Source organism: Coturnix japonica, chromosome 2 (assembly GCF_001577835.2).
Source record: "Coturnix japonica isolate 7356 chromosome 2, Coturnix japonica 2.1, whole genome shotgun sequence".
Classification (NCBI taxonomy): Eukaryota; Metazoa; Chordata; class Aves; order Galliformes; family Phasianidae; genus Coturnix; species Coturnix japonica.
The window spans coordinates 2,126,440-2,257,449 of NC_029517.1; the positions used below are offsets into that span (position 1 = coordinate 2,126,440).

The following is a 131,010-nucleotide window of genomic DNA, read 5'->3' on the forward strand; positions in this document are numbered from 1 at the left end:
TCTTTACGAGTGAGCTCTCTTTACCAATAGTTTCTCCTTCTGATATTGAGCCCCATACAAAGCAGAACCGAAGCTTCTGTGTCCCACCTGGGATGATTTTGAAGACATGAAAGCATATTGGTTTATTGTGCCATTTGGTTGATTATAATAGCCCTGTCTGAGAAGAATAGGACTGACTGAAGACCACAATCCAGGATCTCCATGCTGCAAAACGGATCACTGGAGCTGAAGAAGAAACTCACTTGTTGGTCCTAGAAAGTGCTTATCTTGTGAGTGGGCCACACATTACAGAGGGATGGGACAGTTGCTTCCTCCCATTAAACTTGGCTCTAGCATTTCATTTGCTTTTTGCTTCACTGTTGGCCTCAATGTGCCCAACCAAAGCTCTTATTTCCCTTGGGTTTCACTAAACCACCTTCTTGAAAGAAATATACGGCAGATAGCAGGGATATTATTTCCAGCTCAGTGCTCCATTTCCTCATCCAATGCTCACCTCTCTAAACCTCTGGAAACCCAAGGATGAGAAATGAATTGCTGATACTGTGCTTCAAGTGAACAAGAATCACAGAATCACAGAATCACAGAATTACCCGGGTTGGAAGGGACCTCAAGGATCATGTAGCTCCAACCCCCCTGCCCAGCAGGGCCACCAAACATACACCTTTACTAGATCAGGTTGCCCAGGGCCCCGTCCAACCTGGCCTTGAACACCTCCAAGGACGGGGCATCCACAACCTCACTGGGCAGCCTGTTCCAGGACCTAACCACTCTTCTAGTAAAGAACTTTCCCCTAACATCCAACCTAAATCTTCCCTCCTTCAACTTAAAACCATTTCCCCGTGTCCTGCTATTATCAGCCCTTTCGAAGAGTTTACTCCCTTCCTGGGAGTAAGTTCCCTTCAGGTACTGAAAGGCTGCAATGAGGTCACCCCGCAACCTTCTCTTCTCCAGGCTGAACAAAAAGAAAAAAAGAAAAAAGAAAGTGGTGGATGTCCAAGAACCAGAGGAGGGAATGTATTTATACTGTCCTTTTAACCTTCATTTTAGGTAGCATCTCAATTCTTAATAAAACAAAGTCTCCATTGTGCTAAGCTTAGTCCAGGAGAATGAATTCTGCATTTGTGTATGGGCCAAGGTCTGTTCTTTGGTCATGGGGCCAAACAGCATGGCCCTCTTCTTAGGAAGGAGCTGCATATTCTCATCTGATTCCACTTCCCTTGGGATCTCTGAGTGTCTGAGATCACATTTAAATCTCTTTCTTTTCAACCACAATAGGCAGCAGCTTGGCTGTTTTTAATGAAGCTGTTAAAGTCGTACAATTCTGGTAGCTGAGGTTTGCTCAAAGAAAACACTGAAAAGTCACGGAGTCCAAATTTATCTCCTGATTGAACAACTCTGCTATAGTGCAATAGATCCTGAGCTTTCTCACCCTGTCCCCTTAGTTTTGCAATCCCTGCTTCCCCATTTCCAGATTTCTACTGCAATACTTTGGCACACATTTTTTCTGCCCAAGCCTATTAATCTAAAATAAATCCAATAAACTGCTTTTGAATGGTGCTTATTTCTCTCTTTTGACACCAAGAGGATTTGCATGGGTAGCTCACACCTGAAGTGAGCTGAGACAAACCTCATCCCTTCTGCTCACCCTCGGCTGGTTTGAGTGAGCTTCGATATCAGACTTGTTCAGCTCAGCACTATTTCACTGTTCCCAAGTACCTGGAATTCACATACCATGCTAGCCCTGGAAAGTGAAATATATCTTTTAACTCATGAAATCAAGGTTTAGGTTATAGGAGCAGAGCATTCTCCCTTGGGTTATGCCATGTGCAGAGCTGGTAACACTGGTGTCCCCTTATGCGTGTGCAGCAAATCGGTGGGTACAGCCAAGAAATCACCTTATTATTTTTAATTTTTATTTTTTGCTAAGAAGGCAAATTTTGCTTCAGGATTACTTATGCAAACGGCTTTCTCTCTATATGGATATAAGCATTAATTGGAAGATCCACACCAAGCCAAACAGTTGTTTATGAGATGTTTATGAGGCAGAGGCCAAGTAGGTATTTATGAGGCAGTAGTAGTGCCAAAGTCAAATAGTGCCTTTAAGCAATGACTGGCACAGAACCATCTCTTCGGGCTCTGCTGCAGAGAAGAGCTTATTGAATTCTCTTTACAATTAACCTAGTGGTGAGATGGATGGGGAAGAAACTGTTCTGTCAGTAGGAGAGACTGTGCAAAGAAGGCAGGAAAACCTGTGTGAGAAAAATAGCCTCGATGTCCCTTCATCTGCAAGCCTGAAAGTACAGCTTCTTACAGCTTGCCCTTATGTGGGGCCTATAGTGCTGCTTCAAACCTTTACCTTTAGAGACCTGAACCCTTATTGCCTTGGAATTTGAGGTCTTGTACGCTTCTAGCTTTTAATTTTTAATAGGACGTAATTATGAACTGTTGACTTGCACTGGTATCATATTCTTCGTTGTCCTGTGGAGATCTTATGAAGCTCTTGGACACAGAAACCATATGTCTGAGATCCATAGGGGAGGTTTAGGTTGGATCTTAGGAGGAAGTTTTTTACCCAGAGGGTGGTGACGCACTGAACAGGTTGCCCAAGGAGGCTGTGGATGCCCCATCCCTGCAGGCATTCAAGGCCAGGCTGGAAGGGACTCTGATGTTACATTGAGAATACGGGTTAAAGATAAGAATTTGCTAAGAATCCTCAATTTAGAAGTGAGTATAGAAGAGACACTGGTAACTGCCCTGTAATAATACTGCAGCTCATGCACTTGCAATAAGTAACTTCCTTTATATAACTGAATATGCAGACATCAGCAACACCCCCAGCTCTGTAGATGCCAGATGTTTATTTACACAGCAAAAAGCCACTTGGGAAGGGGTTTTGTCTGCCTTCAGTGGAACTTTGTGGCCTTATTTAGAAGAAGGACGTTGCCAAGATAAACACAGCTGGTGCTGTGGCATGAGAATATGGGACTGGCAAAATAAAACAACAAAAAAAGGCGAAGGAGACAAGGCAGCATATTCCCAAACCTTGGTTAGAAGCTGTTGGTTAGAGCCATAATTCACCTCAAAGACACAGGACAAAACCCTCACCATTCCCTTCTGTTTTGCTGAGATCGGAAAGCCCAGATTTTGTGATGGGCAATGCAAGAAATCCTCTGTTGGATGGTGAGATGGAGCTCCTGTAGGGTGGTGTGTTGTGTGTGCAGGGCCTCCCTCATTGCCCTCTGAGCTGTAGCTCAGCCACAGTTACAGCCCTGATGTGCCCTTAATAAAGCAGAGGTTGGCTCATTATTCACATAATCACCTGGAAAATGTATTTCTTGGGCTTGTTCTTTGCTGTCACAAAGCCTTACTTCTGTATCTCCCCCTGTGCGACCCCCCTCTCCCCTCTATGCCCCTGTGAAGTGACCAGGGATGGTTCACACTGCAGCCCTTGCCTGTGATTAACGTGCTGACCTAGCAATTATTCACATCTGGATGGGTCTTTGTTCTACTTTGAAGTCTCTCAATGACTTTTCTTTCCCCCCACCTGTCTTCATTTTCCCCTCCGCTCCCTACATCCCACCTCCTCCTTCTCTATTACTCCTCAGAAGTGCCAGTGGGCCCAAAATGAAATACTGAAGGGCACAAAAATTCCTCCCTAATGGGCCCAGGTGAGCGTGGAGTGGGAAAGGGAAGGACCAGACCTTGAAGATGACCTTTCCAAAGTGTTTAAGTCAATAACAGTGTGCAACCTGCCTCTCCCCCTTCCTAGCTCTTTGCTAATAATTGACGATGTGGAGATGGACTGGGGGCTCCTTCTTCTCTCTAAACGTGTGAGATCTTTTAATCTTAAGCAAACAAACAAACAAAACAGTGAGAGAGAGAAAAAAATCGAAGCAAAGGTCTGGGTGATGGGAAAGAGAGGTTAATTCGTTAACCACAAAGTGAGGCTGGGGAACTGCGATTCTGATCAACTGGGAGAAGTGTCTCTTGAATGGCATCTCCTCTGACAAGACTTCTTTTGTACGGCGGTAGAGGAGGAGGGGATGCCTCCTCTTACACATTCTTACATCCAGCTACAGAGGCACATTCACCAGCAACTGGTTAAGAAGAAAGATTAAGGGTTGTGGGGCTGGAGGGAGTGGGAAGTCCCTTTGCTTTGAGGAGATTAACTTTCGAGTGAAATAAAACACAAGGCGATAGTCTTTCAAAATTGCCTTCCAGCCGTGACAGGCAATGGTTAGATTAATTAGATTACGAATGCTCTTTTATATTTGGCAGATGGGTTGGGACAAGGTGGGGCAGGGGGCTGGGAGAAAAACACGTTATTTTTTTCTTCTGCTACTGCTATTCCTTAATGCAACATGGGAGCTCCCAATGTACTGCAAAAGTCCTGGTCAGCAAAGGTCCTTCCAAAGGTTTTGGTGGGCACTGGAAATCCATGGCTGGAGTATCACTGCTGAGGAGCTCATGGAGAAAAACCATTCATGGTCTCAGATGAAGCAGGGCTGAATTTTAGGCATGGACATCTGTCAGAAGAAGCAATAGGTGCAGAAATATAAGATGTCAGAGGTAACATGATTAACACAGATCTTTTCCACTGTGTAGAAGTTGTAGATGAAGTAGGAAATGACAAAGGGTTGTTACCCACGAAATCACATCCATACAAAGTGGTGTCCATTTGACATCCAGTATGAAAAGAGTTTCACTGAAAGGTCATGCTTAGATTTACATGTTGCTTTTATGTCCACGCACCCTTTTTCTCCAGGACTTTCTGCAACTACAGATGAACCATCACCAATTTTTTTAAGGCATTTTCAACTTTTGCCAGATTTGAAGGTGTTTCCCTCCGAAACATTTATTGCTTGGACATGAGTTCTGAGTTACAAGGAGTTCTGTAGATATTCACCTTCCAAATGTGAGATGTCCACTGATGCTGCTATGGAGCTTTAAAGTCATGATGTGATCTCCAGTTCTGTTCCATGAACCCCAGGATCTAAGCTTGCCTTCAGGCTCAAGGCTGTTTGAAATCCAGGTTGGCCCTTTCAGTAAGGCAATTGGTTCTGGGGGATACAGAGTAGTGCATCCAGCTACAAGGCATGCAATTAGAGAAGTCTCATAGATCATAAATACAAATATTGCAAATTGTGATGCGGCCAGACACTATAGGGAAACTATAAGGTTGAAATGCTAGTGAAATGGGAGTCACTCTGAGTGCAAGTGTCCATTTGTGTGGGCATGGTTTGAATCACAGAATCATAGAATGGTTTGGGTTAGAAGGGACCTTTAAGATCACCCAGTTCCAACCCCCTGCTATAGGCAGGGACACCTCCTGCTAGACCAGGCTGCTCACAGCCCCATCCGGACTGACCTTGAGTGTTTCCAGGGAGGAGCATCCACAGCCTCACTGGGCAACCTGTTCCAGTGTCTCACCACCCTCGCTTCCTAATATCTAATCTAAATCTACCCTCTTCCAGTTTAAAACCATTTTCTCTTGTCCTGTTGCTACCTGCTCTTATAAGAAGTCCCTTTCCAGCTTTCCTGTAGGCCTCTTCAGGTACTGGAAGGATCCTACAAGGTCTATGTGGAGCCTTCAGTTCTCTAGGCTGAAGAGCCCCAGCTCTTTCAGCCTGTCCTTGTAGGGGTGATGCTCCAACCTTCTGATCATCTCGATAGCCCTCCTCTGGACCTGCTCCAACAGCTCCATGTCCTTCCTGTGTTGGGGGCTCCAGAATTGGACACAGTATTCTAGGGGGATCTTATCAGAGTAGAGTAGAGAGGCAGCATAGCCACCCCCATCCTGCTGGTCATACTTCTCTTGATGCAACCCAGGATATAGTTGGCCTAATGGGCTGCAAGTGCACACTGCCAGCTTGTGTTGAATCTGTCATCAACCAACACTCCCAAATCTTTCTCTTCAGGGCAGCTCTCAAGCCATTCTCTACCCAATCTGTATCTGTGCTTGGGATTGCCCTAACCCAGGACCTTGCACTTGACCTTGTTGAACTCCATGAGGCTGACACCTCTCAAACCTGTCCAGGTCAGGTATAGTGGGCAGGGTGATGATGGGTGCATAGTTAGTAGCTGAGCAGATGGGGATTAGCCCTGCAGAGAAGGATCTGGGTGTCCTAGTGGAGCCAGTAGTGTGCTCTTATGGCTAAGAGGGTCAATGGATCCCTGGAGTGCATTAAAAAGAGAGTGGCCAACAGGTTGAGGAAGGTGATCATCCCCCTCTACATTGCCCCACTGAGGCCACATCTGGAGTACTGCGTCCCTTGCAGGATCATTCCCTTAATACACTGATTGTTTTGTTTCTTTCCTCTGAAGTGAGTGGAGTGAGGGGAAAGACAGCAACAGGGTGGAAATATGAATACCACAGGATTAAGAGAACTGAACCTAATGGGTGGTTCATCCTCCTGCTGTGGGCTCTGGTCAGAGTAACTGATCAAATAGTGCACGTGAGTTTGTTTGGAACCCAGCTATCATCTCCCCTTCCCAAGTTGTCATTCAGTGCCAGACCAGTTCACCTATGACCCCTGAGCACATCTGGAAGCATGAATTGGATGGTATGACTCAATTGTGAATGATAGATTACTCTGCATTGTGGGTTTTTTTTTTTCTTCCTAAACTCTTTGCTTTTAATTTTAAACCACTGTGCTGGTATCCTGTGGCGATACAGCTCTTTCTGTTGGCTTTATCTCTTAATTATACAGGGATTACTGTAGAATTAAAGGTGTATTTATAGGGCTTTTAGAAGGAGCCTACACTGTCACTGGCCCTGGTCATGAACCAATTTAGTGACATTTACCTCCTTTCTGGCCAATGCAACAAGTCTCTTTTTCTCTCAAGCTTCTAAACCTGTCCATAAAATAACCCCTGACCCCACTCCTCCCTCCCTGCACTCCTTCCACCCAGTTTTCTTCCTGTAATAGGTCTGAAAAGGTTGAAAGGTGCTGAACTCCTGTGTGGGGAATTCAACTTTAAAGACCCTGAACTTTTGTATTCCCTGAGGGGCGCAGGGGGCAGGAGGAGGAAGGGGTGGTGATTGTGCTTTAGCACAGTGACCTAACTGATACATCTCATGTACATGTCATGTTAAATGTCATCTCTAGGGCTGGGATGACTCCGGATAACCTGTCTGGTCAGTAGAGGTGAAGGAAAATACTTAGCTGCAAGCCATTGCTTTGAGAAAGCTTTGTCTTTTATACTTCCTTCACTATTTATTTATGGGTTGGGGATTTTTTTTTCCCTCTCTCCCTGCAAAAGATCCATCAACTTTCTTTCACTCTGGCAGACTGCAAAACTTTGATGAGCAGCAACAGCAGCTGCAAAATAGGAAAGAAATGGTGAACTTCATGACCAGCCACTTTTTTTTTATGAGGGGGCAGAAAAGAGAAATGGCTCCTGAGAGTGACAGCTGAGGGCAGCTCAGTTAGTTTTGTTTGGCTGGGGTTCATCAAGAAGGAAAGTGCTTGGATGGGACCTTGCACAGAGCTTCAACTCTGCTCCATGCAAAGCCATTCAGTGGTGCCATCACTGTGGCCATCTTCACTTCTCACCCCTCCTCTTCCCCCCCTTCCCTCCACCACTGAGCCTCTCACTCTCTCACTATAGATGATTTAGTGATGCCCAGGGACATATCTGACCCAGGGACACCTATCATTGCTTTCTAAGCTCTGTACTCACAACTGGAAAATAAATCAGTGCAAAGCAATAGTTATTTACTGAGAACCTTCTGACTGCCTTAGTTTCCTCATCCAGTTTTCTTTGCCTCTTCATGTGTTGTTTTCTAGTCTTCTTTATATTTTTATTTCCCAAATGATAATACCTTTAGGCCAAGTATCTTCATCTTGATCTATGCTCAGATGTATTTTTCCTGTTTTAGGCACCTAATTCTTGGAATAGAATCAGAGAAACATTGGAGTTGAAAGGGACCCTTAGAGGCCACTTGGTCCAAAGCTCCTGCAATGATCAGGGACACCTACAGCTCCATCAGATGCTCTGAGCCCCATCCAGCTTTCTCAATTTCTCTGGGTGTTCCTGGGGACTTTTCTATGCCAGGGTTGGTTCAGGGTTTCTGAAACAGAAATAAGTAAGGGGGTAGATATTTCAGTCTTAGCATTGACTTCCACACCTTTCCAGAGGGAGACACTGGCCTCCAACTCAACAAAACTCTGCTCAGCCCTGACAGGCTGGTGGTGTCCTGTGGTGCAATTACTGCTGCCAAAAGGTTGGATGAAATGCTTCTTTTTTCCTTTCTGGGTGGTGGGGACTTCAAACTTGGAAAAATCAGGTTTGTGAACTTAAACTGATGAGCTTAAATCCCACAAGTGTGAAGAGATGGCCAGCACGTGGGATGTCCTTGCCAACAAACAGACCCAGTGATGTGTCTGAGAGGGTTTTATCCTGCACCAGCTTTCCCAAGAGCAAACAAATACACCAAGCAACCATCTCACAAACCACTATTTATTTTTACACAGCTGGGATTTCCAAGGCATTTTCTATCTCAGTGCTGCCTTCTCCCTTTGCCAGCAGGATACAATTTAGATTTGAGGTTGCAAGCAGGAACAAGAGACTATGTTAAGCCTTAAGAGTGACTCGGATGAGAAAAAAAAAGGTTGTGCTGTTTTGTTTTAAAGCACACATTTATATTGCAAGGGAATTCCCTCAGCTTTTGATAAATGCTTTGAACTCCCAGCTGTTCACAGGGAGAAAAGGAACATCAAAGAAATGATGTACCGAGTGGAGCTCTGTTCTTCTCCTGGGGTGCACCTCTGAGGCTGTGAGCCAGGAGCACCCAAAGCATCTTCATACACTGCAACATGAATTTGCACATTAAGTAGGCAGTGTTGGCTTTGGGATTGCACAGAGTAGATTCTAGATGGGCTTCTCACCCCCAGTCCCTACTAGGCATCTGCATACACACCCACTGAATAGCTTTCCTGAGTGTGCTCTGCTCATTGAGAGGTTTAGGTGTGCAAATTGGGTGGGTTTTAGTGAGCGACCTCCAGGGGCTGAAACCACTGTGTTTTATTTTCAGTCTGTCCCTGACCTTCCCAGGTTGAATTTCCATGGGACAGCTGAGATCTCCAGAGCTGGTGTAAGGCTAAAGTTTGGCTGATTACCCTGTTCATGGGAAGGTTTCATGGAAAGGAGGAACCTTCTTCTAAATCTGGATCCAGGAATTGGACTTAATGACTCTCATGATTCCCTTCCAACTTGGGATATTCTGTGTTTCTGTCTCCATTGCACTGTGGGCTGGACTAGATGATCTCTAGAGATTCCTTCCAACCCCTAAGATTGTGTGGGTCTGTGGATGTAGAACTGTCAGAGGCTGCCTTTTGTGCCACCCAAGAGCTCCCTGCAGACATGATTTTGAAGTCCTGGTCAAGGGTGCAAAGTGTCCAACTATAGTATATGGCTCAGAGCTGGTATGGCTTATCTTGAGAGTTCAGGAGAATTTCTTGTTTACTGTGATGGACTGATCTTCCTATAGGACTTTATGTAAGATATGAAATCCTTTTCTATTTCCCACTGCTCTTGAAGGCTCTGCAATAGCTCTGTATCAGTTGCCTCCAAGCTACATGCAGAGACCTTGCAGTTCTCATGGCCCTCTGTAGTGTCATTCTGCAAGTGCTTGATCCCTCTTATAACTATAGATAAACTATATATAAAAAACACTAGAAAAGAATGGCTCTCTATTTGGAACATTATATATTATTATTATCATATTTATTTTGTTATTATATTTATTATGTTATATATATCATTATATATTATTATTATAAATAAGGATACACTCTCCTTTCTGCCATAGATCTCATAGAGTCATAGAATGTCCTGAGTTGGAAAGCATCCATAAGGACCATTGAGTCCAACTACTGGATCCATGCAGGACCCCCTACAAAACCTGAGAGCATTGTCCAGATGCATCTTCAGTTCCAGCAGGCAATGTGTTCTGACCACTTACTTCCCTGGGGAAGATCTCTTGGATGACCTTGGGTGAATCATTTAAACTCAGCCATCTTCTTGGTCTTAGAACTAGAAAGTGGTTTGCCTTCCTTATCTCAGAGAGTCATAGAACAATAGAATGAATCATAGAATCACAGAATGCCTTGGGTTGGAAGGGACCTCGAGGATCATGGAGCTCCAACCCCCCAGCAGCAAGCAGGGCCAGCAGCCTCCACATTTAATACCAGCCCAAGCTGCCCAGGGCCCCATCCAACCTGGCCTTGAACACCTCCAGGGACAGATGAGGCAACCACAACCTCTCTGGGCAGCTGTTCCAGCACCTCACCACTCTCACAGTAAAGAACTTCCCCCTGACATCCAACCTAAAATCTTCCCTCCTGTGTCAGAGTGAGGAGGACCAGGTGAGGCCATATGAGTTGGACATAAAGAATGGATGGGATGAAGGCAGTGTTCCCCCTGCAGGGAGCTTGCTGCAGCTCCAGAGCCTCTAAATTCAGTATTTTTGGGGGGAAGGAAAAATTCAGGCAGCCAAGAAAGCAGAAGTGTGTGATTTATCACAGGGAAAATCCATGGTTTCTCCTACTGTTGCTTAAATAATTGTTACATCTGTCATGGCATAAGGTAAGGATGACTTAGAAAGCAGCACCTATTTCTTTTGAAATCAGAGCTTCAGCAAATGCTTCCTGCATGTTGTGACTGGAGACACAAGCTGCCCTTTTAGGTTTTGATTGCTTTCGTTTTCTCCTTCTTATTTTAATTTGTTTCTTGAGAAGAACGTATCGCTTGCAGACAATCAAACTAAATAAAATGTGGGGATTTAAATTTAAGGGATCTGGTTGTGTAGATGAATTCCTTACAAACTGCAGGGCTAATGACTGGGAAGAGGAGAAGGGAGGAAGCCATACGGGGCTTACTGAGAGAGAGAAGGCAAAAAAAAAAGGCAGATTTCATACCCTGTCCCGGGGAGGGGTTGGGGACAGGGACAAAGAGAAAGAGAAAACTGGATGTACCTATGTGTACTAAGGACCCACAAGCAGGTCTGGTGCAGAACGTTCAATTATGAGCCAAAAGTTCAAAATTTAGCCAAAATTTGGGGTGACATAGCAAATGGATGGTAAAAGGATGTCTGAATTGCTTTAGATGACCAAGCCTTCAAACTGAGCATAAGAAGAGCTTAGATAGATCCAGGAGGTTGAATCCTAAATGGTGACTGTTGGCCTTTATGGAAGAGGTATATTTAAAATCTTATGTCTTATAGTGATATACGGGGGGGGGGGGGGTTCCCTTATTCAACAGAAGTCATCCCCCTCTCCCACCCTTCCTCCCTCCCTCCCAAAAAGGCAAATAACAACAAAAAGGGCTGTGGCTTGAAGAAAACCAAAAGAAGCATTTGTAGTCAATTAAATGAGTGGAAAGAAAATGGCTCTGGACTGATGGATATAAAGTTGTTTGTTTCTTTCAACCAACTTTTAAACATTCATTGTTTTAGATATGTTTGTTTAGGACAGTCAAAATGGCATCGAGTCTTGTTAAGATCAGAATCCATGACTTGTTCTTTGGGAATGCTCATATCATTCATCTGATCATCCATAGACAGAGATCTTTTGAAAAGAAGTGGGAAGGGAAGGGAAGTGGGAAGGGAAGTGGGAAGGGAAGTGGGAAGGGAAGGGAAAGAAGGGAAGGGAAGGGAAGGGGAAGGGAAGGGAAGGGAAGGAAGGGAAGGGAAGGGAAGGGAAGGGAAAGAAAGGGAAGGGAAAGGGAAAGGAAAGGGAAGGGGAATGGAAGGGAAATGGAAGGGAAGAGGGAGGGAAGGGAAGGGAAGGAAGGGAAGGGAAGAAAAAAAGGAAAAAAGGAAAAAAAGAAAAAGGAAAAGGAAAGGAAAAGGAAAAGAAAAAAAAAAAAGAAAAAAGAAAAAGAAAAAAAGAAAGAAAAAGAAAAAGAAAAAGAAAAAGAAAAAGAAAAAGAAAAAGAAAAAGAAAAAGAAAAAGAAAAAGAAAAAGAAAAAGAAAAAGAAAGAAAAAAAAGAGAAAGAGAAAAGGTAAACCACGAACCTCAGCAATAGCTGATGCACTCCTGCAGTGCTTTTGAGAGCCAGAGATACAGGACAAAAAAAAAAGGATGATGTTTGAAAAAAAGAGAAACTTTTCTGGGTGCTGCTTTCACTGTCAGAATTACTGCGTGTCTGGGGGGAAGAAAGAGGAATTTTGCAACAAATCTTTTGGGTCTGGATTTGATTTATCTGGGGACAGACATCTGGAATGCTGCAGCCAGTTTGGACCTCCCCAGCCCTTCTGCCATCCAGCGATGCTCCCAACATCAAAGGCCGAATTATTCGACCTGGAGTGTGACTTTTGGGAGGAACGGCCTCAGCTTGGGAAAACAGCTCCAATAACCCCACCGCAGCAGTGGGGACGTATAGATATGCAGGAACGCGGTCCCCCTGGGCCACCCGTTATGGCCGTGGGGTTTTGTGTATGGGATGGGAGGGATGAGGGAGCTGATTGCCGTGAAAGCCACCCTGGCCTTTTATATGGTCATTAGGAAACCTGAATGGAGGAGGCTGATGGGGCTTCTCACGCCTCCAGCCCAATCCAGCCAGCAGCCCCTCTCTCAAGTACCTGCTAACAGGTCGCCTTGCCTTTGGTCTCAGTCAGGTCTCAGCGGAGACCGGGCACCATTTCCTAGGCTAAAAGGTGTGAGGGGAGCCAAGAATTTCACTCTTTTTTTTTCTTTCTTTCTTTCTTTTTTGGGAGTCTTTTCAAGGAAAGCTATAAACCTCTTGTTTTTCTCCTCCTTCTCTGGGTTTGTTTTTCTGCTTCCTTGTTCTTTCCCCCCAGGTGGTGTTAAAAGTCAACAGGCTTCTTTATCTGAGGGACAGCCTTTCTTGTTTCTGGTGATACCGGGGCAAATCCACATTGCTCTCAGTCCAGTATCCACCGAGTCTTTTCAGGGACATCCCCACCTTTTGCCATAGCAAATGATGCCCAGGCTTGGGTTGCCTTTTGGCATATTGTGGCTGGATGGGGCTGAAAATCCTCCTTGTGCTTCTACTGAACCATTGGAGGTAGAACTGGGTGCAACTCAGCTGCCCTCAAAGCTTTTGATTTACCAGCCAAGAGTCAGAGCAGCAAAACCATTGCAATGGAAGTCTGATCATGAGCCTGGCACTGGAATGGTTTTCTCTTCATCTGTTTAATCCCAAAGTGTTTGTGAGCTTTTTTCCCAGTGCATTGGGAGCAATGGGGGATCAGGCCCAGATCTGACTCAGATTCATTGTTTCTAGCTCAGATCATTAGTGTGGCCCACACACCCTTTCCAAAATCAGAGTGGGAACACAGTGTGAATGGATGCTCCTTCTGCCAGGATTTATCAGACCCCAGAAGGTCCACTCATGAGACATGAAACCATAGAAAACCAAGCTCTTCTGCTATCTAAGTGTCCTGTGGTGTCCCAGATGGGCTATGGGAAAGGGACAACTCCTTGCATTCACCCTGTGGTGGTATCCCCTGCTCATCACATAAGTACAGGAGCTGAGGATTTAGAAACAGATGAAAGACTTTTGATTGTGAACATTGAAATACGTATCCCTTAATGTTACATTTCCCTGTGGAAATTGCTGTAGATTGCACTGAAAACAGGTTAGCACTCACCCAGCAGTTTTGCAAAGACCTTCACCATTGGAGGAGGTCACTCTGCTCTCTGAATACCTGACTGTGGCTGCAGGAAGGCAGCAGGTCTGCTTTACCTCTTTGTTTTGGTGCAGGTGATGGAGAGAAGTAGCAATGCCGTCTCAGCCCAGCCATGTCCTTTAGAAAGGTGATACCTTGTAGAGAAGAGCAACACTGCTGAAGAGCTTAAGAAAGGTTCTAATATCAAGGAACCATAAAGAAGTGCCTTTCTGGATACCGAGGGACTGTTTGGGTTCTGTCATTCCTTATCTATCTGTAGGGTCTTCCTCAAGAGAAATAGGCACTTTCTACTCCAAACTGCTTAGTTGTTGACTCTTGAGGGGTAATATCTTTGTGGACATGAAGCCAGGGACACTGCCCCTTAAAAATCTCAGGAAAAGAGGATGGGATATTAACAGGATCTTTAAATATCTATGTCCAGCAGAGATGAATGGCCTTCCACAAATACCACCCCCAAAGAAGAAAAGGTAATTGTGGCACTGAGGGACATGGTCAGTGGGCATGGTAGGGATGGGTTGGCAGTTGATGATCTTAGCGATCTTTTCCAACCTTAGTGATTCTATGATTCTAATTACTGTCTGGAAAACAGTGGGTCCCTCTCTCACACATTTTTTTGTCTATGGACTGGTTTTGGTCACCACCATGGAGTCCTAGGGATGGATGGAGGCTGGAGGCTCTCTGGGAAGCACAGCTTGAAGTATGGCATGTAGGGGGTTAAATGTATTAGAGCAAATACCTGAAGAATTAATAATGATTTGCTGCTCATCAGACAGCCCGCCTTGAGAAATGTATCACAAGAAAAAACACGTTAGGAAATGCCAGAAAAAAATGCAGTGGAAAAAAAAAATGGTGTGTTTGAGGGGTGGTGATGAAGAAGCAGCATGGGACATTGGTTAAGCTTGGCCAAGAAGGCTCAGCGCCTGTTGGATGGGGCCGCCCAGCACCCCAGGGCCTGGCTCTGCCCTTCTCTCCGGGCTGGGAAGGAGAGGCTGTGGTATGAAAAGCATCTGTATTGAAGATGGATCAACTGGGTTTCCATCAGGGTGAAAGTGAGAGATGTGAGTACAGAGCAAGAGGTGCATAGCCATCATGTCACCTTCCTGCTTGGGGAACTCCTTGCTGCAGAATGCTGCTGTGATATCATTAAAAGAAGAAAATGATAATAAAAATACTTCAGGAGAGTAACAAAAAATAATATTAAAAGTCTTCTTGGAAAGAACCCAAGAGCTTGAAAATGCTCACATTTCAGGTTGTAGTGAAGTAGGAGTGTGTAACATCTAACCCTCATCTAACCCAGTTTGTGCATCCATGTAGTCACCTTAGAGTGGGAGCATCTCTGAAGTTTTGGTTTCCTTACTGCCATATAATATCTTTGGAGGGGTGGCCATGCTGTGAACTCCTCTGCATGGAGAGGTGTGGGAAGGCTTCTGAGTGACCTGGCAAAATGCATGCAGATAGACAGCCAACATCTGCCCTAGATACTTGTCCAGCTTGCCAGATTGATGCCAAGGGATGTCAGATGATGGTAAAAACTCAGCAACACACAAGGCTTCTGCTCAGCATCCTGTGCCCCATGGGGCTGCCTGTAGTCCCCTGTTGCTTTTCTTTGCAGAACAAAACCCTCTGGTTTACATTAGTCCCATATTGTCCTCCTTGTGCCCATTGGATCACACTGCTGGTGGTGTTAGCCAATTGACTCATGGTCAACACGTTGTCTATTGGGTCACACTGAGCTCCTTCTCCACAGAGCTCCATTCCAGTAGGTCAGCTCCATGAATGTGCTGATGTGTGCAGTCATTCCACTCCAGCTGCAGGGCCCTACACCTGTCCTTGTGACATCTCCACATCCCTGCCTTGTACTACATGTGGTTTTTGTTTCGTTACAGGAGGGCTGACAGAGCATGGGAGCTGTATGATTTTTTGAAATAATGGTAATTTGTGATTACATTATGTCCTAAAACCACTCAATTTTCAAGGAAACGCCTGCTTCCTTCCCAGGAATATATTTCAGTAATTCATAGAATCATAGAATTACCCAGTTTGGAGAAGACCTTGAAGATCATCAAGTCCAACCGCAGCATATTTTGGTGAATATCAGAATTAACTGAATTAAAATCCAAGAATCTGCACTGGCCTTAACCCAGAGAGCCTGGACCTTGATCCTTGAGTTTGTAGGGCTGATCTTATCCTTCCATTACAAGTTTTCACTCAACCAGTGAGAAAAGCAGAACGAAAAAAGCTTGTGTCCATTTGCAGACCTGTGGTTCAACACCGCAGCTCATTCTCCAGTTTCTAATTGCTTTTTTCTTCTCTCTGTTGCCTCCTTTGTTTCCCTCCACAAGCAGCTGGATAATGACTTCTTCAGCCCTAATTGGGTTTCAGGTATCATGCGCCACACTGGTTTGTCACATTCCCGTGATGAAACCTCTCCATGGGTGCACATAGGATGAAACAAAGCCAAGGTCTGGTTGGCAGAGAGCATACCCCACTCTCTGCAATGCTGCTGTTGCTTCGTAATCATGCTGTCTCAATTAGAGGGTTTTCCAAGCTTGAACTCTGGTGTGGCCATGTACCAAATTTGTATCACTCACGCTGGAGGTAGCACTTATAAACTACAGAGATAGATAACATTGATAACCGGTGCCAAGATTGCTTTTCGTGATATTTATTGCGTCCAAAATATGTGAAGTGGGAAGTACTTGAAAGGACTTTCCAGTTAATGAATGATTCGTAAAAAACTCTTGTTTCCAGAAATGGCCGAAATTCGGTGCTGATGTCATTTAACAGCCCCCATTCAGCAAAGCCATTGAAAAGCGTCCAAATTCCTCGGAACTGTTAAGCCTCTTTTAATTTCTCCTCTTTGTGTGTATATATAAGCTGTGGGGGTTTTGTTTGTTTGTTTATTTCCCTCTTGCGGAGAGCAGAGTTTTAATTTCATTTGCATGTTGGGTTGCTGCTCTTTTTGTGCTGCATTTAATGTATTCATAGTGTTTGGGAAGCCTGAGGTTTGGAGAGTGAGATTGTTTCTACTGGTGAATGTGGCTTTCAGTAAAGAAAAGAGGGAAAAAAAAATAGGGAAAATAAATTCTACAGGTGCCAGCACTGACAAGGAAAGTGATGACAAATAAATAAACAGTAATAATAAAAGAAGGCAGGGATGGATGTAGACAGAATCCCCTTCCAACCATTTTATGGCTCTATGTTTCTATGAAAGATAATGAATGAAGGCATGTAAATATTGCCCACAAATGGGCTGGAGAAGGGGCACAGAGAGACAAAGGCGAAGCTCTCCAGGCACATCATTGAGTCCTGCATGTCTGGGTGGGTTTGCCAAGTGGGGGCTGTCCATGATGAGGAGGGCACACTGGGTTGGGACGCATCCAAGCGCCACGTTTTTGGGTATGTGGGACACATCTGTGATTTCTAGTATTTAAAACACTTCCTTCCTGACCCCTCCTTCCTTCTCCCTTCACCAAACTCGATTCTTTTCCACGTGGCGTTTCTAATTTTGCCTTTCATGGCCTGAAATGAGCATTATTTCCCTGCAGGCTGAGGAAGGAGTTGAGGCTGTTGGGGACGCCTCTCTCCTAAATACGGATTTAATGTTATTGGAGGAAAAAACGGCAGACATCATCTGCAGGAAGGCAGGATGGGACACTGTGACCCAACCACATCCATCCACCCGGAGCCATGCAGCACTTTTGGGGATCCTCCATAACGCCATTTGGGAGCGCACAGCAAAACCCATTTGTGGACAGCTTCAAAATGAAAAACAGATCCCTGCCGGGCACCTTGAGAAGAGTTATTCTTTTATTTCTCCTTCCCTCCAGCAAAGACACAGGGGAAGGGCACATCCATGGCATGCCCGCAGAGCCCCGAGGACCAGCATGGGATGAGGGCCAAGTGCCCGCATTCCCCCGGCCCCACTCCGAGGTGAATTCCTGGGGACAATACGAGTCCCCCCCACCCCCCGGAGAGGATTGCATCCCCTCCCCTCAACTTGTGTGTGTGGCACAATTAAGAATTGATATGCTCAATATGAATGGGGATGCTTCGAAACGCCTGAATAGAGCCCCGAGCCCCCAAAAACATTGTTTTCAAAGTCCCCCACTCGGCCTGGGAGGGAAAGTTTGTGTATCAATCTAGTTTTATAATAGTGTAATTTAGTGTCTAGGCCCGGGCTCTGGTGGTGATATTGTGCTGGGATGAATGAGGCGGAGGGCTCCAGGCTGAGCAAGAGCTCGAGGACCCGGCTGCCTCTATTCAGGCCAAACTAATCGGCTTCAGCTCAGCTCTCCGCCAAAGCTCCCCTCTCAGTAGTGGGTTTTTCTCTGGGTTTTTGTTACTGTTTCTTAAAGAGCTCAGCTGGCTGCTGAGGCTGAAAAGAATCAAATTATTAAAGATTTTGTGGAAAATCCAGTGAGAATGGGCCCATGCAAGAATAATAGCATTGTGCCACCGTGGGCCATTCCCAGCTTCCAGTCGGGAGAAATTGTCAACTCTGTCTTTGTTTTCTTAACCCTTTCAATGGAAACAAAATAATATTTAGCTCAGCACAAAATACCTTCTTTTTCATTTCTAATCCTTTCAGGTTCTTTTTTTTTTTTTTTTTTTTTTTTTTTCCCTTTTTTTTTTCCCCCCCTTAACCTCTTCTTCCTCCTCCCTCCCTCTTTCTCACTCTCTCTCTGTCTTCTCCTCTCCCTCGGCTTGTTCTCTCTCCTCTCAAACAGATTTATATACCCCGTATCTTTGCCTTTTCCCTGCCAGTTGGCCAGAGGGGCATCTGTTATCAGGAAAGCCCCTTCTCTTTTAAACAGGATGTAAAATGGGTGATTAAATCCCTTATTAACAGTTGCCACCAGAAAGGGGGGGAGAGGAATGGGAAATGCCTCCTTCCAACCTTCTGTTTTTACCATTTATTAACGATTAACAAACCACTGGTGCGCTGTCCAGCAGGATGGCTTTGCAGTACATCGTGTTTTCAGATTTCTCAGTATTTTTGAATTTGGAAAACCTTTTTGGTGCGGCATTGTAATGTGATTAAAGAACAGAAAGGAAACATCTGTCTGTCTGTCTGTCTGTTGGTTTGTCCATCCTGCAGCTACTGGAGGGATGCAGACAAGCAATTTAATCCTTGTTCTTATATTTAGGGACTTTGCAGCCAGTTATATGTATTTGCTCTACTCTTTCTCTGCTGCATGTGCTGATGCACACCAGGTGACACAAAGCACGACGTAGGATCTGCCCCAGTGTTGCTTTGAGATGCCAATGGAGTGAGGAGGCGGTGAAGCAGACAAGTCCATAACTCACTGAGTTATGTGCTGATAGCAAGCCTGGCATTAGGGCATAGGGGTGTTGGGAGACATTAAGGGACAAAAGGGTACTCACTGTCCCATTGTGGGAGATCCCTCTAATCAGGATATTCTCCCTCAACTTTGCTCCACTCTAACCTATTGACAACAGAACTAGGTCATCTTGGTGAATAGGGTAGATTTTCTGCCGCCTCGGTGTCTTTGAGACTGGAAGGGATTGTGTGTTCAGTGTTACAAACAGACCTTCTGTCTTTATTTCCCGACCAGCAGTGCGCTGCTGAACAAGAACTGGACTGCCCGTTTTCCCCATAACAAATGGAGAGGTCCATCCAAGCCAGCCTTGCCAGTTGGCTTTTGGACAGGGGAAGCTTATTCATGTTTATAGACCTCAGCCAAGTTCAGCCAGGAGGCCTGAGATGTTTTAAACTGGGGGGAAGGTGGAGGGATGCAGGGCTCGCTTGCCAGCTAGAAGAAGGGAGGAGTGGCATTATGGTGGTATTTTCCTAAGTTGGGTATTTTTGGCATACTCCCAGGGATAGAGTTGTCTCTCTGTATCCCTGGCACAAGGCTGGCTTGGGAAGGAGATGTGCAAAGGCTTTGTTTTATTGGACAGGCCTGTGGCCAAACTGGTCTAGAGGGTGGCAACTCTTCCCAGGGCAGGGGGGTTGGAACTGAATGGTCTGTAAGATCCCTTCCAACTCAAGCTATTCTGTGATGCTATGATTCTGTGATTCTATGTTTCCACTCTTCTGGCACTCCTCAAAAAAACAAGTCCCCCCCTGCTTGCCTGAATTCCCTGCAATGGTGGGAGAAGAATGAAAGGCATGCTTTGAGGTTGGCAGTGGTGAGGCATCTCACAGAGGAGTCACCAGCAGTGTGGGCAGATATTATGCTACGGTCCAAGACACTAAGATGTCTTGTGATGAGCAATGCACAGAGATGTTTATTCCCCATCCCATCTTTACTTCAGGGAAGGACAGGGCAAAATCATCTCTTTCCATTAAAATGATAGTGCAGCGACCCAGAAAAACACTTGCTCCACCACCGATGGTACTGTTGCTCCTGACCCTTTTCAATGCATCCTCACATTGACAATATGAATATTCCTGACTAAAGGACATCATTACTCCATTCCAGATAGTACACAGATATAAGATCTTGGCCATTCATTCATCTTCCTAATTAGATAAACTTGACCTCCATTCCATGTCTGGATCCCTCTCTGCCTGTTGTAAGGCCCCATACAGAAATACCAGCTGATACCTGCCATGGGTATGGAGGATAGAAGGCCCTGATGGATCTATCAGGTGCTCTGTGGCTTTCCCCACTGTGATTCCCACTACTGACCCCACAACCACACCTCTGCACCAATCTGGGCACATCAGAAATGAAGGGTGAACACCTGGATATGGTTAAGAGGAGACAAGAGATACAACAGTGTTTGGTGGAGCAATGCCTTCATAAGGAGGGCTAGCAGGAGAAGGGATCCTTTTCTTGCTTCTTGCAGTCATCTCTATGCATCCTCTTTTGTATACTAATGGAGATAGGTTTGGGGGCTTGGCGGACTCTTGGTCTGACTCATCAGAGCTGTTATTGAGCTGTAGGATGTTGGTGTAGCAGCGGTGCTGAGGTTATTGTAATACACGAGACAATGTGTCCTAAACTTGGCTATATGCCTGGATTAGAAATTAAAGGCAAATAAGGCAACCTAAGCTTTGGAACTGCATCAAAGGCAAAACCAGGCTAAATGGGAAGGATCCAATTTCACAGTTAAGTTTGTTAAATAGGTGGGTGGTGGTTGCTGGTGGTGCGTACGTCCCTTTATTAACAGTTTAGAAATGAAAGGTCCCTGCCTGGAGATAAGTGGAGGATCAAACCTTTTCCTGGCTGCCTTACCACAGGCAATCCTCATTCACTCCAGGTTCATATCAGAATGGACAGATCTACTTTCATGCACAAGGACAGGCCTGGATAAACAGAATGGCAATTCAAAACAATGACAAAGGGATGGGAAAATTACAAGGACAGCAACAGGTGCCTTGAAGCATCAGCACAACAGAAACACGCAACGGATCCAGATCTTTCTCTCTGGGTCCACGAATGAATTCTCAACCAGAAATTATTCAGCTGCCCGTCTTTCATTGTGAATGGCTTCTGAATTTCACTGGAATGAATTGTATGCCAGCATCTCCCTTTGCACAGAGCCTTTGCCCTCCCTAAGGCACACACTGTAGCTTTTGCATCCTGGCTGACGGCAATTTGTAAAAGAGAAATCTATAATTTTTTTTATTATTATTATTTTTTTTTTGGGGGGTGGGGAGCAAAATTCACTGGATATGCAGTGTAACAGGTGCCTTATAGTGTAGGTGCCCAACTACATCAATGTTAGATTTAACTATATATATATTTTTATATGTACATGTATCTATCTTCGTGTGCAGTGTCCAGTGATCAGTATCTTCCAGCTGTCTCTTTGCTTGCCTATGGTAATTTGTGATTATACTACAAAACTGTCACATTTGGACTTTACTGATGCTCCCATTGTCAGGCATGCTATAAATGAGTTGAAAAGAAAAGAAATATATGTATATAGCCATGAATTTTAGTACCCAGAACCAGACTTGAGGGCACAAGCACTCAGAAATCAGAATAAAAGACACAAATCCAGCTTTAACTATTCTTAAAGCATCATGATTTCTAAACAGACCTTATCGTTTTGATGGGGGAAGGACAGGAGAGGTTGGGTTGCTTGGCAAGGGCAGTGCTGCAGGACAGTACATGAACTGGTCCTGCCAACAAAAGGGGGTAATTAAAATACATTTGCCAGCAAGGAGCCCAGATTTCCCATGCAATGTGCAGCGCTCCCTGCACAGCAGAGCTTTTCCTTTCTGTGCTCCCCTCAGCTCCTTGGTTTTATCATCTCTCAGTCAGAGGCGAGCAAGACAATAGGCATTCTTTGAGAAATCACTACAGGGGATATGAAGCTAAGGTCTGTGCTGCCAGTTTTACATCTCCTTAGGACTTGTCTTCATGGCAAATGTGACCAGAATAGATATTTCAGAATTAGCTTTCTGCAGTGCCACTATTCCAAAGGAAAGCAATTTTTGTTCCAAATTAATTACTCTGCTTAGGAAAACCCTTGTTGTTTCGCAGTTGAAATGTGTATGTGTAGAATGTATGTGATGACAATGAGTAGGAATTTCTGATCTATTGAAGGTCAGGAACAAAGTGCTTGTATTAATACCATACTTAGAGCACTGTGTGGGTTTCACACACCCAGCAAAAACAGGGTATTCTTGGTTCAAATGTAGTTGCCTAAAAGCAAACCATCCAAGCTGAGCTACATATAATGGGGTCCAAGAGGCTCATCCAGGAGCCTGGTGCTCTTACCTGCCTTGGAGAGGTAGTGTAGGGTGAGCAAACTGCTTTCTGTAGACACTCGTATCCTGATTAGAAAAAAACAAACAATGTGCACAGCTTGGTTTAGAAATAGACTTGCAAGAGTAATGATAAAGCAAATCCTCCCTCAGGTGGCTTCTATCCTGAAAGAGGAGGCGGGACCCTGCCTTGGATCTAGTATGTGTTTAAGCAGGTCAGTTGGCTCCAGCTGATAAACTGGCCTCTGCTGCTGGAGGCTGACGTGCCTCCATGATCACACAGCCAACACTGGTGAAGATGTTGCTTCTGTTTCATCAGCCTTTTGAATGGTGAAATTTATTCACTTAGGCAGCAGCAGAGAGCATCTCTGAGCCTCCAGGCCTTCATGGCAGCTGTTCCATGACAGAGCAGCCCATGTGTTTTCTGGTAATTTGATAGAAAATGAAAAATCTGGGCAGTTTATAGAGAAAAAGGAGAGTGAGAGATGTCCCTTTAGTCAGGACCTTGAACTTCTGGTGAGAAATGCTCTGTATACGCAGGGAAAAATCAACACTACAACAACAGATTTAGGCCACTTCGAGGTTGCAGAGAGGAGAGATATCTTATGTAAGCCATCAGATACACCTGGAGCAGAAAGTACTTCTGGGTACAAAACATCTCCTTATCCAGATTACTCAAAATTAGGAGAGATTAGACCAACAAAATAGGTAGATTAGATTGTGCCTTGTGGTGGTAAATGGTTTTTAGCCTCCGAGCTGTAGCATAGGCAGAGCCTTATCTCATCAAGCTACGCTCAGAATGAAGCTTCAGGGCCTTTTCCAGCTACAATCATTTGTACTGCCTCACCTTATTTGAGAGAAAGGTCCTGAGGACGACAGCAGACATCTAGGGGGAGAAGGAGTTGCAAGGTCAGTCTGTTGTAAGATCCATTCCCTACCCAATACATGGATCAAATATCTTCCCCTTTTTTGCTGTAAGGCATCTTAGAAAGGTTGAAAGATGGACTCTTTGGATGAGGGTGTTTGATTGTTGTTATGCAATTCCTTAATGTAACACTGGGGAAGTTATTTGATATGGGGCATCTTTCACATGACATTAATCTGAGCTAGTCAAATGCTGCCACTGGGAGGCATCATTAGTAGGAGAGAGTCTCAGTTACACAGGGGTTGCACTTCAGTTGGTGAAACGACCAGTTGTGTCCTGAGATAAGGAAGTGTTCCGACTTGCCTGAAATAAAATGGACTAGGGATTTTATGTACATATTGGCTCACTACCAGAAGAATTAGTTGTGGAAAGACATAGAAAACTGTTGTCATGGTTTTTGTGTTAATGCCTAGTGTGGCCTTGTGGGTAGGTTGGCCCATCATGGTGCTTTAATTTCAGGTCCTTTCCATGCTCAGCCCATTTGACCAAGGTGGAAGGTCTGTGCTAAAGACTTTTAACAGAGCTAGAATGGTGTGGTCCTTGCTAGGCCTGAAAAAATCATGTTTGAGATGGATAGAGAAGAAGAGTTATTCCATTTTGACAACACCAACAGTTCACTGTCAAATTTAATTGTTGGTTTAATATCCAGGCTTGTGTAAAGAGTGGCTATACTCATGTTGCATTGCTACTCACTGTTGCTCTCTGAAGTGGTCATGAGTGTTGAGGAGGATTTGTAAAGGGGAAATATAGTGCAAAATAGTGTAATGCTGATAAAAGAAGACAAAAAGCCTTTTGACTGCTGGGGAGCTGGAATGGGAAAAGGATTTTAACCTTCTCCTTTGTCTGTATCTTCCTCAGTTTGTTTTCCTGAATTCAACTCAAGAGCTGATCTAAAAGCCTTCTCCAGCACAGGTGGGAAAAGAGTGTATCCTGCTACTGGAGCACTTCAGATGATGGGCATTTACAGCTTAAAACAGCTTCTATGGACTCCTATGCCTTAGTGAATCCCATAGCAAGATGGGGGTAGTGATAGTCATCCAGCTCTGTGCAGCAGTTCAGTTTCCAGGATGTCAAGAAAAATTAGAAGACAATGTAGTAACGCAGTGCTGCAGAGCAGACAGAAGCATCATTTTTGTCAATATTTTTCTTGCCTTTTATTTCATCCCAGAAGTAGACAACTCTAGGGTAAATTTCTACCTTGATAAGTCATCAAGTTGCGTCTGAGGAGGGATTAACCATCAGACAAGGTGTGACATCTCCAGCACATCTAACATTTAAAGATCTTGAGGAAGTTTCCACACTAGTCAATGTGAGTTTTGTGATAGTGTTCCAAGTGAGCTAAATGGTACAATGCCTCTGAAGATACACATACGCTTCTTGGCACATCTGCCTAGCAAAGGCATATCCCAAAATGTGCTTACCTGCAGAATATTATTCAGCCGCCAGATGTCTCTCTGTGCTCCCCTGGTGAACAAGGAAGACAGTTCTGGAACTCAAGTCAAAATGCTTATTTACGAATTGTAACTCTTGTTTCTTTAATATCTTCTTCCAGGAGTTGGCTTTACACCATCTCAAGAGATGCTCTGCTTCAGGGGTGGGATTTTCTAGATTTCCCTGTGTTGAGGGGTGCAGGATAAATATTCCCCAAGTCTCTGTGAATCAAAAGGTTTTTTTGTTGACCCACGGCTATACATGGCAGCAATGTTGAAAGATTAGCAATAAGAAGGTCACTAAGGAGGTCAGAAGTGGGGGAACATTATGGAAGAGATGGCCTTTAATGAGACGTTTTAAGAACAAAGGGCACAAGTCATTTGGTAACCCAGAGCACCTAAGTGAATATGAAAGGGGAGATAGATGTGGTAAAAGCATTATCATTACTTGGAGCATCTGAGATGGACTGGAGTAGTTAAAGAACATCTAAACATGAATTTATTGAATGGAGAACAAGGCAACAAAGGTCTCATTTCTGACGTGCTCTGTTGATTCTAAAGCATTTCATCCTTCAAATACCCTGCATTAACATGAGCTGGAGTCTGAAGTAACTTTTCCATCCTGAGCCAGCCTTTTCCATCAAATTCCAGCTGACTCAGCTCAAACTTTCATGCTTTGTCTGTAGTTGAGTACAGTATCTTTGGATTAGTCCTACTAAGGACACACAGTCTTGTGGTCTGGACAGACTTTTACGCCTTTATGGGGGACAGAAATGAAGTCTACTTCAGTGTTTTCAGCTGCAGTTTTAACCCTAGTTAGAAATGGCCTTTACTTGAAATTCTTGGTATTTTCAAGAGCATTTTTCTTCAGGCAGATCATGCCTGACCAATCTGGTGGCCTTTTGTAATGGACTGATGGCATCAGTGGACAAAGGAAGGGCAGCTGAAGTCATCTACCTGGGCTTGTGCAAGACCTTTGACATGGTCTTGTACCACATTCTTATACCTAAATTGGAGAGAGATGGATCTGCAGACTGGACTATTCTCTGGTTAAAGAATTGTTTGGATGGCTGCAGCCAGAGCATTGTGGTCAACAGATCAACGTCTAGTTGGAGGCTGGTCATGACTGCTGTCCCCCAGGGGTCTGTTGTGGGACCCATTGTGATCCATTACACAGACAGCGGGATCAAGTGCACCCTCAACAAGTTTGCTAATGACACCAAGCTGTATGGAGCTGATGATTCAACTGAAGGAAGAGATATCATCCAGAGGGATCTGGACAGGATTGAAAAGTAGACCCATGAGAACCTAATGAATTTCAATAAGGCCAAGTTGGATGGGGGCTTGGACAACCTGATCTAGTGGGTGATAACCCTGCCCACAGCAAGGGGGTTGGAACTACACGGTTTTTAAGGTCCCTTCCAAACCAATCAAATGATTCTGTGATCATGGGAAACACTGTAGACTTCTAAAATTCTCAAAGAAAACAACTGTTGGGCCAGGGGCTGACATGCTGACCTGGTGGTCTGACATATAGGTTGGTATCAAAATTGAGTTATCCAACACAACACTATTTACTCACATACATGTATTTTCTTTGGTGCTTAATACTTTTTTTGCTGTTGTTTATTAACTTTTCCTATGCACTACCTTTTTGCCATGATTGAGATTCCTGCAAGTCTGAGGTGAGACATTTTTCCTCAGTGAATTTTGTTTCCCTGCTTCTAAACCCAGATAAACTGAAATATTTATCCTCAGATCCCTGCAGCATTGGGTTCCACTGTTAGAACTATGTCCCACAAGGAAAAGAAAAGCACTTTTCTTTTGCTTTTGACCTGTTAATTGCAGTGGATGCCTCCTAGTTCTAATATGATGAGAAATGGTGGATGGTTGTTCTATATTCCTTTCTCAGACATATTGTCTCTCCATGCCTGCCTACTTCAGGGATTTCTTTTTTGCAGATCATGTCAGCTTTTAGCCCATGGTCTCTACTTGCAGAGCAGTTCCCACCTTCTTTATGCCAGCAAGGCAACTTTTTTATTGACTTGTACTACTTCCAAACTTCACGTAGAAACAAACAAACAAACAAACAAACTAATTTCCTTGATATAACACTTCTGATGATTGTTGCTAAAAGGTGAACCTCATTTGTCTCTAGTTAAGCCAGACCGTGTTACTGTTATGACCTTAATGTTAGTTTTGCATTCAGTTGACATACAAGAAATCTGCTCAGCAGGTATGACTTGGTGGCCTCCTTGGCTATGGCTGTTCTGCCAACAGGCAAATGAAGCTTCGTGGCTCAGGCAACCTACACTAATAGCCAGGGGGTGTTTATATTCTGTCATTGCTGATAGATGTAATGGGAGCTAGGTAAATTAAAAAAAGACCATGTGGACTTGAAAGCTGTAGGATCAGGTCCATTGCCTTGTCTTGTATTTGCAACATCACCCAGCACTAGGGGTGGTCCTCAGTGGTGGTGGGCACTGAAGACACCTCCACAAAGCAGGGAGTATGACTGTGATTGAGACTATCATCACAACAATATCTCAGACCAGATCTCAAACCCTCCTAATTACAGGGGAGGAAGGACTAATTCAATGAAGTTGTGCAGCCATCCCTTGGGTTGCATGTCATTCCGCATGAATTTGGAGTGTCTGTTGCCTTTTAATGTGTAACCTTCCTCTCTCTCACACGAACAACATCTGCAGTTAAGACTGGGTGTGCCAAGCAAGGCCTGCCAACCTGTAGCAGCCAAGGAACTTAGTCAGAACTCTTGAGGACCACTCAATTATCACTAATTAACAACCCTAAAGGTGAGCTCCTTGACAGCCCTCCATATGCCAAACTCCTCCCTGGTGACCCATTGAGGAAAGATGGGGGATGGTATTACCACTCCACGTTGTAACCAGTAACGTGTGTCTATTGATTTAGCTGTTCATATCAACCCAAGTCCTTCACGTACCCACTTCAGGGCTATTTACTTGTCCTGCCAGCTCCACCTCATTAAGACACCCTATTGTCCCAGCTGACACTGCAGGAACCATGACTCTAAAGAGAACTCCCTGCGAAGTCCAATCTTCTGTTCTAGCAGCATGGAAGATAAAACCATCTGCTGGGTGTTTGAAGGTGCTGTGTATCAACATAGCCTTGTTGTACCCCCTCTTTGAGAAAAGGAAACACAATTTAAGGTGTCAGAAAATGCAGAAGATGGAGTAAGGCTTCAAAGGGTCAGGCTGAGAGCTGAGAGCACTTATCTATTTTATATGACTGTTTGAATCTACCTAATGCTGCTGTCCTTGCACGAAACCAGCCTGAAGAAAAGCGGAGCTGACCTCCTCTTAACACTACCACCAAGTTCATTACTTAACACTTCACCTGTTGACACTCGCAGGCAAATCCCAGACCGGATTGTAGCCCTGTGGAATGCAAATCTGGCTATGTGCCTCCAAATGACTGTATGATGAGGGAAAATAATCCACACCTGCAAATAAAAGAGATCAGTAAGCAAATTCCAAAGCCAGGCTGGGTAGCAATGAAACGGCAAAGCTTTCAAATTACATTGGGTCACGGCTTCTTTCTTCAAGGCCTGGTTAGCTGCTGGTCAAAGAATTGCTTGCTGCTGGTTTTCACAGCTTCAAAGGATGCTGTATTGGACTGTTTGCTCAAGCGGGATTCAACTTGCAGATTAAAACATCTAAATGTGCGTAGGAGAGTATTGCATGTGCTCAGAGAGACTGGAGACTGAAATTTCAATGTGTTTGGTATCTGGTACCACCTGGGATAATTCCTTTGAGTACCCAACTAATGATTCAGGAAGGCATGGGTTTCCTACAGAGTCTTTGGTGTAACAAATACCAAACCCAGGTGATGTTGCACCCAGGGAAGCTGAAATAAAGCCCTCTCTCAACTTTACTGATGAAAAAAAATAATGGGAACATGAAACAGGAAGTTCACAGAAAAATTCTGGCTCAATTCTCCTGCCTAATCTCAGCAGCCTGTTGCTTTTGGCACATCTTGGGCCATCTGAGACATCTTCCTGGAGCTGCCAGGCACAACACGGATCCATGATGGTTCTGGAACTGCCCTAGGAAGACAGGCAGGATGCTCCTGTTTGAAATGCCTGCAGGGCACTGATGGGATTGTCTTTGGTTCTTTGGGCACCTACATTTCTGTGTTTGAGTCTGCGATCTGAATTCCACTCCTTGTAATCAGTGAAGCCTGTGTGGCAAGTCTGCAAGTTTGTGGAGGCTTTGGATACCTTGCTCACATGCAGAATTGTCTGACTCTTGGTGTCTTGATTACACCAGGTTCGTGTTCAGGCACAAGGACACGTGGGGCTCTCAGAAGCCTTGGGATCATCACATAGAGACCAATTTGCACATGTGCTGTAGATCTAGCATATCTCAGACCTGCCTGAGTTACTGTTTGTATGCGAATAGGATGCTTGTGCATGAAAAGTTGGATATTAGGAACAAATTTATTATCAGAATGAGTGGTAATGCATTGGCACGGGCTGCCCAGGGATTAATGGAGTCACCATCCCCAGAGGTGCTCAAGTACTGTAGAGATGTGGCAGTTAGGGACATGGTTTAGTGAGGATGGTGGGGATGGACTGATGGCTGGACTTGGTGATCTCAGAGGTCTTTTCTAACCTACGATCTCAACTCTGCTCTTTACAAGGAGGATAGATGCCTAATTTTCTCCATGTGTCAGCATGTCTGTGCACATCAGTCCTTATATTTTCCTTGGAGATAGGACTAAACCCTTGTCTGTGTGGATCTAAGAGCTCCCACTTGGTACTGGAATGGCTTTAGATTACTTCTGCGAGTTCTGTTGTCACAGGTAAAGCCTTCTGGTATGGCTAAATGTGACCCCAGTTAGACCATGCTACTGACCATAAAGAGGAAAGGGACTGTTCTGCAAAACAGAGGACTTTGTCAGTTCCCCCATGGTGAAAATTTCAGGTCATGGGGTTGGAGTGGGTTATCAATACCAAATTCTCTTCTTTAGTTCACAAAAGGATCTAAAGGGGTTAACAGCAAATATGCCCTCACGGAGAAGGTAAGGGTTACTGAGATGTACATACATTTCTTAGTTTTATCTACATAACAAAAAAGAAAAAAGAAAAAAGAAAAAAGAAAGGTACTCTTGCTTGAACTTGGGGAAGCAGGCAACTCAGCTTGACAAACTTATCTCAAGGGCTCTTTAATAAGAATGTTTATCATTTATTTCTGGAAAATATGCTGAGCCTGGTATGTTGAGAGCTCTCTGTGGTGTTTGACCTGTGTCATTTGAAACAAGGTGCGGGTGTGTTTTTGGGGGTGGTGGAGGATATTGTGTCTGGGACAACACAGTATGCTACCGGTCACCCAGGACCTTCCCATAGAATCATAGAATCACCAAGGTTGGAAAAGACCTCCGAGATCATCCTGTCCAACTGTAGGAAGTGATCTTTATTTATTTATTTTTTGCTCATTTAGAATCATTGTAGGAAAAAATACCCCCCAAAAAACAGCAGAAATCTCCAGAAGATGATCTACACCATCACACACCATCACCACAGCAATATGTTTTAAAGAAGTGAGATGAATCTCTGGGGGTATTCAGCTCCCTCAATTTTCTATAAGGAGGTCATCCAGGATGGACATAGAGGAGATATCTGGCCTGTGAGGGCTAAATCCCCCCTAAGTGAGTGGCTAAGGCCACAAGAATACCTGATCTGCTTCTGTTTTTGTGAATACGGTGGCAAATAGGCACAGAGTTCCAGTGAAAGGAACACCAGGGCTTTCCCCATCAGATCAGCCCTCCCCTAATTATATCCTATAGGACAATCAGGAATGGTTTTAAACTAAATAAGGGGAGATTGAGATTAGAAATCAAGTTTTTCACAGAGAAGGTGGTGAGGCTTTAATGCATGTTGTGGATGCCCCATCCCTGGAGGTGCTGAAGGCCAGGGTTGGATGGGGTGCCCTGATCTGGTGGGGGGCAACCCGACCCATGGCAGTGGGTTGGAACTGGGTGTTCTTCAAGTCCCTTCCAACCCAAACCATTCTATGGTTCCCTGCCCTGGAGATGCTTAGCTGAGAAATGGGGTCGTGGCTGTTTAAGTATACATGTTCTATTCTGAACTGGACTGTCACTGTAGAAAGTGGGCATGGGTTTGGCACCAACTCAGGTGGCATCTCTTCTTTCATAACACACAGCTTCTGTCCTACAAGGGAATATAAGAATATTTCTTCCTAACCTCTTTCCAGCTATATTTCAGCCCATGATATAGAATGGCATCCCATCAAAACTGGGACTGTGGAATGGTTGGAGAAATAACCAAACGCATGTTAAAATTACTGCCTTTTTTTTTTTTTTTTTTTTTAATTTTCATTATAAAGTTAACACATCTATCAAACTTAACTGGTAACAAAAGAACAGTTACAAGACACCTCTAGTGTGCTGTCAGTAGAAAAGAGGGTATTGGAAAAACTGGAAAAGCCAATGAGGTCACAAGCACAACAGCAGAGCAACACTGTCCCGATGAGTTATTTCCGCAAATATATACTCTTACTAATATATACATTTATTCATAAAATAAATAATCATAAAAAAAAAATCATCATCAGACTTAACAAAATACTGAGGAAAAAAACCAAAAAAGTGACGATCCTACTTTGTACAATAGCTTTGGAATTTCAGGTTGTATCATACATGCATTCTGTACAAAGGGGTGCTCAGTGGGGTGGGGGTAGGGGCAGGCTAAGGAAGGGCTACAGACAGTGACGTAGCTCTAAGCAGGGTGATGTGATCAGGCAGACAGTCTGTGGGAAGGGAAAGTAACAGCAAAAAACCCACCCACAAGAAGATACTTGTCCTTGTCTTATGGACAAGTATGTTTCATACCATGGGGAAATCCCCCGTGCTGCTACAGGGCTGTGTTTTATGCCTTTGACGTTGCTGGTGGGCTCATCAGATAGTCCAAAGCAATGAGAGGTCACCTGTTTGGGCAGATTTTGGCCTAGGAGTGACTGAAAGTGATGCCACGATAGAGACATCTTCACTGAGATGAAGAGGTGTAAGGCTGAGCTGCAGGCAGTGAGGGATGGGTGGGCAGTGGGACAAGCAGGTCTGGATGAATGAGCATCAATGGAATGGAGGTTCCACTGCAGAGGATTTAATCACATCTAGAAGGATCTGGGAGGTTTTGGGAGCTTGATAAGTTTGAGAACTTGGGCTTCCTGTGCTTAGCAAGTGGTGGCAAGTGCATGTTGGAAAGGAGGTCTGATGAAATGGTGCCTTCCCTCAAAAGCATGGGTGACACTCGGCTGCTTACTAGCCTATGTTTGTGGCAGATGTGCCTTCAGGCTTTTTGGTAGAGTGGAACAAGTGGCGAGAAATAAATAAATACTAATAAATAAGGAGAAGGAACTTGAAAAAAGAAAGGAAAATGAGGAAAGCATCTCCTCACACCTTCCCCACTCTCCACTTCCATGCAGAGCTGTGCAACACCTCCCTTGGTCCACAGAACATGTATAAGAGCAAGGTATACAAAGAGACAAGAGGAGACAAAGTCATGTGGAGAACATGCTTATGACTGTTGTACCTCAGGAGCTTTCTCTAGATAGTATTCACATAACATCAAGATTTTGCCTGCAGATGATTTGGTGGGAATTGTTTATTTTCATTACGTGCTCACCAAGAAGAGCAGCAGAGATGCTCTCTTGGAGTCAAACACATTACGTACCAGTCAGTAAATTGGTTTCAACTATTTTTATAGAGTAGGTCCTATTTCTGCTCCCTTTGGATCGCTTGTAAGTCGAGCATTATGGAAACGATGCCTCCTATTTTATATCAGTCTAAGTTGGAGCAGAACTGAGTTCAGACACAGATTTCCATCTCCAAAGCAGATGTAGATGCTCACAAGCATGTGTCTCCATGTCAATTAGATGTCTGAAAACCCATATCTTATGGGGATCATCAGCACAGTCAGTGGGGCCTAGAGTGGTTCAACCTGCCCTATGGTGGCCACTTCCATTTGGCCAGCTGAATTGTTCTCTAGCCTCCAGTGTCTACTGATTAGGAGATCAACTGGGTTGCTCATGCATAGACATCTAGTGCCATCTGAGATGCCCTAGGGTTTCTGAGACATCTGCATGAGGCTGGCAGATATGCCATGGGACTTAAGGGGAGGCTGCACTCTTCCAGAGCAGCTGTCAGAAGCCATTGGGACACCCTGGGGCATCCCAAGTGACTCTAGATGCCTATCTTCAATAATTAATTCAGCCCTGGATGCTACATTTAGGCAAATGGATCTCATCATTGTTGCTTGTATGGGACTTCAAGATCACATGTAGAAACCTACGTTTCCTGAATCCCATTTTCAGGTATCACTGCCAGGCAGTCAGATCCCAGCCTCCCTTTAGCACTTGAGAAAATCTCCCCATTTCTTAAAACAGAGGCCACCAGAGCCTCTGCCTCCCTCCAAATGGAAACATCTGCACACAGCAGCAGCTAACAGAGACCTGAGACAGCAAGGTCCTGTCCCTGTGCTGAACAGTGATGAAGTGCATTTTGTTAGCTTTTGTCAGAGCTCACAAGAGAGAGTTGGAAACATAATGGAGGGTTAAGCCATGAAGAAAGATCACTGAGGGAAAAGGGAGCCAGGTCTCATCACTGCTGCCCCATGGGATAAAGGAAATCTAGAAGAGATTTGCTCCTGTGCTAAGTCCCTGTTGTAACACGCAAGATTTAGTGTGGTGGGAGTATGGAGAAGAGACAGGGCCTCCTCCCACCCAGCTCACATTCACTCTCATCATCTGCACACTCTGTACAGCTTCTCCCCCAAACAACCAGCAGTTCTGTGGAGGAGCCAGGAGTCATTTTCCTATGGGTAGCTGATGCTGTTTATTAGTTTTAATCAGGCACAGTGGCTGATGGCTGCAGGGCAGTTTGATTGTGGCCTTTTTTGTGGCCCTATGTTATCTTCCTGAAGCCTATCATTAAGGCACTGAGGGTAGCCTGAAGTAATTTCCTTAGTACAGAACCCAGGACTGGATTCACGACTCCCAGCTCCTGCAGAGTATCCAAGCTGTAACCCTGAATATCCACTGATTTTCTGCACTGAAGCCTTTCCTTGAAGCTAAAATGTGACCTGGAGCTCATAAGAAGAAGCGTTTCTCCAATATTTGAATTTACAGCTGGGGAAATAGCAAACATGAACACACATGATGAATGTATTACAGTCCATGGACATTCCTGTGGCAATAGAGCTAAACACACAGAAAATCCAAACATATTTTACATTGAATATCAAATGAAATTGCACTATGATGTGAACTAACACCAAAATCCTGCAATGTCCAGCTAAGACTGCAGCACTTCTGTTTGTGGGGTTGATGTGCCTGGTGCTAACTCAGAGATTTCTGCCTCAGATGGCATTTTGTGTTGCAGCAGTCCATGCAATCCCCTCTCAATATTAAATTCAGACCGCTTTCATCGTGCACATGAAGCTCCTTGTAAGGAGTGAAGATCATTTTGGAGACCTCCTAAGTATTTTTGGAGATGGCACTCAGCTAAAAGAGATACACAGGAGACCAGTAATAGGAAACATCACGCATTCTCCTCCTCACATTTCTTTCTTCTCTGAGAAAGAGAAATCCCCAAATTCTAGAACTAAGCCGAGACAAGAAAAAGCTCCTACACTTTCAATTTCTTTCATAGAAAGAAAAGAGATGAGACCAAATTCGCCCCTTGCATGTGACTCTGCTGACTTGAACAAGGTTGGATGCAGAACTGACGGTGGCCATCAAGCCCATCTGCTCAGCAAAAGGAAAGGCGGGAGAGCAGCATGTAAGAGGAATTAAATTATGTACCTTTATTTCTGTGTTAATTTGCTGGATGATATCATTACTATAAACCTCACCACAAGTGAAGGCTGAAGGGAAGGGAGCCATGGACCATGGAAGCTGAGTTGGAAGTGAATGATCTTTGCCTTTTGAATACACCCAAGCACAAGCTGAGGGGGAAGTTTCCAGAAAACCATTACCAGATAATTGAGCAACTCAACCATCTTCACATAGGCATCATGAGACATGAGTCCTTTTGGGTATCCCATGGTCTCTGACACAACTGACTAGATTTCGTACATATGAAACAGGACCTGTGGGAGTCCCATGCCATTGGAGAAACAGCTGCATAACAACACAGTCTCTTAGGGCACCTAAAATGTGGCAAGATGCTTATAACCAAAATCTCCCCTGTGAGGAAGACTTCTGAAAGACTTGGAGAACCTGAGGCAGAAGAAGGCTTTGGGTTGCACTTAGACAGTTATCTAAATGAGTCCCCATGTATCTGAGGTGATAGATAGGGAGGGATGGCACCTCACTGTTCACTGCAATGGGAACCTTGTATGAGACACTAAGAGAAGACAGCAGAGAGGGATCTTAGTTTTTCAAGCACATTTCCTGAATTCATGTGCATAAACTATTGAGGCCCATAGTGACTTCTCCAAAGCTATGAGGCCAGATGAAGGCTTAGCATATATAGTCATCAGTCCCTTACTCCTAGACCCTTAGCAGGTGCTCCCCTTCCCTTCCGCATGGATAGAGTCAGACCTTGGACTAGAACCCACAGATGGACCTGATGTCATAAGCAGAATATCCAGAGGCATATGTCATTGGCTTCAGTAGCAGCTGCTCAATCACTTACACTTTACAACCCCTTACTACTATTAGTAGATGACTAATTACATAATAAAACCTATTAAATATGCATAGGCTTTGTAAAAAATACTTTGAATGGGCTGGAAGTCCCTGAGCACTGAGCCTGACCCCAGATTTAAATGAAGGAGTAGAGCTTCCAGCCCATCTCAGCTGATGATCAGATTGTACCTTCACCTCTTTGACTCATGGAGGACTTCACATCATCAGACTGTACCCAGTCTGAAAGTTCATCATCTCGTATGAGCTCATCAGCTCAGGTCAGCGGAAAGACAGAGGTACATTCAGAGGGCAATTTACCAAACCCAGCTTAGATACCATCCTAGCCTATGATGAATCACCTTCTGCATTTGTTTGTGCCTTGCCACTGATCCTAACAGAAAATTAGACAAATAGTTTAGAGTAGATGCTCGACTTTGACACAGCCAGATGAGATAGATCCAACTACTGCAGTCAAAGCTGTTTGTTCACCATAAGAGACAATTGCTCAGTAGATGTCTATTTTTTTCCCATGCCTCCCAAAGAACTCCACCCACTAGTGATGCTGGGCTTCGTTCTGGTGCAAATGCAGAACTTGTGAATGTTAGCGTGCTGTGGATGGCATGGGGTCAGAATCCAACTTCCATGCAAAGAAGCCAGATGCTCTGACCCATTCCTTCACTGGCATGGTGTACAAGAAGGAATGTGAAGGATTATTGGCAGGAAATGCCAATAATCTCTTGCTGAGAATGCCAGTACTGCATTATATTAGATAAATCAGACTTATCTTCCCTTATCCCAACTTTACAATTCCTCAATGCCTTCCATCTTATATGTTTTCCTTCAGAGTTTTCCTTCCTGATAGTTTGCATCTGAATATTTATCACTGTGGCAATGTCCCCCTGTAATGGCCTTCTTCTCTATTTGCTATAATGACCAGATTTTCCTTTTCCCCTTGACTGTTTTATAAAAATCAGCCATCTATCCATTCACTGATTCATCTTTTTCTCAATTTTTAGTCATCTGTTGCTTTCTAACAGATGATGTGTGGCCATCCACTGTATGCAGTGTTTACATGTACAGTTGTTTCTCTTTCCATTTCTTTCTTTCTCGCTCTTGATCTTTCCTTCCCTCTCTCCTGTATATCTCCTCTCGTTTCATTGCAGCTATTTTGCAGAGCATTAATAGAAGTGCCTCCACCAACACACAGAACTTGCTTGTGTCCTTGGGCACAGCCCTGAGGCATACAGCAATGCACCAACTGCACCAGCCTAGGAGTAGTCTCAGGAGATGCCTTGACTCAGAGTCAACCCTTAGAGGCCTCATTTCCTCCCGTTTTCTCTCTGATTAAGCTATGTTCATTCCCTGTTTCTTCTGCATATTCCCTCTTTCAGTTCTGGGAATAAGCTGACATTCTGATTTCTCTGCATAAATTTCCAGGGTTGAACTAGCCAACAGTCATAATTACATTGCTTTGCTGTCCATGAAAAGACTCCTGTGATTCACTGGGAGATGAATCACAACCCGTTTTATCCCCTGGATTGATGGAAAAAAATGTCAATCCTTGGTCTTTTTCCAAAGATAGGAACTCAAGGTATGAGTAAGACAAAGAGGACATTGGGTAAGCACATTAGAAGTTAAACAGACTACAACTCCATGTTTGATTCAGTACTCGTTTATGCTAGTAATGAACAGGAGTAACTCTGATGTTGTAAACACCAAGGCAACAGGCTGGGAATTTGGCCCAGTACCCACATGACTGAAGGAAACCTTGATGCTTACATCAGAAGTGAGAGCTCTTTCTGTATCTGGCAATATGAAATCAAAAGTAGAGTAACACGTATAGAAGGGGAGTTGGAAGCAAATAGCAGAGATGGGGCAACACTGCACAGTAGGGATGTGGCTCTGTGTCCAACCTTTCCCAATCTATGGGCTGATTTGGAGTGTGGATTCCATACATCTTAATCTGCACCACTCTTAGAGATGGGAATGGCTGCAGAACATAGGTGAGGAACCAAATTTGGCTAGAGGCTGAAACTGCTCCAGCTTTGGGGGTGAAGGTTGGGTCACTGTCATGTAAATGCACAGGTGACAAACTGTCATTCAGAGTCAAATTCCTGACACATTTGTGGTCTAAGGGTTTTGCTAAGTGCCCAAGGGGAAGCCTGCATGAAGCGCAGAGAGCGGAAGGACTAAGTGTACTTTCCACTCTTGGTGATGGTGCAGGAGAAATAAACATTTTCCCTTCCCTCCTCTTCTGGAGCGAGCCAGGATGCTGAGGAGCCAGACGTCCTCTTCCCAGCAGCAAAAGTTCATCCCAAGGAGAATTGCCCTGCACCATGTCCCCAATGAAAACTCATTGGCTGAGCCTTGTACTGGGACACAGGTGGAGCAACATGTCCCATTGCGGGACCATCTCCTTCTCAATGCACACACCAAGTCCTCTTCACATATCAGGTACTAAACTCTTCTGTACCATGCACATCACCTGTGCACCAACAAGGCATTTGCAGGAAACCACAGGCAGTTCTCTCTCCCTTTCCTTCGCCTTCTCCCTCCCTCCCTCTCTGTAGGTGCCACTGCATCCTATGTCAAATTTGGCAGAAGCTGCTATGCTAAAAAGTTCATGTGAAGAGCCTGCCCACTCTACAGCTCTATCATATACTTCTAGACTTCTCTGGTTCCAAGGTAAAAGTAAAAGAGAATTTCATTCTTTTTTTTTTTTTTTTTTTTTTTTTTTTTTTTTTTTTTTTTTTTTTTTTTTTTAACATCATTAACTTATCTGCTTTTATTTCTTTTGCTGACGTTGTTGCTCTTATGCACAGAGTCTAGCCATTTGGGTATGTAGATAGATCTCAGAAAGCTTAGTGCTGGCGTCCAACACAGCCTTTCTCTGGCTGAGGGAGAAGGAGATATCTAGGAAGATGCAAGTCTTTCAAAGGACACTTAATCACACAAATCACTTCAGGTGGGCAAGAGCAGAACCAATCCATGCTTTTGCTGATGCTCTTCTTTCCAGCTCTGCGTTGTCAGACAGCTAAAAAGCCGCTGTCTCCTACGGGATGCATCATTGCGGCTTAACTTGTGTGACTGCCGGATGTACCTCAGGATAGCCCAGAAGTCATTAGACCTATTCTATCCAACCAGTTTTTAGCCTTTAATTTTTTTATTATTATTATTATTATTCTTTTAATATCAAAAAAAGTAGACTTCTCTCTTGTCTGCAACATCAGAGGAAGTAGGCTCGAATCTGTTTCTCCTCTTGGAGCCCGTCAAAGGGGCTTGCGCACTTTATTTGCACGTGTGGACATCGTAGACTCGTATGCATTCCTGGCAGCGGACGTAGCAGCACCAGTGGAAGATACAGTGGCACTTCTCTTTCCGTTTCTCAGTCCTCGTGTTGTGCCCGCGGCCGCAGCACAAAAGGTCACAGCCATCAATCCCATGGGAAGTGACGTTACAGATCCTGTCACGAGTCCCGAAGGAACCCGTCTCAGGATTGGGCTCGCAAAAGTTGGGTGAGTTCTCATAGTAAACCAGGTCCTTCTCAGTCGGAGCCTTGAAGAAGTTGTATTTGGGCCGGAGGGTCTCGACCCAACCACGGGATTCCCGGTGTTTCTCCACCACCATTTCTGAAGCGCTGTCATATTTGTCCTTCAGGTAGTCCCCAATGACCCTGAAGTCAGGCTGAGACCACCAGCAGGTCTTCACTTCACAGCTGCCTGAGAGGCCGTGACATTTGCACTTCAGATGCATGAGCTCAATAATAGACTGGAAAAGAGAAGGTGAGAAAAAACAGAGGGAAGACATTAGCCTGCCATCGAAATACATACTGCATTTTCCATTACAGCCAGGATTTAGAACCATAGAATTCTACATATCCTAAAGTTAGGATAACAGAAAGTTACTTTCTGTAGCTACCTCAGATTCTTATCCCAATTTTAAACATCTACTGATTGCTTTCAGTATGGGCTGAAGTGATTTCGTACTCATTAAACTTTTTCCTACCAGCGTTGATATATGAATATTTCAGTGTTACCACCCAAGAATACAATTTGGACATATTCATGCAGAAAAGCAAAGAGAGGAGAAACCTACTAATGTCTTCAGGAGTGAAATATACAGCTATTCCATTTGCAAGCTGAAGAAATGAGAAACATCCTGAACATCCATACTGTAACTCCATTTAATTTGTATGTTTTCATGTTCACTTCACCAAACATGGTTCTAGCCTTATTGGTGGCTGTATTCAGAAACCTGAAAACTAATGTGTTTATTTTCAAGCAAATATGATTTTCTTAACACCATTTAGAAGAAAGAAAGAAATAAATAGAAGCTCAACTTGTGACTTTGAAAAGCTCACATTTCAACATAAAGCACCATCCTAGAATGTACGGGAGGGAGATTATTGATCATAGGATACCCTTGCCACTCATAAAATTAGTCCAGAGGTTTCCAGAGATGCTGCCCTGAGGTATTCTCAGCCTTATGACACTCATTTGATAATCTGCACTTTCAGACTGATCAGCAAATTTCTGGGTACGTGAACAGACGAGTGGCAGCCTGAGTCCAAGAGATTTGCCATGATTCAGCACCTTGATGCTCACCAGGTGCTTTCCTGCGTTATTTACGGAGTATCACATGCCACAAAAGAGGTTGTAATTAGCAATGAGAGGGAACCACAAAATGTTTGGTTCGTGTATTCATGCTGAACTTAATCAAAGCTGCTGGCCTTGTGGTAGGGTTTGAGCTCATATGGGAACTAATATGAAACACTGCCTGTGGGCTCAGGCTTAGCTGAAACCACTTGAGCATGGAGGGCTGGAACAGCTACCCATGGGTTCTGGCATGGAGAGAATGGCAAATACCAGTTTATAAGTCAGAGGATTTCAGATGTTCAGAATTACTGAAAACTGTAAAATAACCAGAGATAACTTGGATAATTTGGGTCAGGGCTTGAGGAAACCACATTACTCCTTGTATTTATTTTGCGGACAAGTTCTGTTTCAGGTGGTATTTCTTTATCTTGATAGATTGTACTCCATGTTTCAGACCTGCTGTCCTATGGTGTGAGGTGGAATCACTCCACAGAGGTTAGGCAGCATCCACCTGAAGAGCTCACACAAAGTCCGAGCAAGAACAGAGGTTTCCTAGCATTGCACAACTGTGCTGCCTTTGCTATGGCTCTGCACAATCATACACCCTCCTAGGCACATGTGAGTCCTTATCCTGAGGGAAAAAGACCACATTAACCTCTTTTGATTGCGGTGATGTATCTTTCTTGCACTGAGGGATGAACTAATTTAATTTTACTACGTGAGAAAGAAAAGCAGTTCTCATAGGAGCAGTGGAACAGTCTACATTAGCAAAAGCTTTGTGATTTAATTTCACAATTTGTTTCCTATAGATTAAGTTCTTTGGGCATTTATGGACTATTCCTGAGATAAAAAGAGAATGTCCTGTGATAGGGACTTTTCCACCTTACAAAAAAGATTCACTGTTTATGAGTCAGCCACTGAGATGAGGGCAAAACTATCCTTTCAGTTCTCTCATATATTTATTTCAGTGGCAGAAGTGAAAACACACTAGCTGGCTTTGGGGCATGGTCCATGTTATATCTGAAGGCACCAGAGCCACTTTCTCTCTCATTTTCCTTTAAATACATCTTGGGAAATAGAACACTGTTGAGAAGAGGGGTGGTGACAAATGCTCTCCCTCTTTAACCCATTCTGTCTACAGGGCAGGATAGGGTGATCAGGGGAAGGTCTCCAAGTCATCAGGCTTCCTTCAAGAGCTCCTGAAGGAAAACACTCCGCAGACACCATCAATTCAGCTTTCTCCACCAGGATGGGCCCTTCTAGACAACATACCCAAAGTGGTACAAATGCTGGGGGCTTCTGAGGCACAAGCTGAGATACTGATAGATTTTATAGGTCTGCAGTATGAAAGAAGGGATCTGCAGTTGTACATTTGGCTACCCAAATCAGCTTTAGGCAGCTGAGTTCTTTTATAGCTAGGTCTGGATGTATGTGTTCTGCATGACTGCTGCACTCAGATTAGGATTCAGCTGCCAAAACACAAGGACATGACATCACTTCCAAGCTCCATGAGTGTCCAAGGCATCAGATCAGAGATGGAAGAGGACCTGCAGAAGGTCCACAGTCTTTCCCATTGGAAGTCCAAGGACAGACTGGATGCTTCAGAATATCTTTCTCGAGTTAAACTAAATTGCCTTTGTTTAACTAGCTGAATCCTCCCCATAAATGTTGGTCCATCTCTCTTAACTTCAGAAGTCTACAATACAGACATCTCTGGCCACACAGCTCTTCCTCCTACACCCAGGTACAAATAGGACATCATCCAACTGAGCTATTTCAAAATCCAAAACTTCATGCTTCATATTCCACCTTAGTGCCATCTGTTTTGATCCACTTACTATAGAGGGATATGGACAATTAACTCCAAGTTAGACATTTACATCTGAGTGGGTAAATATACTTTAAGACCAGACATAGGGATCCATTGGTCACCTCCCAGCAAAGAACCATTCTGGGACATGTATCACCACTTCATGACATAAATCAGCCCCGATTTTGGTTTGATTACTCCTGTTAGTAAGAAATCAGTATAAGAGATCAAGAAAGGTAAAACCAAATGTCCTTACGGTCCTTCCAGCTTCGTTGTTGTGCCTGTTCATGGCTGACCGAGCATCCGGTCTGTTCTCTCGGGCATCAGCGAATTCCCTAGACACCATGCTCCCAAACTCCACGTCCTCGCTGCAGCCTCCCCATTTCCAGCCTTCCCCTGGAGAGCCCTTGTGACGAGTGTCGCAGCCGCAGATGGTGGCTGAGCCCTCGGCGCAGGACCTGGTCACTGCAAAAGCCACTCCGGCAGAGGCAATGGCATGGACGAAGGCGGATTCCCTGGTAGCTGTGAAAGAAAGAAACCAATGAACATTGGCCAGCAAAAAAAAGACCGTGTGTGGCTGTGTTCAACACTGTGAACATCTTCTCTTGAGGACATGGCCCCATCCAACCTGGCTTTGAGCACCTCCAGGGATGGGGCATTCACAGTTTCTGTAGGTAACCAGGCTGGATGCAAGCTCTCTGAGGTCAGAAAACACAATTTAACTAAGTTCTTAGAACAGGGCTATGGCAAAACAAAAAGCAATCCAAAGCTGAATATCTCAGGGCATATAAATTATATTATATACTAATTTGCAGGCAGTGCATCACTTAGCCATGCACAGAGCCTCAGTGTTGGCTTCTGATGAGTAGAATTTGGACTATAAAAATGCAAGTCTACAGTTAACATCAGCCTTTGCCTTTCATGGTGAGACCAACACTCACTGCTCCTTCACTGGGAGAGCTGCTGATGGCTGGAAGGTGGGTAAATATCAGGATGGACAGATGCTTCCTTATCCTACCCGTGTAAACTAAGCATTATCCCCACCCTCCATTCTAAAGCCACCTTGGAGAGAGTGCTCAACACATGTCATCATACAGGTATCTAAAGCTTTGCTCACTTTGCCTGACTAAATTCCGTGCCAAGGGGACTGGAATGGGCTCTCCTTTTCTGCTCATTGCCTCATATGTTGGATGGGAACAGCCAAAAGTTTCCATGACCTCTGAAAAAACCCTCCTTCACAGCCTTTCCTCATAGATAGAGATGGGAGGAGAAGGGCAGCTCAGTGTTAGCCTGGCTTTCCTGGTTTCCAGTGCTGAGAAGAAAACCTTTTAAACTGTTTTGAAAATAGGAATGTACCATGGGATCAGCTTTATTTTCAGTTTTCATTTCATTCTGTTTCTTCACTGACTGGAGATGACTGTGGAGTTCAACACTACACCTCAGAAAACACCTCTGCAATGAGTTTTGGCTTCAGGAAAATGACATTTTATCATTAAAAAGGCTGTTCTCAATCCCCTGAGGCAGTTCTAAGAAGACAGTGGTTGTGATAACCTGCCTCCCTTAACCTTGTACATCTTACCACATGAGCTCACCGCTTGCCTATAGACCAGTTGACCAAGAAAGCATTTTGTCTCTGACACCTTTTGAATGGTTGAATGATTAGAATAGGACAATGCTGAAATATGACTGCTCCCATGAATGCAGGATGTCAGGTTCCAATTGATGCAGCTTCACCAACTTCCATCAAGCTTTGCTTCATCTGATGATATCCCCCCACAAATCCTCCCTCATATTCTCTGCACCACATTTTGATGACCTGAGCTTTCCCTGCCTGGGCATTTTTGGCATATTCTTTAATTTCTAGATGCTTCCAGGCTTTACTAACACAAGGAGAGTTTAATATGCCAAGCCAAAATACCAGTGTGTTCTCAGGGTGAAATCAAACCTGGACCGAAGGCTTAAGCAAGAACTTGTGCAGTGCTGCTTTGCTTTGGGAAGGCTACCAAACACAGCAATAAGCAAATCAAATAATGTGCATGAACTTACAAGCAGAAGGTATGAGCAATGTCCTGGAACACAACGTTAGTGCGCATCATGAGGTTAGTAAGTCCCTGGGAGCCAGAACCAAGAAAGGAAAATGCAGGAACACTCAGTTCCACAATGTGATTTTTAAAAACCCCTATTCAGCATCTCTCCACCCTGAAGGATCCCAGCTTCCCAAAGCTGGTGACCGTGCAGCTCTTTCGTTGTGCAAAAGCTTGGCTTCAGTGCATGACCAGGTGAGTCCAGTTCTAACAGGTCTGAGGACTCAGCACTTTGCTCTTGCCTAAGCTCAAATGGCATCCAGAATCCTGGCAGAGGGGCTGCAAAACTGCATTTTCCAAGGCTTGGGCACAACTGAATGGGTGCACAGCAGCACAGCTTTGGCTCTGCCTAAATCCCAGTCCATTACATCAGCTGCGCACTGCTGCTGTCCCCTACTGAAAGCCTTCAGCTCCGGGAGGGTATTGATAGGATTTACCTTAAGAAGCTCGGATCATACTTGGCTCTTCCCAGAAAAAAAAAAAAAAGCCCACTGCCTTTTACAGCTTGTATATGCGGTAATCACTCCCCTGCTTTTGAAATGCAGCCACCCCTGGGGTGGAGTGCAGCCACCACTTAACAGCACACAACAGGAAGCAAATAGCATTGTATCTGATGGTAACTACCTGGGGAATGCAGGCAGAACAGAGCAAAGCTGAAATCTGGCCCCGGGCACTGAGGTTAGGAGTTTGTCTCTTGAGAAAGTTGCAGCCAATCTCTTTAATGACTGCATGAAATTAGGGCACTGGGTTTACTTCTCCTGCCCCTAACTTCAGGCAGCAAGTTCAATATTGACGCAGATGGAGGAGAGCCATCGCCTGAATCACGTCCTGCCACCTCCCCAGTTATGGGGCTGAACTCCCATTACCGAGCAGACCTGACCCTATGGAGCAACGGAGAGCTCCCCAGGTTGTAGCTGGAGGCGGTGTGGCTGCAGGAATGGAGAAGGAGTGTATAGAGATACAGATAAGCAGAAGGAAAGCATGCACTTGTAATGGAAATGAGGGGTTATTAAGATGCCATATAAAAATGCAAGAGACTTAGCAAAGATAACAGAAAAGTGCAGTATGTTGGTCAGGTCACCTCATTCCTCTCTGGGTGGTTCTGGTAGCAGGAGACAAGCATCTCGTTAGGACTTGAAGAGAGCCTCTGGAAAGTCATCTGGCAAAGGGAGGTTGCTATGGGCTCGTACCTCATGGGGATGATGGCTTAAGAGCATCTTAAACACTTTGTTTTCAGTGCAGCACAAGGTCACCATAGCTCTGGCTTGTTTAATTCCTGCTTGCTCCTGCTCTCAAGTTTCCCTGGAGGGTCTGGAGACTGGGGAGGGGGTAATAAGGTACCCTGGTACTGTGTTCAGTTCTGGGCCCTTCCCTACAAGAAAGACACTGAGGCTCTGGAATGTGCCCAGAGAAGGGTAACAGAGCTATGAAGGGTCTGAAGCACAAGTCTTGATGGGGAGCAATTGAGGGAGCTGGGATGGTTCAGCCTGGAGAAGAGAGAGGTTCGGGGGGATCTCATTATTCTCTACAATTGCCTGAAAGGAGCAAGACTTTGACTTCTTGATACTATGAGAGGGAATGGCCTCAAGTTGCACCAGGGGAGGTTCAGGTTGGATATGAGGAAGAACTTTGTCTCTGAAAGAGTGGTGATGGAGCAGCACAGGCTGCCCAGGGAGGTGGTGGGATCACTGTCCCTGAAGGTGTTTAAGGACTGTGGAGATGAGGCACTGATGGATGTGGTCATTGGGAGTGGTGGGATGGGTTGGGGTTGGACTTGGGGATCTTAGTGGTCTTTTCCAGCCTGTCTGGTTCTGTGATTCTATGATTCTGTAGCTACTCATGCAATGAGAGTTTTCCAACTCACTGTCACTTCTGAAAATTGTTTTCTAAGGAGCCCATTCTGTGAGGCTGGGAGTCTGAATGGTCCATGGTCCTCTGTGCTCAGCATGAGCATTATCTCAGGATGCAGAAAGACATGGTTGGGCACTATTTGTATAGGAATTCAAAGGTCTGAGGATGACGTGACCTAAGATTTGATTTCCTGCTTTTGCACAGCTTTCTTATGTGACTTGGGCAGCCTGTGCTTTGCTTCCTTATCCACACACCTGAAAACAGTCCTGCCTATCTCCCCAGCAGCCTGCAATGCTCAGTTTAGTGATGTCTTCAGAACCGTAGGCAAAAAGCGTTGGAGCTGTACAAAGGACCCGTCAAGATGTGGGATGAGAAAGGCAAATGAATAACCACATAAATATTTTGACTGTCTAACATACAAAACCTGCTCTCATAGGTTCTGCTGCCCAGACAGTGACTTATTATTCCTCAGTCTTTCTCTTGGTGACTCAAAGATGAACCCCAGGTCAGACAGATATTCCAGATGCGAAGGAAGAAAGACTATGGTGAAGCAGAAGGACGGATATAATGGTCCATTTTTGTCTGGAAAACCCACAGTCCACTACTTTTGTACTATAGCACTGAGCCCTGTTCTTTCTGTTGTTGACACCCTACATCTTTCCAGCTCTCTGTTCAGCTTCATAAAGGTAGCAGCAGGCTCCTGTTGAGAGGGTCATATAACCCACCTTCAGATATGTTAGGAACTGAAACTGCAAATTCTGTGCCCTAGACCACAGCTGGAAGAGCTGGGATGTTTCTTAAAGAGGGAGGAACTGCTATTTATATTGGACTTCTTAAAAGAAGGCAGCAAGATCTGTGCAGTCTTAGGAAAGAGAGGAGGGTCTCTTGCTTGAGGTGGCTCTGGGCTGTATACCCAGAAGGAAAAGAGCCCTCAGCAGCTTGGAGAACAGAGAGATGAGCGTTAGGGACTCAGCATCCCACTTTTCTGGGTGTTCCTACTGAAGGTATGGAAGTTCCTTAGTATATGAGACCCTAATGTCCCAGCTGCTCAACAGGACTTCAGGGAGGAGCACGCTGCTTTCTCTCTGCTTTGTTTTTCAAAGCTAACACAGAAGAGAGAGCTATCTGTTGTGTCAGCGATTTTAGACGCCCAGGCAACCTGTTTCAGAAAACTCATCTCTGAGGGGTTGAAAGTGTAAAGGCTTTCCAACATTTGTCTGGTAGGGCATGCACCCAGGGAGTGTGAGAAAGGGTTTAAATTCCCTCCCTGTCCTGAGGGAATACAAACCCACAGCTCTCATGCTAGGATTTGCACAAGAGTTGACACTACATTGACTCTGGATTAAAAAAATAATCTAAATAAAACCTTAAACCAAAGAAACTGGAAATAAAACTGGATGCAGCCTGGCGATTCTGGCATTTGGAGTCAGCACAGCCTCACCTCTTATACTGAGAGCCTTTCTTAATGGCTCAGTCTCCTCCTAGTTACTATGGATGGGGGTTCTTCTTGAAGGTAAGATATGGCTGCTACAGGGGTGGAAGGAATTGTCCAAAGATGGTGGGGAATTTGTGATATGAGCTTTGAGGGATTAGGGAGCCCAGCCTTTGACTCAAGTCCCCACAACTCACTCAGCCTCTGTGCTAAACCTACCAACCAACAGATCCCTCAGAGCCAAGGACCAAGGATTCAGTACATGGAGATGAAGTCTTCCCCCTTGTGATGCTCCTTGCGCAAGATCAATCCCTTTAGCAAAAGATGATGAGGAAAGAAGTGAAGGGTCACACCTCTGATCACAGGATGCATTTTTTTCCCCAGGGAAAAGAGGAGAAAAGGTGAAATACAAAGTGTCTAAAGGCAGTTTTTTTATGATCACAAAGAAGAAAATGGTGTGTCAATCAGAACTATTAAATATTGGCATCCATGTGAAAATGGAGAACAGGGATCCCCTTGGCACATGTTGTCTGAAAGATCCATCCATGCTGCAGAGACAGTGTCCAAGTGCTGGAGGGGAACAAGAGTTGTTCCCATAGTAAAAGTGGAGGAGGATCACAGAGGTGTTACAGGGAAAATACTGGGAATGCTGGAAACAAAATATTGGCTTTTATAGCCTCAGAGGTATTGCTCCTGATTGTAGCAATAGGAGATTTCAGCTCAGATAAACCAGCTAAAAGGGGATTATAGAAGTTGACTGGCTCAGCTTCAGGCTTCCTTTAGCTCTGCTCTGTAGTGGTCCCAGTGTTCATATTCCCCCAACCCAGCCTTGCCAGTCTCAACACATTGACCTCCTGCATCAGCATCTCCAGGCCTGCTGCTGGACTCCTCAATTACACCCTCAGCACAGTGAGATGGGATCCTTTTACCAAGGCTGTGAGTTGTTTTTAAGGATTCCCCTTCCATCATTAGGGAAGGTGAAGAGGAACAAGTGGTGGCCTTGGATGTGTCCATCACAAGAAAGAAAGGGGCAAGCCATGTTTCTTGGTGGTAGGGCAAATCATTCCAAAGAGCACATCCCCAGATTCAGCAGTGTGTGCTGTATTCATGCTCCCTATCATTATGCTGACTGTAAAGCACTTCCCAAAGTCAAAGCAGTAGGAAGAGATCTTGAGCTTGCTTAAAGCTTCCATTTCTGAACTTGGTCCTCCTCCAAGTCTAAATGCCAACTAGCCAAGTGCCAGGCTCTGAGTTTCCATTTAATCACAACAGTGTCGGTCAGGCAGGAAGCTTCCAAAGTCCATGTTATTCTTAGATATCTCTGAAGGCTTTAGAAAGGCTACAGAAAGGTTGGATCCCAATGACTGCATCACCCAGTGGGCTACAAATACTGACCAAAGACTCTCTCTGGACAAGAGCAACCACATAACCTGCTTCAGTTTCTCTATTTGCAGAAATACACAAAATTCATGTATCATGGAACATAAAGAAACACTCACAGATGCATTCAAATTGTATACTCTATTGACTCACACCACTGATCAGATTTGGTGCACTATCTATAGAGGACAATCAGAAAGTTCAGCTTACACCCCACAGCTGGAGCTTTAAGTATTCCATCAGCCTACCATGTTACAGAGGAGAAGGGCAAAAGGAAGAATTTTTCTCTTTGCCCTATACTGCATCTTGTCTCATTATACAGGAGTGATGCTCATGCTTGGGTCACTCTTGCATAGAGCCTTCCAGGGCGCATGGATTAGTGGGGAAATATTGGTGGTAGTTGGATGGTTGGACTGGATGATCCTGGAGGTCTTTTCCAACCTTGGTGATTCTATGATTCTATGATCCCAGGAGAACATTGGTACCTCAACCTGCATGTGTGCTGAGTTGTGCAGACCACAGCTACCCTCTGATCAGCACCTCATCTAGACTTATAGCTACTGCAGGTCTTGACAGTACCTCCAGGACTTTCCAGAGCAGTATTTTACAGGGAAGAAACCTCCACCACTACTCCATCAATCGTTTCCAGAAGAGCAGGATTACATGGGATCCCTTGGACAAGAGTAGAATCTATTATGGCACAGCACTTCTGGATACAGAAGGATCATCAGCTCCTTTCCCCTGCCAGCCCTTCGCAATGTGACAGTCTCAGCATAGGTTTACAGACTGATCTGAATGGTTTGGAGCCACGTGCTACCGAAACCCAAATACATGCTGCCTTTTTGTGATGTGTTTGTCTTGGGTCCCTTGGTCTTTAGGAGCATTTCCTAAGCAGGCTTCTCTCTGTGCTTAGGGGAGACTACTTTGCAAAAATCCCAGTGTTTGTTGGCTGCAGGTAAACAACAATATTAGGTCTAACCCTCAAAAGGGATGGAATACATGCAGCTCTCCCACCTCAGGCTTCAGAGAATCCATGAGTGCAGAATGCCCACAGATCCCACAGAGCTCCCTTACAGCTTCATGCCGGGCTCTGCATGATGCCACAGCCTCTGCCCTTCACCACAAGAAACCATGCCAACTCCATGCCCAGCTGATTCTGCACTGTTTCTCATCAAAATCCAGCTCCAGGGTTTGTTTGACTATTTTATCCTCGTAAAAATCAGGCCCCAAAATGCAAAGACTCATGCAAATGCGAAGCATAATAACAAGAAGCTAACCACACTTTTGCATATCTTAAAGGAAAGGTTAGGTTTGGGTCCCATCTGTGTTTTGAACGAAGTTCTGCTTGAGTTCTTGTTTCCTCTGCACCAGCGTGCTAGTGTCAACACATCCCTGCAAAGATGAAAGGCCCTAAAAAGACATTTGATCAGATTAGCCGTGATTCAGATCATTGGAGGGAAATTATTAAATGGGCAATTCCTGCCAGGGAACACGAACGATAAGAGAAAATGTTGGATAGAATGAGGTTGGATGAATTCGGTTTGTAAAATCCTGAAGGCCAAGTTCCTCTCAAACATGTGAACAGTGGTTTTATTTATTCTCTCTCTTTTTTTTTTTCTTTCCTTGTTGGTTGCTTATGGTTTTCATTGCACTGAGCACACTGAAGCTGCAACCTTCAGCGCCTGTGCTCCCAAACAGGTAGAGCCAGCTCACAGAGCGGGGCCAATGGGCGCTGCTGGCTGAGCAGAGCAGGGTGGGTCGGGGGCTGGAATGCTCCTGCTAATTAGCTGCTGTCAAAATAACCCCAGGTGACTGCAGGTAAGCAGACCCCCAAGATAAGCAAATCAGCAGGATGGTCTGGTATCAGTAACCCGCTGTCTGCTGCTCACAAAGCAAACATCCCCCTATCTCCTTCTCTATTGCCCAATCTCTCTGTCGATCTAATCATTGTCATGTATGTCTCTCTACCTACCCTGCCCAATGCAAGCAAGTTTTATCTGTCTTTCTGTTGGCTTGGTCATGTGTGAAACGCTCAGCAGTGGTTCCCCCCACCTCCCGTAAATGTCTTCTGAATATTTCATCTCTGTCTCAAGGCCTGAAACTCACGGTCCCTCAAACTGCCCCAAATTACCCTTGTCTCCCCACCCGCCTGATGTCCCTGGAAGGCTTGAGACAAAAGGAAGCTGTGTGCCAATTGGGGGTTATTAGCAGAGATACACCATGCTCATTGTGGCAGGACTGAGTCCTTAATGAAAGGGGAAGGCGGAGAGGGAGCAGGGAAGGACAAGGCTGAAATTCTCCGCGGCGCCTTCCAGGTTAAAGGGATCACCGGGGTCTCTCCTGGCCTGGAAAGAAGGCAAGAAGAAAAGACAAGTCCCAAAGAGTGCTATGCAAAACAGCCCCACTGGTCAATAGGATATGGGCAAGAAAAGAAAAATAATTGTATTCTGTTATCAGAAGCAACATGGTCCAACAAAAGGATTGCCTTCGCCCACCTGAGAATGGAATGCGAGGCTCCATTTTGCTGCTCTGATCGTATTTGACAGCCCCCCTCGAGACTGCCTGGTTGGTATGGCAAATCGTCCTTATTACCTGCTGGGGTGAATGAATCCCCCTTTGTGCTGGCACTGTCACGCCGCATTAGGTCGACAATAGCCCCAGATATTTTATATGAAATTTGCCCTCACTTGTGATTAGCCAGCACCAACTAAGTCATAGCAACCTAGAACTATGCATTGGCCGGGCCCCGTTGTCGGCCGAAAGGGAAATCCCTATTCAAATGGTTTAATAAAACAATCTAAAGGGCGTGTGAATCGTGAAAAGCATTTTCACTTTTCTCTTTAGCTTAATCTCATGGTCGCTGGGATATTGTGCTCCGAGCAGACCCCAGCAGGGTGTGGGCTAAGGTCCCCCATCAACTTCTTTTACAGCCTCCTTTTCTGCGAGTTAATGATATACCGGTGTGATTGCCTCCCGCAGCAAGAAGAAACACGCATTTGATGAAAAGGATGGACCTCCTAACACATCCTAAATGGCAACAATTTCTCATCCAAAGGTCACAGGTCATAACCTGGATTTTGAATCACCACCCAGATCTTTTTCAAAGCCTGGCTAAAGCTGGGGGATTCTGCCGGGCCGTTTTGCACACAGACAGACACACACACATAGGCACTGAGCTATCTCTAATGAGGTTCCTGCTTGAGGCTTGAGTTTGGTGTTAGAAACAATGGGGTTTTCCCATTATTATTATTACTGCCTACAGTTTGCTGACTTTCATATCCTCTCAACCCTGCGTTGAGAGGAAAAGTGCAAGCAAGTGACGAGCAATGCAAGATGCCTCCTACACAGCCCAGGGCTGCATCCAGAGCCTGAGCAGCACCCAGGATGCAAGGGGAGGGAAAGGAGAAGTGTACAGTTCCCCTTTGTGGTTTTTGCTCCCATTTCTCACCCTGGTTGGGGAGCAGAGGCAGGCAGTGGTAGTAGGCACAGGGTCTCCACAAGGCTGAGGATGAGTCGAGTGCTTCTGTGTAAGCATTTACCTAAACAGGGGAACACGGTGCACTGGTGCATCTGCAAAACCTAACTGGAAATCCCCAGGGAAACAAGTTCTTTCACAAACCTGCAGCCAGGCTTCCAAGGCCAGAGCTTTCAGATGCACAGGAACTCTTTCACCCCACCATCCCAACACAAAATGTTGGCTGGAAGGGGTTCTTCCATTGCTCAATATCCTCCCTTGCTAGAAGAGAGGGGCTGCAGGCTCATGCACAATGAAAGCAGCCCATGCTCGCACCAAGTTCCCTTTTGGCTTTGGAAACCCACATTAGCCTCTCCCAAAAGATGTTCACACTAGCTGTGGTATGTTTCCACTGCAGCTTTCCACCTAATTGAAAGCTATCTGGGGCAAGGAGTGATTTTCTTATTATGTGCTTGTACAGTATTTAGCACAATGGAGCCATGATCTCTGCTTGGGGCCTTGGAGTCTACTGTAATACAAATAATTAACCACAATAGAGCTGGGCAAATATCTTAATAAAACCATGGAATCAATTTGAGGCAATTAAGCAATTTTTTTTCAGCTTGCAGAAGCTTTTGCTTTGCAGGCTTCAGTTGGAAAAGGAAGGTGGTTTGGGTGCTGGAAGAACTGCAGGGGAACTGCTCACTCCCCAGCAACCTTTGACAAGTCTTTCTTTCCTGCCCCTTTTCCTTTTTCTATTATTTCCCCTTTCCCCCTTCCCTCCCTTTCTCCCTCTTCCTTCCTCCCTCCCCCCCTTCCACTCTCCCTCTCTTTGTATTTCCCTCCTTTCCTTTCCTTTCCTTTCCTTTCCTTTCCTTTCCTTTCCTTTCCTTTCCTTTCCTTTCCTTTCCTTTCCTTTCCTTTTTCTCCTTCCCTTCCCCTTCCCCTTCCCCTTTCCCTTTCCCTTTCCCTTTTTCCCTTTCCCTTTCTCTTTCCCTTCCCTTCTTTCTTTTTCTATGGCTTTCAGTTTCACAGAGCTGGGGAGGCAGAGATGTTTTATACAACTACCAGTGCACACAGTGTAATTTATCAATAGCTTGGGAAAGGAAGAAACATGATTTGAAGTCTGGATCTGTGGTTCCTGGGGAATTAAGGGCTCACTCTCACAGCTTGACTTCAGAGCAGCTCACCTGTCCCAACTCTGCCTCAGCTGCCCACCTGTTCCTGCTTTCTAATCCCTGTTACTTCAGCTAGCAGCTGAAGCAATGAGCTTGAACATCTATTTAGACAGAGAGGAGTAAGAAAATTGCAAAGCTTGGGACACAGACTGTATGATTTACAAACAATTATGAGTCAGAAGATAAGCTCTGGATGACAGATATTCTGATTACACTTGAAGCTGTTGTACAATTTGCAAGCGGAAAAGTGAGCTAAATATATTGAACATCTGTCTAAAGATGTATTCAGTTCTGTACCTGTCTATCACAGAGTGCATGTAAGGGCATTACAGCTCAGAGTATCTTCTAAGGATGTGCAAATGAATAGCTCCATAAGCTCATCAAAGCTGTAACCTCAGGAATGGAAATACTACCCTCTTCTGAAGGAAATAGCTCTGTAACTCCATAAAGACATCTGCTGGCCATGTATAAATCTAATGGCCATACATCCCTGTGCAAAGGCAGTTTTGCTAAGAGAAGTCTGTGAAATGGTGATCATTCTGGTCTCAGTCCTGGTCATGGAGAAATGGGTCCTTTTACTTAAAAAACTGATGAGGAGAGTCTGCACCACAGTGCTTTTAAACTACAGATCTCCCATTGTTGCATGTATGTCCATAATGGTTCATTTTAGCTGCTGTGAAGAGTTAGCCTATCACTCTGCAGAACAGAAAATGTGTCATCAGTTTGGGCCAGGAAGCTGAGCAAGAACATGCAAAGTGAATACATGGCTAGGAGATCATCTGTCAGTCTGTCATATTTAATGTACAGCTGAAAGCTTTAGCTCTTGATAAATATTAAGACCTCTGAAATTAGATAAATGGAAGATCTCCTTCAGCTTTACTTTCAATGCTGGACTATTTAACTAGGGTGTCAAGTGTTAGAGTTTACATAGCAATACCAACAATACAAAACCTGTAGCTTGGATCTACTTGTGATTTTAAATAGTGGAGATCTCATATAAACTGTCTAGGTTGGCCCCACCAAATATGTGCCTGTACCTACACTGATGGGATGGATGCCATGCAGTTCTCATTCTGTGGTGTGGACAGATATCCTGATGATCCATGAGGTTCCTTCCAACCCAAGCCAGTCTGTGATTCTATGATTCTATGATAATGGCTTAGGTTGGAAGGGGCCTTAAAGACCAACCTGCTGTGAAACATGCTCTTAATGCAGGGATGAGCCCCATGAGCAATATGTCTTCAAATGGAACATCCGACCTGATGCCCACCAAGAAACTTTCAGACATGATAGTTTTCTGTTCCTCACTGAGTCACACAGGTTTTTGAATTGGTTTAAAATTAGGAACAGCTGTTGGTACTGTAAAGCTTTGGTCTCCTGCTACTTGATCCCTCCCATAATCAGAACAGCAGCATGAGATAGCGACCTGACCTCAAAAAAACCCAACTTGCTGCGAAAGCAAACGATACCTAACACCTCCAGACAACTCTCTCTCAACCAGTCATCATTTGTATTCATAAAACAAGCCAATTTCATTAATCTTATGCTTAAATTATTTTAAGGTTCCTTAACTCACACAACACCCACCCACCTAATTAGAGAGATGCATTTTTTTCTCACCCAGCCCCGTGTCATACACTCGTCAGCCCTTGTGGTGAGTGGAGCTGGAAGCGTGCAGACTATGGAGATGCTCTCTGCTATGGAGATGATCTCTTCCAGCTGATCTGCACATGGGCTTGATCCTCCCAGGCAAGGAAAACAATGGACACCCAAACTACATAACTGCCAGGTGGTGTTGAAAGCATCTTTGAGAACAGGGGGTGTGAGCAAGTGGGAAGAAGAGCAGGTGCTGTGGGTTTCATTTTGCAGAAGAAACGTAGGATTCCAGCTTTCACCTCTGTCTATGGGTTCATTTGCATTAATCCATCATAAGCCAAATGAAAACCTTTGCTTTGATGAAGCAGTCTCATCCTCAGGCTACATCACTACTAATTTTGATTCTTCTCTTTTGTGTCGTGTGTCTGTTACAGAGCTTTGCCAACCTGCCCAGAGAGGTGGTGGGTACCCCATCCCCAAAGACACTCAAAGTCAGGCTGGACAGGGCTCAGAGCACCTGATGGAGCTGCGGTGCCCCTGTTCATTGCGGGGGAGTGGGACCAGATGGCCTTAAAGGGTTCCTTCCAACTCAAATGGCTCTATGATATCACAAAAACTTGCAACTTCCAGCTTAAACCTCTTATTCTTTTTGCTTCAAATACACTAAATGCCTATTTGCTCTTATATCAACCCTGCCTTCATGTCTGACAACTGATCGTGATGTTATTCCTGATTTTGCATCCTAAATGTAGTTCTGCTGCAGGGTGCAAAAGAGTATCCTTACCCCATAGCTGGAGGGTGGGCACCCCAGAGCTGGTGAGAACAACACAGGACCCCTGACCCAACACATCAACTGGGATGGGAAGTAAGGATGATGACCTGATCTGCATCCAGTGTCTTAAGTGACTTTAGTGGGAGTGGAAGGCATTTACCAGGCTGCTGGAGGAACCCAGTACCTTGAGGGTTTACTAACAGCGCACATCGCTTTCATCCCTGCCTATCTTACAGCAGCAAATCAAAGTCATGCATCTGTGGCCTCTTGGGATGGGAGCTGCGAAAGATTTCTCTCTTGCTATTAAATGTAATCTCCCTTGTTGGCAACACTGACACTGCCCTGTGTAATAAGTGGAGGCGGATGGTATGTGAAGCGTGAAAAAAAAATATGAGAGAACAACCAAGAACCCTTAGGAAATGTCTTTGAAAATCAGTTACTGAATAAATCTGGTAAAGCAGAAAATATAGTTTGGCCATCAGCAGAAAAACACGGGGCTTGATTCTCCTCTTGGCCTGGTGTAAATTACAGAGGTCTCTGTCTGATGTTGTGGAAGGAGGAGAGAAGGTAAGTCAGTGTTACTGAGGAAGGAAAGCACTTTAGAGTTGCACTGACTAGCTCAGAAAACATCCAGAAAAGCTTAAAATCATAAAATACAGAACTGGACCTTGCTCTGTCTGCAAGGGAGCAAGATCCTCTTAAACAGCCTGTCTAAGCTATCCCTAACAGATGTTTGCCTAACCTGTTCTCAAAAAACCTCCCAGGCTGGAGCTCCCACCCCTTCCCCAGGCAATCTATTCTCATGCTTCACTCCCTCACCATCAGACCGCTCTTCTGAAGGTCTAACCCCAATCCTCCGCCTGCCATTGAAGTGGACATGAAGAAGAGCTCATCAAACTAACCTGGCCAAAGCAAAGGAGGAGGTGGAAATGGGGAGAAGGAGAGGAAGATGAAGGAATGTTGTAAAGTAGTGTAGCATTTGTGATAGCGCTGGGAATGGAGCTCAAGTCCCTTGGCTCTGTGACTTGTGTCTGAGTCACAGTATGAGCGGGGGAGCCCTTACCTTATTAATCCCAGTGGTACCCCTCCTTTCTCCTGGCTTTTTTCCTATGCTCCCTCTTCTCACTCATTTCCATCTCTCATGGTAACTTCCTTTGCCTTTCAGCACCTCACATGTGTCCTTGGAGGGAGAGGGTGTTGTAACACACGCAGTCTTCCTTCGGCTGATTCATCCTTTTGCTTGTACATGACTAACACTCATGCTATTTGTCTAACTATTCCTATTGATGTACATTTAATATGTAAAAATTTAATTAAAGCGTTATTCATAAAAAAAATATCTGGGCCAATTTAATATACTTTTTTTTTTTTTTTTTAAATACCCATGGGGAATATTCCAATTAGGAGCTAAACGCAAGAGAACAGTGTCAGATTCCACCCCCATCTCTAATCAAAGCAGAAGGTTTTGATATTATAAAGAAAAAGCCACCAAAACCACAACATTATGTACAGGCATTCACTCTGCAGGTGCAGAGATCAATCCTGAGAGCAACTGAGAACTTCAGCTCTTGATGGAAACCAGTGGAAGGTACTCCATGTCTCTGAGGAGGAGCCAACTACGCACCCAGAGCCAGCTCCTCACCTAGTGGATCTGTGCTAATGCTCTGATTGGAAAATTTGCTGAATCTTTCTAATCAGCTTGGTCCTGCAACCTTTAATCATGCAAATGGCTCACGTCTTCGCTGCAGCTCCAGACTTGTCAGCAAAAGGCTTGCAGGAGTGAGTATGGAAATGGGAACTGGGATTTGTGCTGGCACAACAAAGCTTTTGACGTCTACAGGCCTGAAAATGCAACCTTCCAAGTGGATGCTTCTCCAAAGTTAGCAGGGAGGGGTAAAAACTCTTGGGCTTGCAATATAGCGTGGCCCGACAAGTCTCTGTAGTGGACAACGTGATTCAGGAGCTTAGCAGAAATACTGGCATGTCCTATTTCTAGATAGGCAGGGACAATGCAAATAAAGGAGGCAAATAGAAACCGTGACCCCAAAAGCCCAATGGCTGGGATAACAGTGAGGATGCAAATATGACTCAGGGTGGGATGCCCTACAGTCAGTACTGATGGAGGCCTGGGGCTTCTCCAATCCTTCCCAGCCTTCTCCTGTCCATCACAAGCCACAAAAACACCTCCCTGTGCTCATTAACAAACTGAAGACTTCTACAATGAACCACAAGAAGCAAAATGTTCAGTCCCTCCCATCCCAAGTGATCACCTTCACCCCAAACCTTCATCTGCTGTGTGGATGACATTTGCCCAGAGTTTTTTCAGGCCTTTTTAAGGTTTTTCTGTACTTGTGAAAGTCTGGGGAGGCCTCAGTGTCATTCTGGAGCAGAAATATCATGGGTTTTCTCAAACTGGGATGCCTATTTCCTACCCCCATCAAGGACGTCGCTGCTGCCATGCTAAAAGTGAGGCCTATGGCAATGGTGTGCATCACCACACTGAAGCACTCCAAACTCTCCAGCAGGAGACTGTAGATGAGTCACGAGATTCATCCTTCAGGGAGATCTCCAGGACCATTTAAACCAACTCTTCAGGCATTTTTATGAAGTTTCAAAGGCTCAGCCATTTACTTGAAGAGCCATTTATGTCTCCAGAGGGTGATAGTAAGGACTTGAAGTATGTGCCGCTACGTGATTTACCTCCATGGAGCAGCAGCTTTGCAGTACACATGCAGGAGCTGTTAGATATGCTAAAATGGAAACACAGGCAGCCTCTTGGAGACTTAAGGAGGGATTATAGCAGATGAGTCCCCATTTAGTTTTCCAGAAAAGCAGTAAAGATAAACCTGGCTGCTCCTTTGCAGGGTGTTAAAGGGAGATTTCCTGGTGGGTGGATCTCCTCAGTGGGGCATTATTGTATTAGCAGTGGGGCGGGAAGGAATGGATTAAGCAAGTGGAAAAGGGGATATGGAACCATTGCATGTGTTCACAATGGAGATGAGCTGGGGAAGGTGGAAAGCTGTCAGCGGGCTAAAGGCAATCAGGCTTGGGTCCTGGCTTATGACTGACCACATGGCTGCTCTTGAGTTGAATTTCTTCAGGAATTCAACTGTGGAACTCATGTGGGGTCTATCTTTCTTCTATGGGAGGAACTCAGCCATGTGGAGATGGTGAAGTTGAGTCATCCAACATACACTGACCAAAACTATTCTGTATTTGAACAATGGCAGCGCTGGAAAGAAACATTATCTTCTGCCCATAAATTACTCCTTTTTATCCTCATCTTCTTGCTTTTCTTGATTATGTACTGTTTTTATGGTGTATTTCTTGGTTATGATGTTGATTTTGGTATGTTCTCCTTTTAGTCTGAGTGTTTGGTTGTCTGTACTAGACATGCATAGGAACTACAGGCATCACAATAAGCTTAGGTGCTGATTTGGGGGGCTTTTGGTGGGGAACTGCAGAGATTATTCATATTTCAGAGCCAGTATTTGCCCTTATGAAGTACAACATGTCGATCTTTGAGGTTCCACGTACTGCTAAGTAAATGCATTAACTTAAGAATCCTAGAATCACAAGGTTAAAAAGGACCTACAAGATCAACTGTCCTCCCATTACCCTTGCTACCACAAGATGCCAGTTGCCCACCATCTGCAGTCAGAAAAGCATGAAAATGAAGAGTTCTCAATCATTAAATCATAAGCACAGAATACACATACTTCACCCAGACTGGTTAACTTCAGTTAGCTAAGGTAGGTTAAAAAAATATTTAAGGCAAAGCATTTTGGGCATTAATTTTAGTGAGTAAGTTAAGATCAAGGCAGGTTTGGGTATTAGTTTGGCTGAGTAGCTGCAGTTCAGGCAGGTAAAGCTGGGATGACACCCCAGCAGCTCCTGAATCACATCTGGCTTTCTAATGTTTGCATACAGTTATTTGACCCAGCTACGGCATGTGGTTAGAAGCAGGGCTATGCTGCTCAGGGACTAGAAAGCCCAGTACTGCTGTTAGTCTGGGCTGTGGCTTGCTTGCCCAGACCAGCTCCAAAGGAGCCGAGATCATCATCTAAGGAAGCACTGGTGCATCATGACCTTCAATTTTCTGAGGTATTTTGCATGCATCTCATAGAGTGGAAGATTTGCTATCGCACACCGGGATTCTCAAGCTCATCTCAAGCTATCTGATCCCAGTCAGAACCAAGCCTAGATCATCTGTCATTTTAATCCAGGTTACCCGGTTTGGTTACCCAATGTGAACGGAGAACACCCTTCTTATTCTAGAAGGGCTGATAGGATCAAATCATAGTCTAAAACATCAGCAGGCATAACCTTCTTGAGAGGAGAGCAGCAATGGAATAGCAAAGTAGCAGTCAGCCCACAGCCCCTCAAATACCCAAAGATCCAGCCCTAGCAAGAGAAGCCCAGTATGCTGTCAGCTTTTAGTAAAATACGAGTGCATGGTGAGACAGAAATTTTCTGAATGCTAAGGGTTGTCCTGGGTTGAAATGACAAAGCTTCAGGGACAGCTTTTAACTCTTACATTTGATTAATAGCTCTTGCTATGTTTGGGTAAGCATAGGAAACACAGTACTGACAGGGAAGTTATAAAGCTTCAGTGTCTGCTTGGCCTCTCGAGAGCCATCACATTAAGGCAAGATGCCATTGGAGAGCTGCATGCAGCTCAATGGGGTTGTGCAGTATTTTGCCATATTTGCATTCTCCTCAACTTTAACATCATATGGGAATGTGTTGGATCCAGGTTATAATTAATAAAGTCACGTGGAGAACTTGGCAAAACCCATCATATGTAGGTGCCTTCCTTTCAGGAGCTCACAAAGTCATCTCCAATGTGTTCAGGCACAAGTGATGTGTGTGGTAACATCTGATTGAGAAGACACTGCTCAGGAGAGCTAAATATAGACAATATTCTTAATTTAAGCTGTAATATATTCTGTCTCTTCTACAGCAATGCCACTGTGCTGGGCAATGACTGGACATCCTACAGACAGGCTCTTAAGACACATCTACATACTTAAATTCAACTGTAGAGGAATCTATATTTGAAATGCAGTTAGGGAAGCAGACCAAAAAAATGCTAGATGAACAGAGCCATCTTTCTCCACCTAGAATAAACAGCACTAAAATACTTTGCCACCTTTTGTTACTTCTCTAAGAAGAATCTGTGCAATTTCCTGTTGGAGCATCTTCATGATGGGACTCGGAGTTTTATGACAGGGGAGAATGAGTCATGGGCTTGGGGCCTATCTGTTACAGCCCTCGTTTTATAGACCTGTAAGGCTGCTTTATGAATTTAGGGGGTCCTTAGGAGAGCACTGCTGATACTTCACTCTCAGTACATTTGGATTTAGGCAGCTTGTCAAATTGGAGCTATCTGAGGAGTATGCCATGCCTCAGGCTAGTAATGAGGGCCAAAGGAATCACATTTACATATCATGGGAAATTCTGGGTGTTTTTTCTTTTCCTTTTTTTTCTTTTTGAGAGAGAGCTCAAAATCAGACAGAAAATGTGAGCATCTGAATGATTCTGTACAATAAAAGACTGAAAAAGAAAGGTTGTCGAAACATTTACTCTTGTCAACATTGGGATTTTGAGAAGAAAAAATCATTCTACTTCAAGAATATCCAAACATTTAAATACCCCATGAAATATTAAGTGCTCTGCAATGAGCTTCTTTGGTAGCAGAATGACTTGCTATTTTGACATAAGATCATGTTCAAAATGAAGTGAAATGAGTTCAAGAACTCAAATGAAACTATCTGAAAAGTACAAAGAAAGAAAGTCAAAACTGTCCTTTTTTTTGCCTTTTAAATTTAGGAGGTCTTGCAAAACCTCCATTTTGAAGAGGTTGACTTTTTGGATGGAAAAAAAAATGGCCCAGAAAATAAATAGATACATTTCAAGCAAGCTATAATATATCCTAGTTTGGATTCTGTGTGCTTAGCCTAAGGGGTCTCCAACTTTTTTATGGCTCCGGGTGAGTAGAAATATCTCCTGGTGCCCTCCCCACCCATTCACACTCCCACAACATCCCTGTGGCAACAGCTTCCCTGGGAAAGCAGCATGATTAGGAAAGGATAAACCATAATTATTATCTATCATTTAATGTGATTTAGCACCTGGAAATAATGGAGAGGAAATTGTGCCAGATGCTTAGTCAACAAACTGCAACCTACCAGGAAACGTTGCGTGATGCATTACTGCCCCATTGATCAAACTCAAGAGCAACAGTTATAAGCAGGCCAATAAAGCTACCTAAATGATATTGCAAGAGCTTCAGGGCCCTACCTATGACCTGCTTTTAGAAGTACCCTGTCATTTCTGTGGTCCTCTCCATAGGAAATGAATATGGAGCAGAAGAAGGACTTTTTCCACTGTCTCTATCACAGTCAAAAGCAGAGCCTGAAACAGAACTAGAAACTCTTTTTGCCTTGTTTTCCATCTCTGGCTCAGGCTGGGTCTGGAAAAGGCAGCTAGATAACACACATGTTTATGTACTTTGTCTTCATCTATCTTATGCTGTTTATCCAAAAAATGTCTCTCCTGTTCAACACCCCTGACTACTACGGATAGTCCTGGTAGTCCCTGCTTGCCTTGTCCTATCACTGGAGGCATTCAAGGCCAGATTGGATGAAGCCCTGGGCAGCCTGATATGGTAGGTGACAACCAGCCCACAGCATGGGGATTGGAACTAGATCATGGAATCATAGAATCATTAAGGTTGGAAAAGACCATTAAGATCATCTAGTCCAATCACCAACCCATCACCACCATGCAAACTAAAGCACGTTTAAACAAGATGATCCTTAAGGTCCATCTCATCCCTTCCAACCTAAGCCTATGATCCTCTACTTCAGTAGGGCGCTGCTTCCCACTAAGCTGTCTAATTCTATGACTCTGTGTCCCCCAGGTGTTTGGGAATCCCAGAATTCTGCTTCACTCTCCTTCTTGCTTTGTCATTGCTGTTCAATCAATTATGGAGCAGCCAGTGCAGCAGGGCCCTAGTCATTCCATCACATCATTCACAGGTAGAACGGAACAAAAACAGCCAGAACCTTTAACCTTTCTGACTTGCTAATTCCCAGCTACTGCCTCTCTGTTAATCCTATGGATCTTCTTGGATGTTGAGTCCTTCCTTTGATGAACATGCACCCTGAAAGAAAAGGCTGAGGGAGCAGGGAACCATAGGAGTTAATCCATTAAGAAACACACTTTCTCCTGCAGCAGACCTTTGCAGGAACCATGTTATCTCCTGTTGAGTAATGCCTGGACTGTGTTTTGCTTTCCAGCCCCATGGGAAGTGCCAAGGAGGGAGACAGGCCATGGGGATGACCTCTGCATCACATCCATTCCCCTGCCATGCAGAAAGGAGTGTGCAGGGCAGCTTTATACGTTCAGCTTTCTCTCTTGCTGCCCTGCCATATCTGTCTGGGGAGACACTGGAAGAAATTCTCTGCTTCTTATATACGAATCCGACCAGATGATCCCACAGCCCTTAAAATCCCTGCCTCTATTCAGCACTGCCAGCTCACAACACATCCCCCAAGGATAAAAAAGAAAGAAAAAAGAGAGAGAAAAGAGCCACATTCACAAGCTGGGAGCCCTCTTTGTCAGAAGACTTTGCTTGTTTGGGATGTTTGGTACATATGAACGTACCCTCATGGACCCCAGCCCAGGACCAGTGCCATGGCATGGTCGGTCACAGCAGTGCTGAGGGTTGAAGCCACCACGTCCCCTTCCCCCAGCGCCCACCGTGGTGGCCTTGCTGTCCCCTTTTCCCTCCCTGGCTTTCGTCCATACGTGTGCGTGTTTGTGCCGCCCGTTGAGCGCCGAGGGCCCATTTGGGGCTGGGATTCTCCCAGGACAAAGGGATGCTAATCAGCTCCCTCTACTGTTGCCTTTTGTCTAGGACTAGCTCCCACGCTTGGACTTGGCACTCTGGGATGCGGCAGAGGGAGCTCCTTGTTGCAACCAGCCTGAGCCCAGTTGGGGAATGCGATGTATCCAGCAGGGAAAGGCGAGAGAAGGGGGGGGGGGGGTAGGGGGAGGAGGGGGGAGAAGGAAATAAATCTATAACTGCCAGCCCATCTCATTGTGCGCTGCCGGAGGCAGAAGTTTCCAGCGCCTCCCTCCACCGGGAGAGACGGCACCGGTTTTGTAGCCACGAGCCGTCTTGTTCATGTTCCCCTCCCTGATCCCGTGTTTTAGTCGCCATTCTCCGTGTCGGGGCTGACAGCTGAAGGCTGGTGAGGTGGGAGGTAGGAGGAAGCACAGCAAACAAACAGGATCAGCTCCTGGCGCTGCTGCCGTTTCCTTTTCACCATCACTGCTCCGTCAGGTTTAAGCTCGTGCCAGGGGGTTGGCTGCAGAAAGCAGCTCTTTTCATGGGCTTGTTTCTCTGCAGAACCCTCTGCAGAGGTGTAAGAGCCAGGTCTTTATTCCAGGTGGAAAGGTGAATAGACACCTCCTGTCTGCAAAGACTACACCTGAGCCCACCCAACACAGGGCATGGGGCAGCCTTCAGCTGGCTCAGCTCTTTGCCTTGGGACTGGAGAGGCAAATGCAAGCAGATATGATGCTAACCATAATCCTCTGCATGCTATCCTATCACAGAATCATTAAGACTCGAAAAGACCAGTTGTCCATGCCCAACCCACCCCCACTGACCACGTCCCTCAGTGCCACATCTCCATGCTTCCTGAACACCTCCAGGGATGGTGACTCCACCACCTCCCTGTGAAATACTGACTTATGTAACACACACAGTACACTGGCTTATATAATATATATATAATACACTGGCATAATATACTTATTGCTGTCTCGTCTCCCAGAGTAATCCCCAGCTCCGTGCTTAGCTTATGCTGACACTGAACACAACCAATGCTTGTGTCCTAAGCTAGAAGCTGCCAGTCTGTTTCTCAGCAGCACTGGCAAATCTCCGGCCTGCAGTATTTATGCATCTTGATGGCTGAGCGGAGCTTGCACAGTCACATTTTCAATCCTGATCCTTCCAGTTTCCTTCCCCATAGTTACAGGGTAGAGTTTGTAGATCTCCGTTGTTGATACCAGGGCAGCTGCCCAAATTGCCATTAGCGGAGAGGTAGACAGGGTGTGGTTGGAAATCAGATCCTCTTGGGAAGAGTTTCATGAGAGAGCAGAGAGTACCTCCTACATGTAACTAACCTCCTGGATGGATCAGTATCTTGTGGCTTTCTGCTCATGCCTTACTTTATTGCAGCAGTGAAGAAGCCTGATCTAGAGCAGGGAAAGGGGGGGAAGCATTTGGCACAGAGACAACAGAGATGCCAGAATGCCATCAGGAAAATATGATGAGGTCTGCTAAACATCTTAATTTTAAATCATGTGAGACATTATGAGATGGGATTTTGCCTGAAATAGCAAAGGACTGCCTGTATTCCGTGGTCCAGGGGATCCTTTCCAGTGCTGTGTTCTAATGTTACTAAAATGGCCTTTCCAATAGAGGCTGGGTGTCAGGACCACTTTCCAACAGGAGAGAGATGGTGGTGGGAGATCTCTGTCCCCAAAGTGGGCCTCTAAGAAGTACACATGGAAGGCTGAGGCTGTAGCCCTAGGCTCCCTCTATAGTCAATGGAGAGAAATGGACATCTTGGTATGATTCATGTTATCCTGAGATAGGTGTCTCAGATAGGTCAGATGAATTGCTCTCCGGAGATAGCGATTGCTCTCCACTGACTACAAAGGGAGCCTGGGGTGACTAGCTCAGACTTCGACATCTAACTCTGGGAGATGAGATCAGCACTATCTGAGAGCCCGTGGAGCAGTATTGTTACAACACAAGGGAAAAAAAAGAGGAGACTTGTGTCTCCCAGGTATTATAACTGAATTTGGGAGTCTTGTTCTGTTCCTGCTTGAACCTGGGGAAAAGCTCAAATGGGTTTTGTTAGGCACAAGGTGAGCTGTGACATACATGGAGAATGGAAATAGGAGTTGAGTTGATACATGGACACAGCTGCATCTTCAGAGAGACACAGGCCTTATTTCCAGAAGATCCAGAATCCAAATTAAGTTTAGCTTCAAACAGTGCCCTGCATTCCATGCAATACAAGCTGTCACCTGAATCCCCACATCTCCAAGCCAGGTGAATGCCTGTTCTGCCTCTCTTATGCTCCTGTCTTCCCACCAAAGAGCCAGTCTCCCTGGTTTCCCATCCTGGGTTGATGTAAGGATGCAGAAATGTCAGGGTGTGAATAGTTTCACCCCAGATGTCTACAAGACATCAGATGAATCATGCCCCGCAGGACCCCAGCATCAGATGAAACTCCCCTGACCTGTCTCACTGTCTGACATGGTGCACCCAAAATTTTGCTGACCCACGATCTTCTGCAACCCTCAGTTTCACCTTTTGAATTACCTGGGGTAGAGAACAGTGTCAGAAGTTCTCCCAATGCAACATGTTTAGAGTAAGTAGCAAAGACAGTGCTTTGCTCGAGAAGGATTGTCCTGAATGTAGAAGAGATCAATATAGTGAATGGTTGTCAATGCCAGAGTAGTGCTGCATGGAGGCTACTGTAAGGAGTGCTATCCAACACACCTCTTGGTGGTATGTTGAGATGAGGCATCTTTTGGGAAGAGATGTCCTAGCCAAATTCAGATTTTTGGTTCATTCCAGAAGTCTTGAGGTGAAATGCTCCAGCACGTATCATGCAAGAAATCTGGATGAACTGGCAGTCCTGATGTGCCTTAAAGATCAACATTAGTGCAGGAAAGAAAGTTAATGGCAGGAGGGCAGAGGTGTCTGTATCAATAACATGCTATTATTGCTGATCCTTCCCTTTGCCAGATGGACATCAAAGAATCAATTTGGAATCAGTTTCTGAAGGATGCTTTGCTGTCTACAGGGCAGTGTCCTGTGGGGGAATGGTTTTAAACTGGGACAGGGGAGGTTTAGGTTGGATTTTAGGAGGAAGTTTTTCACCCAGAGGGTGGTGACGCACTGGAACAGGTTGCCCAAGGAGGCTGTGGATGCCCCATCCCTGCAGGCATTCAAGGCCAGGCTGGATGTGGCTCTGGGCAGCTTGGTCTGGTGGCTGGGAACCCTGCCCATAGCAGGGGGTTGAAACGAGATGAAAATTGTGGTCCTTTTCAACCCAGGCCATTCTATAATTCTACAATTATGAATGAAGGTTTTAGTAATTCTGAGGGATTGGCGGTCACCCTGGATGACATGCCATCCCACCTTGATCTGTGCTGGAAAGCAAGACTTCCACCCAGCTGAAACAATGGTATGATCTCAAATAAATTGTATTTCACATTGTACCCATCCTGGTATCTTCATAGACTGGAACCACACCAAAGTGAGCATCTCTTTACCATGAACAATAGGGCGCTCCATCGTTTCTGTGGCTTTGGTCGTTCCCATTCTAGAAGGGCCAACAATTATTTCCGGAATGAATTTATGCCCCTGAGCCTCCGTATCACCCATTAGTTCTCTCATTTGTCCAGCAGGGAATTTGATATATGTCCTCAGAGGGCACATCCGACGGGCTCAGATGCTTGACAAAGCCACCCGCCCCGGCTCGTCCAAGCCCCATTGCACGCCAGCAAATGCCCTGATGTACAAAAAGGAGACGGAGTGGCTTCCAAAGGTTGCACGAGTGTTAAACTCTAATAAACAAGCCCCATCGGTGAAAGCTGAAAGAATCTGAGCCCTCCCCAACAAAGCATTTAATCCAGTTTGGCGTAACCTTTGACATTATTAGGGATCGCAGTGACCCTAATCCAATCAGATTGATTAACTAAAGCGGAGACCCCATAAGCTGACCCCCCTCTGGCCTTTGCTATTTAGCCCTGACCAAACAGTGGGAGAGACGTGCCATATTTACACCACAATGGGTCCGCGCTGAGAACCTGTTTCATTACAGAGCGACTTAAACTCCCATTACTCCATCAATGTATCATTCTTCAATAGTTCATTAAAAGCTGCTCCTCTACAATAACTATTAACCATTTCTCAGCCCAGCTGGCAGGTTTAGAGCCCCAGCCACTCTTTAGCAGAAGGAGGTGGGAGCGAGTGAAAGAAATAGATAGACAAGGGCTCCCTTTTTAAATTTAAACCAACTGAGGGACTTAAATAGTTTGAGGTAATTTACTTTTATTGAAAGGGGGAGGAGATGGAGGAAGCTTCTATTTTGACTTAATTATGTGCTGAGGTCTTTTACAGAGACAAGGCCACAAGAAGTTTTTATTGTGTTCCTTCTCTTGAGATTGGTTCATATTTCTGCCCAGGGGATTTTCAAAGCTTGCACTGTGCTTAGAGGGGAGAAAACGTACCACAACTTAACCATAAATAGTGTCTTCAGACCCTAAATGTTAAAAACAGGTCAAGTGGCACCACTCCCAATAGTCACTTAAGTCTGAGATGGAAAATGCCTGCTGGGTTGCACAGTTCACTTTCTGTTGTTGGTGAAGTTATGTCCCTCTATGACATCCTCCAAACTTTTAACCTGAGTATTTTTAAAGACAACTTAAGCATTTTTCCTTCGTGCTTTGGAAACTGAAATCTGTGGAAACTGACTTACAAACAGCCCAACCTCTTAGGTAAGTCCCCATGCAGATACCACAGTGCAGTGAAGAAGACAGCACCGTTCCCTTTGAATAAGGAACATCTGTTCCATAGCCAAGGGTGGGCAAAACTAAGGGAGTGAATAGCTGGATGGGTAGTGGGGCTTCTGCTCTTGATATAGGTTGAGTTAGAAGGCCATGGGCCATACCTGTCAGGTGTTGTCTCCAAACAGAGGCCAGCCTGGATCCTCTGAACATCACTGTTCCCTTGTGATGTACTCATGAATACCACTGTGATTTAATATGTGATTTGTTCATCCTGGCTATGGATATATGAAATACATACATACATATATATATACATATATATATATACACACACACTACATATGCAATATATATATACTTATATGCATATAGTTGGAGCTAAAACAAAAGGGATTTCTTCTCACAATCTGGCTCGTGGAGAAGAAGAGTTTGGTTTCAGATCAGAATATGGCTCTTAAGGGCAGCAGTCTGGTGACAGTTTGGCACTGCTGAATCAGAGCTCAAGCCTAGCCCTGAATTAGCAATGAGATAGCAAAGCAGCAAGGGCAGCTCAGACAGTGAGCCAACCTCAGAGAGATTGGGGCCTAGGAAGTGTTTCCTGAAGGCATTAAAATCAATCCTTTGCAATCAAAGAAGTCCAGATAGTCATGTTAGGCAAAAAGGAGTTGCTTTAGTGACTATGTTGGTGCTGGGAGGGGAAGACAGGGCCTCTATTGACAAAGATGAGGAGCTGAAGTTGGATCTTGAGTGACTTAAAATTCCAGCCACAAAACAGAGTTTTGCTTTTTTTTCTTTCTCTCTCTCTGCTTCTCCTTCTCTCTATCTGGGTAGGAGCTCAAATATGTTCCTACCCTGGGGGATCTGCCGCACAAGAATGTGACTGAGCTGTTTTTTCTCCCCCCTCCTGCTGTAGGTGAAGCAAAACTGAAGGGTGGTTTGATTCTCCCTCAAGGAACAACATTCTTCAGTTATGAAATCGTCCCAGCCTTCTCTCCCTCGCTGCGCCCAGTTACTGAAAGCCTGCAGACTCAAGCAGGAATGGACCCTTCGTGCTGACATACCTGTGAGATAAGGCTTGTGGGATTGGGGCCCCTTCAGTCAGCAAGAAGGTGAAGATCGCTTCTCTCCTGCTAGCATTCCTACAGGACAACATCAGGCATCTCACCCAAGATGTTCCACATGTCTTTGAGTTGGGCTTGTTCAGCTTGGAGAAGAGAAAGCCCTGGGAAGACCTCACTGTGACCTTCCTGTATTGAAGGGAGCTTATAAGCAGGAGGGGGAGCAACTTTTTACATGGTCTGATGATGACAGGACAAGGGGAAATGGCTTTGAGCTAAAAGGGGGGAGATTCAGGTCAGATGTTAGGAAGAAATTCTTTACTCAGAAGATGGTGAGGCCCTGGCACTGCTGCCCAAAGGGGGTGTGGATGCCCTATCCCTGGAGGTACTCAGCACCAGGTTGGATGGGCGCTGGGCAGCCTGAGCTGGTGAGGGGCAACCAGCCCATGGAAGGGAGTGGGAGCTTGATGATCTTTCAGATCCCTTCCAACCCAAGACATTCTATGATTCTATAACATCAAGACAAGACAAAGGTATTAGGTTAACTGGCTCACTTACTCCCTGTGCTCAGTGTATGCTTTTGGGAAAGTCACCCTGGGCTTGTGCCTATGGGAAAATGTTTTGCTCTGCTGACCTAATTCAAATGCTGTAGTCACCCAGGAGTGATGTACCTGGAATGGTTGCTTTAATTCTCTGCCAAACATTGTGATCTGACACCTTGATATGGGCTTAAGCTGCACCACACTGCAGCTCCGGCAGGTATAATCGTTTGGGGCTGATCTCTGATAAACCTGAATGGTGACACTGGTGTTAGCATAGTGTCCCACCTCTAACGGAGTAATGGTATCCACCCATCAGCTGAAACCACGCTCTCCGTGTGCTGTGTAACAATGCCTGTTTAGGGCTGGTGAAAGCCCTGCCATGGTGCGCACCATAGCTCTATTCTCTGCAGGCTGCTGTAGTGCTCTCTGGTATGTTATTAAATGTAGGACCAGACTGGACTTTGAAGGCATAGTACAAGGGCAAAGAAGGATGAAACAATACTTATGAGCTAAAATAGGTCCCTGCTCACACAAATGGTAACAAGAGCCAAGTACTCAAACATCAATGCATTCAAAAACTTGGGACAAAACATTGGTATAAATGGGAGATGTTAGACATGTTTTGCCCCAGGTTTTTGAATACCCTGTGTTAGAATTTGCCATATTCATAACCCAGTGAAAGCAATACTATTAACAGAGGGTGAGTTCCTCAGGCCCTTCATCTTCATTGTATCTCACTATGGCATCAATAACAATGATGTCTAATTTGTTCAACCCCTAGGAACCACCTCCAACCATGACTGCATTCACACAGTGCCCCACAGCCCATTACACCAGAGAGCCACAGATTTACTTGTCAACCCTATGAGTAGCTTTACATATTTTCTTGTCTCTACCAAGTGCCTCTACATCAGGTTTGAAAAGCTTGGATAGAGTCCCATGCCCTCAGTTCTTTCATTGTTTTTGCCATTTGCCTCCTTTTATGAAACTCAGTCCTGTCTCCATCAGCCCGTTTTACATGGAATTTTATCACACAGAAACAAGTTCACAGTGGGTTTATCAAAACCTCTGATGCTATCCAACCATGGTCCTTCACCAAACACATGGCACAAGGCACAAGGCTCACCTTTGTCTAACACGGGTCCGAAGATGGCCAAGCTGTCATTGACAGTTGTGCAGTTCCACCTCCTCCCCCGAAATTGGTGTTGGCACTCTTGGATCCCAATCTTCACCCCTTCTGCTACGCTGGGCATGATCTCCACATAGTTCCGACAGAATCGTAGCTGCTTGGGGACCAGTCCTGGGATGCTCCCACAGAGGATGGGCTGAGTCCCCAGAGAGGAATATTGGTGACCAATCGCCAAGGACCTGGAAAAAAAGCAAAGCAAAGAGGTGCTGTCAGTCTGGCATTCAGTTTTGTATTTGCTTTCCATGAATGGGGACAGAAAATCACCAGAAAGCATCATTTCCACTGTCATCTCTCTCCAAAATAACATCATTATCTCTCTCCTAGAGTTTCCTAGAGGACCAAGGAGGTTGTGGATGCCCCATCCCTGCAGGCATTCAAGGCCAGGCTGGATGTGGCTCTGGGCAGCCTGGGCTGCTGGTTGGTGACCCTGCACACAGCAGGGGGCTGGAAATAGATGAGCATTGTGGTCCTTTTCAACCTAGACCATTCTACAGTTCTATGTTACTAGAAGCATCAGTGCAAGGGTACATGGAAGTTGGAGCCACAGCTCTATTGGTAACCTCTGTGAAAGCACAGTCTGCAAAAGGTTTTTCTGCTCTTGAGTATTTCCACAACTGCTTAGTTCAGGCATGTGCTTTGCAAGGCTTTATCAGTTTGAAGTGCTTAAAAAATTAAGTATTAAAAGTCTGCCTCTGGATATTAGTTCAGCAGATTTTCACTTTGCTCTCACACCAGTTTTAATCTGGAAATCTTCAAAACCAGTGTTGCATTTTCATAAAGCCCAGCTTTGCTGTGCTGTCACGAGGATATGCAAAACCTGCTTTGGCCATCAGTCTGTGAATTGCTCCAGTTAAAATGAGCAGAGTAAAATAAGAAACCACAACAATTGGAGTGCAGATTCTGCACTGAGCCAAATGGAAGTCTTCTGAGAGGAGTGTCCACGAACCATTATGTTGGTTGAAGCTTTAGAGACAAACAAGTCAGCTATGCAGAGAGATCAGCAGATACGTAGCTAATTAGATAAATTTTTTAAGTGTTTTTACTGGTGCTTCTAATAATAACCTTGATTACTAAAACCGAAGGGATTTTTAGAGCATAATTTCCTATTCTTCTAATTAAATCTCTTGATTGACTTTTCTGCTCAGAATTAATGACAAACAGAAACCTGCCTGGGCAGCGTGTATTTCTGTTTACATTCAATTTTATTTCTTTTTTTTGCTATGTGGTTTTCATTTGGGAACAGCCTGGTGTGTTTGAACTATCAGCAGGCACTGAGAGAATATTTCATCCCTCTCTTTTGCTCTAACATCAAGTGGATGAATTTTAGATGGACAAAGTGAAAGGTGTCTGTGAAAGCAAAAAGTTTTCATCTGGTTTCCAAAACTTAGGGGCCTCTTTCCACCTCTTCTGTGGTTTGAGTTGAAGATTCATCTCACCTAACATTGATTCTTCCTATTCCAAGGAAGGAATATGAGGCAACTATGAACTGCCCTCCAGAAGTGCCTGCTTTTTCCCAAGAAGAGGAAGGCAGGTAGATCACACTGACTAGGAGTTGTGCTCATCGCATCTACCTTCTAATGTCTCCAGCTGATCTACACACCCCAAGCTGCCCTTGTGATCAGTCAGAAGAGAGAAACTGGCGTTTCTAGGGCACGATTCATCTGCCCCATTTTAGACATTTGCTTAGGATGAGGTGAATCATGGCCTTGCCTCCATTGACTGTATTGACTAGACTAGAGAGAATAAACCCTGGGTGAGCGGCTGAGTGGGATGTGTCTGCGCCGCAGAAATCTCCAGGTGAATCATGTCATTACATCTAACAACAGGTACAGATAAGTTCCTTACAATTTCCCACCCAGGAAAGGTGAGTGCTGTGCTGAAGTCTGTAAAAAAAACCCAATCTGTAGGAGGGAGGTGAGTCCCTGCGGGACCCCGCAGTAGAAAGCCAAGGAAAGGACCCAGCTCACTTGTTTTCCCTATCTATGTGTCTTGATGTGGGTTTTCTTGAAGTTTTGATTAATTCAGGGAAAATCTAGTGGCAGAAAAGCACCTGCGAATGGATCCCATGCCAGACCAAAGGGTGTTTTCACTTTGACTTCACAGTGTACTTTTAATTTAATTGTTAAGCTACAAACAAAATGCTGGATCACACTTGATGGACTAAAGACACCTTTTGAAACACTGCTTCAGGCTGCAGGGGGCTTGCTTAGGGTGTTGCCCCTATGGCCTTGCTGGGCATACAGAGACTTATGGTGCCACATCTCCAACTCCAAGTCTATTCAGAGCCTAAATGCAAGGGAGATAGGAGCTATTCCCAGGAGGCAACTTAGAATACTTTAACCTCTGAAGTTAGATGGCCCTTATCTCTATAAACAGTGAGGAGAAATAGGTGTTTTCACTGAAGCCTCCAGCCTCCATTGAAGAGCACCAACAGTTGCTCTGACTCATCCTTCAGAGAATACTTCCTCTGCTGACTATAGTGAGAGTCTAGGATGGCTCCTTCCAGTACCTAAAGCTAACTTGGGTTAAAATATTTACAGAGCTTGTTCCCACATTGACTAAAGTCACCAGCATACATCCCAAAGCTTTCCTTACAAAGCAGCCACTGAGTAGGATCAACCCGCTGTTGGCTCAGTATGCCACGTTGTGAAGCCAGGAGGACTTTCTTCAGCCACTTCAACAGAACCTAGATGAAACTTTAGGACACCAATTAAACTTCAGTTTATCTGAACAGCCAAACTCATGCCTGTACGTCTTTTGGAAGTTACTGCAGTGATACAGTGAAAACACAAGGCATAGGAAGAGGAGTTTACAGGTTGATGCCCTCAACTATTCATTTCCATTGTTGGGAAGATCGTCTAAGATAAAAATTAAAAACATGTAGAAATACTTTTAATTGCTTTTCACACTGCTCCCTTCTCGATGCAGCAGGGAAACAGTCACACCTTACTTTGATCTGTGTTACAGTCTGGAAAGTTTAATCTGCAAAAGACAATCTCACGCAAGAGTCTTGTTCTCAAGGCGTCATCAGGCACTGAGACAGTGAATGTAAATTTGGAGTGTGCAGTCACTTGACTTTCAGTCAGAGCTATAGGGTGGAATCTCAACATCCGTCCATGCACAGTGCCTTTGTTGCTAAACACAGTGAGGTACAGTCCTTTTCCTTTCTTACTTACAGACTCTGGAGTGTGATAACATCAATTAGGGCACCCTCTTTTGGTCTCTAATTTGCTACCAGAATCCAGATGTAAACAGTTTATCCCTCTCACTAAGGTCAGTTCATCTTCAGGAGACTGATCACAAGATATGAACCTTATGAACCTTCTAACCTCACCCATCCCAAGCAAGCAAACAAAACCCACCACCACCAACACCTGAAAAACAACAACCAAAACCATTAGAAAAGACTTGGAAAGACTACAAAGATCACAATCTCATTTCAGTGTTACTCAGCTTTCTGGTAGCACCCATCTTTCATTCTCCTGTTTCCAATGATCAAATCTGTTTTCTTTGCATTTCCCATTCTCCTATGATCTGTTTCAAAGCTGTCTTCTGCATGATGGTGATTTTGAAATTGTGATGTCAAGACATGGGCCAAGTGGTGAATATCTGACCAGTCATCATCTGCAACTGTTTTAAGCAACAGCTCTTTCTGGCTGCATTGACACCAACATCTTCTTTTTCACTGGAGAACTCACGAAGCTCTCAAGTTTACAAAAATGTTGATTCTCCTTGCAGGTACTGCTGAAGTTTGACCCAACGGAAAGGGTCAAAGAGCCATTCTTTTCAAGCCAATTAGCTTTTTCTTGCCATTAGCTCAGCAGGAGCCATGAAAACACTGTTCTGTAACTCCACAGCCAAAGTTCTTGGCTTATCTTTAAGCCTTGCATGCCCTGAAGTGTTTAATTCAACCTCCAGTGAGCATTTTTTTTGCCAGCACACCTAGAGAGCTCTTCATTTCCCTTATCTCAATCTATCTGCTCCTTCAGCAGAGTGGTTGTAGATAAGTACCTGGCCACCTTCTTAATAAATTACATGTACTCTCCCTCTTGGAATGGACACCTCAGTCAGTTTATGAGGAAGAAATATGCAGGAAATATATTCTCATACGTTCTTCAGAGTGAAAAAAAAAAAAAGAGAAGGCTTCAGTTCTGGATGACCTTGCTGTACAGCACCACTCTACGAACCTTTCAAGGTCACTACCTTCTCAGTGCTGGCTGTCAAAAGTCCTTGACGCATGGGGTGCAGCATGTAGAGGCGCGTACACCTACTTGCCTCTTCCTGAATTCTGTTATTCTTGAACTCTTGTAGAGGCTCTGTTTTGCTATTCATCTTGGAGAGGCCTTTAGCTGGCTCCAAGTGCTGCTGAGAGCGGATGTCCTTCTGGGATCCCTGACACAGGGATAAAGTAACTACTTCAATGGAATTTGTACAGCAGGAGTGTAACGTCTCTGCACCAACCCACCATAAGGACCAGAAAGCACTTAACTCCCTACTGAATATGGAAAACTGAGCACTAGCAGCTACACTGGTTCTTTTGTCTTATACAGATGCATGGTTGCAGCAGAAGTTAAGTCAAAGGATGTCCATCTGCTTATATTAGAGGGAATTTATGTTCACTTCCAGATAAACTAGGTCTTTTTTCACTCTGCTCCCTTTGCATGGGCTTCCCTAGCAGGAGGATGACACAGCTCCTCCAAATCCTCCCTCACAGCCCATTCAGATTTCCAGAGGTTTACCTCACTATCTTTTCCTTTTCGCCTCATTTTGGTTAACTCCCTGCAGTGCCTCAGAGCTGTCTATCCAAAAGGATGCACGCTCACAATGCTCTCAGCATTGTGAAACTTATAAGATAAAAATGAGGAAGGCATCTGGAGAAGTCTCCATAGGTCCTGTCAGGACTTCCATAGGTCCTATAAAGAAAACCTAGTGTCATCTCACATGTCCTGCTACAAGTCAAGAAGAGCTCACAGAAAAACTGCTTACAGGTGATGAGTGGGCACAGCTCTTACTCCACCCTACAACACCCAAATCTGGCCCCCAGTGGTGCCCTAACCATCATCCCCTACAGGTTGCTGAGGTCAAGACACATGAACTTCACGCACGTGGAGATGCTAAAAGTTTGGGGAGGACATAACTACTAGGAGACTGAAGTTTCCAAAAGAATTGAGACTGCTCTGGAGGGTAAATGGCACCTGAGTGTTCGAGACACTTAAAGAATAGAACCTGTGTGTTAACCTTGATTCAGATTCAAAGACAGGGTGCCTTTCAGGGCTGGCATGCAAAGAGTGATGGTGTCTGTCCAAAGTGCACAGATGGAAGTTGGTAAGGTACCCAAAAGCATTTCAATCAGAGTTAGGGATGAGGTGTAGGAGAGGTAGATAAACCCATCATTTCTTCCTTTCCACTGCTATGGCATACACCACTTTCTAGGCTTTATAAAAGACTTCTGTAGACTTTAATCACCAGATCTGAGATCAGATGGGAGGACAGACAGAAAAATGAATAGAGCTGTGTTCATTTTTGCTGAAAACCACTAATTTTCCAATGAAAAAAAAAAAAAATGAAGAAAGGGAAGGGAGCATACCCAAACCCATCATTTTAAATGGAAAAAGAAATCATTCTGCTAACTAATTTCCCTCTGGATGCATTTGATTTCCTTCTAGGCATGAAAACTGCTCCAGATCCAAGCAATTTAACATGTGATTTATAACGAAAATCTTAATTTGCTTCAGTTGAAGATATTTCAGCCTAAAACTTGAAAAATTGAAAACTACCTCAACACAGCTGAATGATTTATGAATATCTATAATGGTGACTGCAGTGGTGTATTCACCTTCTGGTCTCTGAGCATTTTTGTATTTACAGATTATTCCTGAAAGATCCACAGAAAGAATGAAGAAACCTAATCCTGTTGTTAGCTAACGTCACTGTGCTGAACTTCCAGATTTCTTTCTTTTCCTGATATGGAGAGAAAAAGACTGAAAACTTCTGGATTAACTCTTCCTCTCAATTCTGTTGTTACAACACCTTTTCTTTCATCTTAAAGGTGAGGACTTGAGCTATATTTTCTAGCCTTGAAAGTATGTACATAATTGTGTAGCTGGGTCTGATCCCGTAAATATACAAGCATGGAGGTAACTTTTCTCCCATGAATAATTCCCTCACCTTTACTCTGCATTAATAATTAACAATGGTGATGATGATGCAGCATTGTGTTTCTCTAGCACCTTTCATCAGAGGATCTCTGAGCGTGGGACTCATCTCACCCGACTTTGACCATTAAAAGTTGTTAGGCATCTCAGCCAAGTTAGCACTCTCCTCGAGTCCATGGAGCGGGATCAGCACCTCCAGAGGGCAATTGGGCCCATCCTAAGATAGGTACCTCAGATAGGTGGGCTGAATCACGGAGATGCCCAGGAGGCAGCACTGGCTGGGGAAAAGCTTGGGTGATGAGCGTAAATTAGACGCCTTGTTTTTAGCTGAAGTGAGAGAGCTGGAATCTCACCCATTTTCGCTGAACCTCAGAAGTGCCTGAGGGCTGCTAGGAGGACACCAAGGGAAGTCTTTGCCTGGTGACGGGTGGCAGCTCTCTCTAATGTGAACATGGCAGCTTTTTCCAAATCTAGATCCAACAGTTTGGGTCCAGATTTGGAAAACAGCAGACTCAACGGCAACTTCACGTGGATGCTAAGAAAGCTGTGTATAATTATTTGAGTTGAGGTTTGGCCGGGACAGTAAATTCCCACAGGAACTAAGGCACACCACAACACTCAGCACCTTCCACTCTGTGTGCAAGAGATGTTGCTTTGACTTTGTCTTCCCTTAGGATCTACACTATAGAAGGGAACAGGAGAGAATACGAGTATTAACAACCCGGTTCCTTGCAGAAAGTCTTAGGAACTCTTTAATTACCCAAGGCAATTAACTCCTCTGATGTACATGTCATCTGAAAAACAACCCATCCAGCAGAATAATGGCCCCTCAAACCATGTTTTCAAGCCTGGCTCCAGGACCCTGATATTGGTTCCACACCACATTCCCCATTTGGGTCTTCTCCCTGGAGGTCTCCCCACTGAAATCAGCCTCCATGCAGCTCCATTCACCTGGTAAGGTTTGCCAGGATCACAGCACGTGGTATTAGAGATGTATAAGCCTTAACATTTTAATCTGCCACCTACACTGCAGTTTATGAGCGCTGTAAATCTCGTGGTTACAATGAACTCATCTAATGATATTGCTGATGGATAAATTTACTTGGGATGAGGAACAACAGTTACTTGCAAATGAAAGAAGAGTAATTTAAAGTTTCATGTAAACACCTTTGCTGCCTCACTTCTGACTTCTCCCAGCCTAACCCCTACCAGGGTTTCATGACAAATGGAAAGTATGTATTCATGTGTGTGTTTGCTTCTTTCTTCCCTGTATAGCACAGCTACATCTTGGGCACTGGGATTAAGCTTTACATTAAAAAACAAACAAAACACAGCTTTTCTGCGTCAGGTGTGATAAATGAGTGGAACAGCGGGAAGAGAGAAGCCAATGTATTAGGCAAATACTAGAAAAATGTCTACAGTATAAATAGGTATTTAGACTCCTACTATGTATTTCAATAATAATTAGGAGTGCGGCTAGTCTTATCCTTCCTCGTTCTCCCTCCAGCCCCCAAAGCATCCCAACCTGAACTTTTTTAAATGATCAGCAATATAAATTACATATTGTGGTTACAAACCTCTCATTAACACTCATCCCCCTGAATTGAGGTCTGTTCTGGGCTATGTCAGTGCTAAATACCTTGGAGGACTGAGCTCAGAGACCTCAGATGCTTGTGAAGATTGGAGCTGGACTTCTAAATTGCTTAAGTGCTTAAATGCTTGGGGGAATTTTGTCCAGAAACTCTTTAGTGATGGAGCCCATTTTGAAATGGGAACCATGGACGCAAAGCTGTGTTGTGCTGGTGTTAAGCAGCCCTATAAGAACAATATGATTTTCTCTGCCCCATCCATTCATCTCACACACCAAGTTTCCTACGTTTCTCACCCATTCCTCAAAGGACACCTTTTGAAGATGCATTTGATCCTACAACACATGCACATACCCTCGCCCCATTGTGCACACACACACACACACACACGTCTGCACATTCCCTCTTTGGCTCTAACTGAGTCATCAGGCTCACCAAATGTGTGAACTCACGCTATAATGTTCTCCCAGAAAAATAACAAATTGATTTCATTTTTACAGGCTACAGCATGCTATATAATTGGAGACACTGCCTTGTCAACTCAGACCGGTCTGACCCGACCAGAGACATTGCTTACAGCTGTTTACGGAGCCATAAACTTTCTTCCTCTTTGTTTTTCCTTCCTTTTACACTCACTCTCTTTTTACCCTTCTCACTTGAATGAATCCCATGGACACTTTGTGTTCTGCTCGTAAAATATTGTTAAGGAAAATGTGGGAAGCACTGATTTAGACAAGCCCTACAGTCTGTGTTTCAAGTTAACACTGTAATCAATGGGATTTAAATCTATGTAGCTTGGCACATTCCCTGAGCATTCAGGGAGTTATATTCATCTGACCCTCCTTAACACAGTTTTAGGGGGGGCTGTTTTGCATACAGTTTTACACTGTGTAAAAAACATTTCATCTTTAAAATACTCAAATATTCAAACCTGAATGAAATGATTTCACTTCTGTGGGAAAAGATGAAACACTCGAGTTTCTAAAAAGTTGTTTCCATTTTGAACTACTGAACTGAAAAAAAAAAAAAAAAAGAAAAAGAAAAAGAAAAAAAGATAAAAAGCCCCAAAGAGCTTTTAATCTAGTAGTGCTATCCATCAAAATTCCATTTAGCTACTTCGCAATAAATTATGGTTGTGCCTTTTTTCATATCACCCATCCATCATTAACTCAGCATAGAGTCTACTCCTCCTTTGGTCTAAAATGTCACCAGATTCATTTCATTTGATTCCACCAACAAGCTCCAAACCAGATCAGTGCTAAAATCAGCTGTTCCAGAGCCACAATATAGGCATGAAAGCAGCTTACACCACCTCTGAAGACCACCTCTCTATACAGGATGGATATAGGTCTATGGAGAACACTCATCTGGTTCTTGGCCCAAACATAGATGGGAAAGGGACATAAGAATTGGACAGGGAAGAAAAACATTTTTCCACCAAAAAATGCAACAAAGATTTCCAGGTCTGTATTTGTCTTTTAAGGAAAAATTAAGGAAAAAGTGGGAAGCTCTGTAAGGCAGAGACCTCCTGAGCTTCTCCTTCCCTCTGTTTTGGAAAGGCTGCAGCAAAAGACATATTGTTAAGACAACAAAGAATACACATGGGGACGGTCATAAGGAACATCCCAACCTAAGTGAAGGTCAACCCTTGTTCAGAGATTAGAAAAAGTTTTGCAAGGCTCCATAGCATCTAGCCGTGATGCCATGAGACCCAACAATGTTTTCTCTTTTTTAGTTGCTCATAATCTTATTTTTATTTTTATTTAAATTAAATGGCAATTTCTGGAGTAAAAGAACATCTGGATTTCAGTCACAAAGCAGCCTAATTTTCTTGGTTTGCTGAGGAAAGCTCCCAAACTTTCTATGTCTTGGTCAACAGCATAACATTAAATCAATGTTTTCTATTTTTTTCTGAGATGGGAAGCCATATAGATAGATAGATGGATATATACATACATACACACATAGACAGGTAGATATATAGATGAATGTGAATCTATTCATAAGCAGCTTGCTTTTCTTTGCCATCTTCTTTGGATTAAAAGAGGCCACTTACTCTAAAGGTCTCTAAAAGGATGCTAAAAGACTAAAAGACTCTAAAAGACTGTTTGTCCAAAAAGGGTGATCCAAATGAAAAACTCTTCCAGCCCACTGACTCACTAAGCAATTGACCCAAACTTATTCTCAACAACAGAATCATAGAGTCACTAAGGTTGGAAAAGACCTTTAAGTGCATCTCGTTCCAAGTGTCAACAAATCACCACCATGACCAACCCATCACTAACACATAGAAGGACTGTGCTTTCTTCTCCCATTTCCTCTCCCTAAAAGTACTGGTGTTTGGTGCTCGCATGCCAGGAGCCAAGTTTCAAAGAGTTCCTTCTCCAGGTGACTCAGCAGATGTGGTGCCTTGATGTTCCTCAGAACAGCATAACCACACTCCAGCCTAAGTTCTCATTGAGATTAGCGATCCAGTGGCTGGCTGAAAGAAGGCTGGTGGTGGTCAGGGGAGAAACCAGGCTGAGAGAGGATGTGTGTGTGGGTTTAGAGGGCAGAAAGTAGGTAGGGAGATGTCCTAAGAGCAGGAAAAGCTAACCCCAAATCTCCGACGGGGAGGTTGAAATAGGAGACAGGATGAAGAGGAATGACCATAGCAATGGGCTTGTTTTCCCTTGCTACCCTTCTGTGCTCAGGGTAAGGAGCCTGCAACAGCTGGGAGCTGCACCTGCAGACCTCTGTGCAGCACCACAGCACTAATGATTTCTCTCTGAAAGTGGTTGGGGAAATGCAGACAGGCTGCCAGATAGTGATCAGCTCGCAGAGGGGTGATCACTATTAGGCAAAGATACCAGCTTTGACATGCAGCGAGGGGAGCAGCCAAGAATTTGGGAAAGCAATCCCAGCTCTCTGCTGCACGCTCCTGTGCCAAGATACCTCCTGTGTTTACTTTAGAAACCAGAGACGAGCCCTCCTCTTCATAATAATAATAAAGCTTCAGGGTCACTCAGCTTAGCAGATGGCTTCCTTCCAGCTTGGATTTCTCCTTGTTACCTGCAGAACTGATGCACTGATGTTGCTGGGGGATTATGCAATGTTAATAATTATGTTTCGCAGGAGATCTGAGCAGCGACAAGGGGAGGCTGTGGGAAGGAAGCTCTATGGGTGAAAATAAATCAACCCGCAGATCTCATGGAATCACAGAATAGTTAAGGTTGGAAAAAAAAACAAACAACACTAATATCACCAGGTTCAACCCCAACCCACCCCACCGTGTCCACTGACCACGTCCCTCAGTGCCACATCTCTATGGTTCTGGAACACCTCCAGGGATGGTGACCCCACCACCTCTCTAGGAAACCTCATATGGAACTTCTGGACATTGACCCAGAGCCCAGGTAGCTGCAGGAAACCACACAGCACTACTCAGATGGAGCTCACCACTCTCTTCATGCAACAGAAGCAGATCTGTCGCACCAAAGAGCTGCACAACAGTGGCTCTGGTTGCTCATGGTGCAGATTATGGCTTCCCATGCCCAAGGATTAGATCCTAAATAACAAGTGGTTTTTACTAGGTGAGATTATGTTAAAATATTCACTTTCCAAGAGTTCTTTTTGTTTTCATAAGCAATGAAATTGTTCTTATTCTTTGCATTTTCCACACTGAAACACTTTTTAGCTTTATAATTATTAATATAATCATTAATCTCACGTGCAACATAAGCATTGAAATGTACAAATCTTGAGATACTTTGACTGGCCTGAAGTACTCAGTTGAACAAATCAGAATTGTAGCAACTCATTTTGGTTAAGAAATAAGGAAGTCTTCAACATCCCATGTTGTCTGGAGAACAGATGTGTGAAGCTTTCAAGGTCTGTAGAGAAGCCATACATTAAGTGGTATACAGACTTCATACTTCAGAAGGCCTTGCACAACCCTTGATGTTACTATATGCAACAAAGCACTGTGTACTATTTGGAACAAATCGTTTGCATCGGAGCACTGAAATGCTCAGATCATTAATTAATGGTGCTCATTTTAACAAATTATTATTAAGGTCCAAAGCTTAGCAGGGATAAATGGGGATAAACTATTTTGCATTACTCAGCAATGTCTGGAGATTTGACAGCAGAAAGACCTCAGGGTTTGAAAGGTTTCTAAGCACTTCAGCTACTGAACATTACCTCATTTGTAACCAAATCAAGTGGACAAAGAGACAGCTTTCTTGAAGGAACGGCCCATTCCTTAATTGTTGGGCTGCAAGGCTGAACACAGCAATGAGAGCAAAGCCATGAACACAAGAACGTGTTTATCCTCGATGCCACCATCAGATGCTTTCTGCCTTCTGTTCCCTTCCCTTTCTACGTGTACCCACACACAGACACACCTATTGACACATCCGTGTTGGTGGAGGCACGATTTAAAACTTCTCTATCCTATAGCACTCCCAAGCTTTGCCAGAAACATTGGGTACCCCAAAGGAGCTCTCTCTTTATATCTTTCTTTTTTCCTACTAATATTAATGATATCTGGAAATCAGAAGCTCAGAACTAGGTGCATCAACTATCCAAAACCTGAGGAGACATTTCAAGGTGTAGTTTGGCTGGCTGCACATGGATGTCTCGTGTTTAAGAGCCATTTGGATGTGGTGCTCAGGGATATGATTTAGCAGAGGGTTGTTAGAGTTAGGGTACTATGGTTAGGCTGCGGTTGGACTTGATGATCTTCAAGGTCTTTTCCAACCTGGGTAATTCTATGATTCTATGATTCTATGTCCCTACAGCTGCCCATGGGCATCCTATCTGGTACCCAGGTGCCACAACGCCTTTGTGTAGGATAGGTCTTCCTGTAGGACCTGTGTGGAAGCTACCAGCCCCATGTGGGTGTCATGGGCACTGTCTGAAATCTATGGTAAAACTGGGTGCCTTGATGCGGCCCACTGGACTGAGTGGGATTCAGTCTGGTGTTATGCAGAAGTCTAAAGTAAAGACTGGAGAGAGCCATCCAATGTGTCCCAAACAGCCAATGGAAAGAAAAGGGTATAATTAAAACACAAACCATCTAGCCAAATTTAGATTCTGGTTCAATTTGAAACAATCTAATCAAGCTGTAGATATCCCTGTTCTTTGCAGGGGCTTTGTATTTGATGGCCTTTAAAAGTCTCTTCCAACTCAAACAGTTCTAAAATTCTATGATTTGAAGTAACATGCTGGATTCCACTCAACAGGTATTATAACAATGAATTGCTGACACTGGGGGTGTTTAATGAGATGAATCCTACCTTGAACCCAAAGTAGTGCAGTCAAGTAGGTTGGTACTCACCCATAAAACTCATAAAACCCATAAAACCCATGAAACTCATAAAACCCAAACTCTTTGGCCAAGCAAGGACTTAGATCTGGAGGAGCTCCAGAGAGACTTACTGAGATCAGAAGGGAGATCGAAGTGAAGTAGGAGGCTACCCATGGGAAGTGTAACAAGTACAGGAAGAGGCACCTAAAACCAGCAGTTCCTACTGTAGTCCAGGACTACTGAAGGTTCAGCACCATTCCCTTCACTTGTCTCTTTCTAAGAAAGCTTTTCTTAACCAGAGTAGGTGAGAAAGCATTGCAAAGGTCTGGAAACTCCTCCGAAATTCTAAGAGAAATCACCACCAACAAGAAATCTCACATGGTCTTTCTTTCAAGTTTCACTTCATCAACGCTGTAACCTTATTGACTCATCAATTTAAATACTTTCCAAGCTCAACTGCTCTTGTGCTCATCTCCTTGATGCTAGAGGCCATTGCACTACAGACATAGGATCCACCTGCATCAAAGTCAGGAACTTTGATTTGGTTGAGTCACCTTTTCCAAAAGGGTACCCAGTCTTGACCCCAAAGCACACAGAGATGGGGAATCTACAAGTTCCACCTTCACTGGTAAGAGCTGCTGGTGCTGCTGGAGCCAAGCACTTGTGACAGAGGTTGCAATTATGGGCTGCATTGTAAATGCTCGTGGAAGAGGAATCTGACTTTCTTGACACAGGTGCTAAAGGTATTAATGGGAGACTTCCAAAATGACTTGCATGTTGCCTAGAATAGGAGGCTATGAGGTGAAATAAGTCAGTCTCCTTCTATAATTTTTAATGTGAGTTCAGTTTGCTTCCTTAAAAACAAGAATTAGAAGCTTCACCCACTCCCTGCAAGAGATTTTATTCCATCTGCTGGAAATGAGCTTGCAAGAAAGTATGCTGGAGCACTCTTGAAGTGCTTCTGCTCTGTATTCACTGCAGTGAGGGTGATCTCACCAACCCAGGAGGGAGTTGCTGGTGGCGAGGGAGGGGAAGATTTGCAGGATTTTAAGAGTGTCTCTGGGCAGGATGGGGTCTTACCTCCCCCACCCCAGTGCTGCTTTCCCCTCGGCTCCCCACGCCAACCTCCTTTTGCTCTCTGAGCAGCAAGCTGCTGCTGCTGGTGTTATTGACACATATTTCAAACAAGCCCGTGCAAGGGACTCAAGACACATTACATTGCACATGGTGCCCCGGGCCACAGATTCGCCTCCTTACACCGACAGCACGTTTTGCTTCATAAAGAATGGGCAGGCCTTCACCTGGAGCTATTTATCTGGTGTGCTTAGAAGAGACAAGGGAGAGGGAGAAAGCCCTACATGCCCACGTTGGCTGTTAACCCCGTCCTATATACCCTGTAAGTGGCCAAACGCTGACCTTTCTCTGCATGAGGCCTCGGCCACCCTCTGCTGATGAACCTAGGTGGACACCTATGATCCACTCCCTGGTTTTCATACACCTGTGTGTAGGAAAAGCAGTTCCTGCACCTCTTAGTAACTGCATCTAGTTGCTTGTTCATCCCCTACAACATGCTCCATCACAAAGAGTGTGACTGGAGCTCAGTGATGTGCCACAATGGAAGGGGAATCACAGAGTCATTAGGGGTTGGAAAGACCTCTGGAGATCATCTAGTCCAACCCCATTGCTAAAGCAAGTTCTCTGCAGTAGGTAGGTAAAGTAGGAAGCCTATCTAGTGAATAAAAGTTGCTTATGCACACCTCTTTCCAGGATCAGGCTAATCTTTCCTCGCTGTTAGCAACAGGTTTTTGTTGTTTTTTGTTTTTTTCTTTCTGCTTTCTCTAAATCTTTCCATCATTGTTATTATAATGATAATTATGACTATTATGCCTTGAACTTGAGTCTAAGATTAGGGCTCCCATTGTGCTAAGAGCTTTATGGAGAAATGTCAGGCAGCTGATTCCAGCTGTAGAAAACACACTGTCTGCAGTCAGGCAGGATACGAAGGTGCGAACAAGAGAGAGAAAAGAGGCCAGGAATGAGGTAGGATGAGAGGCAACAGCAAGCAGAAAACGAAGCTTGCAGTTAGCAAAATAGCAGGAGTCAGCACTGGTGCCTTGCCTAAGCAAACCCCGCTCCTCCTGTGTCCACACACATCAAAATCTAAGCAGGGAGAAGGGGAAAAAGCTCCTTTCGGTTTCCCAGCTGCGGAAACGTGGAGCAAATGCCCCCTAAAAAGTTGCTCGTGGGTATCAAAATCAGAGCAGAGAGCATTCCACCCCCCCAACCCACAGTGCTGAGGTGGTGACCTGCAGTCGGGTCCCTTTTTGGGGCTGGAAAGCTGCCAGGGATCTGGGGCAAGGAGTTGCTAACATGTGGCATACTCATAATTCTTCATTTCACCCACCTTTTTTCCTGTCTCTTCAGATTAGATTTGAAATGCTCCGGGGCAGGGACTGTCTCTTACTAGATGTGCATTCAGTGATTAGGACAACGAACCTTTCGGCTTCCTTGGATCTGGCAGCAGCTAATGTATCGCAATTAATAAATGATGGGGAGTATCTTGAAAGGTTAGATGCTAAGTGACAGAAGGCTGGGAGTGGGTCTGAAATTGTTTTGGATGTATTTGCGGAGGGTTCATGGTACAGAGCGCAGACATTTCAGCACCTTGTGCAAGGAAAAGGAATTAATCCCTCTGCCTCTGCTGTGAAAAGGGGAGCATGGAAGCACAACTTAGGGCAGGAAGGGTAAAAGGAAAACTGGATGGCCTGGCATGCAAAGTTTAGGTGAAGTGAACTCCTGTGTTCTTCCCAAACAATGGACACAGAGTTGAAATCTCATGGGAGGAATAAAAAATCACTCAACAGCTCATAGCTCAGTGCCGGTGGATCTCAGACTCTCCCTGTTCTCACAGGCACTCAGAAACAGTGTGAGAAGAGCAGGAAACTGTCAGTATAGTGAATATAAATGAGGACTAAATAAGGCAGATAAGTGATAAGAGAAGCTCAAGTCATCAGTGAATAATCCATGACTAGTAAGTGGTGTTAAAGAAGAGAATGAGCAGTAAATTATTGTTTAATGTCTGATTAGGGAAATATACAGATACTCACAGACATACACAAACATACACTTATAGTCCCTAATAATAAACTAGCCGTGTATAGATAAACAAGGAGATAAAGAATGGAGTTTAGGATATTTCTGGACAATCACTGCTAATGTTTGTAATAAATCCTAAAGCGATGATGGAATAAAAGAGAATGCCAAATAGGTCAAATGCCAAATCCCCTGTATTGTTAAATAACAAATGGATAACCATAAATCTGTTACCTGGGCCAAAAAGGAAACAGATGATACAAAGACTGAATCCACAGGGAATGAAAGAGCTGTAACATAATTAATAGTAGTAACCACTGTTAAACAAAAAGTGAATTTGGGGATGAAGTTGCTAAATATAGGTGATAAGAGTAACCTTACCAAGACAGCACTCTTGCCAGAGTATAAAGAATAAGAGAGAATGAAAAAGTCTAAGTGGGGTGAATGCAGTGCATAATAAATAGATGCACAGCTGACAGCTCTCTGTGATATATAATATCTGAGCACAGATATATAAATACATATATATACACAAATATATAATAGATATATAAATAATATATATAAATAAATATATAATAAATATATGTATATATACAAATATATAATAAATATATAAATTCTGAGCACAACAGGCCGGCTAGGGAGTATGGACAGAAGAGAATATACCCTCTGTATACAGCACTGATGAGGACATTACCAAAATACCATATCAGTACTGAAAAGCTGGAGAAAGCCCAGGGAGGAGCTTGTGATTAGATAACATACTGCAATATCCTGCTTGGACAAAAAATTCTTGCTGTGCCATCTATGTTTGAGAGAGCAATGATGGATTCATACCATCTCTGTTCCAAACCTGCTACATCGTTTGTCCCTTTGCAGACAACAAAGAAAGTGGACACAAGGTTGAATCAAGTCTGAATAAAACTGAATATTAACAGTGACTCAAGAGATAACTAGAGTGCTGGTCTGATTTTTAGATGGTCCTGTGTAGAGCCAGGAATTGGAATCAATGATCCTAAAGTGTCTCTTCCAGCTTGGGAGGTTCTATGATTCTCTGATTCTATGACTCAGGTTATTTGTTACTTTATTGATCTCAAATGCCACAGTGTGCACATATAACTTCCCCTAAGGTCTAAAAACAGTGGTCTGAATGTGGACTGTATGGGAGTTTTAGAAAAGGCCAACCTGAACGTCTTTCTAAACGCTGTATCTAAAACACAAATACTAGACTTGATGAAGGAGTGACCAGGTGTAACTCAGACATCACAGTCATAATGGTCCTGAAGTGACAGAATCGTACTTGGCTTTCCTTGAAGACTTCCCACCCAGGTAGTGACTCAACCTCCTTATTGTTTTAGGTAAGGAATTTGACATGATCAGGCCCAAGATGGCCCATGGCTTCAGGCCACAAAGACCCCTATCACCAAGTGCTATAAAATTCTCTGATCAGAGGAGCTTTCACCACAAGGCCTGAAAGGGACAAGCACCAAGATCTGCCTTAGACAATGGTGTTATATCTACAGCCATATAAATAGTTGGATGGATGAGAGGTGGATAAGATCATGGGTTTACAATGCTGTCCCTCCTGCTTTTAACCCATCCCAGAGTTGGTTGAAACCAGGATGTGGCAAGCCTTAAAGGGATTTTTATGCCTTGGAATTACCAGCCTTCTTCAACCTTACAGGAATAAGGATGTTGATTCCCATCGGCAAATTGCTCCCACTCAGCACTGACTTTCCTTGTTGATCCTTTTAGCACCACCTTTTTGTTTAGGGCACCTTAACACTTATCAGCAAAGGCCCTAAACTAAAAACACTCTTTGGAAACATCTCAGCTGCAGCCCCTTGGTTCCACTGTCCTGTGACATGCTGCTTGGGAATGGCTTTTGCATCCCTGCAGGTGATACCCTACACATTTTGGGTCACCTTTGTGTAAGACACCCCATGTTAGCAGAGGAAATGGCATTGCTGCAATTCGTATGCTGCCTGCTGTGACAGGACAGAACTGTCTCTTCGGTACCCAGAATTTGGTTGGCGCCAGAGCTCTGGGAACAGACTGGAAGGCGTGGGTTGCTTTAGTATGAATCATGTTTTTAATCATCAAACACTGCCAATCAGAATTGCAGCAGATTTTTCCTAGTTTTTGTTTGACCTTAAGAATGATAATTTCAGGCTCCCACCTCTGGATGAGGCACATATAGGAACTTAACAAGCACCGGCTAATGAAGCCTCATAGTCCTCCTGTTATAGATGGAGAACCTTCAACACCGAAAGATGAGTGATTTATGAACCTGTACACAAAGGAGCTGACATTAGATCTGAGATAGTAATCATTCTACTGTGCACATGGATCAATTATATCAGTAACTATCTTTAATTAGGAGGGAAGATGGCACTGTTATTAAGGCATGGATTGAGGACTTGAGGACTGTGGGTTCAGAACTTTGTTGAACAAAGGATTCTTTGTGGGAATTGAGTCAAATTGGGCATTTTGGTTTGCCTCAATTTCCCATCTTTAAAGTGGGAATAATGTTACCACAGCCCTTCATGAAAATAGCCAGGTACTTAAGGCATTAAAGACTTTAAATGCTTAGATGGTAACTAATAAATGAGTCCTATTGCAGTGATAAACTGAAGCTCACAAAGGCTCATGTCAACCACAAGAACATAGCAACATCACTGAATTTATTATCTTCTGAGAGGGCCAGGAAGATACAAATCATGTCCATAACCAGCTTGTTAAAAGTAAGTTCAACACATTATGCAAACCTGACTTCCAACTCAGGTGACCTCACCAGAGCATCAGTGAAGATTAATTTGGGTGGAGGAAGCTTCATTTCTGTTTTTGTGTCTCCACCAAAAAAGTTTCTCCTTCCAGTCTTCAGAGAAACACCAAATACATTTTTCTGCTTCCTTCCCTGATTACTGGTGTACTTCTTTACCTCAAAGCATTCAATCCACTCAACTAGAGAGGCCAAATGATGGAAAGGTGAATTTTCTCTCTCTGACCCTCAGGTGAATTAAATTTATTCCAGATTTGCTTGACACCTCAGCAAGACCAGGGTTCAAAAAACAAATATGTAAAGACAGATGTCTCCGATGCTTTAACCTGTGGTTTACTTAACCAGCATTTTCATAGGGATTAGATTTAACGCAATAGAAATGAGTAACCTCATGCATGATCAAGGCTTTCCTATGTAAGATGCAGTAACATTGGATCCTGAACTGAAGAAATCACCATTGCTTTAAATCCAGACTTTCATACTTTAAATACATTCAAATCTCCAGAAGTTAAAAAAATAAGAAATCACTGGTTTGAGCAGTATTTTCAATAAATCTACTTTCAAGGCTGGATGTGGCTCTGGGCAGCCTGGTCTGGTGGTTGGTGACCCTGCACATATCAGGGGGTTTGAAACTGGATGATCAGTATGGTCCTTTTCTACCTGGACTATTCTATTCTATGATACTTTACCATCAGTAATCATCCACTTAATAGATTTCATTGAGAATCTGATTGTTGATGGTATTGTTTCTTCTTATCAGTTAGTAAGCTGTAAGTTCTTTGAGGATGTCTACTTTAGCAGTCATAGACCAAAGTGGGCACATAATGTACTTCCATTAGATGGAAGGCTTGATCCATAGCCTGATCCATGTGATCCAAAGATTACTGATGAGTAGAGCCTGAACAGAAGCATGATACAGCTCTCTGAGTCCAGAAAGGAAATTTGGCTGGCAGGCCAAATTCAGCTTGCCAAGCTCAAGTCGCTCAGATGAAGCCAGAGCAAAAGAGGCCCATGGTTGTCTAAGATCTGGTACTCACAGAGCTGCAGCAAGGACTCCTGTGCAAGATACTGATGTGCCCAAACTATCACATGCACTGTCCCTGGAGATACAGATCCAGAACAGTCTCCACTGATCCCAGGGAGCCAGGAGCTAAGCTCCTGAAGAATAGAAATGGAAAGGTATATCCCTTCATTGTATGAGCACCACCTCCATCTGCTCTCAGTGAAAGCAGCAGTTCCTGGTGTGATATGGTTAACAGAGCTTTACAAGGACTTAAGACAAAATAGAACAGGATTCTGGTCATCTTATTTTTGCACATCCAGTGCCATGCGTTAGTTCTGCCTTCTGACTGCTCTTGGGTACCTACACAGTGTGACAAGATCAACTTAGCGCACTGTAGAGATTCAGGGATTTGATCAAAGTGAGAAGATAAGAACCACAAAGGCCAACTTTACGACTCTGCTACTGATAAGGTGACAGAGGAGGGACTAATCCAGGTGCTAGAATAATTGATAATAACCTTGGAGCTGCTCAGAGCTGTTTAATGACCCAGGAATCTGAGGAACGCTGGTACATGGCAGAGATTCCATGCACTCAACACGGTCTCTACCCCAGGCTGTGAGAGGAGGCACTAGGTCACTAGGTTGGATTGATAGGTCTATACTGAGCAAAGGGAGTACTTCTGACCCAAATGTTGGTGTCTGAAATCTTGTCTCCTGGTGCATCTCAGATCGTGGAACACGATGTCACAAAGGTGAGGAAAAAAAATAAATCAATTTAAGTTGGATAATTCAGCGTCTGGGAAGCAATCCAAATTCACTAGGCAAATTTGCTTACATGAGCTAGGAACCTGCATGTCACGCCTCAGCTTGGAATCAATCATATTTCAGTAGCTAAGGTAAAATATGCAGTCACTTCCAGCTGAGACAAGTTCAGCACAGCTCGGCCAACGGGGTGGAGGCTCCATTTTTGACTCACCTAATAGAGTTACTGCCTAAGGACCGTAAGGATTGCCGTGCAATGTGCACATGAACCATGAAGTCCAGCCAATGCTGGGAGTAGGGGTGGGGAGGATCTGTTCTTGTACTTGGCTGCCAGTGGGATGGGAAGTGTGAAATTCTGCTCCCGAGTTTGTCTCATCTGGAAGGAACTCACTGCAGACATAATTCATCCAGGTTCTGTCCTCTGCAGCTTTCTGTATCAATCTCATCCCAAGGCATTTTGGAGCAATACATAACATAACATGACAACACTGCTGGAATCCAGTGATCTCTATCAGTACTGAGGAAAGACAGATCCTTAGGTGGTGTCAAACAGAACTCCTGGACTCTCAGAAAATGAAGACTCGAGTCTTTAGAGGCATTTAGCAGCTATTCTATCCCTTAAAATACCTACCCCATTTTGATTACTTCTACCAGCTCCATACAAGAAAATTACCATCTCATGCTAAGAATGAATTCTAAAACATGGAAATATCTAGGTCCTCCATCAAGGGGCAGGTACTTCCTCCTTCACTTCATCCCCACTTAAGAAAATAAAGAGTAAAGCACTCATCTCAGTATTTCTGACAAATTAGTCCATTCTCACATACTCTAGAGCTTCTCAGATGCTCATTTGCAGTTCAAGTTCATTCTGGCTCACTTAAGGTTGTCCTTCTAAATCTTGGATGCCTGGTTTCACCTAATTAGCCAGTTCTTAAAAGTTCTGATGGACAGAAATGCAATTCCAGGAGGCAATTTATCCCACTACACCTGAGTTATCAAAAGAGGTCAGAAAAATCCTATTTGTGGAATGCAATCGCTCATGGGAATCGTGATTAATGCTGTGAAGGCACATTAACCTGTTCACAGCATTTTATTGGCACTAAATGGAAATTATAAGGTCACAGTTTTTAATGTGTTTCATAATATGGAGATTTCTGATACAAATTCTCCATGATCTTGCCTGGAACCATGCTGAACAAGTCAAATTTCAGTACTTCCAACATTAAATAATAATAATCATCATCATCATCATCATCATCATCATCGTCTCTCCTCTCCACTCTGACATCCAGGAAAGTCAGACAGGTTGCCTTCCTTAAATTTAACTGATATTCCCTTCTTTCCTATACCTAGTTATGTCCACTGCTCCCCATCTATGTCCCCTAGCTATGTCCCCTGTGTTATGTCCCCATGAAATTATTTGTCTTTGCTTTCCCTTACTATATGCACCTGACAAATGGTTGAGAGCTATTATCATATTATTACCATATCACTATTTGGTCTGGATTAGTGCTTGCTAATCAACATCAGTCCTTCCAACCCTCTGGCTCTTTGAACACTCTCCAGTCTGTCAAGATCCTCCTGGCATGAACAGGGGATGAAATACAGTAGTCCAGGTGCACTGGCTTTGGAGCCATATCATCATATCAACTCAATTCAAGGGCTCAGTGCACTGGATCATGTGGGTTCTTCTTTCCCGTCATCTTGCATTGCACATTTAAGTTGAAGGATGCATGTCTGTACATAGCTAATCCATTCACTTGTGTCTATGTGAAGTTGTGCACGTTGACATGGTAACATTTTTCATAAATGTAGAGGTAGGGGCTCTGCTTCCCTCTGTTTACTCACCAAGGTGATGAGAAGCAAGTTATTGGCAAGCAGTGAATGAGACCAAGTAATTGACAAGTTCCTGCCTGCCAGCAGAGCTGCTGCCACTGTCCAAGCAAGTGCTCTTAGCCTACACCACCTGAGAGGGGGAATTTATAAGCTTAAGTCTCTCCCTTTCACCTTGAAATTAGACTGAGGTCCTACGTACCAGGAAATGCTGCAGTGTTGATGGCTGGTAACTTCTTGAGCCACAGCAGCTATAATGCATTCACCTGAAGATGGTGGGTTTTTTCAATTAATGCTATATGAAGTTAAATGCTTTGATAACCTTCTTTTCTTCAGCTTCAGTGCAGCTGTTGTGGTAGTAAACCAGAACAGGTTATCCTACGCAACAACACAACCTATTCTTTTAGATATGACCAACAGACCATATTTTCCTTCTTCAGAGGTAATCAGACACAGCTCTAAAGCATTAATACTGAATGACTCGATTAGAAATTGGTGCCTGGTGTTACTGGCACCGTCAGCTTCCAATTCCCCAAACACAGGATAACACTGATCTAAATGAACTGAGCCAAAGTTTAGGAAGATGGTTAATTCTTCTCTTTCTTATTTCTCCCCACTGATTCCACGGTCAACGATTCAAAGGATTATAGACAATCACTACACGTTCATGATAGCAGACCTCACTCCCACAACCAGGATAAATGTTCATTTACATAAAATCCTTTTATATATAATATTGCTTTTAGTTGGGAAACAGACATTCTGTAGCAAGACTACTAATATTTACTTTTTGGGGGGAAATTGTATGCACTTGTTTGAATTCCCTGAGTGGAATTCAATTCCTTAAGCATAGGTGTGTTGAGTACCTTTGAGGGACTTTACATATCTACCTGGCTCCAGCCTGCCTTGCTGAAGCACGTTGATACCTCAGATGACACAGAGTATCCTGAACAGCATTAAACACTTAAGTGTACCTGAGTATATCGAACCTTAAAGCTCAACTGAGTGGAACGAGGCTCAGATGTAGATATTGACAACGTTATTGTAGAAACCCAAGTTAAAGTATCTGAATCTTAGTTCAGGAACGAATTCAGCTGCATGTATGCTTCTATATGATTGATCCTATGTGAGGTTCCTGCACAAGGCTTGCAGATGTGGCATGGGAAGCCTGTACCTTCCTGGAGCAGTATGTGGACTCCAAGGAAATCTCAGATGGCTGTAGATACTTGTGTTGAGCCACACTCTTGGTGCTGAGTTTGAAAATTCAATACAAGAATTTCTTTTCTATGATTGAGGATTGCACCTAAATAAGGAATTACAGAAATAATATTATTGAATGGCAATCTGTGTTAGGGAAAGGAAATCTGCAGCACCACACAAGCAAATGAAAGGGAACTATTTAAAAATAAGCTTGGTTGGCTCATTGTTTCTACAGCTCTCTGCCTCTCTGTTGATCTCTCGTGGGCACAGGTACACAGCCACCTTGGAATTTGGCGAGTTCTCCTGTTGTTTTGGCTCAAGTGAAGACAGGATTTGCCTTCTGCAGGAAATCTCCTGTTCTCTGAGTCATCACATACGTCTATAGAACGTGTATTGAAATCACTAATGATTTACCTATGGGAGAAGTCATTGCATAGCAACATGGATTATAAATATATTATTAAGTGCTACTTATTAAATATTACCCTGTCCACACACCAGGGGGGTTGGAATTAGATGATCCTTAAGGTCCCCTCCAATCTAAGCCATTTTATGATTCTATTTCTCACTAAATCTGAAATACAGATAGACAGCTGTATGTGTATTTGAATAATCTACGTCTAGATGGTCTGAAGAGTAATTTATTCTTCTTTAAAAGGGTCAAGGCATTTAAGGTCCAATCCACCAGAGACGTCAGAGCTTATGAGGCATCCTTTTGGGGTTGACAGTTATGAGACAGGACCTTTCTGGGATCTGAGCTCCACTTCTGGCTGGCAGGCAGAGGGCCTTTGGATAGAGCTCAACACTCAAATGCCTGTGAGAAGATTGTGTTGGGAAGTGGTCTTCACTTGATCAGTATCTGCAATCTAGAAGTCTACATCTGAGCAAGTCGTCCAGATTTTCCTGTTGGCAGTGAAAAGAAATATACCCTTCTGGAATAGAGTTCAATTGGTCCTTGATTTTTTTTGTTTGTTTGTTTTAAACTCTGTTTAGGATGGGGAAAATGACTCACCAGGTACCATCCATTTCTCCTCTCTTTTGCCAGTAAAGGAGTCAGAATGAGTTATCTGTTGCAGATGTCTGAACAACTGCATCCTATAGAGTGCCTCCTGAAGGCAGCAGTACACAGACATCAATGCATGATAAATTTAGATCTCCACTTAGGGCTCAATCTCATGGTCAAGCTAGTGAACATCAAATTGCAGTGCGCTAGCTGACCCACAATCCTACATATGTGGATTGCTAGCCTACAGCAAATACTAGTGAATGTGATTTAAATTAACCCTTTTTTATTGTGGGTAAGCACAGTCTAATTACCTGACTTGCTGCAGGCTAGCAGTGAGCATGCAGACAGCTACCAAGGGTCAGCTGATGTGTGGTAACTTGTTACACCGCAGAAACTTGATCATGAGTTTAATTTGCTATAACTTCCACACACAGGCAAACCCTTAGACCCAGATTCTAATTTCTGCTGGAGCCTCAGGCAGTACAAAATTGACTAAAAGTGGTATTGAGGAGAGGGAGCAGTCACACCAACACCCCACTACAACATGGTGAGTGTCAGCCTGTGTTCCTCCAAACACTTCCATTTTGCTCAAATGAAAGTATCTAACAGTGGAAGCCATCAAAAAACCCAACTCCTGAGTTCTTTTCCAGATTAAAACGTGAAGAGATGCTTGCAACATGGAGCTGCAAATCTCTTTATCCAGAGGCAGCCAGTATCCCTCGTAGCACACTTGCAACTGACAGCAAGCAATAACATGCACTTCTTAGAAATAAATTGATGTAAATGACTTTATGGTACTCCTGTTTCTGACCAGGAGAGAAAGAAATAAAGATCTCTAATGTCCTTATCAATAGCTGCAGTGACAATCCAGCTTCCTCTGAGACAGCAACAATCTCTTTACTGCTTGCTGTTAGAAAAAACATCTTTCAAGAGAGGTACTATCCACATTTTCCACCGTCCCATCTATGTTTTCTGCTGCTCAGGTAGTAGACATGTTCAACAGCAGTCTCAACATCAGGAGAGATCAGCTCATCTCACCACGTGCAGGACAGACTATGGGGCCAGGAATAAATACTGGCAATTGTTTGTTTCCGAGACCTTCAGAAGTCCATAGGGCAACAGCAGGGGGACAAACTCCAGGTAAGATGCTTACATTATACAGGCTTTTTTCTCTATCAAGCAGTGGAACAGGTACCAGTGGCAGTTCATTGAAACCAACCAAATTCACCTCAAATACAGCCCTGAAACACAGCGAGATGTGATTTAGATGGGAAGTATTGGTAATGGTTGGACTGGATGATCTTCTAGGTCTTTTCTAACCTCGATAATACTGTGATTCTGTGATTCTGAGATTGGCAAAGCTCATGAAGGAACAGGATGGAATCTCCCTCCTTCCTGACAGCTTCTGATCACAACTGAAAGCTCTTCCCTTAAAGGAATTTCAGCCCATAGTGAGTTGTTTGGATGAGCAAGGAAAAATATTGGAGAAGTACTCATCATGATAAGAGAGAAGCTTGTAGAGCCTTGTATCTCAGGCCCACTGTCAGATGGGTGGAAAGATTGGTCACCTAGTGCTGGAGATTCTCAGGACATCACTCTGTTCACATACTGAGACATAAGCACATATGTGTCTGCATAAGAAAATGATGTGCCTGATAGGGCAATTCTGGCTTTACTGAATTCACTGCATGCAAAATTTTTAGCACTTATGTCTTATCTATCTGGGACTGAAGGGGTCCCCAGTGACCTCTGGGACAAGGCTCTTTGTAAGAAAACCCTGCAAATGACAGACTTGTGTTATGCTAAAGATCAGTGCTGGTTGCTCCCACCTTCCCCTCTGACTTCCTAATAAACGTATGTGGATTACACTGTGCAAACAACTGAGAGTTTCTTAAAAGGCAGGTGAAATACAATGCAAGGAGTGGGAAATCAGTGAAGTGGGGCTGTGAAGGTCAGCAGAGGCTGAGCCCATTCTCTGCAAAGCCATTTATTTGCAGTGATGCCTTTCATTTACTCAGGATATTCTGAGGAAATCTCAGTTTCCAGGTTGCCTCAACTGAGTGCACAGCTAGAAAAGCTTAAAGAAAAGTCAGGGATTGTTCTTATGAAATCTTTCTGCAGACAGAGACTTTCTCATTGTAGAAGTCTGAAGCAAAGCAAAAAGGAAGCTTCTAGAGATTCATAGCTTGGTTAAAAACTTCCCTGGAGTCGGGGTTGGCAGAATTAGGTTTTGAAAAGACATGTAGGTACTAGTAAACTTCTTAAGCCATAAAACTTAGCAAGCAGCATCCGTAGTTTCCTTAGCCACAATGACCTCATATTTCATCTGCACTGTAATTCCACTGGTGCGATGTTTGTCAGCTGCAGTCCTCATCCTCTAGGCTATAGAGCTGTGCCAGCTTTAGACAGGTTCTCAAGGCTGCAGGACTTCAACAGATTCGCCCAAACCTCTCAGTTCACTGGGGCTGAAACATCATCAATTAACCAATGCTCATGCTAATGCTGGCTGCCTGGAATAGACATCATCTTGCCTCTCTTTGACCATCTGAAATCCAGTCAATGATATCATCCAAGCCTCCTCTGTCCTTGAGAGATCCATGCCTCATAAGGCCAAGTTGCTCCGTCCTAAGATAAGCATCTAGGACGGGTGGACCAAGTTGACTTTTGTAGGTGTTAGTCACTAAAGAGCTAACTAATGTCAAAGCCATAGTCTAGCTGTTTAAGTTCTAGATGATATGCATCTTCCAATACACACACAAAAAAAAATAATAATTAAAACAAAGAAACCAGGAGTTCAGAAGGAAAGGTTCATAAGTTTAACATGGTTAGTTGGTTAGTATGGACAGCTGGCAACTCAGTTTAGTGTTTGTCCAAACTGTCGACAAAGTTACACTGAATCCTTGGCCAGTCACAAACCACAGGCTACCCTCTGAAGTGTGCAATGGTGAAGAATTTCTTCTATTTCTGCTAATAATGTTCACATTGCAGCCATAAATGAATTAGTACATTGTTAGTACGCCAGGCTGGTAACAATGCTTCAGCCCTATAGAAATATGGGAATTATCAGGCTCTGTAAATATTCTCAAAAAAGATCTCTGGAAAAAAATCCTAAGTTTTTGGCTCAAATATCCTATTTTCATCCCAAAGCTAAAACCTGCTGGATTTTAATCTGGCAGGTTTTAATAGAAGGCTTTCCTGAAAATAGCTCTGCAAAACTGTTATATACGTCAGTTTCTTTATGCACCTGAATTGGAAGTACTGTATTGTTTGTCCTAGAGAAGAATTGGGCCTTTCACCTCTTTTTTTCCCCACGCAGTATCACCAAGGAAGGTCAAGGATCTGAAAAACACTTAAGACTTCTCATCAGTTGCTCTTAAAATAGGGATAAAAACCTTCCAGACACCAACTGGCATCACATCAATGACATCTCTGGGTGCTCAGGCACTCAGTCATACCTCCCAACATTAGCTGTCTAAAAGCTAGGTGTTTTGGTTATTTCTAGAGGGGATGAAGAAAGACAGGCAACTCCAGACAGTGATTCATCACATCCACCAAAGATATCTATCTAAGGAAGGATGAATCTCCTTCAGAAGATGCCCATCGTCCTAGAGGGAGGTAAGATGATTTGCTTAGATATTTAAGCATTACATAGCTAAAATGAAGTGAGTGAATTCCATCCACAGAAGTCTGTTAGGGGAGTGTGCTGCTCATCCAATGGATGCAACTCTTTGTGTGCTTGGAAATAGTAGTTGTCCTCATACCTTCTGAGCAAGCCCTATTTTCAAGCAAGAGTGTTCCACGTTAGTCAAGAACTGCCTCAAAGATGAACTGATCTTTCCAATATAGCTTTTAAGGAGATTTCTCAAGAGATCCTGAGTCAGTCAGATTTGGGGTCATTATGAGACAAAGACCCATCACATAAGCATGTGTTTTTTGATTGGAATATTGAGTCCAGTTCCTGGAATATTTTAAGGACATTTTCTATTGTTCACTTAGTTGGGTCTATGCGGTTATACCCAGTCTGCACCCAAGCACAGCCATCTAATTCTGCAACCTTGTAAAGCTCCCAGACCAGTATACCAGGAATTGAAATTAGAGTCTTCTCTTTGGAGGTGCTGCCATCCTTTGTAGCCATTTCCCAGATCTATGGGAAGTGCATGAAAAAGTGCTGAGTGCCCACTGACCTCCAGGCAACCTGAAGGTAGTGTTCAACTCTCGACCACAACACTTTTTCTTCACATGGCTAAACTGTTTTACAAACCTAACTTTGCATCTCCACATGTTTAAACCTCTTCAGAGCTCAGGGGCTGGCTGTGAGAAATGGGAATATTAATATTATGTCAGTGCCCAGAAGGTCTCTGACTATGAGGCAGGCAAAGCTTGTAAGGCATCAGTAGAGGATCTGCCTGTGTTGGTTTAAGCTGGCTGCAAGGCTCTAGGAGCTGTTATCTGCCAAAATGAAGCAGTAAAGTCATATTCAGCAAATACTTCTTGGCAACCCCAAAATACTTGAAAATGTTTGCAGTTGGAACTGTAGAATTGGCAGATTTGGGGATAAGGTAAAAGAGAAGAGTTTGGTTTCGTATTATTTTTTTTCCAGGATGAAATACCAAGGGTACTGAGGTTAGAGGCACAGCCCCAAGTTACCGGGAGTCAAACTGGGGCGTGAGCCATGTGAACACCCATGTGAATGTTCTTACCCCCTGGTATATACGAACCGTCTTGTACTTATTGCAGGGTAAGAGCATTCACACGGGCAGTTACCACAAAAAAACTGGCATCTTATTAGTTCACACCCTAACTTACCTCGTGGTAATTTGTTCATGTGCCCATCCCCTAAGGTGCCATTCCCAAAGAGAAGTTAGAGGACGCAATGTCCCCTTTGTACACAGTCAGCAGCTTAGTGGTTAGGGCACTCACCCATGGTATGGGAAAATGAGTTTCATAAGTTTCCTCTCCTTGATTTGAAACAGGAGTTTGAACCCAAATTTCTTAAATCTCAGCAGCACAGGCTAACCAAGACATTATTCTTCTTTACAGAACTACCAAATCAATTATTCACATTGATTGAGTTTTGGCCAACACTGGGGACTAAGCCAGAAACCTGTGAATCTCAGAGCAGAAGCTCTCAACACCCACAATATCTAAGTCCTGGGTGCAGATCAGGATAGATACTATATAGATGGATTCTGCAAATGTTGAAGCCCATTAGGATATACACAAACGTTATTGCAATGCTGCCTTTGCATGCCCCAAAACCCCATCTAGCTCCTAGCCAAGTTTTGCTACATGTTGTCAGATATATACAAGCCTTAACTGGGTTCCTTCTCTCTCCTGCAATGGGATAAGAGATGGGACTGAGAGATATGCCTATAATTTACATACATTATTAATGTATGTCCCTGGTAGCATGTATAATAATGTGCTATGTATCAGCACAACACAGGAAAGATTCTCCCTGTTCTCGAGCTTGATTTCAACCTGTGTGACCCAGCTTGGTGCTTGCACATAGAAAATGAACAGAAATGCTCAAATATTTAGGATAAATACAAGGTTAAGCAGCACTTTCCTGGCCTGGAATTAAAATATGAAGCAATTTGCAGGATCAAGACCTAAAGGAGTTCAGCTTCTAATCCAAAGACAGGTCAAACTCAAGGGAAATCTAGTCCTGACTTTGAGTTTGGATCTACCTTTTTATCTCTTCTACTTTGTGCCTATCCAGAATCTCCCAGAACTTGAGCCAAACAAAACTCACTTGGCTGATGGACCCAAATGTCATGAGGGGTCCAGCAGACAGTCAGCAGGATGACTTGAGCCTTGGTTTCTGCAGGAGCCTTCCAGTTCCTCCAGTGCCACAATTCACATGTTCTGAAATATATCCTTCTCCATACACAACCTCTCCCATTCCACCTCTGCATTTTAAATAGGGTCTGAATTTCACAGAGAAAGAGACAACACTGACTGAAAATTACACCTACGACACCTGAGGTGTCTGTATCTATTCCCTCCTAATAGTAATAATTGTGTCTAACTTAGCGCAGTTATGCCTACACCTAAGATCACGCCTAAGTTAGCAACCAAGCAGTTTTAACAGCAAAACCTATGCACAGCCCTGAAATGGAGGCAGTTTAAAGGGTTGTTCACATGACTTCTACCACTCTTCCACCACACTGGAACTGACTGTGGTTGTTCTCGAGAGTAGTATCTATCTAGGTACACAGAATCATATAATCATGAAGGTTGGAAAAGACCAATATGATCATCTTGTCCAACCCAACCCCACCATGCCCACTAAGCCACATCCCACATCCACCTAGCAGTTCTTTACTGGTTCCAAATGTTCATCCAAGTTACTATTTATTTGACCAGTGATGCTTCTGCAAGAGTGTGTTTCTTGAACAAGCTTTTGCACTACACCACAGCAAACAACAACAGACTTTCACAGAAACACAAATTCCTTATTTATGGAGTCCCATAGCTTAGGGATCCATATGCGTTTAAGAAATTGAGAATGTTGGGGCTTTAGCATTTGATCTAACCTTGTTCATCTAGAATCCAGCCACCCAGGCAATCTTCTTGGTTCTATCACCAGCACAGAGAACCAGATGCTACAGAGAGGCTCATTGCGTTGGCAGTGTGATTGGCATCACGGATAGGTCTGGTGAATCACAGTGAGGAAGTGTCAGTTTTCATTCATTGACTAGAAAGGAAACTTAGATGACTACTTCAAATGCGATGTCCAGTTCTGGGGTAGGATGTGCTCAGCATGACTGAAGTATGTAAGTGTTGTGCACATCCACTGTAGTGTAGCACAGTGAGCAAACTTAAACTTACATTGTCAAGGTCCTGCTTGCTGTCCTACCCTTCTTGTACTAAAAATGAACACAACTGGGCTCTTCCATGCACGTACCCAAACAGGAGGTAACACTGGCCTGCAAGAAATCTATTACTGGAGAACAGAGAACAGATCCAAAGTTCTCAGTGTGTTCCAGGTGAGTGCCAATGTCAGAGGCAATAGGAGCTATCACTAACAACACTGTTGGTGGCAGACACCACAGGTAGATCAGCTGAGATGTATTTGTGGCTGTAAATGCATGCCAGACTATATAACCCTTGAATTAGTTTCCATCCCACAATGTGGAAGGTCTGCTTGTAGACATTGCAGTTTACTTGTAATCACAATGGAACTGTTAGAATGCTGTATATATATACACTGCTTTATAGTACAGATAAAATGGAATCTTTCATTCACCAAGAGACTTTTGGCCTCACATTACATCAGTGGGACAGATGAACTGACTGCTCCTTTCTATGACAGACTTCCCAATATGCCTGTGGGCAAGTTACACCAAGGATTGCAGTGGGCACTGAATTAGCATTTCCCTGTCTGATTCCTAATCTTCTGCTAATGTGTCTTATCTATTCTCTTTCAGCTCAGTTGTTTGCCCCCATCTGTCTGGTCCGTGTTACTCTTTCAGGCCACTCCCTGAGTGGCTCTTTCACTCCCACAGCACCCTTAGTCTCCTGTTGTTAGTGACTTTCAAGTTTTGCAATCAATCTGTTAATATCCACGACCTGACCTGTTAGAAAAACACCGTGATCCGGTAAACTCCTTCCTTGCCCAGCTGATGTTATTGTTAGGAATGACTCAGTGCTAACTACCTCTCCTACCCATTGCTTCTTTGAGGCTGTGATTTAGGTATATTCAACCCAGCCTGTGGCACTTGAGGGTGAATGAGATGATTTCAGGGTTGAATGATTTAATGATGGTAGAAGTTGTTGCACCACGGTGGGATGTATCTCTACTAGCCCAAGGTGCCTAACAGTTAGACAGTTACATCTGTGCTGCTCACCCTTCTTCTGTAAAGGTAAGTAAGTGAGCACTTCAACAAAGCAGCAAAGCTAATCCACTTTCTCCTACCTTCAAAATGAGCTCAGTGTTTTCACAGACCCATCACATCCCCAGACAAGGGGCAGCTCAATAAAATCAGTTGATTGCTCAGGTTGCAGCAGTGCACTCAATGGCTTCAGGCTGCCATTTTCTTCCTAGCTTGACACTATTTGTAAATGGGAGCACAAAAAGGCCTTGAAAAGGGCAGCACGCTCTTCTAAGACAACTGGTGGACTGGGTAAGCCAGACTGGCCTTCCTAGTCAAGGAAGGCAAGATGCCACACTAGCAGAAAAAATGTAGTGTATCATCAACACAGATATCAACACAGATATCAAAATAACTACGGCCCATACACCTAGAACATGACATCAGGAGGGCACTGCTCCCAGACCCTACAGAAGGGCTCACCATTGGCATTACAAAGCCAACCCACAGGGAGAGGCAGCACTCCTGTGTTATGGGGGGGTCTAACTCAGGTGCTCAGCTCTCCTGGCACAGATTGGTAAGGTACAGTCTTTCAAGACAAACGGGTCTACTCTTCTAATGGAAGAACATGCCAGAAAATGATACTTCATAAGCAATCTCTTTAAATGCCCTTCTATTATATGGGAATTTTCCTTAGCTCTTCTGTACCAGTGTGGAATGTGACACCAGGTCTTTAAGCAACAGATTTCTAGAGGCATTTCAGTCTCTAAAGATGTAAAGAACTGCTTACTACTGGGGTTTAAAAGACAGTCTTCCAATGGGAGTATCCTCTTAACTTTCTACATGTCTATCTGGATCATTGAGTACACACTTTTAGGAGTGGAATCATAGAGAAAAAAAAAAAAAAGGGTGCTGAATTCACCTGTATAAAATGAGATATCTTTGTCTGACCTCATCACCCAGGATCCTGTAGCAGGCAATGGTGAGAAAACTGGCACAGCTGGGGAGTGATTCATCCCATCCGAAGGAGAATGCCTAACATATGTTGGATGAGTAGCATCTTATTTCTCACTGATAACTCCAAAGAAAACTTGGCTAGAGACTGCTAAATATGAAAGATTCTCCTCCAGAAGGGACAGGGATCAAACCTGGATCTCCCAGAATTGCAGAAAGGGATAGATTGGAAGGGATCATCTAGTTCTAACACCCATTAAATGGATTTTCATGCCTCTAAAGCAGCAGTGGGTCTCCCAGTAAATTCTCCAGACCTTATTTGATAGTGACATTTCATCACCTTTCACTGGGCTTTGGAGAGGACCTCACCTGTCCAGCAAGATCTTAGACTGCCTCACTTCTTCCCAAGTTAATAAAGTCCTGTAAAAAATAGAAATGCTTCCTTATGTGCATCCTCAGCCTACAAGGATTTGGAGTTGCTTTCTGTCAGTTCAGAGAACTGAAAGTAAAGCAAAGCCAGACAAACTCTTTGAGATGCAGATTCAGCTCTTAAGGAATGACTGTGTCCTCTGCAGACACAACTTGATGGAGATGCAAGAATGCCATTTTGAATCTAATTTTTCAAGTTTTCAGTTGACCTCCCATTACAAGCTTGCATCAATGACTTGTGAATGTGGTTGGAAGATGGAAAACTCTGGGTGTGTCTGACAACAGAAGAAAAAGAGCTGAGGAAGATGTATTTGTGCTCCAGAGTGTGCTGGATTAGAAGCAGGATTAAACGTGCTACAGAGGAAGCCGCAAAACATTCATCTGTTTAGGCTTCCAGCAGTGGTGCTGAGACATGGCAGCAAATAAGACGGGGTGAAACTGCTGAGTATAGGGGTGGTTTTAGCCTGGAAAGCATGGAAATGGTTGTGAAAGCACAGTATGATCGTATCACCCAAGCACCCATTCCAGTACACCAGTAAGCTATTGTTAAAATAGAGGGAGAAGATAAAGTCCAAGACTTGATTTTAGGTGTGTTTTAGGCAGGCAATGATAATTAGAAATTGAGTTCATATTTTAACAGCAAGAAAATAGTGAAATGAGGACATTCTCAAAGGGGAATCCCTTGCTTGGGAACAATCTGAGCAGTGCCCTTGGAGGTGATGTCTCTGAGCTGACTGCCTCAGCTCTTTCAGAGTATCAGAGAGTTTAACCAGTCACGTACCATGTCCCATCAAAGGATTAACACATGAATTATGCCAGAAAGTGCAAACAAAGCCAAAAATACCTGGCTTGGATGGAGACATCCAAACTGCAGACATGTAATGGAGAAAGTTAATTCCACCGAGACTTCACTCAGCTGCCTGCAGATAGGCATCAAGAGCAACCGAGATGCTGTAGGGTTTACCTGATTGGCTTCCATCTGCTGCTCAAAAAGGGGCATGGCATCTCTGGATCTTATATGATTCCCTCTGGACCACTGAGGACTAATAGGATGCCATCAGGCATCTTAACTGAAAGTAGACACCTACACTTGGACTCCTGATGGAAAACCTGGCATCTTCACTTTGGGATTAGACGCCTTTCCTGCAAGACAAGCTTAAACTGAACACTAGGATTGATGCATGGGGAAGGGCTGAGCTTCCATATCCTGTGACAGACACGGGGTCAGGCTAGAAATGTGGAGGTCTCCCATGATCTGAGCTCAAAGAACCCCTGAGGCGCTCTCTGAGCCTCTGAGGAAAATCTGACTTCCCTCCATGGAAGAGGGGAAACGGGCATCCCAGATACCTGGGACACCTTGTGAGGTCTGTGAGAGGAGAACCAGCCCACACACGGATGTGACCTTGTAGTGAAGCTTCGGAGTTTGCAAAGATGCAATGAGAGAAAAAGCATTTTGCACCAGTACAGTATGGAAGAGGCGTAAGGATGCTGGGAAAGATTAACAGCATCCCTGCAAATAAAATAACCAATAAAAAGCACAACTTTAAAATAACCATAAAAAGCACAACTGACTGTCATGGATACCAGAACAGGAACTGAGATGAGGGGACCAAAGGCACCTTGAACTCTTTGATGGCCTGGGCTCTACAAATGCAAAGTGCTCTCCTGGGTATCAAGCAACATCCAAGTGGGAAAGGGCCTGCGAATATGCAGGTGGCAAACAAGGGGAAGAGACAAACAGTGTCTTTGTGATGCATAATGCTCTCCCCTGGCTTAAAGGCCATTTTTAAAGACAGTGCCCTATGTTAGGAGTTCAAAACAAGGGAGTTAACATATTGGTTCCTTTTCCATCCCTTTGTTTTTTTGCAAGCCCTGGTAGAATTTGGAGCAAGCCAGCGAGCTGCTGATTTCTTACATGTTGCACTTAGGTTATAACAGAATTTAAAGCAAACCAGCAAACCTTGCCACTTTTAAAGGGGCAGAAGGGAAGAAAATGGGTGTGAGTGACCCAGGCTGGATGGAAACATTTGGAAGCAGTGGACTAAGCTTGAGCCTGACCCAGCAAAGCCCTGGCTGTTGGGTGACTGCCTGAGTGCAGTCTGCTGTCCTGCTGAATTGTTGTGGATCTTACAGACCCTGAGCCTTCATTTGGCCCTCAGAGGTGCCAGAAGAGCAGAGCTTCCATTAGTGAGTCCATATTCTCGCAGCCATGGGCGGTGCTCCATCCAACATTAACTGAGCACAGCGCATGGAAAAGATACACGTGCTCTGGTCCATAGCACACTTGTGCAATACTCCTTAAGCGCTGTCATTATGCTGTATAAAAAGACCTATGAAACATGGCTAGGATATTTGAATCATGCACTCAAGTGACACAAGCAAGGGCAACTATCCCTGAGGAATGCCAGTGCTGAGTGAGGTGGAAGTGAGTATTTGGACATATATTGGGCTTTCCTCACCTTCTTGTAAACACAAAGGTAACACACCTGCTCCTGGTGAGGCCTAGTACAGAACAGCATCCTTTCTCTGCTGCTCTGAGCCTAATTAGTTCATTGCAGTTGTGGGAAAAGGGATGCGAGAAGGAAGAAGATCCCATGGATTTGGAATGGTGATACCAGCCTTATTTCTCCTGGTACATCCAGGGCAAGAGCAGCAATCTTTGTCTTTTCTTTCCTAAAAGAGACCAGAGACTCAAAGTAAAATCTAAAGTTTCTCTAGCCTGACCCTTGAGCGATCAGTCAAAATGTCTGATGATGATGATTATTATTATTATTTTCCAAACAGAAAGCAGGGATGGTGGCCATTTCCAAGCTCTAGTCCAGGCTGGATGGAGCCCTACGCAACCTGATCTAGTGCTTGATTTACTGGTTGGCAACTCTGCCCACAGCAGGGGTTTGGAACAAGATGGTTTTGAGGTCTCTTCCAACCCAAGCCATTCTATGATTCCATGGTTCATTTCCAAGGCCTAGCTTTACAGCTTAGCTTGGAAAATGCCATGTGCATGGGTGAAATGTTACATCAAGTTGGCACAAGAGCTGGGAGAAGAGAATGGGACCCACCTATGGCATGAACATCTACTGCCCTGAAGCAACCACCTCTCTACTCTGCCTCATGCTGTACACTGCAATAGCACCCATGAACATGGAAACTGTGCAGAAAGGTCTTTAGAAAGAAGAAGAAAAGACCTGGCTCCCCTTGGTGAGCCAGACAAATGAGTGTCTTGGTTGTACAGCCAGCCCTGCTGCAGAGCTAATAGTGCAGCCCAGGAAAGGGCCTGAAAAGGGCTGGGGAGAAAAATAATTCACATTTCTTTATTCTTTGTTAGAAAAGACTTGAGCCAGTGCTTTGGTCCACCGCCTTTGCACACTACATCTCAAGCACAGACAAGACAGGAACAGTTTCCCACTACTTATATTGATGCAGAAAGGTGTCCTCAGCCCATGTGGCCTTTGTGCCCATTGCTGCTTGGGTGCAAATCACCCCTGCTGTGCTTAGGAGTATCCATGATAATAGGAGAGTTGGTATCTGAGAAAAGGCTAAAGCATCATTTGGTGATGACACACAGTCTGGCAGAAAGGGGCCGTGTAAGACACTGTTGTAACATAGGTATTATATTTATAAAGGCAATTCCCAACCCTTGGGGCAAGGGTGGGAGAGGAGTGCATGTACAGGGATTGCACCGCATGCAACCACCTCAGCAGAGGAGCATGACGGCTGTTTAACATCACACTGCAACCTGCTGCAGTAGCAGAGGAAATGAAGATGAATACCACTGCCTTGGAAATGTCAAAATCCTCAGCTCGAGTTAATTGATCAGAGGAAGAAAGGGTAGATGCAATTCATGTTTCTGAGCTCTACAGATTGCTTTAGGAGCTCTGATGTCAACGTGCATGGCTCATGCTGTCCCTTGGGTGACCTTCCATGGCTCTGCCTCCCTCCCAGTTAACGAGGAATGATCATTTCTCACTTAACGTGCTCACTCTCTGCCAAACCTAAGCTTTGGTTTCTCAAGTGTGGAGCCTGCCAAGACTCAGCTCCATTCTCTAGGATTTGTCATGAAAAAAGAAAACAACAAGGATTGTGTTTTTCATGGGATCCAGAACCCTGCTTGGCTTTCACTCAGCCCAGGGCAGATTGGAGGCTGTTTCCTCCACCCTAAAGGGGACAAATGCCAGGAGAGACCTGAAACATGGCACAAGCTTTGTCTGCGTACTGCTCTTACTGCAGTGTTGCCATTCAGCTCTCAGGGAACCATTCAGCTGTGGCACCCGCAATGTACCTCCCATACCCCAGTGTATCCTCCCATTAGCAATGCTGCCCTCCCACCCTACTCCCAGAAATTCATATATCTTGAAGCACAAGGAGTAGGAATGCAAAGACAAAATGCATCACCTTTTCAAAGCCAGAAGCTTTGGCCAATCTCATCCTACATGGATGATTCAACCATAAGTTCTGCTTTGATCACTTTTGGACAACAAGCAATAAGGAGCTAAAATCAATGGAAAAGAGGTGGAAGTTAGGGAAATATCCCTAACACACACATCCTTATTGTCTTTCTTCAGTGACACTGTTTTCACTCAGATGCTAGCAGTTACTGCTCATCTTTTAACCCAGTTTATTAGGAGGGCAGTGTCATCCCACCTCACTTACAGAGAGTAGCAGGTGAGATATGAGCTCCACCAGGTCTCTCCTATCAACCTCTGATCCTTTTTTCTTCATGACTGGATGAGGTGCTCTCAGTGATCTTTTCCAGCCTTAATGATCCTAGGATATCTCATGTGGAGCTTCCAGTGCACTCCAACCAGCTCACATTGCATCACCTGCATCCCATCATTCTTCCTGAATCAAACCCTTCTTCTTCCTGAGCCATTTCATCACTCTCTGACTGTCTCCATACCAAGTCTGACCTCAGGCCATCAGCTAAGAAATAAAATCTATTCACATTTCTTCCATTGCATGTGAAGCCAACCAGTCAAAGCAACATAAATTAGCTGGGAATAGCTGTAACACTGTGATGCCACTAGTCATGCCTGGACCCCAACAGGACAGGGGACATCTAATCCTTTCTGCTCATGAATTCTGCTTCTGCATTTCCTAATTCTCCTTCCTTCACCCTCTCTGCTTTCTCTTTTTATTTTTAGACAAACAAAGAACGCTGACATTTGAAACAAATAAAGCTTTATTATCACTGTTTTGCTATTGATCTGAGTGCAAAAGAGTCTTCGGGGGCACCTTTCAGTGGCACAGTGAAACGCAGTGCAACGCTGGGCTGAGGAAAGTCCCATGCAGTGACAGTGCCGCAATAAATCACTCCGGCACGTCCCTGCCAACTTAACTTACCACCTCAGTCCCAACAGCACCCGCCTCCCTGTCATCCTGTCTCTTCTATGTTATTCCTAAATCCTATTTCTTCCCTTTCTGAAAGCACGCTATATAGGAATTATTATGGTTTTGGGAAGCTCACTCAGCTTTTCCCCCCACACTGACACTAAAAGATGCAGGCAAAGCACAACAGCTCCAGGGGGGATTTTTTTCTCTTCTCTTATTCTACATTTCGCCCCACAGACCAGGGGCTGTACAGAGCCCACCCAGCACTGCACAGCCCTGTTTTAAGCAGGTACCTCTATGCCACGATGGGAATGGCAACTCGAACGGAGCAGCCAAGCAGGGAGCTCTGCTTGGAGGCAATTACAGTAACAGCCACATGCCTGCTTGCTCCCCCTGACAGATACACGCTTGGTGTTTCCCCCAATTTCTTTCCTCTGGGAGAATAATTAACCAAACCCTACAGGGGAGCATCGTTTCTCAGTCCTTGATTTTACTCAAGCTGGGAGCAGAGCGAGCATCCATCGCTCTGCGGGCGTTGGGGTGAGGTTATGTTTTAATTAGGAACTCTTATTCATAGGGGGGGGGGACAATTTGGGGATGGTGAATGGGGGATTTTCTGCTCCGAGCAGTCATGTGGTTGTGAGCAGATGTCGGGGAGGCTTTAAACAGAGATGTATGAGGAGAAATGTCTGTCGCTTGAGCTTCCAGACTGAAATAGTTCTGCCTCTGTACTGTATATAAAACCAAAAAAATTAATAAAAAATAATGAAAACATGCCATTTAAAAATAAATAAATTAATTAAAAAGGAAGAAAAAGGACGGCTTTCAATTCAAATAAGAGAAAGATAGAAAGCCTATCGATTTTCTAAATTGAATAGACTGGAAACGAACTGTCCTTGCAGAACACAACTTTTCGGAGGAAGAGGTCTGCATTCCCACCCCTGTGATGTGAACGGGGCTGTCCCGAGTGCCACTACGCAGCCCTTGGAGCCTTCACAGCCCCCTCCTCTGCTTACACCCAGCTCCGGCCAAGGGGTGGCTGCGGGTTTTACGTCTCGTTTTGAGGATCAGTAAAGTGGGACAGGGATGTGCATGGGGGGAAGGCAGCAGCACGCGGAACAGCGCCCGGCCCGACTCCCCCCCCATCCCCACCTTCGCATTTCCATCGCCTGAGGGGGTTTTGCTCTCTTTGCTAAATAAACGTCTAAAAAACGCCGGACGGCAATTGGGGAAAGCATGAGGAGGGGAGGGAGGGGGAATAGAAAAATATAGAGAGAGAAGGGGAAGAAGCATCACCGCTTCGGTCCCCCCGCACACAGCCGATGTGCGCTCGGACCAAATCCTGCCCCTTGTACCCCATCACCACCCCCCCCCGTCCGACCCGCACCCTGAGCTGCGGGCTCAGCCCCTCGCCGGGTGACAGGGGAATATTTATGTTGGTATTGGAGGAATGCGCTTCCTTCTCCAATCAGGAATGCAACCGGAGTTTCTAATTATAAGTTAGATGGTGGCTGGGAATAAAAGATCGCTTTTTAATGACTCCCGTCCAGGTGCTGCTCCTTCTGCCTGTCTTCCCAAGCGCGCATTTGCATTTTATGGCCTCTCTCCCATCCCAACGATTTCCCTCTGCTCTCAGACATACCTGACATAGTTGCAGGGACTCTGCCTTCAACACACCGCTCTCAGCTCACCCGAAACCCTCTCCCTCCCTTTAGCGGCAGAGGCACGTCAAAAGAACAACCCAGATAGATATAGATATCTATATACACACACATATTTTACCGGTGCCCCGCAGCACCTCCCCAGCTCCATCCCCGAGCTCTGTCCCTCCGTGGGCTCACCCCGATCTTTCCCCCACCCCGTCCAAACAACAACACCCTACAAACACCACCGGACCGCTCCGCACCCGCGCAGCCGCCGGAGAAGCGCAGAACCCGCTTTGCGCCTTCCCCGCTCGTCTCTCCCTCCCTGCTCTAAGGGCTTCCCTCAGCCCAATTACCTCCGCGGGGTAATTAGAGCAGATCGTGCAGTTACATGCCTTGCCCTGCACCATTTGCTTTCTTTTTTCTCTCTTTTTTTTTTTTCTTTTTCTTTTTGGTAGGGGAGAGAATAATAATAATAATAATAAAAACCTTCTTAAAGGCGTAGAGTGAGGAAAAAGAGCCCGAAAGTGCCTTTTTTTTAACCCCCCCCCCAAGTTGGGACCGCGCAACTTTCCGCTGCCTTCCGCGCAGGTCGCTGTGCCCCTCTCACCTCTTTCTTCCCATTCATTCCCTGCATATCCCTTAAAGCGAAGGGGGGAAAAGACATCTTTCCATCCTCTGCCCCCCTTTCCTTCCACCTGACTGGCTCGAAATCACCTTGAAATGCTCATGTCAACTTGTATCATTATCTCTTTAATTCAGGCAGCGCCTTTTGTTCTGCACAGGAGAGGATCAAAGCGCTTTAAAAAAAAAAAAAAAAAGAAAAAAAAAAAAAAAAAAAAAAAAAAAAAAAAAGAAAAAAGAAAGAAAGGAAAACACAGAAGAACTTCCCGATCGCTCCCGCTCTGCTACAGCGGGAGAAGGAGAGCTCAGGTATAACCCAGTCAAAATAAACAAAGCGAATGCATAAATAAAAGAGGTGAAATGCAGGTTCTAAGAGCTTGCTGGCGCTGGAACAATCCCACCTCCTTTAGCTGAGTGGCAACGAAAGGAGAATTTCAAGTCACGGTGAGCGCAAGGGGTTGCAGAGTAAAGCAGAGGAGGGGAAAATAAATGAAAATGAGAGGAAAAAAAAAAAAACCAACAACCAACAAAACCCAACAGCAACACCGCACACACAACAACAACAATAACGAAGAAGAAGAATAAAACTTACCACCAGATTGGGTAACTTGACAGAGCCTGACTCAACCCACAGAGAAACAGGAAATATCCAAAAGAGGCCATTGATGAAAAGTTGTCTTTTTTTTTTTTCTTTTTTTTTTTTTTTTCCCCCTCTTTAAACCGAAGTTGCCAAAAGTTTCTTTTCTTTCCGAGGCAGGATGATTATTTTAATAATAGAATAATAATAATCCTTTATCCCAAGGAAAAGATATTAAAAAGAATAAAAAATAAGAATAAAAAAAAAAAAGGAAGAAGTCAAATGAAGTGAACTCGACCCGACCAGGTAAATCCTCTCTTCTTTCTTTCTTTCTTTCTCCCTTCCTCTGCTACTCTCAAGGTAAAAAAAAAAAAAAAAAAAAAAAAAAGGAATAATAATAATAATAAATAAATAAAAAAATCTCGGAGAGGTTTAAGGAAAAAAAAAAACCATACACACACACAGAAAAAAAAACCCCAAAAAAAGCCAAAAAAAACCAAAAACCCAACCCTTCTCTCAGCCAAAGCACTGAAGGCAAATATTAAAAAAAAAAAAAAAAAAAGAAAGAAAAAAAAAAAGTTTGAAGTAGCTCTCTCTTAAAAAAGGACCCAATCAGCACTTATTGCCAAAGGGAGAATTCTGATGCTTTGGCTTGTTCTGTCAATCAGGAGCGCGAAGTCAGGAATGAGCTAATTGCGAGGAGATAGTGTTTTAATACTCATTAGGGGGCACGTTGGCCCACAAGCCAAGGGATAAAATGTAGTTTTAAATAAGGGGAAGGAAGATTTAGGGGGTTTAAATAGACAGGGGGGACCCCTGTGGATTTGGGTAGCTATAACAACCTGCCCGGATTTCGCTCCCTGGGCTGAAGCGACTAAAATGCAAAAAAAAAAAAAAAAAAAAAAAAAAAAAAAAGAAAAAAAAAAGAAGTGTGAAGTTGTGGGGATTTTTTTTTTCTTTTTTTTTTTTCTTCTTTTTTCCTCTCTTTTTAAATCGTTATTTCCTCCCGTTGCTCCCTTCTTGCCGCTCTGCCTTCTCCTCTTCCTCCCCTTCCAACCGACTTTCTAGAAACTTTGGGCTGTTTTTTTGTTGGGTTTTGGTTTGTGTCTTTTTTTTCCCCCTTTCTTCCTGATCACACACAAATAAAGAAATAGAGCATTTCCCCCCCTGCTCCCAAACACACAAACCCCAACCATGCACCCCCCTTCCCCACCACTCCAACCAACCCGAGATCCCACAGCTCCAGCGAAGACCTCTGCTCCGAAATCCACTTCTTCCATGCAAATCCCAACGGGGTCCATCCACACCATCCCCACTGCTGCAGTCCCAGCCCGGACTTTGCCACTGCTCCACCGCCGTCCGTAAACGGCTTCATCCACCAGATCCACCCCATGGGGCTGCAATCACTGATCTCTTCTTTTTGTTTGTTTGTTTGTTTGTTTGTTTTCATTTCTCTCTCTACACATCCCCACTGTTTTCTCTCTTTGCAGTGGCGGTGCCGGGCGGGGTGAATTGGGTTCTGATACCATCATGTTTTCATTGGGGTAGGAAGAAGGAAAAAAAAGCCATCATTGGGAATATGATTATAAAGACGTAGCTGCTCCAGCCGGGGTGTGCGCTTCGATTTGCTGCTCCTCTGGGACACATTGTTGGAAGCTGGCGGTGTCCGTCAGTGAGTGTCACCCAGCTGACAGCCGTTCCCCTTCCCCGGGGTCGTTTGAAAGGGGCTGGAGAGGAGCAAGCAGGAGGATGGAGGCACACCGGATGGGCTTGGGGATGTTTTGTCCCCAGAATAACAACAAGGATCCCATTTTCCGCGATGTTTTGGGGTCCGCGGATGCTGCGTGTTGGGTTTTCACCTTTTATTTTTATCATTACATTATTGTCTTTTTTTTCACCTCACATTTTTTATTATTACTATTTTTTAAATTCCTTTTCTTGACACGGTTGCATTTTATCTGTGGATCAGAACATCTCTGTGGCTCACACGGAACAAAGAGAGGTACGGTTTTAATGACTGGGTTGAAGGAAGGCTCGTAGCCGTGCCTTTGCTCAAATCAAAATGCGCTTTCTTTCTCACTAACAATTGCATACCTATTTTCCCTTCGCGAGGAATATTTATATTTACACACAGAAAGCTTTATATGCATATATATAAAGATGCGCTTGTGTTTAGCTAGATGGAGAGATAGACTCATTCTAGTGAAATTACACCAGAAACGCAGTTCATACGGGGATATTTAAATCATTGGGAATTTGGCAGGGGTCGGGCCCTGATTATTTTCTTTAGGCTTGGATGACAAGTGATTGCAAATGGGAGCGCTGGCAAGTGTGCTGAGATCTAATCGCCCCATGCAGCCGAGCTGCAGCCGATCTGAGCTCGCTGCTTCCAGAGGAGGAACCGATGCTCTCCCATTAAATCCCTGCAGTGCTGGTGTTGCTGGGTGCACTGGGAGTGGTGGGATCAGGGGAGGGAGAAGGGAGTTTCGTCACATAAGGTAGGGTGAGGAAGAAAGGAGGAGGGTGGTGGTGGTGGCGGTGTGTGAAAAAAAATCATCTTAAGGACTTTCCCCTCTGTATTAGAGAAAATCCCATCCAATTATAGCATTACTGGGAAGAACCAAAAGCTGAGACTTTCAAAGGAGGGGATTTCTCTGTCTTTTCAAGTGAAATTGCTCACACTGCAGACGGGAACACACACACACATACACACACACACAGACCCCCAGACACCAGCCCTGGCGTGGGGGTCCCGGCGAGGTGCAAACGAGGAGGAAGGGTCCGACACGCATCCCTTGCAGGGGTCGAGCTAATCTCCCCTCCTTTTGTTCCTGGGGAGAGACTTAAACATCCCCCAGAGCCTCCGCCCCTCCCACCAGGAAGCACCAGGCAACTTCACCTGAAGGGACACATTCAGCCACTCTCCCTTTTCCCTCTCAGCCCCGCAGCTGCTGGCGGGGCAGGATGGAGATAATCCACTTTGTCATAGGCACACACACACACACACACACACAAAGCAGGATCACACTGATTCCTTCAGCAGGCAGCACTGCCACTTGCTCTGACGCCAACTGCTTTTAATCATGCTGATAAAAAGGCAGTTGGGTGTATGATAGCTATTCTCTGAGCTGGGAACTACTGTAGGCTCATTACCTTTTATCAGCAGTACCGTTGAACTAGTGTCCTTTAAGGGACAAATTGTGTTCAAGCCAAGAAAAAGGCTGCCACAGGCTGTCTGTGTTCAGGACTTCTTGCATTTGATTGCTGAAATCAGCAGCATTTTCTTCCAAGGGTGGTTTTTTGGGCCCTGACCTCAAACCCTGGCTGAGCCATTGGTTTCCATCCCATCCACATCTCTTCCAACCAGCACTGGGATGTGTGTTCCAGGTTGTCAGGATCTGTCTTTCGGTGAGTTGATGGTTGGATTATGTGATCTCAGAGATCTTTTCCAACCCTAATGATTCCATGATTCTATGATCCTATGCCTGCAGCATTGCCTTGGCTTCTTTGCTCTGCTTTATAGGGAAGGTCTGAGTTGTGGATCTTCAGTGGTGAGCACCAAATCTCAGTCCTGGTGGAGTGACAACCTGCCATAGTGCCCAGCAGGGTGATCACCAGATTTGTTTGCTGACTTTTGAGACTGTAGCTGTCCATATACTGCTCCCATACCCTTGGCTGCTTCTATGGCCAATGAAGCAAAGGAAACTTGAGCAACACAGCTGACTGAAGGCTGTAGCCTGTGGTAGGTGAGCTGGACTGTATTTGGTGTTGTACTCCTCTCTATTTTGGATTTCATTTTCGGTCTCCAGATGGTTGAAGTTCAATGAGTTAACTACAAGCTATTAGTAGCTTGCCTCCTCTCTGGGCTCTGAGAATCTCATCTCCATAGGGTGCAAGTTGTCCTCATCTACAAGTGGGCAGCGTACATCTGACAGTGCCTAAAACCTTTGACCCATCTATCCAGGTTATTCTATGCCAATGACAGACTGGGGTTTTGCTTGCTCCTGGTTTCCCATCAAAGTGTTCCTATATTAAGTAGATGGCACTGCTGCCCTCTGATCACAGTACTCATAGAGAAACATAGGATGGTCCAGAACCAAGAGTAGGAAGGATTAAGACACAGGGCCTGGTTTTCTGTTTAATAGAAGCAGAGAACCCAGAGAGCTGCAGTGCACTGCACAAGACCTGCTGCACTACAGAGCAGATGGATATTCATTCCCTATGGCCTTTTATACACATGAGCTTCTGTCACCTCACCATCAGTGAAGGCAAAAGTTATCTGGGGGGAGGGTTCCTTTCTTACATTGGGTGTGCTTGCAGCTCTACCTGCTGGCGCTGATAACTGCTTTAGAGGGGCAATAGGTGGTAGGACCAAGACTTGAATTGGCGATGGGGCTTTGCTGTTACTCTTACCACCAGTCTATGCTGTGTTGATGTGCCTGAGATGGTCACCTTGTCAGGACAGGAGACCTCTCCCTCTACAGCCTGACTAACAGCAAAGCTCAGGGTGAAGCCAAAGGCTCCCTGATACCTTCCCCTGCTCCCTTCCTGCACCCTTGGCTTTCATGTCCCTGTCCCCCATCACCTGCACGCCCGTATCCTGCAGGAGGTAGGGTGAAGCCTCTCACCGTGTAGCTCTGGCCCACCTAGTGGTACAGCAGGAGAACAGACCTGAGAGCAGCCCAACTACACAGGCAGTGCTGCAGCAACAGGGCTTCGTTTCTTTTGCTCACTGCTCAAGAACCTGGAGAGCCCCAGATGCCGAGGAGCTCTATGGTGGGCTGTCTAACGGAGGGTAGGACTGTGGCCTTGGAGGATAAATGTGTTTGAAGGAAACCATAACTCAAGGACCAACCATGTGAGAACTCCAGAAACATTTCCAATTAGGGACTGAAGGATCTGGTCGGTGGAAATTTCCCCTTGAGGACTTGAATTCAATAAACCAACTAACCTGAGCAGTGTGTGTGTTTACTTACATCAAATTTCTCTAGGTCAGATTAAAAAAATCCTGCTAATTATCAATGGAAGCTGACAATCTCCAATAGCTCAAACCTATTATTACATATACAAATAACCTCCCATAGGGAGATGCAGGCTTAGATGATAGTAACTGAACACTCCTTAGGTAGTAATAATTAATTTCTATTAACCACTTTAATTGACAGAACATTTTAGGGTCTTGGTTGTGGATGGTCCTGCATCCCTTTCTGGAGACATCCAACTCCCCAAGTCTCAGCATCCAAAAGGGGGATTGCGACTTGTGAACAGTACAAATCCAAAGGAGGCTCTTGGCTGTGGATGTGAAATTCCTCCATTGAGTGTAATCAAATGGCCTTTGGGGGTTCTTGTCTCCTGCAGCCCCCATTCATGATACAACAAGACAGCCCAGATAGCCACATGCCCCAGACCAGAAAGTTAAAGTCAAGCAATATGATTCTCACCATTAATTGTCAGTACTGCAACAAACATCACTACAAATCATAGAATCATCCAATCTTTAAGGCTGGAAAAGACCACTGAGATCCCCAAGTTTAGCCCCAGTCCATCCCACCATCCCCACTGCCCTCATCCCTCAGTGCCACATCTCCACGGGTCCTGAACTCCTCCAGGGATGCTGACCTTGCTGGGCAGTCCATGCCAATGTGTCATCACTCTCCCAGAGCCAAAAATGGTTCCTGATGCCCACTCAGAACCTCCCCTGGTGCAACCTGAGGCCATTCCTCTTGTCCTGTTGCTGTTACCCAGAAGCAGGTGGAGAATCCCACCTCACTACACCCCACATTCAGGGAGTCATAGGGAGCAATAAGGTCTCCCCTGAATCTCTTCTTCTCCAGACTGAACCACCCCAGAATTTCAGTAATACAGCTCTCAGAGGGGAACCATAGGAGGAGAAGAGGGCTTTGGGGGAAAAGATTCCCACTAAAATCACCCTCAGGATAAGAACTGGCTTTAAAATGATAATATCTTTACTTTGCCCCACTCAATCCCTCTTTACAGATGAGAATTTGGGGGATATACATTTGAATAAGAAAGAAAGGAAAATAAAAAGGATCTCAAGCATTGTTGAGACAGTAATATCAGTAACAGAAACAGTTATTTACTAAAGCCTTGAATCAGTGATGCTGCAGTTTTCTAATCACATTCTTACCAACCATTCAAGCAGCCCCTTTTAGAAGGGCCTGGCACACTCCTCACTCCTCCTGTAGCTGAAAATAAAAGAAATTCAAATTGGAAACAGAGTTTTAGCCCTCTGTGAATGCGCTCCTTGATGGCACTCTTTGAAACGCAGGGATGCTATCGCTCTGGATGAGCACTGGGATTTAGCCTTGTGCTTGCAAATCAATATGCAACTTAAACAGGGATCACTCTGCGCTGCTGACAAGTACAGGACTGAGAAACTACCCAGACTGGAGTGACTTCTCCTTGGGCATGCAGTAAGGCTTATTAAGATACATTAAAAGCAGTAAGTAGGGTGCAATGTGAAAGCCTGGGAGCATCTCCTCTAATGCCCAGTACTGCAGTGGTGCCCTGGTGGGAAGTTTCCAAACTCCTTTGTAATGTGCTTTAAAAGTGAAGAGCATCAAGGCTGTTAGATTTCCTACTGGTCTGATGTCAGATTTATTTTCAGGCACCTCGGTGTGAAATACCACGATGGCAAAGTGGTTATGGAAATGATCAGCTTTGTTGTAGTGGGTACTGCCAGCCCTGTGTAGTGTGACAGGGGGACAGAGTGGGGATGAGGTTTGGAGTCATGGATACAGGGGGGGATGGAGCTTGATGATACTTGAGGTCCCATCCAACCCAGGCTATTCTATGATTCTATGATGCTGAAAATTGCTCTCATAGGAAAAGGGTGGGCAGGGGGTTGCCTGTTGTTTCTGCATTAGAAGACACTGGTGCAGCAATATAAAGCTTTATTGCCAATCAGTGGGAAGGAAAGACCTTCCCGAGCTCAGGGAAGGAAGAAGAATAAGCAGATTTGGATGAGTAAGCTAAAAAAAAAAAAAAAGCACAAAAATCCCCATCAAGGTGCTAAAACCTCAGCCAAGCAAGGTGTTGACAAGGGCTCCGGGCTGAGAAATAAACAGAAAGGAGCTCTCCCTTGCAGAGCTTGAATGACAAAGGGAGAAAAACAGTGCCTGGAGAGTGTCTCTTACCATTTTCATCACAAAAGCTGATGGTGGGGGGGAGGCTTTAATACTGCAACAAGTCTGACTTTCTCTCTCTTTCTCCCTCCTTTCTTTTTTTTTTTCCTCCCTCTTATAAACAGAGAGGACAAGAGGTCATATCCCCAGGCTTTAGAGAGACATTTCTTCCCCTTCGAGGGAGGGTGGATGTTCTTTCAGCCTGTTTACAAATTAGTCCAAGTTATGATGTCTTAATGTAGTTGCTGGGTGGCCACCTGTCCCGGACTTTCTTCTTGTGACTTTACTCATTGTACAGGAGTGACACCTGCAGTTGGTTTCTTGCCCAACTCCAAGGTCACCTGGCAAAATGGGGCTAAGTTCTGGGACTTGGGTTTGTGGTGAGATGCTTGTGCTCATTTTGCTCTATCCCAAGTGTTAGTGAAGACTGAAGATGGGTGAGTGGGTCTGCAATACGTTTGGGATGGTTTTGGTGAGGAATGGCTGTAGTTTTTATATGGAGTTGTGCATTGAGTGCTGTAAGGATGGAAGGACAACTCTATGTGAGGCTGCATTGCTCTAATTTGCTCTCAGTCTCACATTTGCAGATGAAACCTGGGTTCTTCCATTCTTCACACCACTTTAAAAGTTGTTTCCAAGCTCTGCAATGACATGGCCTACACAACAAGTAGTTCAGTGGGAAATGGTCTTATAGAAATGCTTGGTGTCCCCTCTGCCTTCCTCCTTCCCGTATGGGCTCTTAGGTGGCAAATAAATGTTGAGTTCTCATTGCAGCCCGTTTCTCCCAGGGGGAAAGGAGGGGAAATGCAGTAATAAGGTCTTTCTTCCTTACCTGTACACTTATTTTCATACAACTTAATCTCTCTGAAACTTTTATCTTTCTGCCAAATTTGGCTGGGATTGGCTGAGGGGTTCAGAAGTTGGAGGGGAGGAAATGAGCGGATAGAGACGTACAACATAATCAGCTAAACCAAGTTTCCCAAGGAAACCAGACTTCAAATGCACTGCAACCCTTTACAAGTCTTGCAAGAGCACTTGCAAACCCCAGTCATGAGCCAGAACCCCCCAGTGCCAGGCACTGTATGAACATATTCCTTAACACAATCCTTTCCTCAGGCCACTGCTCAGGAGTTTAAAACAAGAACTTGAAGGCACGTAAGGTTGGCAAGCACCAACTTTTCAATATGAATGTAGAGCAACTCCCTTAATGTGGGTTGCATTTGGCTGGATTCAGCAAGAGTGCAGAGCTGGACTCTGCTGGAGTTGAGCTTTTTTTTTTTCATGGGAATGGCAAGGAAATCTCAGGGCTTGGAGAACTCTGCCTCTTAACAGCCCTGTTTGGCTTTGGTCCTGCCCAGAAATCCCATTGGCTTTGCAGAGTAAGAAGGGTATGAAAACAGCCAGGCTTGGCCCCGTTGGCAGCTGTGCAAATTTTTTTTTCCACCAAGAAAAAGGGTTTATGTTCCTTCCCTGCAACTAAGTCAGGTAGAAAAAGTGCTTAGGTCTCCACAGGGGACCAGGTCACCTATACACTATTGATGTATATTGGCTCCTCGTGGCCCTAACTCGTTGACTTTGGGCAGCACATCCCAGGGACCAGTAGACAGGAGGACAGAGGTACCCTATGGCTGTATCCCCATGGTAGGTGATATCTCTACAGTTTTAGGGAGATTTGTGTTGGTTCAGAAGTTTGGCTTTTCTGGAAGTATTTGGCTCATCATATCCCAGCCCGGCAAAGGGATGGCTCTGCTCCCAGCCCCAAGATGTGGTGGCAATGCTGCATTGCATCAGCACCTTCTTGAGGACTGGGACCTTCAACTGCCATCTAGGAAAGCCCTGCTGGTGATTTCAGTCCTTTCTGGCGATGCTTCCTCCTTTTCTCCCTTAGTGTTCTCCTCAGAGCTAAAGCTGCACAAGTCTGAGCCTGTACATGCAGCATACACTGAGTGACGAACCATTGACTCTCCAGACAGCGGGAGTCAGCTCTTTCTGCCTCTGTTTCCTCCTCTCAAAACCTGTAAGGTTTTAAGGAATCAAATATATTTGGAGTTGTGAGTTTCTTCCTGGTTTGAACTTTAAAAATAGATGGTTTGCATTGTCTTGAAGCACAACAAGGTCTGGAGCTCCCTTGGATACAAGGGACATTAGAGTGCTTGACACAACAGTGTTTTCAACTCATCTAAGCAACCGGAAAATGCCCTGAAGCAAAGGACCCAATGACCTTGTTTAAAACTAGCAAGGGTACTTCCCAGTGTAAGGTTACAGGTAAAGAATGGACTCAAGCAGCTTTTAAAGTGAGATGTGGGTGACAAGAGAAGGGTAATACCTTCCTCTTATAAGGGTAGGGAAGAAGAGGGAAGGTCTCTTGGATTTATGTGTCAGAAACATAGCATTGCCTTGGATGGCTGGAGGAAATACTGTCCCATGTACTCTGCATTATCAAACACCATGTCTTCATTTGAACCTACTTTGACTGATAGCCATTTTAATGCTGTTGTCCATCAGGAGGAACGTGATGGAGCAGTGCCAGCCCTGCTCAGTCCCTGCTGTTAATCACTGTTGACATTCTTGAAGAGATGCAACCCCTCATCTCTTTCCTGGGACTGCGGACAACAACCAGCAATGGGGAAAAAATGCCCCTCCAGCATTTCCAAGCTTTATGCATCATCTTGGATGTAAGGAAGCAGCCTGTCACCTCCTTCGCATGGTTCCTCCATGGCACCTGGACCCTGAGAAATTCTAGCCCATATCTCATGGTTCTTGGTGTTGCAGTAACCCTGCAGCAGCCTGCAGGCTTGTTGCTTGTATCCATATGATACCATTGAAAAGCCTACACTGGTGGTCACCATCCATGGACTGCCACCACTCTGAATAAAGCTGGTGCCCTTGGTTGACAGACAGAACAAAACCAAATAAACACAGCCATATAAAACAAAACAAAATGCAGCAACAATAAAACAACAGAGAAAAGGAGTCAGAGTATATCTGGAAAGAAAGTGAAAATAGGGCTTGGAGTACTCATGTCCTAAGCACCCTATATTGGAATTAAAGAGTGTGAGAGAGAGGGAAGGAGAGGAACAGATTAAAAATATCGGGATTCCATTGCTGAGGGGTGGTGAGTAAGAGGTGCTCAACATAATGAACAGGATAGGAATCAGTCAGGGAGCTCTAATTCGTTCTAAGTCATGATACCAAACCAATAGAATAAAAGCCATGAAATTAAAAAGCAGACTTGAATGGAGATGAATTGGCAAATAAATTACTTTTTTTGTTTTGCCTTGTATGGTCACTGTGCTAACATATGAACATTCATGGACCACAAGGGATAGTTGTAGGATATCAGTGGATATCATGCTCCAAATGAAAAATCCCCAGCACAAATGATCTCTCACTGTCCTACACCTGTCTGGCATGTCAGCCTTGCATGAAGTTAGAAGATCCACAAAAACAAACCAGCCAATCCCTTTTGTGTTTTGTTTTTAACCGTATTATTTTATTCCCCGGTCAGATTTGGATACAAAGATTTGTCAACATTTTGAGACCCACTTTATGAAGCACATTTTCTTCTTGTTGGTATAATCATAGAATCACAGAGGTTGGAAAACACCTCCAAGGTCATCCAGTCCAACCATCCACCCACCATCAATATTTCCCCACTAAACCACATCCCTTAGTACAACACCTAGATGTTTCTTGAACACCCCCAGGGACAATGACTCCAGCACCTCCTAAGATAGTCCATTCCAGTGCCTGACTACTGTCACATAGAAGAAATGCTTCCTAATATCCAACCTGAGGGTAGACCCCTAAACCCACCACTACAGCTGTACTCTGTGTGACAGTGAAAGGCTGTTATTCAAAACAGCCATTTGGAATCCAATGACTTTATAAACTTGGACTCTCTGGGGTTTTCTCAACAGCACTCAGTGATGGTGACAACTGAGGTCACTGAGGAAATCCATAGAGGTCTAGAGATCTTGTAGAGATGGAAAGAGGTGAGGCAACCATCAGGTGGAGGCCCGAGGCCTGAGGGAAGGGACATGTACAGCCTCTACCCATGCTCTGTATTAAAATAGAAAGACAAAATGCCATCTTCAGGTATGGCTCTTGCTCTTCAAAGATGTCAGAATGGTGGTTAACCAGAGAGAGAAAAGGTTCCTCTATGTCCCAAGGCCCAGATTTTCCAAGGTTTCCCTGTATCACCCAAAGCTTTTCTATGTTAAATGAAGTGGTATGAATGCAAGTGTTGGGCCAACCACTATTGATCAGATTAGTTGTCTGCTTCATTTAATAACCAGCTACAAATTGTGCCCAATTAAATGCTCTTCTTGGGAATGATTTTGTGGGAGATCACCCACTCACATGTAAAAATAACAGGATGCTTTCTACCCTGGAATGACAATGTTTTACAATGTTCATGTTTTTGTAATGCATAGGAATGTGTAATTCATTTTGGTATTGAAATAAATTATTGGCTGTCACCTACCTTCAGTGCTTTGTACTGCCAGAAATTCCTTTATGGGCATCAGAAATGCAAGTGCATCTCACACAGTGACTGAAACAGCACTGCAAGCTTTTATGTGATAATTCCCAGCTATTGGTCCAGAGTGTGACTAAAAATGTTGAATTCACAGTGTAAAAGGAGAGTCATTAATAAAGTGCTCTGCAACCTCCCTTGCTCTTACTGTAAGACAGTGTTTGGTGGATTCCCAGTGTGGGTCTTGGTCAGCACCAGACATGGTGCTCTCTAAAGCTTTGCATGCAATTCTTGCACTGCAGAAAGCGAGCTAAGAGGTCAGATCTCTCTGAAGAGGGTTTGGATCCACTTGTCCCAGGAATGGTTGAGCCTCACATCTCCTGTTGTGTCACGGGCAATCCGAAGGAGCTCAGTCTCACTAGGCAGCGATTCCAATGGGTTACCGGTTAACATCCATCCCTGCAGCTCAGCCTTGCTTCAAGGTACTGCTATTTCTCATCCTCAAATGCCCCTCGCCTCTCCATGTCTGCAGAATGCAAACAGCCACTGCCACCTAGTGCACATGGGAGAGCTGACAGCCCCGGGAAAACGTTGCCTATGGGGGCTACAGGGAGGGATGTGGGAATGGAGGAGATCCATCAGCCTCAAAGCCTCTACACCCATGTAGGCACTTGTGATGTTAGGTTAGGTTTGCATCAGGAGAAAGCATCATTGCCCATTGCTTTTCTTCTTCTTGTGCAGGCTGAAAGGGAAAATGAGCTCCAGTAAAGTGTTCTTAATAGGGATTACCAACGGGAACTTGGATTAGCTCAGGAACAGCTGGGCTGTATTTCAACTCCACAAATTTCTGGTACAACAGAATATATGAGCACATCCAAATAAATCCCTGAAGATCATTGGCAGGAAGAAATGTGCATTTTTTAGGGCAGATTTATCCCAGTGGTTGTAGTTTTCTGCCTCCAGGTAGGTGAATCATGTCCTGGACTCCAGGAATAATATGAATTTGATCTCTGCCAGTGCTCAGAAATGGCTGTAGATCTTTGTACAGTAGGCACATGGAACCAGCTGGAGATGTCTTATCTACAGAGAGGTATTCTGGTGGATTTGGGCACCTACTGCCTTTCCAGCTCCTACTGTTGTCCCTTTGGATCAAGCTTTGCCTGGGCGATGCTGGTATTAGGCAGACAGTTGGAGCAGATGATCTTAGAAGTCTTTTCCAACCTTAATGATCCAATGATTCTATGCTTTCATGACCCACAGGCGATTCACATAGCTGCATCCAACAGCATCACTCAGCAGACTGTGAAAGTCATTAGATGAATTGATTATTATATCTTCTTCAGCGTAAGGGTATTCCACTGCTCAGAAGGACTGTGATTTAATGGGTCTGCTTCCCAGCAATTCATCCTAGCATATCATAGTGAGTTGTTTTAGGATGGTCCCAAGCCACTTCTCAACCCCCAGATTTCAGCCTCACTCTCAAAACTGTGGATAAACAAAATGGGACTGAAGTTCCTGCTACACCCTGGATCATTCATGATGATATTTGAAGAGAATCTGCGTTATCTCTCTATGTTGTACTGTCTCTGAGAACCCAAAAATGGAGCTCATACAGCGCACCACAATCACCTCATACTGCAGTGATGAGGAAAAGGGGTAGATTTCCAGCTCTCCCAGGTAGGGTCTACTTTTGTATAGCACCTGGCAAGCAAAACCCAACTGTATATGAAGCAAAAGTGTGGTGGCAATACAAACCACGTTGGAACGTCTCCTAGAGGCTCTCTCCGTGTCTGAAGTGATCTTGAAAACTGGTGTTACACATGGATGGGTCCCCACTAGATCACTGGAGCTGGCTGGGAAAGGTCTCATCTGCCAGAAGATGGCACTGCTTCTCCATGGAGCATCACATGGGAACAGGTGCATCCCCACACACCACAAGTGATGCTGGGGTGAGGGGCTGCATCAAACAAAACTGGGGAGGAGAGGGGCAGCCTTCCTGGCCTGGTTGATGGCTGACAGCTGTGTTGCCAATACAACCCAGGAAACCAATTGCCATGCTCTGTTTCTCTCATTCTCAGCTCTTGCCGAATCCACCCAGGACTCTCTGCCTCCATATCTAGGCAGTGAAGTGCTATGGGTATTGGTGACTCTACTGGGATGGCTGGGATGGCTTTAACCACATCATTCTCACTCCAGCTTCACCATGGCCATGGCATTCCTTGCTTATGGACGTCCTAAAAAGGTGTCTCCTTATTCTTATTCTTATTCTTATTCATATTCATATTCTTATTCTTATTCTTATTCTTATTCTTATTCTTATTCTTATTCTTATTCTTATTCTTATTCTTATTCTTACTTATTCTTATTCTTATTCTCATTCCCATTCTTATTCTTATATTTTTATTCTTACTCTATTTCCTGCACCATTTCACTGTCTCATCTCAATGCTCTGTTTTATGGAGTAAAGCACTGAAATAATTGTATTACATGTAGCAAGGCCAATTTTTGGCTAATTTATCTTTTTCTCTAGACTTATAACCACTGGAGTTGTACATTAAGGATGTGTTTATTCCAGCAAATGATGGGACCTTGTTTGGAGAAGCCCACAGAACCATAGAAAAAAGCAGGAGACTGAGGACTGTTATAGAATGGAATCACAGAATGGCCTGGGTTGAAAAGTCCACAACAATCATCTAGTTTTAATCCCCCTACTATGTGCAGGGTCAGTTATCCACTGATAGATTAGTATTATCCATCAGTGGATGAGTATTTCCATATTGCGTCATCATATTTCATGATCTCTGTGTTGAGATCTCCCTTACAGCCAATAGATGGGGCCATTGCCACACATACTGCCTTCAGTCTAGCAGAGCAAGTTCAAGGAGTGCTATTAATAACGCAGTGACTCAAAGCGCATTGAGGAGTTCATCAGCTTCTCTTCCTCAATGAACCAGTGAATCACGGGACTCCCAGAGCAGCATTTAACAGCAGCACTGGATCCACATCAGAAAGCAAAGTTCAGCTGGACAAGATGGCCCAGGACATCTCCATTGCTTACAGTGCAATGAGATGGTGTTGCTCAAGAGCTTAGACCAGGCTTTCAAAGGAAGCCATTCCTCAACAGCATGTAATCATTCCAACATCTGAAGGTTAAAGAATTCCTGGCTGCCCAAAATAAGAATAAGCCTATTCACTCTCCCTCTGAATATTCAAATCTTAGGTTTTTCAGGGAGAAAATACCCATTGTTTTCACTGTAACTGGGAGACCCGCTCCAGCCTTTTCCTGCCTTCCTTGTGGTGAATTGGAAACCCTGCCGTAACCCTGCTTGAGGTGGGACAAGCTGCGCACTAATCACAGAGCCACAAAGTACATCTCATGTTGGGAAGGATCTCATGTCTGGCTGAGGGAGGGGTGATGACAGATGTTGTTGGTGGGACAGATGTTGTGTGGAGATGGATGAGATGGATGGATGGGAAACACTTGTTCAGCATGGAGCTGGGGCTCAGGAATAATGTAGGATTGGAGGAAAGAGAGTCCCTGGGCTGATAAAAAGCTTAACAAGGGGATTAAGAAAGGCTTATGCAAGCTGACCACGGTGATCTTTGTGTTTTCCATTGATGAAGCTGTTTACCCGGCTCCAGTTCACATTAACGATCAACACTGTGCTTAAGAAGCACAAAAATCTCCCAGCAGATAACTGCTGATGGTCTGTGGTGCTCCAAGCTTTGCTGTGTTTTCCCCATACAAACCACAATGGTCATGTAATGGCCAAGTGGTCCAGTGGGTGCTGAGAACCATTTGGTCTCACTCTTGATCAGTGCATTAGTTGTGCCCTGTCATTTCTTTGACCGCTGGTGAAATCAGTGTCTTCCATGTGCAAAGCATCTGAATGCTACAAAACTGGATTTCCTTTCCCCTCCTGCAGTTCCCCAATACTTCCCATTTCTCCACACTCCCCTGAACTTGCTTGTGGAACTGCCTTGGGAGTGCTGTGCTGTGTCTGCTAGTAAATCAGGGGTGCAATGGAATATTTGAGAGTGGATGCTTCATTGGTTAGTCCCTGAACTATGGCCTAATATGTGTGAATGCTGACAATGATTTACAGGCCAGGAGTGGTTTGCATGCTCACATACACGTGGTTACAGGTGCCAAAATGCCCTTGTGTGCTGACAGCTATGTGCTCCCCTCCATCCCCAGGGGGTCCTGGCATGGGACAGGCAGGTTCTGCTTCTTTGATCTGGTGCCACCAGCTGGGCAAGGTGAGGAGGAAGGGCAGAGCCCCTCACTCCTCTTGCACCACTTTGGGGTTTAACATCAGGACAGAGGAAGTGAGGGCAGGTAGGTGATGGGGAATCTGCTGCGGGAGGAATCTGAGGTGAACCTTGTGCTCCAGAGAGAGGACACCACATCACATGTGAACCCCCACAGTCATTTAGAGATGTCATGTTTTGTCCTGAATTCATGTTTGCTCAACAACCTGAGGCCTGAGCAATACCTCTGCCACTATGTAGAACAGACCAGAGCAGGTTCTCTTAGTTTGAAGACAAGCAGAATGGTGCAAAGTGAATCCAGACATCTGCATGGCATCCCCCCTCCAGACAAGTTGGCTGCCCCAAATTGACCTGATTTACATCATTAACCCAGGAAAACTACATCTTCCCCAGAAATGAGTTAGAAAGTATAAGGTAATTCCAGCAATTACGTACTGATTGACCTAAACATATATACTCTGATCTTTAGGTACACATGTGAATTAATTTCATGCAAAAATGAAAAGCTTGGACGAATGTTTCAAAGCAAACAACCCAGTGTATGACTTGTGTACATGGCCCAGTGTCGTGTGATTCTTTCTGAACAACATAAAGTAATAGGACAGCATGTCCAGAGTCTACAGTGCACACAGAGGAACATTTTCCTATTAGCTTCTCTTTGGAAACTGGCATTAATCCACAAAAACCAGAAGATGGACAGTAAAAATAAACTGGAGAATAGTGATCAGAGCTCCCTTAGCATTCCTGGCAGACGTGGAAGGATGCAAATGTAGAACCACAATGAGTCTGTTTAGTGGCTCTTTCCAAGGTCAAGCATTTGCTTTGCATGGGGGTATCAGACAGTAGTGTGCAAGCTAATCCATCACTTGAAAGCCATTGGGCCCCATAAAGATCCCCCCCATAAGCTACGCTGAATCCAGTCAAATCAAGTAAGATGAAGACAAGCAGTAACTGAGTGTCTGCCAAACATATCTGACTGATTGCTATGTCCTTGGTGGAAATGCCACGGTAACTCAGCCCCATTCACTGACATTGGTCCATGCTGCTCTCCTTGGCATGAGCAAGAGACTTGGAGATAACAGCATGTGTATGACCAAACCACCCTACAGTCCTCACTGATCTGATCTCCGTGGATCTGGAGCTCAGTAACAGGAGTTCAGATACCTGCTCAGATAGAGACCCCAAAACCTGGTTCAGTTGCCTTAATGTGAATGTCTAGAGCTATTTGACCCAGCCTCTACTGCTTCAGCAAATTAGAGGTTAATCCAAAAGCATCCCATGGTCAGCAGGGCTTTAAATGGCAGTGGCAAAAGTCAAAAGAACAGCCAAACTGGTGAATATCTGGTGACTGGGAGATGAAGGTGGTTCTCCATCTCAGCATGATTTTCCTGGATGAGAGCTCTGTGACCAGCAGTCTCCTGGCTAGCTATGAATGAGCAGCCCTGGGCTCTTGCCAGGCTTGCCTCTGGCCATATGGAGCTCATGTGGAGCACTTAGGAAGTTTTAATATAAAACCGTATGCTATGGGAGAGTGATTGACATTCAGAAGGGGAATCACCGAAAATCAGTGTCCGGGTAGCTTGACCTAAGTTATTTCTATAGCAATCACATTGAGAAGAGAAATGACATTGTAAAGACATGGATGTTTGAACTCTGATGTTTTTTTCTTTAGCTGAAAAACACTTTGGGTCTGGAAGAAAGAGAAATGTGGTTGGGGAGAGACTTGGTCATTTGCATTGCCTTGTAGTGGTCTGTGTTGGGCATTTTTGGGGGAGTTTTCCCTTTTCTCCTTTGAGTAAAATATTCTTTGTTCAACTGATTTATTCACCTTGGTGAGCAGGGGATTTTTAGCTCCTTGGGCACCAGGACGCTCTGCTGGATGTCCTGAAGTCCCTGGCTGGGGAGGCTCAGTTTGGTGTTCTATAAGTGACCCATTCCCATTGCAGCCTGGTCAGTGCTGCTGCTGGGTCTGCAGACAGGTCACACTAATGTTTAACTTCAGCCTGTGTTACTGCATTTTGAGCTCTTTGTTTCCTCACATCTAGATGAGCCTATTCTTTCCCCTTCTCAGCAGTTGATACACTGACCC

The 131,010-nt window shown here is 44.4% G+C and overlaps 1 protein-coding gene across 1 annotated transcript; it reads right to left on the reverse strand.

The window, feature by feature from the left end:
* Positions 1–37,046: 37,046 nt before the first annotated feature.
* Positions 37,047–113,246, reverse strand: WNT3A (Wnt family member 3A). The gene is made up of 4 exons (XM_015853035.2): positions 113,043–113,246; positions 70,878–71,119; positions 42,052–42,317; positions 37,047–39,158 (listed from the first exon to the last, which is right to left on the reverse strand). Exons 1-4 carry the CDS (start codon positions 113,111–113,113, stop codon positions 38,679–38,681), a joined length of 1,059 nt encoding a protein of 352 aa, XP_015708521.2. The 5' UTR covers positions 113,114–113,246; the 3' UTR covers positions 37,047–38,678.
* Positions 113,247–131,010: the final 17,764 nt, after the last annotated feature.

Coding starts and splice junctions, on each gene's coding strand:
- WNT3A (XM_015853035.2), bottom strand. CDS start 113,113: ATGGCCTCTTTTGGATATTTCCTGTTTCTCTGTGGGTTGAGTCAGGCT. Junction 42,318..70,877: donor CGGACCCGTGTTAGACAAAG/GTGAGCCTTGTG, acceptor TTTCTTTCACAG/CTACCAGGGAATCCGCCTTC. Junction 39,159..42,051: donor ACAACGAAGCTGGAAGGACC/GTAAGGACATTT, acceptor TCTCTTTTCCAG/TCTATTATTGAGCTCATGCA.